At 42.3% G+C, this 144,179-nt stretch overlaps 3 protein-coding genes across 6 annotated transcripts in view; 1 reads left to right on the top strand and 2 right to left on the bottom strand.

Annotated features, from left to right (window-relative positions):
• Positions 1-12,667: 12,667 nt before the first annotated feature.
• Positions 12,668-25,281, bottom strand: MANSC1 (MANSC domain containing 1). The gene is made up of 4 exons (XM_079775733.1): positions 24,960-25,281; positions 22,809-23,128; positions 20,613-20,753; positions 12,668-13,831 (listed from the first exon to the last, which is right to left on the bottom strand). The coding sequence occupies exons 2-4, from the start codon at positions 23,029-23,031 to the stop codon at positions 12,942-12,944; spliced, it is 1,254 nt and encodes a 417-aa protein (XP_079631859.1). The 5' UTR covers positions 23,032-23,128; positions 24,960-25,281; the 3' UTR covers positions 12,668-12,941.
• Positions 25,282-29,926: 4,645 nt separating this feature from the next.
• Positions 29,927-102,285, top strand: BORCS5 (BLOC-1 related complex subunit 5). Of its 2 annotated transcripts, none has more exons than XM_079773529.1 (4): positions 29,927-29,973; positions 31,845-31,988; positions 76,651-76,808; positions 100,689-102,285. In XM_079773529.1, coding segments are annotated over exons 1-4 (534 nt in total). In that variant the 5' UTR covers positions 29,927-29,972; the 3' UTR covers positions 100,920-102,285. The 2 variants fall into 2 exon arrangements, with proteins under 2 accessions (XP_079629655.1, XP_079629654.1); XM_079773528.1 differs by having other exon boundaries at positions 29,936-30,362; positions 100,689-102,284.
• A 5,800-nt stretch (positions 102,286-108,085) lies between these two features.
• DUSP16 (dual specificity phosphatase 16) overlaps positions 108,086-144,179 on the bottom strand; it is a 96,372-nt gene continuing 60,278 nt past the window's right edge. For all 3 annotated transcript variants that reach the window (XM_079774783.1, XM_079774782.1, XM_079774784.1), the window contains 4 exons: positions 126,301-126,464; positions 119,080-119,239; positions 114,312-114,435; positions 108,086-111,834 (listed from right to left, as the gene is read on the bottom strand). In XM_079774783.1, the coding sequence (XP_079630909.1) occupies positions 110,658-111,834; positions 114,312-114,435; positions 119,080-119,239; positions 126,301-126,464 (1,625 nt within the window). In that variant the 3' untranslated portion in view covers positions 108,086-110,657. The remainder of the gene's footprint in view (positions 111,835-114,311; positions 114,436-119,079; positions 119,240-126,300; positions 126,465-144,179) is intronic.

Genomic DNA, 144,179 nt, shown 5'->3' on the forward strand with positions numbered 1-144,179 from the left:
ACCACCTGGGGAACTTTAAAAAGTATAAAGCTGTACACCTGAAACTTGTATAATGGTATTAACCAATGTTACCCCGACACATTTAATATTTTAAAAGAAAATAATAGCTCTAGCTGATTTGGCTCAGTGAATAGTGTCAGCCTGCAGACTGAAGGGTCCCGGGTTCGATTCCGGTCCAGGGCACATGCCTGGGTTGCTGGCTTGATTCCCAGTGTAGGGCATGCAGGAGGCAGCCAATTAATGATTCTCTCTCATCATTGATGTTTCTATCTCTCTCCCTCTTCCTTCCTCTCTGAAATCAATAAAAATGTATTTTTTTTTAAAAAAAGAGAAAAGAATAGAAAAAAAGAGGATGGATAAATACTTAAAAAAAAATACTGATACCCTGGCTCCAACTAAATCAGAATCTCAAGGGATGGTCAGTACAGCCACGACTTAAATATCAATAATACATCTAGAACCTGACAAGACTTCTGCTTCAGAAACAGTGCCCACCCCATGTGAGGGAAGCACAGCTCTATGAGAGTTCTATCCTGAGTATATCATTCACCCCTCCTTACCCCTGCCAATCCCTGATGCCCACGAAAAAAATAGGGCTACTGTTGTGAGAAGAGGCAGGAGGAATTCTGGGCAGGGGAAAAGTGAAAAATAATTACTACAGTTGGTATAACTGTGCCTACGGCTTGAAGTTCACACACTGGGCCTAAACAGCAGTTACTAGCTGCCTAAATTTTATTTTAGTTCAGGACCTGGGTGGAGTTGAGCTTAAACCTATAAGTAAACAAGTCTGGGACCCAGGATCCAATACAGAGAGCAGCAAAAGGTGTGGGCATGTTTTCCTAGATTTGAGTAAAGGGCATAAAAATCAGGAGGGAAATTCCCTTCTTTTTTCCCAAGGGTAATAACTTACAATGTTGGAAATTTGAAGGTAAACATTTAAAATCCTCCTATAAGTTTCAAATGTGTTATGGAATGTATAGCCAATTGGATTAAGATATGATTCATAATCTATATGTGCAGTTGTTTCTTCATAATAAAACGTATGATGTTTGTTAATGTTATGATTTAAGGCGTAAGAGAAGAAAGCGACCTCTGCTTTGGCTCCCTCCTCCAGCAGAGACAAAGCAATAAAAGCAGTAAAGCCTCATTTTACAGGCTGCATATGCAGGTGTGGCGCAGGGAAGGCGGTGCTGCTCCAGATGAGAAAGCTTTGCCCGAAGGTCAAATAACCAGAATGTCACTATGAGTTCCCCTTGCCCTAAGCTCCTGCAGGTCTGGAGGCAATGTGTGCCCAGGTCTTTACTGAAGAATTTCTAGACTTGGTCCATTAGACAACATGTCCCTGAGGAACATATAAATTCTTTCCTCTCTACACCCTGCTCCCTATTTTATGAGTAGAGAAAGCAATAACAACAATAATACTAAATAGTGACTTGGATTTATTTCTAGTAGTGGGCTCTGTGCTGAGCATTTTATCTGCCATACTTTATTTAATTCCCACCATAACCCTGTGAGGTAGGAATGAGCATCAAGTCATTTGGCTGAACTGAGTATGTCTGAGCTAGGTTATCAGTGTGTCTCTGAAACCGGGTTTCCCCACTTTTCCACGACCCCTTGAGTTGAAGGACTGTCGTATGCTCTGGTTCCTAACTGCTTCAGATCACCCACAATTCCAGAACTCGGGATTGGTGCCTGAGGCCCTTCTGCTGAGTCTCCCTGTTGCCTACAGTCTCTTTGGCCCCTTCGAATCACCTGCCAATGGCTTGCCCCACTCCAGCTTGAGCTGACCCTCAGGATCTACTGTGACTTGGCTTATAGGAGTGAGAGTCCATCTGCCTTTCCCCCGTAGGCTTATCTTTTGGTCTTGGCCCATTCACCAAGTCTTATGTCCTTAGCCATGCACCTGTGTCCAGGCCGGTGGGTTCTGCCTATTCTCACAGGTATGCCTGATTTCTGGCCTATCTTGGTTGTAGTCTGGGCTCTGTGTTTATGAAGGAGAGGACTTTTCAGACTCCAGACTCATTACTGGATATTTAAGCAGTGGCTATACACGTTTTCACACTTACAAATGCTCCTTCAAAAAAAAAAGTAAGTTGTAGATCCTGGCTTTTGGGGGAGCTGGAAGTTTCTGTGTAAACAATAACAATGTGGTATTATGTGTTTTAAAAAATAACTTGTTTTTCTAATGATAAAAATGATATTTGAGTTTTTTAATAGGTAACATATAAAATACAGATAAATATAAAGAAACAAAATCACCCAAAGTCTAATAATACAAATATGGATAATACTGTGAACAGTCTGATGTATTTGGTAAATTTTCTTTAAGCCTTTACACACACATAAACACACTTATATACAAAATTGGAATTATAAATAATATGGTCTCATATTTTACTTAATATTATCCTGCTAGTTACTTTTCATATCATTACAATTCTTTTTTCAGCTTTATTGAGGTATAACTGTAAAATAAAATTGCAATATATTTAAAATGTACAATGTGATGATTTGATGTACATATACATTGTGAAATAATTACCACAATCAAGTTCATTAACACATCCATCACCTCACAGTTACTTTTGTGTGTGAGAGAGAAGGCTAAAATGTACTGTCATAGCAAACTTCAAGTATACAGCATTATCTATAATAATAAAAGGGTAATATGCTAATTAGATCAGACATCCTTCGGGGCTGTAAGGGAAGCCCGGGTCCCTGTTGCCTGCCGGTCGCCAGAGGGAAGCGCAGGTCCCGGGTGCCAGAGGGAAGCCGGTGCCGGCAGGGCAGCCGGGGGGAAGGAAGGCCTACTCTTGCACAAATTTCATGCATTGGGCCTCTAGTTAACCATAATCACTATGCTGTGTATTAGATTCTCAGAACTTATGCATCTTACACCTGAAAGCTTACCCTTGGACCAACATCGCCCACTTCCTTCACCTTCCCTCCCCAGGTCCTGGCAAACAGCATTCTACTCTGTTTCTATGAGTTTGACCTTGTTTTCTTTTTTTCCAGTTTCCACATATAAGTGATACCATACAGTATTTGTTTTTTCTCTATCTGGTTTATTTTACTTAGCACAATACCCCCCAGTTTCATCCATGTGCTTGCAAATAGCAGGATTTTTTTTTATGGCTATGCAATATTTCATTAGAGAGAGACCATCTTTTTTTTTATCCATTCATCTATGGACACTTAGGTTTGTTTCCATATCTTGGCTATTGTGAATAATGCTGCAATGAACATGAGAGTACAGATATCTCTTTAAGATAGTGATTTCATTTACCTTTGGATAGATACCCACAAGTGAGATTGCTGGGTCATATGATAGTTCTATTTTTAATTTTTGAGGAACCTCCATACCTGTTTCCATAGTGACTGTACCAGTTTACATTCCCAACAACTGTGTACAAGCGTTCTCTTCAGCATTTGTTATCTCTTGTCTTTTAAATTTTTTCAATTTATTTATTTTAGAGAGAGAGAGGATGGAAGAGAGGAGAGAACCATCGATTTATTGTTCCACTTATTTATGCATTCATTGATTAATTATTGTATATGCCCTGACCAGGGATTTAACCCACAACCTTGGTGTATTGGGATGATGCTCTAACCAACTCAGCTACCTGGCCAGGGCCTCGTGCCTTTTTGATAATAGCCATCCTAACAGATGTGAGATGATATATCATTGTGGTTTTGATTTTCAGCTCCCTGATGATGAGTGATGTTGAGTATCTTTTAATGTAACTATTGGCCATTTATATGCCTTCTTTGAAAAAATGTCTATTTAGGTCCTTTGCCCATTTTTTTATTGGGTTATTTGGTCTTTTTGCTGTTGAGTTGTAAAAGTTCCTTATATTTTTTGGATAATAAGCCCTTATCAAATTGCAAATATATTTGCAATCATGACGTACAAGTATTTCTTTCCATTCCATATGTTGCCTTTTCATTTTGATAATTTCTTCTGCTGTGCAGAGCTTTTAGTTTGATGTAGTCCTACTTGTTTATTTTTGCCTTGTTTCCTGTGCTTTTGATGTCATATCCAAAAAATCATTGTGAAAATCAATGCCAAGGGACTTTTTCCCTATGTTTTTTTCTTCTTGGAGTTTTATGATTTCAGGTCTTAAATTCAAGTTTTTAATCCATTTTGAGTTGATTTTTGTGTATGATGTAAGATGAAGATCCAATTTTGTTTCTTTGCATGTGAATATCCAGTTTTTCAAGCCATTTACTGAAGAGACCATCCTTTCCCCATTGTGTATTCATGGCACCTTTGTTGAAAATTAGTTTTCTGTATTCATTAAAATTCTTTGAAAATATGCTCACTAACTGTATAGTAGTCTACCTTATGAATGTACTATAAATACTCCTACTCAAAGACTTAGGTTGATTCTATTGTTAAATGTGCTGCGATAGACATATTCTGCTTTAACTTTTAAGTGCAATTCTGTGTTTTGATAATGGAATTGTAGACATAGAATTACTGGGACAAAAAGTAAGATTATCTAAAGGACGTTTTAGTCTCAGGACCCCTTTACACTCTTAACTATTGTTGAAGATTTAAAGAGATTTTGTTTATATCATTATAGCTATCAATATTTCCTACATTAGAACTTAAAAATGGGAAATTAAAAAATATTTATTTCTTCATTCAAAAATAACAATAAGAAGCCCAATCTTTTTTAAATAAATGGGTGAATTAGTGAGCGGTAGAAGTCAAGTATGCAACTTTCCTGCAGGGCCTAAGGAAACTGCCAAGTTTCTCATGGTCCCTTTCACTGACGTGGGAAACGGAGGAGCTGAGGTGTGGACGGACACAAGGCAGCCTTAATGGAAGCACAGGTGGGACAAGATGGAGAGTCTGAGGGACAGTCAGCCAGTCTCCCCACAGGACACTCAGAACATTTTCAAAACTCCAGTTCACTAGGTGGAAATTCAAAGGCTTATGCCACTGTCTTCCTTTTCATACTGCTAAAATGCCTTCCAAAATACCTGCTTGACCGGGTTCTCTTACAAACATTAAGCTACTTATCCTCAAAAACAAAGGATGAGCCAGGCTAGACAGATAGGAATTCTCAGCCTATTCATGAGGAAGCTGAAATGGGGGGGGGGGGGGGGGGGGAGGAGTGGTGGTGGGGGAGGGGGGTGTGTCCTGATGGCTAGGCCAGTAGTAGGTCCATTGATTTTGGAGAGTAAAAATGGTTGGTTCAGCAATCAGTCTTCTAAATTTGCTGCTTCTAAAAGTGACTCAGAGATACACAATGTACAATCTACTCCCTAAGGTACTTAGGCAGGACCCCTCCCAACTTTTATTTTTCAATCCTATATAATAAAAGGCTAATATGCAAATTGTCCCCTCAAGAGTTCAACCAACCAGGAGTTTGACCACTTGCTATGACGTGCACTGACCCCCAGGGGGCAGCACGGAACAAAGGAAGGCCCCGGTCAGCAGCCGGAAGGCCCTGATCGGCCCTGATCGCCGGCCAGGCCTAGGTACCCTACCTGTGCATGAACTTCATGCACCAGGCCTCTAGTGAGAAAATAAAATCCTAAGCAGACAATGGCCAGCCCACATATGACAGCAGAACTCTGACCCACAGCCTCTGCTGCCATCAGCTGAAGAAGTCTAACCACTTGGCTTCCAACTCAAGATCTCTGTCCCCTTTCTGTCCAGGACTAACCTGAGAAAACCAAATATACTTCTCAAATCAACCACATAAGATGCCAGCTTCTCGGTAACCCATCTCCACCTTCCCCAGGCCAGCAACCTCAAATCAGGGCATACCTCCAACACTCCCCCCACCCCAACCCCCACCCCAACCCCCACCCCTATAAAGCTTCCCCACTCCTCTGCTTGTCTTGAGTCTCTGCCCAATGCAAGTGATGGTGGCTGACTCCCTTACTAAAGCAAGCCCTGAATGAATAGCCTCTGTGCTCCGTTGGCTTGTCTTCGTCATTTGCACACCACTGCATGAATAATGAAGGGCGCGATAGAGCCAAGTTATGAAAAAAGCACCAGTTACTGAGCATTTGTCAAGTGCTTTACAATCACTTTAGTCTGCCTTGTAAACACCTTGTGAAATACCGACATCCCCATTTTAGAGCTGAAAAAATTGAGAAGGAGATTAAGCGATTTGCCCAGAGCTGGGATCTGAACATAAGCCCCCTGTGTTTGAGGTCTGTTGTTTATCCACCCAGCTCGGCTACACTTTGGAACCATTACCATTTTAAAGCATTTTACTCTGGGTTGAGTGAATATTAAGGAGTCGGTCCCATTTCAGTCTGGCAGGCGCTAAAGTATTGTTTTTAGTTTGTTTTTCTAAGTTTTGGTAGACGGCATATGGGCTCCATTAGCTTCACCATGTAGCACAATTTCGAGGATGGTTTCTTTTCCAAAATATTTTCACCGTAATTTAACATTTTAAACTTCAGCACACACCATCCACCCTTGATACTTGTTTTTCTCAGAATTGTGCCCTTTTCCTCTCCACTGCAGAGGGGAGGAGGGAGGTCAGAAATCCAGCCCCGAGGTATGTTCTGTTTTTGTGGCTGGGTGGGGTGGGGGGAGGGCGAATGTCACCAGAGCTCATGCTGGACAAAGTCCTCCCGATGCAGGAGATTTCCTTCTTCTAAAAGATAAGAAGCCGAGCCTCAGATGGCCGACGATGTGGACTGAAGGGGATGGGAAGAAAAACGGAGATAGGCAGAACCTGACTTGAGTGTGAGAATGGCTGCCTGGGAGGCAGGGTCAGGTGGGAAAGAATGATTCTTCGTAGCTCCTTGCTGTCTGCAAAATTGCACCTTGTTCCTGTCTACCTTGGGGCATGCGAAAAGAAGGCTGTGTGGCAGCAGCTTTTGGCCTGTGTGCCACTGTCCCTGGTCAACCCAACGTGAAACACCCTAGTGGTTTGTTAGGGGACACTGGCTAAGGCTGATACATTTAGCACCGTGTATAGGTTCATTAAATATGAAGCAATAACATCCATTTGCTGGCTAATGGTTCAGCTGCCCAGTCCCCTCTCATTTACTTACTCCCTCACTTAAGAGTTTATGCCATCAGCTCCAAATTCTATTTCTTCTATATTATCTTTTCAGATTTTGTTGTTTTGGATTTTTTTTTTTTTTTAAGCTTATCATGAGCCCAGCCAGCATGGCTCAGTGGTTGAGCATCGACCTATTAACCAGGAGGTTACAGTTCCATTCCCAAAAGGGGCACATGCCTGGATTGGGAGTTTCATCCCCAGTGTGGGGCCTGCAGAAGGCAGCCAATCAATGGTTCTCTCTCATCATTGATGTTTCTCTCTCTCTCTCTCTCCCTCCCTCTCTGAAATCAATAAAAATATAATTTTTTTTAAAAAGAGAGAAAAAAAAGCTTATCATGCATATGCCTGTAAAAAAGGCCTGAAAATGTGTGTAATTGGGTATGTGTTGCCAGAGCTGGTAAGGATTTCCTTTTTTCCTCTGAGGGTGCAAGTGAGTGGCTTTCAGTGATTGCGAGAAGAAGCCACCTCTCTGAGGAGACGCAGAGCGTGCCCATTCTTGTGTCTCCCCATTTCCCGTTGAAGCCAGGCCTCTGAAGGCAGAGGGGATGCTGGAGGGAAGCACAGGTCTCAGGGCCTGAGGAGCTGAGGGTGGTGTTGGGAAGAGAGAGGGGAAGAAGAGCAGGAGGAATGAGGGGTCCCATACGTAGGCCAGACCTATGAAGGGCCCACCACTCCCGCCTTTTATAATTCTTGTCTGGCTGCATTTGGGCTTCCATTCATCCCATGAAAGAAAGGCCAAAAACCTTAGAGTTTGGGCGCCTGTAAGATGTTAAAACCAACAGATGTTTACTGCTCACCTATTGAACGCAAAGGCCAGCGGGAGCTGTCACAGCAGTGAAAGCAAAGGTGGAGAGGCAGGGGCGAGGCTGGGCGAGTCCTTCAGCTCTCTGAGCTGTATCTTTCTTACCCTTTCCTGCACGGTAGCCACAGGTGGCAAACAATAACTGACACCAGCAAATCAAAGGAAATACAAGATGAAGCTCTACTCTTCCAGGCACTTCCAGTATTGCTGAGGAGACAAATTAGCCACATGAAAAGATGAAAACGAGTGTAAAGGTAATTCTGTTGGTCCTTGATAAGGACGGTATTTGCATGTAATCATTAAAACAGAATTTAGTAAGTCTCATGTCCTCATGTTCTATTATTTAAATGTAAATGGATGTTTCTCATTAAAAGAAGATGAAAAAACAAATGTTTACTAAAGACATTATAAATTATGTTGTATACAATGAGATTGAAAATCAAAATTGGACACACATACCTACACCCACACAATGTCTGGGTGTGTGTTGCTAGGTGCATTATTTCCACGTCTCTGCTCATGGCAGTACAGTGTGATGGAAAGAATATTGAATCAAAAGGCTGGAGCTCTAGGTTTTAGTTTTGACTCCTTTGCTAACTAACATAATTTAGGGACAGACAACTTAGAATCTGAGCCTTACTTTGGCTATAAGAGTGCTCTAAAAGTTACCTTAAAATTAACCCATAATAGGGGATCATCTGTAATATTCTCAAAGATAAAAATAGATTTAAAAAATAAACAAAAAATATGAGAACACAAGCAAAAACATTCTGTCAGCTCACCCTCTCTATATGCTAAATAAATTGTGCTCTAAGGAAATAAATAAACAAAATCAAATACTTATCTACTGGTTCCTCAGCACATGGTCTTAGTTAAGTGTATATACTTTATCACTGTGCACTTGGATTGTATCCTATTCTCTTAAAAAATGCATATAAGTGGTTTTAACTGGATTTTCTCTGCATGATATAGAAGCTGTTGCATGTACAGCTGATCACATTACTGCTCATTGCTGAAAGGAATGAACTTCACCAAACAGGTTTTAAAATTCACTTGTGATCATTTATGGAGTGTCTACTATGTGCCAGGCACACTATTAAGTAAGGGAGAATCAGAGAAATATTGCTCTCTAATATATCACAGTCTAGCGGTGTAACATATAAACTGATATGTTAGAAGATACCATGGAAGTGTCTTGCTAATGGTGCAAATCAAGAGCCATGCCAGAAATCCGGGAGGATTATACATCTCCAGGGAGACTCTGGGAAGACAGTGGTGGAGGTGATGTTTGAGCTGAGTCTTGAAAGGTGAGTGGAAATTGGCCAGGTGAACAAGGGGAAGGGCATTTATAAGCAGAGGGAATAGCATGGCTCATGAAGGCGCCCGGCACATTTGAAAAACAGAGAATAGGGGTGTAGAGCTACAGCCCCAGGGCCTAGATTGAACCTGCAACCAAGGTATGTGCCCTTGACCGGGAATCAAACCCAAGACCCTTCCGTCCACAGGCTGGCGCTCTAACCACTGAGAAAACTGGCCAGGGAGAAAAGCATTTTTGAAAGGGAATAAATAGATAATATTTGGTAAACACTGGAGGTGGAGGCTGAAGAGGAGAGAGAAGTAGATTCGACTTTGAAGTTGCTCAGTACCAGGGAGACTGGGGAGATGGTGGTACTGTTCATTGAGGCGTGAGAAGCTGGGGTCAGAATGGGTTCTCTATTTTGGTGTGCCTCCAACTAATGAGTGGCCATTGACTTTGGCACAGGTGGTCAGTGACCAAACAAGAAGACAGGATGTCAGCAAATGAGAAAGTACAGGAAGCCCATCCCAGAATGAGACCACGGATCTCTTAATTTCCATGCTTTGGTTCAAGGTATCATTCAATTCAACAAAATTTCAAAGCTGTCATCTAGAATATGTCTGATCTACTGCAAACTTCATTTTTTGGGCTATTCTGTTATCATTCCAGTTATAAGAATGGGAACTCTGGAGCCAGATTATCTGGGCAAATGACCTCAAACAAGTCACTTAGCCCTAGCCGGTTTGGTTCAGGGGATAGAGCGTCGGCCTGCGGACTGAAGGGTCCCAGGTTCGATTCCAGTCAAGGGCATGTACCTTGGTTGCGGGCACAACCCCAGTGGGGAATGTGCAGGAGGCAGCTGATTGATGTTTCTCTCTCATCAATGTTTCTAACTTTCTATCCCTCTCCCTTCCTCTCTGTAAAAAATCAATAAAATATATATTTTTAAAAACAAACAAGTCACCTAACCTCTCTGTGCCTCAATTTACTCATCTGCAAAATAAGCATAAAAATTCTTGCCCAGCCGGTGTGGCTCAGTGGTTGAGCATCGACGTATACACAACGAAGTTGCCAGTTCAATTCCCGGTCAGGGCACATGCCGGGGTTGCAGGCTCAATCCCCAGTGGGGGCCATGCAGGAGACAGCTGATCAGTGATTCTCTCTCATCATTGATGTTTCTCTCTCCCTCTCCCTCTCCCCTCCTCTCTCTAAAATCAATAAAAACATATTTTTAAGAAATTCTTCATGAGGTTGTTGTCAGAATGAGTTTGTATATGTAAAAGTGTGCCTGGCACATCGTATACGTTTGCTTCATTATCAATGGCAGTTGCATGCAGTAGCTCCAAGTTATCAAGTCCTTACACCTTACCTGACCAGCATTCCAAGCAGGAAATAAGGGGTTGGAGGCAAAAAGGGCTTTCTTACTTGTGTGACCCTCATTCATCAGGGAGGATCATCTTTCCTAGAAGCCTCCAGTAGGTTTCCTTGCAGCTAGAAATGGGTCACAGGTCCATCCCTAACTGGAAGAGGGGCTGGGAAAGAATCGGACACTTCCAACCCATCCCAAATAAAGCAAAAGTGGAGCTGGGGGTGGCTGTTGCGTGGATACACTGTAGTGCCCACCACCATCTGGGAACCAAAGAGTTTCAAGGATGCCTCACTCAGGCAAGGATCCCCGAGAAACAAGAATGTAGCCGTGTTCATCCAGAGGGAAAGAGCGGTAGGCTGTGTTCGTCAGGGGTCATTCTCTTTTTTAAGAATCGCCTTTTAACCCAGGTGACTGTCTCCCATTAACAATGGAGAGGGAATATTTTTTGAGCAGGGGGAACCATCGTGGTCTACTCACCTGTACTAGGCTGTCACCTTCCCTTTTCACAAGCCAAAGGAGAGAGCTCATCGTTCAGAGCCCCTCGTCTGAAAGTTCGGCTAAGCTCATCACTGTTACAGTTATTTCAAAGGAAACAAAGGCAGGCTCCTTTCTCCTCTGGTGTCCCCTGCAGCAGTCTCATCCACTGTGGCAGGGGCCATAAGCAGAGAGGGCAGTGTGAGAAGAGCTAGTCCAACTCTTAGAAGCAGGTCCTAAATCCAAACGTTTCCCCGACAATCTAGATCCGTCCCCAGTCACTGCCAAAGTTTGGCCCCATAGCATTTCTCATCTGGACCTCAGCTAGGGCCTCAGGCTGGGCTCCCCATCAAGTTTCCATCTCGAAGAAGACTGTACGCGGCAAGGAGATGGAGCGGTCCAAGAGAAGCAGGAGAAAGCTCTTAAAAACACCCACAGAAAAAGCCTTCTTTCCACGATTCAGTTCCATCAAAAAGGAGGGTGGAGGGGGGGGGGGGGCGGGATTTAAAAATTCTGAGGCTCTTCGTTACTAATCTGATTCTGGCCTACAGGTGGCTATTCAATAAATGCTTGTTAAATTAAATTGATTCAAGGTGTTATTTATTCAACCTACTTAAAGCTTATGTAAACCCCTTGGAGATTTGTGTCAAACTGTTAAGTTGGAAAATATGTGAAAAATACTATTTTCAGGAGACTAGCTTTCCTCTTAATGAGCTTTATGAGCTTAGTAGAAGCCAGAGGGGCAGGGGGAGGAGAAGGGGGGAAGGATAGGGTTCCAGGAGAGGGGACTGGAAGGAAGAGGTGAGGAAAGAGAAAAAAAGCCTGTTTCTATCATTTCCTGCATTTGCCTTCCTTGCTCTACTTATTAACCACCTGCTGCCCTCTAGTGTTCACTGTATAAAGTTCTCACCTGAATTCCATTTTATCACCAGGAAGGGACCAAACCTCTGCTTTTGCACATGTCAACCTGACCTAGGTGGCCTCCTGGCTTCTTAGTTACCCACTGTAACTTGTCTGGAAAACTCTGCATATGAAAAGCATTTCGCAGACATTTCAATAATTAATCAATGAAAGTTAACACACACTAATCATTGAATAATGATTTTAAGTGCTATCTATTATTTCCAATGTTACTACAAATAAAGCCAAAACATGAGTGTTGGTCAAGTTTAGATAAGGATTTATAAATATTATGGTTAAGTTTTAAACTTAGGAAAATGCCTATATTATTATTATTTTTAACAGTTAACTAAAATAGATCCAAAGTAGATTTGGGCATCAGAACTGACTTATCATTGTCTCCATGTAGGCTAATATTTTGTTAGAATTCTCCCAAAGGAACCTCTTTGCTCATTGATGAGAAAAGGGGGAGGGGAATGTTCATTTTAATTTAGAACACATATTTTCATCATTTAATCATTTACTGGTGGGAATAAATGGCAAGTTATCCAGCTGAGCATGTGACTTACAAGAACATTACTGGGTAACAAAAGATTTATTCAAATATTTAATTGGAAGGAAATACATCTGGAATACGTTTCATTGGTATACATACAAAAGGAAAGTAAATCCATTAGAATTAAGATCATAAGTAGTTGACTTTATCTGGAACTAGAAATATTAACAAATTGGAGCCTAGAAGTCCTAACCATTACCCCCCCGCCCCGACCCCACTCCCCCCCCCAAAAAAACAGTCAATTTTTAAAATTTATATGGCAATTATACATTATTACTTTAGGTAAAGCTTTGTTTTCAGCTAATATTTTAGAGACAGATCACACAGATTACCTAATTTGTTTTCTTTTCCCCCCTTAAAAAAAAGAAAAAGGAAAGTGGTAGGGGGGGCTCTTGACCGTATTTAAAATACCTTCAAAAATCCTAAGGTCAGCGAGTTAGCAGAAACTCACTGCGGGTGGGCTACTAGGAACCACATGAATTAAGAGACATGCAGCTTTGTCCTTAGATGTCAACGTAGATCCCATTGATCAAATAATCAAGTCTCGAGTAACGTTTCCTACGCAGGGATTCCGAGAGCATTCTGCCCAAGAGGACCAGGCCTATTGTGAGGAACAGAACCCCAAAGAGCAGGGTCCCAATGAGGAGCCACTTTTCGTAGGGAAGGCCGGGTTGACTTTCTGGAACACCGCGCTGGGAGGAGCCGCCTAAACTGGTCTTCCCATTTTCCTGGGGAGCAGTTTTATTCGTAGCGGAAGAACCCACATTTGGCAAAAGACCTGTCGCAGGGTTACGGACCTTCTCTGGGGTCACCGTTAGGTTGGAACTTTCTCTGAAGGGCATCGTTTCTGGTGGGCCTTTCAAGTCTGTAGGTGCCTGAAAGGTGGTGGTTGGAATTGCTGTTGTAGTCATGTTGGCTTGAGGTGTAACCACAGCACGTGTCAGAATGGTAGAGATGACTGTGGGAGGCTGAGACGTGACGGTCGCTGCAGGCGGAGCTGTGGTGGCCACCTGTGGTTGAGAAGGCACAGACGGTGTGGCTGGAGCACTGGTGGGGAAGAGAGACCGGGGCTCTGGAACGGCGGAGACGGTATGTAGAGCAGCAGCAGCTACTGTGGTGGGGAATGTCGTCACATTTTCAGACAGCAGATGATCTATTCTTTGTCCTGAGGAAGACTGGGAACTCTGAGAATGCCCTTTTTCTTGATAAACAGGGGATGGTGTACTCAATGGATCAATCTTGAGTAGTTTCTCCAAGTGATCTGAGGCTCTGATCTTCTGAGAAAATGTATCTCTCCATAAGATACCAGTGGGCTTTGAATAACCTGTTGGATGAGGGGGTTTGGGAGTGACTCTCTGGCTCAGCAAATCAGGTTCGTCCAATGATGGGAAATCTGGAAATGTACAGAAAATAAAAGGGAGACTTAAATTTATAAGGTAGGTTAAAAAAGACAAACATATTCACTTGTTCAGTAAGTCCCACACTGTTGATACTTGACATTTCTTTGAGACTTGTGCAAAATGGAAAAATACAAACAGCTAAATCAGAACCTCTCCACCAGATGCTGTGGTTTATTTCTAGGGTGATGGGACCGAGGAGAAGAGGAATGTGTGGAGGAGGGTCAGGCAAATGAAGGAAGAGGTGAGAGGAGCAGGGACTCAAAGAGGACCTCAGCATGGGCAGCAGGAGATGCAGGAAGATGGAGACGCCTTAAGGCCATGGAAGAAGGCTGGGCCAGGGGATGTGGCAGAGGGACTGGGAGGGAGACTGCCCGTGTGAGGCTAGAGCTCCTGCAGGCGGTGCCAACTGGGATGTGATGACAACTGGGGAGCAAGCAATCCCTGGAGAGATTAACAGTGGGGACAGGGGCAGGCAAGAAAGGTAGGTGGAGGCCACGGGACAATGGGGAGAGGAGGCAGAATCCTCGCGATTTGCTTTGCCAAGGAGGAATGGTGAGGAAAACAGGGGGTTTTGGTCTCCTCAGGAGGCAGGGAGAAGGCAGGGAGGCCAAAGCAGCTGATGACACTTTTCAATTAAAAAAAAAATAAAATAAATTTCAGCACCACACTCAGGGGGGAGAGGCAACCTGGGAGATTTAATTTTGGCTCTTAAATATTAAAATTTTAGAGCCAGTAATTCAGGTTCTGAGGATGATGAGCCAATACTTGAAATCACGATGGCCACATAAAGAGCAGAAAATCACACAGTCCTAATTCCTGCTGAAGAGGAACCAGCCTCAGGTCCTCCTCCGGCAAGAGAAGGCTTAGAATGGTGCTCTTAGTCACACACGCCATTTATCACAGCTCAAACTGCAAAGGTCTGTTAAAGCAATCAGGACAGGGAATGATCATTTGAACTACTCTGCTAGTTAACTAATCATTTCACTTTGGTGAGAACTGCAGAAAACACAAGGAAGGAAGCAAAGGAATTTCCTAGCCTTTGCTGATCAACTCTCCCCAGTTCTCTTTCCCCTTTCCTTCCTCAACTCCCCTCAATGCCGGTTTCTAACAAGACCTCACTCTCCCCTGTCCTAACAACCAGATCCAGAGGCAACTTCAGATCTGTAACATCTGTGACCACTCTCTAAGCCTCTCACCTCTAAGAGGTCCTTTGGAACTGTCACATATTAATCCTCATAGGACAGCGGTTTGCAACCTATGGTCTGTGGCCCGAATCTGGGCTGTCACCTGTCTTTGTATGGTTTGTGCACTAAGAATGGCTTCTACATTTTTAAGTGGTTAAAAAATAATACTTTGTGACATATGAAAATGACATGAAATTCAAATTTCGGTGTTCATAAAGTTTTATTGGCACACAACCATGTTCATTTGTTTACATATTGTCTATCACTGCTTTCCAACTACAAAGACGGAGGTGACTAAGTAGGACAGACTGTGTATGACCTACAAAAACTAAAATACTGGCCTGACTGAAAAAAGTTCGTGGACACCTGCTCAAGGATATTGTACTTTCCTCTAAAATAGAATTGAGATGCTTGGAATTCCTCTTTCCTCCAACAATGCTGAAGAAGAGTTTCTACTGTAGGTGATATCATATTCATAGACATAACATCCCCATGAAATAAACAGCATCTCTATGCTTAGGTAGGATTAGATGTTAAAAAAAACAAAAAACCCAAAAAGCAAGACTCAACATATTTCATTTTAAAATTAAAAAAAAAAAAAAGACTAAGGAAGTGCTCTGTGATATGTGTGAAGTCAGAACTTAAATAAGGCCATTGACAGAAATGACCAAAACAGCTGTTTCTTTCCCAAGAAAGCAAATATCCTATTTAATAAAAGGCTAATATGCAAATCAACTAAATGGCAGAACGACCAGTCGCTATGACGCCCACTGACCACCAGGGGGCATACGCCCAAGGCAGGAGCTGCCCCCTGGTGGTCAGTGTGCTCCCACAGGGGGAGTGCCATTCAGCCAGAAGCTGGGCTCACAGCTGGTGAAGAGTGGGCATAAGCTGTCAGTCGGACATCCCCCGAGGGCTCCCAGACTGCGAGAGGGCGTAGGCTGGGCTGAGCGACCTCCCCACCCCAAGTGCATGAATTTCATGCACCGGGCCTCTACTTGTAAATAAAGCAAAAAAAGGGCCAGTCTCCTTTCCTGATAAGATCCATATATTGGCAAAGATCCTAAAACTACACAGGGATCCTGCACACCCGGTCCACTGACCTCACCCACTTAAGTTTCTCTCAGTCACGGAGAGACAGGCCACAGAGGGAGTTGGGAAACAGTTCTGTGTCCTCAACCCCTCTTTTGTTTCATTTTTAAGTGACTTCACTAGGTAAAAAACGTACGTACTGATTATTACTTGAAAACCAGCTGAGCAAACAGACTCCCAATTTATTCCAGTACTTGGTAGAAATAATATCCCACAAGCTGGAAAAAATTTAATGATGCCAAGCTGCAATAGTTTTATAGGATGAATGGAATACACTGCCATCTTTCAAACTTTCAGTCTGTAAATACTAGTCAATCATTTATAGGAAATAGAGCTCATCCAGAAACACACCACCAACCAGGTATTTAATTTCACTCCAAATAGGAGGTAGATAATTTACTTCTATGGGTAATCTCAATCCATCAACATGGGCAGATTCATAAACTGAATGACACACATAACTTGTAAACATCCTGTAAAATATAAACAGTCCATTGCACACTATGTCTGGGATTGGAGCCACTTTGCACCTAGCTATTAATCAACCTGCTCTGGGCTGATGACACCCCCTGGTGGCTACCAGAGGAACTGTTTGATTCTAATTCCACTTCATTGCCTTTACACTAGCCCTTGAAAGGTTTATGCACATGCCAAGTTCCCTTTTCTCTCATTTCCATTAGAGAGAATCTTTACTGTACACTCCCTCTTTTATAATACATGCATTATAAAAGCAACAACATTACTGAAGTATTAAAACAATGAAAATAAACTCAACTGTAATTTCTGTTATGCTCCAGCCACTATTAACATGTCTGTATACCTTTAAGTTAAGTTTTTTTCATGTAATTGAAAAACAACTGAATGTTTTTTACCAGAAATTTAAGTGAATTTGCTTATTTCTACACCTCAAACTTATGTTTTAGTGTCTGCATCATATTCCCTCAAGTGAACCCATCATATTTCCCACCCAACCATACTCTGGCAACTGAACATTTATGCTGCTTCTAGTTTTTCATTTTTTAGACTAATTATACGGTAAACAGCTCCACACCAATAGTTTTTTTCTTGTCTTGATACTGTTTCTTTAGTGTAGATTTTATGGAAGTAGAATGACTGGATTAAAGTTACCTATATAATTTAAATATTCTGCTTTAATTGTGAAATAGATAATAGACACACTGATAGTGGGAGAAAGGACAGCATGAAGAAGAGGTAGTAGGAAGGGATAATAGAGGAGGAATGTGATGGTCCAACTTTTACATGACGGGAGCTCCTGACGGAGAAGAGCAAACGTTCCAATCCATGTCTTGAGCCCTGACCTCTTTGGAAACTCCGACTGGCATATTCAGTTCCTGTAGACTCCACCCCTGGGTGTCTAACAGGCTCTGCAATGTCCCAGGTGACCCAGCAGGAACGGTGAGAAGCCATGTCCACACCACACGGCAGGTCCCCTGTGTTTTTAGCCAAGACCATATACAAACAGGCAGGGGAAGTGAAGGAGCCACACTGGTCACTCCCTGGCCCCTGAAGCCCCAAAAGGGAGGAGGAGGACAAGCACTGTCCATGCAAGGTACAGTCTTGAGTGTTTTGAGAAACCGAATCTGTTCTATACCATCCATAGTCATTTAAAAATTACTGTTTTTATAAATTGTGGTAAAATATACATACAATTGACCAATTTAACCCTTTTCAAGTATACAGTTTGGTGGCACTGAGTATATTCACACTGTTGTGCAAACATCATCATTAGCCATCCCCAGAGATTTTTTTTCATCTTGCAAAATGAAAACTTTGTACCTTAACGTGCCAGTCTTTTTAGACTTGGGCTCACACCGCTATTTATGAGGAATTTACACAAATAAGCTGTTTCAGGAAATGTTTGACGTATCAGGATTCCCTGGTTCATGAACAGATCTCAGACACAGCCCCACCCAGGGGACGAAGCAGAGTCAGTGCCCAGGTGCCCTGAGCAGTATCATTCCCCAAAGTACTTCACGTGCAACGTGATACAGTCAGGAGAGAGCCCTCCCAACCCTGAAGCCACTTCTCAGATCTTCCTCAGCTCAGTAGATGGTGCCACCATCCATCTAGACACTCAAGACAAAAACTAGGACTCGGCTTCAATGCCTTTCTGTTTCTTTTTTAAAATATATTTTTATTTATTTCAGAGAGGAGGGGAGAGGGGGAGGGAGATAGAAACATCAATGATGAGAGAGAATCATTGGTCGACTGCCTCCTGCATGCCCCCCAGTGGGGATCGAGCCTGCAACCGGGCATGTGCCCTTGACCTGAATCGAGCCCAGGACCCTTCAGTCCACAGGACCCCTCTATCCACTGAGCCAAACAGGCTAGGGCAGCTGGTCTTTTTCTTGTCCCCCACATCCATGCCAGCAGCAAGTCCTGTTAACTCTTCCTCTGAAACAGCCCCTATGTCTCCTTCTCTCCATCTCCTCTACCACCTCCCTGGTCCACCATGCCATGGCCTTCCACGTACATCTCACCCCCACTTCCTACCCAGTCTTCCCACTTCCCCTCTTGCTGCTGGGTCATTGTCCATTCCCAATACAGCCGTCACAGTGAGCTTTGAGAAATCACCTTTAAAACACCACATTCCCCCAGGCTGGGGTGGTTCAGTGCTTGACCAGGAGGTCAGGGTTTGATTTTTGGTCAGGGTACATGCCCGGGTTGTGGACTTGATCCCCAGTAGGGGGCATGCAGGAGGCAGCCAATCAATGATTCTCATCATTGATGTTTCTATCCCTCTCTCCCTCTCCCTTCCTCTCTCTGAAATAAATAAAAACATATTAAAACAAACAAAAAAACAAACAAAAAACACCACGTTCCATGCTTGCTTAAAAACTTCCAAAGGTGCCCTAGCTGGTTTGGCTCAGTGGATAGAGCGTCGGCCTGTGGACTAAAGGGTCCCAGGTTTGATTCCAGCTAAGGACACATGCCTGGGTTGCTGGCTCGACCCCCCCCCCCCAGTAGGGGGCTGGCAGGAGGCAGCCAATCAATGATTCTCTCTCATCATTGTTGTTTCTATCTCTCTATCCCTCTCCCTTCCTCTCTGAAATCAATAAAAATATTTTTTAAAAAACACAAAAAACAAAACTCCCAATGGTTTCCCATTATAAACTTAAAATAAAAATGTCCTACCCTACCCTGACTTACAAAGCTTTATGTGATCTCTCTGTCTTTCCTGCTTCTGGCATATCACTCTTTATGTACATGGTTCACTATGAGTCAGCCAACTGGGATATTGAAACAGGCTATTTCCTCTCCCTAGAAGGTCTTCCCATGATCTTTTCACATCTGGGTCCTTACTGCTCAGATCTCAGTTTAGGGTTACTTCTTCACAGATGCTTCCTCTGATCACCTAATCCAGAGGGTCCACTCAGGAATTATCTATTACACTTAGCTTAATTATCTGTATTGCATTTGTGTTACAGTTTTCTTGATTATTTATTTATTACTAAAGGCCCGATGCACGAAAATTCGTGCAAGAGTAGGCTTTCCTTCGCCTGACTGCCAGCACCAGGTTTCCTCCGGCACCCGGAACCCAGGCTTCCCTCCCTCTGGCCGGCCGCAGGCACCCGGGACCTGGGTCGGCTTCGCCCAGTCCGGAAGACATCGGGTCTATCCAGTCTAATTAGCATATTACCCTTTTATTAGTATAGATGGTTATTGTCTCTGTCTCAGTTTCAGAAGTGAGAACTGTGTTTTCTATATTTAGTGTTGTATCCTGCATTCCTAGGGTGTAAAAAAGTGCTTGGCGCACAGATGATACTAAATAATACATGTTATTTATTGAATAAAGAAAATAATATTAATAATACAGGCTATAATAACAAAAGCTTCTAAGGAAATTTGATACTGAAAGCATTTCATCCTGAAAAGTTAACAAGTCAAATTCTCACCAAGATATATCCAAATAATTATGTAATTGATTATTTTAGTTTATTTTCTGTATTCTGAACCAATATTTAAGTTCCATGTGCATGGAGACTATATTTCCAATGCATTGCACAGAATTTATTACATGGTAGATGCTCAATTAATATTTTTGAATGAACTTCTCTCTAGGTCTATACAACAAAATCCACTGAGTTTGATTTCAGATAATGTGATTATAAAATACTTCTAACCTAATGACAAACATACTAGAATTCTGTATATGCACATAGGTCTTCACCCCTTTCAAAACACTTATTCCAGTGCTGTTGACATTGATCTAAAGAGGTGTTTCAAAATGTTCCTGAAAAGTCTGTGCACCTTTTATCTTAAGAAAGTAAAAACAAAACAAAAAAAAATCGTATCACTCAGAGATCTTTCACTGGAAAAAAAGCTAAACTTTAAATCATGGGATTTCCTGGTGTGCCTCTATATTTGTGACCTCTTTTGGCAGCTTTACTTAGACTCTTTTGCAGAAAATCTTTCCCATGAACCAGGCCCTGAAATAATTCCAATCACAAAAGAAAAAGAACAATGTTCTCGTTACCTCTCATTATCCTGTAAGTCATAAGACCCTTCGCTGGCTTCAGCGGACAGGCTTCCTCACTGGGACAGAAAAACAGGTAGCAGTTGGGTTGTCTAGCTGTTTTTCGAGTGTCGAAGATCATCAAGTTACACGCTTTGTCCCCTGCAATGAAAAGGTTCATAGGCATTATTTTGAAATAGGATTTTCTAAAGAGTACGGCAAGCAGGAAGAACCTCATTTATTCTGGTGTCCAACACAAACACTTTTGTTCACTTGCTTGCTGACTGCTGAATCATTTCCTTTTCCTTAGCTTAGCCACTAGAAGCAATGTTTAAAGACATTCGGTTAAAAACCTGAATGAAGGTAATTTTGGCAAAACCAATTTTTTAAAAAATATATTTTTTTATTGATTTCAGAGAGGAAGGGAGAGGGAGGGATATAGAAACATCAATGATGAGAGAGAATCGTTGAACGGCTGCCTCCTGCACACCCTCTACTGGGGACTGAGCCCGCAACCTGGGCATGTGCCCTTGACCAGAATCGAACCTGGGACCCTTCAGTCCACAGGGCTATGCTCTATCCACTCAGACAAACCAGCTAGGGCTGGCAAAACCAATTTTTAACAGTGCATTTAACTATTTAGAAATAAGCCTTCTATTTGCTAAAATATATCCACCAATATATATATATAAACACTGATTTTGCAATCTTTACACAGCTCACAGTTGAGTTGGAACTTAAGAAATGGATCTAACCCTAATGATTTCATAGATCTCTTGTATCCTGAAGGCATCTCACACACATATGAAGGCATGAGCCAGGTGTCCTTGGATGGAGTCAGTAAAGTCAGCATCATACATAATATGCCTCCTTCCACAAAGAATCTGAATAGTATATGGAATGCAAAGACTATTTTTTATTTTTATCAGTGCCATTCTTCTTTTGGTTCTTTTTTAGTATTTCTTTTCTTTCTTATTGTTTTTGCTTTTCTGTTTTCCTCACTTTTCACTCTTAGCTTTCATTTCTGGCTTCTCTTTCTCTTATGTCCAATAGAAATTATTCTCTCTAATTATCATGGCCTACAGTTGGCTTTGACCTTAATCTGGTACAGTTTCACATCTTGGCCTGTGACCCTTGGGCCAAGTTGATGGTTAAGAGGCATATAGGCTAATTATTAAAAATGCATGTTCTTGAGGTAATTATGCTAAGTGAAATACATCAGACGGAAAAGGACAAGAACCGGATGTTATCACTCATATGTGGGATATAAAACAAAAAGCAACAAAAAACACACCCCCCCAAAAAAAAAAAATCAACTCATAGATACAGAAAACAGAATGGTAGTTGCCAGAGGGGAACAGGAATGGGGAGGACAAAGAGGGTAAGGTGGATCAAATATATGGTGATGAAAGGATATTCCTTCCTTCCTTCCTTCCTTCCTTCTTTCTTTCCTTTCTTCCTTCCTTCCTTCCTTCCTTCCTTCCTTCCTTCCTTCCTTCCTTCCTTCCTTCCTTCCTCCCTCCCTCCCTTCCTTCTTATACCACAACCATTATAGAAAGAAAAGGAAGTAAAGATCTAAGAGAAAACAGGATTTTGTTGGCTAATAAATCAAGTAAGAATCACTTGTCCAATGTTCACTAGCTCTTCTAGGCTCTGAGGGCAAGGCCTTGTCCATCTTACTCATTTGTTTTATCTCCAGCAAGGCATTAGGTGCTCAATCAATTTAGGTGGTTTTTGTTGTTGTTGTTTTTTTTTTTCATTTAGAGAATTAGGGCAGGTTCATAAACAACTGAACAACATTGTTTCACTTAGATATACACTCCTCTTTTCAGGTAATAGGTTTGGAGCCTAAAATATGCAAAGGCATGGTTTAAACCTGTGGCCTTAGTTTCCTTCAGTGTCATATGAATGGCAGCTAAGCATTTAAATAGCATTGTTGTTTCAATACCCCAGATGCCTGTTAGAACCTAACACTGGTGTTTCTCCACCTTTTTATACCCAAACACCTGAGTGGTACACACACACACACACTCATCAGTAACTCTGACTCAGCTTAGGGGAGGAGAGGGCACACTTGTGAAACATTCCCGGGGTGATTTTGTCACCTACCTTTCTACCCCATTGAGAATCACTAATATAAACTATTGAGCCATGTCAACCAGCTACTTATGTCACAAAACACATGGAATAAAGGGTTGCCAAGGGACTATTACTTACCTGATATGTTTTTTGTTGAACAGCAAGAATTAATGCAGTCTTCTTGAGTTAATGTATGTATGGGCTCATTGCCTCTGATTCCCTTAGTAAGAGATGACTGGATGTCAATGACAACATCTTCTAGACTCTGAGTAGGACAATTATGACTGGTAGACAGCCTGACTGTCAGGAAACCAATGATTATACAAGTGTAGGTCAAGCTCCGTTCTTCCCTGAAGAACATTTTAAATTTCGGTATTAAAGTCCTCAAAGGTCAAGGATAACCCTTCCTTTGGTCTTCGTTTGCATCAAGAAGATTGCACGGTTGATGGAATTTCTCTCTAGACCAAAAAGAAAATCATTAGTGAGTTTTGTTTCTTTTAGCAAATCTAGAAAAGATACATTTCATTTCCTTTAAGTCGATGTCAATGACTTACAATTCATAGGGCAAAAATAAACAAGTATTTTTATTCATATCACTTCTAAAAGATTTGAGACAACCTTTCGTTTAAAAACTTGGCAAAGAACTAATAAACACAAACACGTATACTATCCTATCACTGCTGAAAAGTCGATGAGTGTTTGTGAAGAAAGAGGTACAAACAGTAGGCCTGCCTCGGAGTGTTAGAATCCTTCCTCTTCTTGCCTCTCATTGTTTTATCTCCAAACAAACTGTGGTACATCCACACAATGAAATATTATTCAGGAATAAAAAGAAATGAACTATCAAGCCACAAAAAGACATAGAGGAACCTTAATTGCATATTGCTGAGTGGAAGAAGCCAGTCTGAAAAATATAATCCCAATTATATGACATTCTGGAGAAAGCAAAACTACATTGGCAGTAAAAAAAAATCAGTGGAGCACAGGAGACGTTTAGGGCAGTGAAACAATTCTATATGATACTGTAATGATGGGTACATATCATTATATTTGTCAAGATCCATAGAACTGTACAATACAAAGGGTGAACTCTAATGTAAATAGGTACTTTAGTAAGTAAAAAACAAGGGAATAGTTTAAAAACCAAGAAACCAAACAAATCAGCACAAGTCAAATAGCTACCTTGTTAACTGTTATGTCCAACTTTTGAAACAATGAAATTATAAGTAACTAGAGGCCCAGTGCACAAAATTCGTGCACTTGGGGGGTCCCTCAGCCCGGTCTGTGCCCTCTCGCAGTCCGGGACCCCTCAGGGGATGTCCGCCTGCCGGGATCAGGCCTAAGCTGGCAGTCAGACATCCCTCTCACAGTCTGGGGCTCTCACAGTCCGGGACCCCTCACTCCTTACTGCCTGCAGAGAGGCTTCTGGCTGAGTGCCCCCCCCCAACCTACCCCCCCACCCTTGGGAGCGCACTGACCACCAGGGGGCAGCTCCTGCTTGAGCGTCTGCCCCCTGGTGCTCAGTACACATCATACAGACCAGTCATTCGGTTGTTTGGTTGATTTGCATATTACGGTTTTATTATATAGGATATTTATATTTCTCACATGCCAGTCTCTATGCTAAGCTGTGTTCTCACTATGCAACACCTGTGTAGCTCCTGGACAGCGAGAAGTACTGAAGAGTTTATCTCATTAAAAATACTCAACAACTATTAGGTAAATTAATCTTCTAAGCCATTATTATTTAGGCCTTCAAGGTCTAAAATCAAGTTCAATCTTGTTGAAAGATGGAAGGGAAAAGGATACAGGTGGGCAGGAGAAGAAGTGCCTGAGCTTTAATGCCTGATTACAATAGTCAAACCTACGTGCACATAACTACTTCAAATATTGGAAATCATTTCACTCGCAGCATAATCTAATCTGTCAACACACACACACACACACACACACACACACCCCTACAGGGTATTAGACAATTAGTAGGTTTGATAATGAATACGGGACACAAATCATACAAGGGAAAAAAAAAAAGGAACATTTCCCTTCCGTTGAGGAAATGCTTGTCGCTCACTAAACTGTTCTGCGGGTCCTGACGACGACGCGGGGCCGGTGCCATCTGCGACAGGTGCGGCCGGCCGGCCTGGAGAGCCTCCGGGACACCGCAGCGCCGCCGGGATCCGGGTCAGCCTCCAGCTGCAGGGCGGGCGCAGGAGCCTCGCCCCAGGCCGGGAGGGGTGGCGAGGCTGCCGGGGCCAGGTCGGGGGGAGGGGGCTGGGACGCCTTTACCTGGCGGCGAGAGGACCCCGGAGCCTCTGGGTCCACCCGTGCGTGGACGGCTCCCGCGCGCTTGCGGGGACGCAGCGGCGACTCCGCGCGAGGGTCTCGGTGTGGACAGCAGGGGATGCTCCGCAGCTCCCACCCGGCCCAGCTGGTTTGTGGTTCGCAAGTTCCTGCTTCCGTCGCAGCAGCCGAAAGTTGGCGGGGGTTGGAAGTGGGGGAGGCGGGGGGAGGGCACATTCCGGCCCGGCAACCCGGACCTGCTTCCCAGCTGCTGCGGGCGCGGTCCTCCGGGTACAGGCACCAGATGCGAGCCTCTCCCGGCGGTGGCTCCAGCTCCCGGTGACCGCGATGAGCCGGGGAAAGGGCCCTCGTCCCACGCGCCCCCGCCCCACTCACCCACGCGCGCACCCGCGGTCAAGGACACGGTGAGGGGGCGTGGGCGCGAGCGCGAACCTCGTGGTTGCCCGAGGGTCTGCAGCTGCACCTGCTGGCTTCCCTGGGCCAGAGAATGCGCATATACACAGGATCAAAGTCAAACTACCAAAATGTATATACAGTGAAAAGTCTGCTTCTCACCCCCCCTAGTTCCCGTCCCCACAGGCAACCACTGAGCGCAGTTTCTCCACGTCCAAGAATCTACAGTGCATTCTATCCCGGGCATAGACATGAGAACCTATTTTGATAACTGGAGGCACAGAGGGTCCTCAGAGTTAAAAGGAAAAAGTTTAAAGATTCAAGATGGACATTATGGTAAATGATAAAATTAAACACCCTTCTCTTGATAAGAGTTCCACTTGCATTTTTTTTCTATGTAGCTTATCCTGAGAGTTGTCCATTTATGAAGTAAATATTATGTGCAAGTCAAGCCTCAGGGAAGACATTTGGGATTCTGCAGGATTTATTGTTTATAGGTATGGATAATGATTAAAAATAAAATGGTGTCTGTTAGAGTTGTTAAAATGATATCCCTAACATTTAGCATGGTGACTGGTACTTAATAGGCACTCAGTAACCAGTGAACTAAAGTGTATTTGTAGATTGGATGAATGGGAAAGAACTAGGGCATAGGTTGGAGAAGTGTGTTTTTCATCAATGCTCACTCCACCCCACACACCCATATACATGCAAACAAATGCAACCTTACGAAACCACTGACAACTTGCCAAGAGGTCTGAACTTGGACAATATCTCCACCTTGGTAGGTGTGAAAGAGCTTTCAAACCTAAAGCACTCTGCAGTTGTAGATTATTATTCTGGCCCTGATAAAGCCAACAGCTATATCCTAGTTTTAACCAATCTCTGTAGGAAGCATATGTTGAACAAGACTGCCCATGAATAATGGTCCATTGTGTGAAACTAACTCTTAGATGACCTACTCCTGAATTACAATAATACTGCAAAAACTTTAAAGAGTTATCAAAGACAAGGAAATTCCACCGTGACTTCCCATTGGAGTGACTTTCCTGATGCCACAATAGACTGATGGATAGTATATTTTATCTCTGCAGATGATATACTTGGGGGTCCAGGGTGTATAGATAGGTCACATTCCTTGAATCTGCCTGTAAGGATTAGTCCATACTAGGCACTAGGTGACCTTTCCCTCACTTAGAGACTTCAGATTCAATGTTTTGATATAGTGAACCTGTTATCACTGAAGTGATATACCATTTTTTTTCAGTTATGACAGTGAACATAATTAAAATAATAATTAATTATGAAAATAACGATTGAGGAACTTTTCTATTAAAATGAACTAGGTGTTTAAATTCAAAATTATAGTCATTGTCTCCTCATTGCCTGAGGAGATTACTGATCCTCTTCTCCTGAGACTTAGGAGTCCCATTTCTGTGGAGGTGTATTTATTTTTAAGTGTTTTATCCAGAAAACATGTACTAAACACCTGCAGGAGAAATTAAAGACCAGTAAGACACAGAATCTACCTTCAAGATGCTTATATTCAGGGGGGTGAGACAGGTGAATCAATTGTTGTGTAAAGAATAAATGTCATGATGGGAGATCCTAACTGAGGAAGCCCAGAAGAGGGGCATCTAATACGGACTTCTGATAGAAGGTGCGTAAGTTCAACCAGTTTTTGTTTTTAAAGACAATGTTTTTAGAACAGCTTTAGGTTCACAGCAAAATTGAAGGGAGATTTGCCATATAACCTCTGCCCTCACACAAGCATAGCCTTCCCTGTTAGCAACACCAGAGAGGTACATTTGTTACACTTAGACAAATGCCAAGTCCATATTTTACTTTATGTTCACTCAGTGTTGTGCATTCTATGGGTTTGGACAAATGTGTAATGATATGTATCCACCATTACAGTACCATACAGATTTCACTGCTCTAGGAGTCTTCTGTCTCAGCCTATTCATCCCTTCCCTCCTTACCCCAGACCCTGGCAATCACTAATCATTTTATTGTCTCCATAGTTTTGCCTTTTCCATAATGTCATATGGTTGGAATCACAGTATTTAGCCTTTTCAGATTGGCTTCTTTCACTTAATAATATGCAGTTAAGGTTCCTTCATATCTTTTCATGGTTTGATAGCTCACTTCTATTTATCACTGGATAATAGTCTATTTTCTGGATGTACCATAGTTTGTTTATCCATTCACCTACTGAAGGACATTTTGTTTGCTTCCAAGTTTGGGTAATTATGAATAAAGCTGCTATAAGTATCTGTGTGCTGGCTTGGTGTGGATATAAATTTTCAACAAGTTAAATCTTCAAGGATGACGTTCAGTTAGCTAGATAGAGAGATGAAAGCTAACTATTCCAGACAGACAAAATAGCATGACTATTCAGGAAATTTCATCCCATATGCTAAATTTTAAACTTTATCCTAAAGACATGCTGAGTTATTGAAGGTTTTTAGTACAGCAATGACAGGTCAGAGACCTAATTAATATTCTAGAAAATTCTCTCTGCCAGCCACATGTAGGATGGATTGAAGGAGGTGATGCCAGAGTCATTCTGTTTTCCAAGAAATGAGGAGACTCTGAACAGGGCATAGAGATAGAAAAGAAATTAAGGCAAGAGGCTCTCTAGACTTGTGATTGGTTGATGTGGGGATGAGGGTAAGCAGATTTCTGGCTTGGAGACTGGATGGACGGGTCGCCAGGCAATATAAAGACATGGGAGGAGGAGCTAGCCTGGAGTGGATTAGAGATATAATGAGTTTTAGAATGCTTGACTCCTGGTTTTATCACTTATTAGCTACCATAAGCCCCTGCATTTGTGCCTTATATCACTGGGGACACAGCATGTTCCAACATGCCTCCACCTGCAGGCGAAATTTTTCCCTTACTGAAGTCAGTCCATAAAGCGTGTAGGTGCAGACACCTACACAAGTCTACAGGGATCATGAAGAATCAGGGAAATATGTCTCACCAAAGAATACAGTAAAATTCCAGTAACTGGTCCCCCCAAAAATGGAGATCCAGGAATTGCCTGACAAAGAATTCAAAAATAAATGTTCCAAAGATGTTCAGAGAGCTACAAGAGAACCCAGAAAAATAATTTAATGACATCAGTAAAACAATACAAGAACAACATGAAAAGTTCAACAAAGAGATAAAAAGCATAAGAAATAATTAAAAAACTGAACTGAAGAATTCAACAGAGGGCTTCAACAGCAGACTTGACTAAGCAGGGAAAAAAGATCAGTGAGCTAGAAATTACCCAATCAGTTGAAATTACCCAATCAGAAGAGCAAAGAGGAAAAATAAATGAGAAGGAATAAAACCTACACACCACCTCTAAGAAGGAGTTTATTTTGATCTCTCAGGCAGTTTTTAGTTCTATCCTCACAGTACATCGAACTTGTATTCGTTTGCACTTACTCCCCCACCCCCACTCCACCCCCGGTGCTGTAATGCTGAGTAGAGGAAAGAGCCTGAGGTGTGAAATCAGACTAATATTAAATACTAATTCTGCTTAGTGACCATAAGGAAGTTTCCTGTTTATGGGCCTCAGAGTTGTTGTGAAAATTAAATAAGATAAAATAGGGGAAATGCCTGAGATATAGAATAGAAGGAACTTAATCATTTAGTGAATTTGGCACTCTTTCTGAGATTATATTTACACTAGAGGCTCGACGCACGAAATTCGTGCAAGAAGTAGGCCTTGCGCCCCGCCCCCCCCCCTCCCCCCCCCAGCTCGGGCTTCCCTCCTGCCCCCAGCAGGCACCTGGGACCTGGGCTTCCCTTGCAGGCATGGCTTCGTGCAGAAGGACAGAAGGACGTCTGGTCTAATTAGCATATTATGCTTTTATTATTATAGATATATAACATCTCAGGGCATTTGCTTGAAATTTCATGAAGCAAACAATAGAAATCAATTGCAAAGTTCTGAGAATCCCAGAACGTCCCACCTCTGATGGTATTGCATTGCTAGGTCTAAGTCCTTGACCTGCCCAAACTGCAGTTTCCATTCTGCATTACCTGTACTCCTTCCTCGCCTTTGCTTGTTTCAGAATGGCAGCTTGCCGATAATTGTCAAGGTCTCCTAGAAAGTGCCTAGACTGGAGCGGCATCCACTTTCCTTTGAAGATGCACACATTCCATTTTGTCTCATTCCCAGCTCCTTCTCTCACCATTTTGGGGATGGTCGTCCACTGACTGCCATACGCCCAGCTTTCAGAGCTGCAACAGGAGCTTTCCACCCAGACAATTGTGGACTCAGACCCTGAGTCCACCTCTCCTTATCTGGGAAATAAAGTTTAAAAACACACACACATCTATTTTATAACGTTCTAACGAGAGGGATAAAGTGTCTAATGTGTGAATGATGCTTAAAGGTGACGGGGTCAGTACAATATCCTTTTGGGGCGGGTCTGGTTTTCAGAGGGTCGGGCCCTTTAAGGGGGCGTCACCCTAGTTTCCTACGCGAATCGTCCCGCCCTGTCCTGGGGCGGGAGGCGGCGGCCCTCTAACCCGGAACTGACGGCCGCGCGCCGCCGGCACCGCCCATCCGCGTCCCGGAAGGAGCGAGCCTGCGGCGCGTGAGCGAGTGAGTGGCAGCGGCGCCGCCCGCAGGTGGCAGGCGCCGCTGAAGCCCGCCGTTCCCCGCCTCTCCCTCCTTGGCGTTCCTCCAGAGGAGGCGGGCGAGCTGCGTGCGGCCGCGTGCTGCTCTCTGCGCGTCCGTTCCCCAAATAGGGGCTCCCCACTCCCCACCGCCCGCGCCCCTCTACGTGGGCTGGGCTCTCCAGCCGCACACAGCGCCCCGCTGCGGCGCCCCGACTGGATGTAGCATCCCCATCCCGCTCCCGTCCTTGCCCGTCGCCCCGCAGCCGGAGCGGCGACCGCCCCTCCGCTGTTCGCTGCCGGCTGCTGCCCGCACCATGGGCAGTGAGCAGAGCTCGGAGGCCGAGAGCCGACCCAACGATCTGAACTCCTCAGGTCGGTGCCCTAACTTCCACCTTCCTCCACGCAGCCGTGTCGGCCTGCGGAGGGCGCTGCCTCCCAGCCTAGTGGGGGTCTGGGACCGGCGGACACGAACGCCCCGAAAGCCCTCACCATGCTTTTTTTTTTAAGTCACCATCTGTCCTAGCCTTGAGTCCCCTGATGGAGTGCCTGGGACAGCAGCTAAGCCAGCGTGAGCGCCCATACCCATTATTTATTTTCGAAACAGCTGTGTCTCCGAGCCACAGCCTATGTAAAAGATGACCTAGTTAATTACTGGCTTTAGGACTGACACAGTGAGATTTGGTTCTCCCAGTGGATGGATCGTAGACAGGACTGCTAAGAACAGGTTCCTTCTTCAAAACGGGTCCCAGAGGTTCCTTTTCAGGAGGGATGTGTGACAGGTGTATAATCTTTTAACTCTTGGGTGCGTTAGGTAAATTACCAAGAGATTAAGAGGTATTTCTTAAAGAGAAAAAAAAAAAAAAGAGAGAGAGAGAGAGAGATTCTGGAAGAGTGAACGCCATGCCATACGAGACTCCAGCCTCTAGGTGGCAGGGCAGTTCTGTGGCATCCTTGGATCGACCTTTGAGAACCTGACCGATGGATGAGCTTGCAAATCTGCCTTGTAGAGTGTAAAAGGTGTATTCTGGCCCCAGCCAGGAACATATTTGAGGAGAGGAAGATGTCTTGGACTAGTGAGTCCTTGATAGTTTGAATCACTTCCCTCCGAGTAGATTGCATAGAGACCTGATATTGACCTGCCTCTCTAAGCAGTCCTCCAAGTGTCTGAATTTTGCCTCAGCCTAGAAGGGACTTACTGATTATTATTATTATTTTTTTTACCTTCTTGGACTAATCCCTGTAACTTTAAGGGTGAGGGGGCTGGTGCCTCAGGAATACACCCATTATCTAGGGTTGGGTGTCAGGGTTTGTCCCCATCCCCCCCTAATTAGGATCTGTACTTGGTTTGCTGTGATGGGTGGCCAGACAGCTCTGCAACCGCAGTGCCGCAGGGATGGGTCATGTGTACCAACAACTTGTAGACCTCCAATTCCTTTCCTAACTCTTTTTCTACCGCTGTTGACTTTGGGCAAGTCACAGCCAAACTTTGTACCCTTATTTCCTCATTGGTAAAATAGGGACAGACATCAAGAAGATCAAAGAAATAAAAATTAAAAACATAATTTGCTCATTCTTTTGTGTGCCAAATAATAAAATATTTTAAATTACAAAAACAATTTCATATATATATATATATATATATATATATTGTAATGTTTGAGTTATTTAAAACTATGATAGAAAATGGAGTTCCTCCATGATTCATTTCCCTTTGAACCCCCACCGCAGGAAAAATTCAGTTAGCATTTTTTTGGTATAAAAATATTATTTTTAATAACTACAGTGAAACAGCTTTGGTGAGACAGAGGTGGCTAATGAACATGCAACTCCTGAGCGGTGTAACTTTATTTTCAGTGACTCCTTCTCCAGCTAAGCACAGAGCCAAGATGGATGATATTGTGGTTGTAGCTCAGGGCTCCCAGGCCTCACGGAACGTCAGCAATGATCCTGATGTCATCAAGTTGCAAGAGATTCCAACCTTCCAACCTCTTTTGAAAGGTAAGGGCTTGCATTTTGACTTATCTGGACTTGCTGGAAAGGTTTGCATAGCCCCACTACTCTCATATCTGTGTGCCTTATTCCTCTCCTTTAGGTCTTTCCTTAAATGGCATCTTCTCTGTGAAGCCTTCCTTGACTGCCCTATTTAGAATTACAGCCCTTTTCCCTGCCTGTTTTTCTCTGTAGCACTTAATCATCATTGTCCTACTGCATTGTTTGTTTGGTTACGGTCTCTATTTTTCTACTAGAATGTGTGATGGCATTGTTTCCAAGTGTTAAATCCTCAGCTCTTGGAATAGAGCCTGGTATAAAGTAGGGTCTGAATAAATAAATGAATGAATGAATGATGTTGGAGTTTAGCCCTTACCTGTTATATTTCCATGAATGGTCTGGACTATGGGTTGGCTAGTTCAGATCCATAGAGGAAATCTCCATGACCACTGATACACTTTTAATTAATTCTGGCAACCATGAATTAATGGTTGCCAGAATTAATTACATGAGAGGAGAGTGTATATATTGAGGAGGGAGATTGTATACAAACCATTAGCCTTCTTGATTAGTGTATATTGAGGTAGTTACCTTTTAATATGAGTTTTATTGTTTATTTAATAATTTCATATTTTTGTTAATTTTAAATTAGTAAATATATTAATTTATCTTGTTATTTTCATATCTCCGTTAAGTACTGGTAATGATTTCCTGTTAATGGAGTGGGGTTTCTACTAGAAGAATCTCTCTTTCTGTCTCCCTCTCCCCTAAAATATTAGGACGTATAAATGAACATGAGGTACTGGTTTATTAACCTGGTACAATGTACAGTAACAGAAATCATCTTACATTTACATATTTTAAAAGCCCCTGCCATACACATATCATTCCTTTAATTCTTATATCATTAAATATGTTTAAGTGATTTGTGCCAGATCCGATAGCTGCTGGTAGATTGAACTTGAACCTTCATCACTGATGTCAAATTCTATACTAGTTACACTATCCCACACTATACTTAAAAAACAAAAATATAAAAACAAATGGTGCTTCATAGATGATCCATATATCAACTCATTCTTCCTAGCACTTCATCTGCTTTACTAATGTGGCAGTACAGGCTTTCAGTCTGTTCCCCACAGTCCTTAGAGTTAGACTTTGGTAAACTCTTCTGGCTCTTACATAAAATGACACATTACATCCTCTTACTAGTTTTCATAATTTTGAGGAATGATGTGATTCTCCAAAGAAGCCAACATTAATGAAATTTTCATCTCCACATATCCTTGTACAATAATATTAAAAGATATAACCTTTATCTTTAGAAACTTAGAGTGGGAACTGGTATTCTCCCAGCGATCGCCAACTGGTGGTCCGCGGACCTCTGGTGGTCCATGAGGTCTGAAAGGTTGGCGACGGCTGGTTTAAGGAAACCTTTCTACTCTGTCCCTCTGGAAATGCATGAAGTACTTCTCACAGTCAGAATGTTCATGGCTGTTAACTGCGACCTTTCTCTATAAACTCTTTTAGTCCCTGGATGAGGCCTTATGTGACAAATTTTTGTCCCACTTTAGGGAAATACTAAAAACAAACAACAATAATTCCCCCAGAACTTTGAGATATACTTAATAATTTCCTGAGATTAATGTTTCTTTTTTTTAAATATTTGAAATAACTCATAATTTATGATAATAAATTGACTAGTAAGTGAAGCCTAGGAAAAGGCTTGGTACTAAGGGAAGCTGACTTCAGATTTAAAATAATCTCTGGGGATCTGAAAGTGAACAGTTAATAAGGTGTAGTCAATGCAGTGCAGCTGATCTTGGTTGCACTGATGAACGAGGTTTTAAATGGGACTCAGCCACCAACTAGCTAGCTGTGTTGCTCTAGCTTTGTTTTTTTGCCTCTGTGAACCTTGTCTATTGAGAATACTGAGGACAGTTTCAGGAAAGAGGAGTAGCAGGTTGCAGTTGAGAGGTGATCTAGGATTTGGAAGGTAGAGAAGTCACTTGGTAAGAGTGGCATGAAAGTAGAAATGGCAACATGTGACAACGGCATTGAAGTTGATGCTCATGTTTCACTTGTGAAGTAAGTAGGAACATCCTGGTCAGTGGAAAAGGTAGGCAAAGGGGGGACAATTGGGTGGAAATAGTAAGTATAAATACAATAGTAGCTAATTCCCTCACCCTCATGCCTCTGCATAATAGCTGTTATTCATTTCCTTTCGTAGATTAAAACGTTGGTGCTCAAAGCTTAAATTCAGTGCCTAAAAGTCACATGGCTACAAGTGATAGCCCATCTTGCAATGGCATCGGGACATCAAGTGTGTAAAAATTGTGTACATAGGAAAAGACTCAGTTCCCAATTCTAGCAAAGCCCATTGTTCAAATCACTGGGCTGTACTAGGAAATAGAGGGATGGGGGTGAGGTTGTTTGGACTTTTAGGTGCAGCATGTGTTGAGGTGCCTCCTGCTTTGACATTGTTCTGTCTGGTAATTTAAAGCCCTGCCAGCTGTCTGCTGGGCGGCTGCAGGGGCCACTCAGCACTGTTGCCTTTATACTCTAATCTCTTTTTCCCTCTTTCCTGCTTTCAGGATGAGGCTATTTCTCAAAGTAGTAAAAGGGCCACACAGGGAGGGCTCTACCCCCCAGGTTTGATTTCAGAAAGCTTTTATTCAAGTTAATGACAGTTTATTCTTCCAAAACAATATATTCAAGTATTACACAGAGTTCACTATTGTTCCATAATGTCATATGATGTAATGCTGATGCTGGTGGGTGATCTGCAGAGGCAGCGGCCAGGCGAGTTTGGGGCTATTTGTATGACTGAGGTAATGTTTGCATTTTTAATAAGCAAGCAGATTCTTTCTTTGGTCTTTAACCCTTTTGGATAATTACACCAGAATATAATGTATGTTCCATACAGATGCCAAATATGTGTTCCTCTTTTTTTTTTTTTAAGTCAAAAGAATTTCTGTTTGTCATAGCAGTGTCTGACTTTACCAATTTATTTTGAAATGTAAAACATTTAGTAGAAAATTAAAATAAAAAAATTAGAAAGTAGCAATAAATGGTAATGACAGAACACAGTCAAAATGTAGATTTGATGCAAAGTAGTTAGATTCCTAAAGATTAAACAAGCTCTATAGATTTCTTAAAATTTAGCCACTCATATTTTTTAATGATTCCCATTATTTTATGTCATTTCATAGAAATGAAATATTCACAAGCTAAATGCAATATTGATGTTTTATATATACATATGTTAAATAATTATTCTATTTACTCATGGTGATGAATATATGCATGCATACACATACGCATTCACAGGCACATTCTTTGCAATTGACCTATCATTTTTGTTGTTGACCCTGGATACAGCATATGATTGTCTTGCTGACTAAGGAAGAGACTGTCCTTGTTACCAACAAGGAAGGTCAAACATACAGTGTGGATGCTTCAGTGACACCAAACAGCTTTGTTGGGAATTTTGTGTTTGGTTGTGAAGACCATGGTATATGTGAAGTAGATTTTGGCAATTGAAAAGAGCTTGAGGCTTTTCTTGGGGGAGCAAGATCTCATGGAACAGCAGTGAAGGCTCTCAAATCACATGGAACGTTGAGAATTAGTGCTTGAGGTTGAAGCTGGGTTAGAATGACTCGATGGAAAAGGGCGATAAGGAGATCACGAGGGAGCTAGATTTTCAGTGACCAATTTCTTTACATCTTTTTCACCTCCTTGGCTATTAGCCAGACAAATAGTATGAAGGTAGAAAGTCTTTGCATTTATAAGACACCTGTGTTTTTCAGCAGTCAGATTTTTATCTCTGTATTGGAACATGGGGTGTCGAGAGAATGGATCTTAATCAGAGCACGATCTTCTTTGAATGGCTTAAAGGTGACTCTAGGCCCAGATTGATCCTAAGAGTATATTTTCCCCAAAAACACCATATTAGAAAAATTGATCACTTATTCCTGATTACCTTTATTTCTATATTTACCTATCCATACTGAAAATGATGACTTCCCACTAAGTGGTCTATGTTCTTTGATCAATAAATGTATAGTTTTTATTAAATAGTTTTGCCATTATTTCTTCCAATATTTTTTTGTCCTCATGCCTTTTTTTTGTGGGACTTCAATTTCTGTTAGATCACTTGGTATTTTCTCACAGATGACTCACCTTTCAATTAAAAAGAAAACTTTTTCATTCTGTCCTTACTTTGGATAATTTCTACTGCTATGTTTCCAGGCACAATGGTCTTTATTTCTGTTATGTCTTCACTGCTCTTAATCCCATCCAATGTATTTTTAATTTCAGACAATTGTATTTTTCAGCTTTAGATGTCCCTTCCCCACCTTTAAAAAAGGTTTTCATTTCTCTGCTTATTGTGCTTATGTTTTCCTCTTTGTAAGCAATAACATTTCCTGAAGGAGCTAGCTGGTTACTCCTGGAATATGACAATAAAGATACATGTATATATTTCCTTTTATGGTCTGTTTTGTCAGTAGTTTCTGCTAAGTGACAACCTAGAAACATTCTAAGGCTGAATAATATAAAATTCTGTTAGTCATCTCCAGTTTTTCTACTTTTCCAAAACCACATATAAAAATTCTGTTTTTAAACACACTAGCATTTGAGACTGAAATGTTTAGGAAATCTGAATTTTAAAGGTATTCCTAACATTTTTAAAAAATTCCATTCCCCTACCCCCAAATTTTAACTGGCTATTGAACAGATTAATTTGATGCTAATTGTATAGTATTTGGAACTGGACACAAGTCAAAGTCACGTGCTCTTTTTAGAACCATGATGTTTCATGTATTCATTTAACCAGATTCATTGAATGCTTGCTGTTTGTTAGATATTGTTAGGCTTAGAGATACAAACACAAAAACCATTATTCCTTCTCATGAGGAGCTCACAGTCTAGTGAAAGAAACTAGATATCTTGTTAACAGATAAATTGTATTTCAACACGATAATGCCTGTAAATAAAGTATAACCCTTTAAGTAACCCTTTGGAGAACTTAAAGGGCGGAACAGCTTATTCTGAGAGAGGCAGAACAACTTAGAAGAACTTATATTTGTTGTCTTTTTAAAAAATATGAGAGAATCATGCCTCCCTCATGCCCCCCACCAGGAACTGCGCCTGCAACTCGGGCATGTGTCCTGACCGGGAATTGAACCGTGACTTCCTGGTTCATGGGTTGACGGTCAACCACTGAGCCACACCTGCTGGGCTATATTCGTGATCTTGATAGTAATTAATTTCAAAACTTTATCATGCATAAGAAACCATCTGAGGAAACTTTTTAAAAATTCTGGTTATAGATCCCAACTCAGAGAGAGAGAGTCTGATTCAGTAGGTTCAGGTTTAAGGTAACTGTATATTAAACTAGCATTCTAGGTGATTCTGAAGTGGGTCTATGGATCACACTTTGGAAAACATTGAACTAGAACATGAATCTCTTACTTGAGATCACAGAACTGTTAGATCATTTAACTAAATGATTTTAGATATTTTAAAAAGTGGTTATCAAAAGAGTATTTTCAATATGTTACTGGGTTTTTATTATTTTTGGGTAAACTCCAGTATTAAAACTGATTCATATTGATGCCTGTATGTTAAATTTTGGATTCATTGAGAATTCATTTTTGAGGAAGAATTTTTTAGAAGTCACGGGTTTTCATAATGAGTGGATAAAAAAACTGTTACATTTATACAATGGAATGCTACTCTGCCATAAAAAGGAGGAAAATTTTACCCTTTGCAACAGCATGGATGGACCTGGATAACATTATGCTAAGTGAAATAAGCCAGTCAGAGAAAGACAAGCACCATATGATTTCACTCATGTGGAATTTAATGAACTGCCAAGCAAAATAGAGACAGACTCATAGATAGAGAGCAGGCAGATAGCTTTGGGAGGTGGGGAGGTGTTGGGGAGAGGTAGAGGGATTGAGCAAAAAAGAAAAAATAAGAAAGAGAACTCATGTACATGGACAACAGTGTGGTGATTGCAGGGGTAAAGGAAGAGGGGTGAGGAGAGTTGATAGAGTGGATAAATGGTGATGGAAAAAATAAAATTGAAATTAAAAAATGTTTCTATCAAAATTCAGTTTCACAGAAAGCTAATGAAATGCAAAGTGACATTGTAAAGAATGAGTTTTGATATATAATTATTTGCCTCATAAGAGCTGATTAAAATCATTAATGAAAGTTTCTAAAGATTTATTATTATACTAGTGTATATCCAAAATTTCTTCATTTAATTTTTGAACGTGCTCATTTTTTGGACAAAGAATCACACGTTTAGATATATTTTTAATATTATCTATAGATATATTATTTCCAAAGGTAGCTTCAATAATAGATCCGTTACAAATCATTTCACAGGGGATTTAAATAATATCCATTCCTTAATGAAAACTGCTATCAAGTTTGCCATCTCCAAGTTTTACTAACCATTCACTATAAGCAGAATCCTCTGATCTCATATTTCTTTTAAGAGACAACTTTCTGAAATATCCCCAAACATTTCAGTACTTTAAACTCGTTTGTACTGTGGCTGATCGCATAGCATGTGGTACAATACTGAGACATTGTCTAAAATCCCCTCCAAGAAGGAGAACTTTCCCACCAAATGCAACATTCAAATTCATAATTTCTCTTAGTAATCTGTCTATGGCATTTATAGCATGACTGGATGCCATGGTGCATTCATCAATAATGAGAAGTTTGGCTTTTTTAATGGTTTTAGCAACTTCACTCTTTATATCGAGTCTAGAAATTGAAAGTTTCATTTAATGGAATTGGTCATTTATATTGGGAATGAAAGTTTCTTCCACCGAGAAGTAAATTTGCAGCAATTCCTGTAGACGCTGTGGGTAAAACAGTACCACCACAACCTCTAATATAATGTATTAAAACTTTATAAAGGTATGTTTTTCCACTACCACCTGGACCATCCAAGAAAAAGCATTTGGGGTGTACAGTTTGATCTTCGATGGCTGAAGTTATTCTTTCTACAACTAACCCCCACTAACCCCTTGCTGGTCCCTTAGCCTATGTCATTCTCACTCACCCTCTCACAATCCGGGACTTGAACCAGACCCCAGGCGCAGATGCACGGAGAGGTGTCCTCCGCGGCGGCGGCCCTGCCCCCGCCGCGGACCCCCTGCACTTGAACCAGGCCTCCCTGGCCTTGATTTCTTACCTGTAAAGGGAATGGGAATTCAGTGGCTGTGAAGGTGCCTTCCAGCTCCAATGTTCTCTGGGGAGCAGCATCAGGACCGGAACTCAGATCGCCGCCACTGTTATTGGCAGAGCCTCCTCCTGCCTGATCTTCCACCTCTGGGCAAGTCCCAGCCAAGCCGTCCTCCACCCTATTCTTTCTACAATGCCAAAGTTCCCAGGACTAATCCCTCCTATGGCTGGCTTACCCAGACCACAGGCCTCCTGGCCAGGGCTCTGGCCAGAGCTCTGCCCTCTGCTCAGCCTCACCTCCCTGATCATCCAAGATCGACTCCACCCCCACTAACCCTCTGCAGGTCCCTTAGCCTCTGTCATTCTCACTCACCCTCTCACAATCTGGGACTTGAACCAGACCCCCAGCACAGGCGCACAGAGAGGCGGTTGCCTTATCCAGACCTTACCAACTGGCCAGGGCTCTGGCCAGGGCTTTGTCCTCTGCTCAAGTCCTCCACCCTATTCCCACCAAATGCAACTCACAATCCGGGGCTTGAACCAGATCCCCGGCGCAGGCATCTGCCGCAGCCCCGCCCCCGCTGCGGACCCCCTGCTGTTCAGCCACCTGTCTGGTCATTTAGGTCATGACGGCCCCTAGCTTTTTATATATTGGGATGTAAGCAAATTATGTAAACAACAATGCAGTTTTGAATTGCAAGATTGTTGGAGCAGGCATAATCACCATTGGGGATAGCTTTGTTCTTTATTCAGTCTTTCTAACTGAGAACTTTCTCTAACTTACAATTAAAATATTAGTATCTTTTGTTTCAGTAAATCTTATGTTATAGCAAGATTAATATGTACCAGCTACAAGATAAGAAAACAAATGATAAATCCTACTGAGAGGAGTTAACAGTTATATAGGCCAGTGGTTGGCAAACTGCGGCTCGCGAGCCACGTGTGGCTCTTTGGCCCCTTGAGTGTGGCTCTTCCACAAAATACCATGTACCCTAATTAAGTTAATAACAGTGTACTTACCTATATAGTTTAAGTTTAAAAAATTTGGCTCTCAAAAGAAATTTCAATTGTTATACTGTTGATATTTGGCTCTGTTGACTAATGAGTTTGCCGACCACTGATATAGGCCAAAGAGAGACTGAAACATTCTTTAATGCTAATAAATATAGTTTGTTCATATTTTGTCTCCCCCCCCCCCCATAAAATGGCCTCCCTTTAATGTAGTTTAATTTACAGTAGTGATATTTTTACCACTTTTGCCACTAGATGTCACTAGACTAAAACAATTATTAAACTGGTTACAATTGCTACAACCTGAGGCAATATTTGCAAAAGACTTTGGCTAATTCAGTTTACTCTGTAGCATCTGGGTTTCTCATAAAACCAGGTCACAGCTTCAAGCACAACCTAGTTGAAAAATATAAATGTTCTGTAACACATTAGTAATCTATAATTAGTTATTTTAGTGTTTATCAGGATAGAAAAGGAAAAATTATTGCCAAGGAAACTTTCAGTGACCTTAAGTTTTTGAAGAGAAAACTATTTTCAGGCTATCTCTGCACTCTTGCCTGCACCTTGGGCCATCCCTGGGCGGCTGGGGGGCTAAGGGGACTGGGCACCACCATCTTGTGGCTTTGGGCACCGCCATCTTTAAGGGCGTGGCAGTCAATTAGCATATTCCTTCCTTATTGGCTGTGGGTGCTGCCATCTTTGTGAGGGCATGATGGGCAATTAGTATATTCCCTCTTTATTATATAGGATATAAATATATAAACTATATTAAAATATAAGTATATTTATACTTACTATAAATATATATTTTTTAAATGTTTACATCTTTCAAAGATGTTAAGAGAAGAAATTAGTAAAAACACAAATATATATTTTATATTTACTCAAATATTTACTATCTTTGGTGTTTATTGAGCTTCTTGAATGTGTGGATTAATGTTTTTCATGAAAATTGGTAAGCTTCTCTTTTCTCTCCTGGGATTTCCATTGTGTATGTGTTGTAATGCTTGGTGTTGCACAAATTTCTGAAGCTCTGTTTATTTTTCTTCAATCTTCTTTCTCTGTTATTAAGATTGGATAATTTCTATTTTTAGGATCACTGAATCTTTCTCTTGCCATCTCAAACTGCGGTTGAATTGCTCTGGTGAATTTTTCATTTCAGTTATTGTACTTTTCAACTTCAGGATTTCTATCTTGTCATGGAGTATCTCTGTTTGTGTATTCAGTGTAACAATAATTTTCTTCCCAAGATTTTTGTTATTTTATTTTCTTTAATTGGGGAATATTTGTCAATTAAAAATTGTATATACATGGTAGGTAAGGTGTGCAATTTGATGATTTGGTATAAATATGCATTGGGAGATAATCACCTCAATCTAATTAACGCATACTGTTGTTACTATTTTTGTTTGTTCATTGTTTCTTCGTTTGGTAACATGCTTACTAAAACTGTGAAATCTCTTTTTGCTGTGATTTGTGACCATTGATGTCTCTGCTCACTTTTTTAAACTGGTTTTTATTTTTAGTCTGCTTTCCCAGGGGGTGCCCCTATATCTACATGACATACTAGTCAGCCAGTGATTGAATAGAGGTTATACTGAACCACCTTGAACAGTAAGGTTTCTCTCATCTGTCAATGGGTCTGTTATGGGTAAGTCACACATTCAAAGTTCAGGGTGTTTTCAAGCCTCTGTCTTTTACTTTCCACTGGGCCCTTTCACCTTGTCTCTTGGCATGCACACAGCTTCAGTGTCAGCCAGGAGAGTGTGACTGATGAGACCTTCTCGGATTTTGCTCTAAAAGCACGCAGCCTCCACCAGGAATAAAATTGCCCCAAACATGTCCACAGCTTTGTGCTAATAGAGCATTTGGCACTTCCCACTTGCCCATCTCTGAGAGAATCAATTTCACTGACACCACCACGGGACGTGGGTGTTATGCACTGCTCCAAATTAAGTGAACCTCTTCCTACTGCACCAAAGAAAGCTTCTCCTTCTCATATCCTGTCCCCGTCTGGCACGACGTCTGCTTCAACTGAGGCAGGAGGGACAGGAGAGGCCCCAGGTGAGAATGCCATAGATTTACTGTTCTTACTCAAGTTCATGCGTTTTTAGGCATAAATGCTTCTCACAGTATTGTATGCCTTCAGTTGATTTTTCAAGCCTCAGATTGGTTGTTTGTATGAATTTTGTTCATTTTTTTTTTTAATTTTGTTCAGTTTTATAGTTGCTTTTTGCAGCAAGGGTTTGTTTATTGTCTCACTTGGTTGTAGCAAGAAGTCATACCTGTCCCATCCATTTGCTTTTAATCTAGCTCTGTGTTTATATTTAAAGTGAGTTTCTTGTAGCCAGCATATACAGGGTGGTGAAAAAGTAGGTTTACATTTGTGAGTATGTGAAACAGAGTTTATTCTTGTATTATTATTTATTAACTAGAGGCCCAGTGCATGATTGAATCATGCACGTGTAGGGTCCCCTACACGCTTTCGCTTTCGATCACGGGGGAGCTGGGTGCCTGTCCGCTGGTGCACCAGCCCTTTCAGAAGCCTCCGCTTCGCCGGAGCAGACAGGCACCCAGCTCCCCCGCTTTTGATGGTCTGCAGCGGGACATGAGCTCGCTGCCCCAGAGGCCCCTTCTGTGCCGCAGCACAGTCATGGCGCAGACGCTGAGCTTGCGCTGCCGCTGGTGACGCAAGCTCAGCGTCCCGCTGGCCCAATCGGCTACCCCAGCCACCCCGAGTCCCGCCCCCTGTGCCTCCCTCTGGCCCAATCATGGGCGTAGCGGAGTGATGGTAATTTACATATTACCATTTTATTAGGTAGGATTACTAGAGGCCCGGTGCACAGTGGGGTCCCTCCGCCTGGCCTACGGTGATCGGCCAAAACTGTCAGTCCTACATCCCCATAGGAATGTACTAGTGTGCGAAGGGGAGGCGGCTGGGGAGGAGCCCAAGCCCGGGCCTCTCGGTAGGCTTGCTGCCGCTCCGCTGAGGTCTCTGCCCACCTGTACTAGGGAGAAGCGGTAGTGGGCTCGCACCCAGTCCTGATGCCCATCCGGATCCCGGTCTGGATGGGGGAGGGGTGCGCAGGGGGAGTGTCCGTGGGAGAGGCTCGAGCTGTGTCTTGCTGTGGGAGCAAACTGACCACCAGGGGGCAGCTCCTGCTTTGAGTGTCTGACCCCTGGTGGTCAATGCGCATCATAGCTACTGGTCGACCGGTTGACCGGTGGCTTAGGCTTTTAGTATAGATTGTATTGTTTTCCATGCAAACAACTATAAACCTACTTTTACCGTACCCTATAGTTGTCTCGCTTTTTTATTCATGTTGAATTCTCTATCTTTTAAACAATATCTTTAGCTTTCTTATATTCAATGTAATTTCAATGTGGTTGGATTAAACTCTTCCAACTTGCTGTTTTCCATATGTTCCATGTGTTCTTTATTCCTTTCCCCCTCTTTTTTTTGTGTGTGTGTCTACTTTAGCACTTATCAACTCCTTTTATGAGCCAATTTTTATCTCCACTGTTGTCTTATTATTTAAATCATAAAAAGTTTTGTGTGGTTGCCCTAGAGTTTATAGTACACATCTTTGATTAATCACCATTTCACATATAGTGTAGAGTTTTTATCACAGGAAGGTATTTATACTCCAATTTCCTCATCATATTTTGTGCTATTGTTGTTATATATTTTTCTTTTACATATGCTATAAACCCACAATACATTGCTATTTTTGCTGTAGACCAGGGGCAGCAAACTTTTTTCTGTAAAGGGCCTGATAGTATTTTGGGCATTGTAGGCCATCTGGTCTTTGTCTCAGCTGCTCAGTTTTGTCATTGTAGCAAGAAAGCAGCCATAGACAATACATAAAAGAATGGGTGTTACTGTGTTCCAATATAACTTTACTTACAAAAACAGGAAGTGGGTGAAATTTGGCCCGTGAGCCATACTTTGTTGACCCCTCCTTTAGACAATCAATTATTTAGAGCTATTAAAAATAGAAGAGATATTTCATATTTACCTTCATTTCAGCCATTTTTTGAGATCTTCATTTTTAAATATAGATCCAAGTTTCTATTTGATTTCATATTTCCTTTGCCTGAAGAACTTCCTTTGACATTTCTTATAGTATGGATCTGTTGGTAATGAATTCTTTCAGTTTTTGTTGCTCTGGAAAAGTCTTTATTTCTACTTAATTTTTAGCCCTGGCCAGCGTGGTTCAGTTGGTTGGAGTGTTGCCCCATACACCCAAGTCATCAATTTCTGGTCAGGGCACATGCCCAGGTTGTGGGTTTGATCCCTGGTGGGGTGCATACAGGAAGCAACTGATCAATGTTTCTCACATTAATGTTTCTCTCTCCCTCTACTTTCCTCTCTCTCTCTGGAATCAATAGAAACATACTCTTGGGTGATGATTTATTTTAAAAAATGATAATTCTTGTCTTTGTTGCTCTGTGTGTATCTTTTTTCTCTGGCTGCCTTAAAGATTTTCTCCTCCCCTTTTTTAAAATTAACATATAATTTAAATAAAGTAAAATCTATCCTTTTTAATATACAGTTCTGTGATTGTTGATGTATCTGTACAGTTGCTTAACCATTCTAACAATCAAGATATGAAATAGTTCCATCATTCCCCAAAACTCTTCCCATGTCCCTTTATAGTCAATTTCTTCCCTCACCTGAACCTGACTACCATTTATCTGTTTTCTGTCCTTAGAGTATTGCCTTTTCCAGAATGTTACTTAAATGGAATCATATGGTAATATAGCTTTTTAAGTCTGGCTTCTTTCACTTAGAATAATGCATTTTTGAGGTTTACCCATGTACTTTTATTAGGAGTTTGTTCTTTTTTATTGCCAGTCAATAGTCCATCTTATGAATCTACCATAGTTTGTCTATAAAGCCACTATACCAACTATTTTGTGGCTGTAACAATGCATGGAAAAATTTTTTTCTAAAAGGTTTAATAAACCAGCAGTGCCTGAACATATCAGATTCATAATATCCTCTCCAGAATTGGGCATTATTTAAATGTTTTTTCCCCCAAATTGGAAATGTCTTTTATTCTGATCATGAAAAGAACATGTACTCACTAAAAACTGTCGAACTGTCTCCTCTCTAAGCTAACAGTTTCAGTCCCTTGTATAACATGAATTTGTGTCACTCAGCCTTCTGATCTCAAACCTAAACGTACTCCATTTTGGCCCTTTTAGAGCATGACCCCTAGCACTGAACAAAACATTCCAGGTGTGAGCTGGATCTACTGGCTGGCTCTGCATGCTGCATTTCTTCTAATACAGCCCACGTTTGGAGTAGCATTTTTGGCAGCCACATGCAGTCGTGGCTGCCAAAATTGAATAATCTAAAACCCTAAAGTCGCTTTCACGTGTGCTGCTGTTAAACCACACCTCCTTCATTCTATATTTCTCCAGATAGGCTTTTGGATCTTCAGTGAAGACTTTGCAATCATCCGTAACTCAGTGTCAGATGTAGCCTGTATTTTTAGCTTGTTGATTTTTTGTGTGAAGCCCTGTGAATAATATACTATGAGTGACCTCTGATGAGGTCATTGAAAAATGTTTAACAGCACAGAACCCAGATCAAAGAGCCAGAGGAGAACTCATGCCATGTTACAGTCAATAGATATAGAACTCTTGCCATGTGTTAAGAATATTTTTTAATTTCTAATTTCTATTTAGTATTTTTTGGGACAATGAGATGGCCATCTTATATGTAATTAGTGAGAGGTAGGGTTCAATGTTGTAAAATTCATTGACACTCTTTTAGTTATATTTTTATTAGCACCATGCTTTATTTTATATATATATATATATATATATATATATATATATATATATATATATATCATTAATGCAGTATTTATTATGGTATCCTATATATATTACCACTGTGTGTATTTATTATTTTTACCATACTTATTTAAAACATTGAGGCGTTTTTTTCTGAGATTGAAACCACATTGTGGACCACATTTCCCCAAACATATGGTAGCTGTGATAAAAATCATACCATTGCCCTGGCCAGTGGGCTCAGTGGTTAGAGCATTAGCTCATGCACTGAAGGGTTGCAGGTTTGATTCCCAGTAAAGGGCACATACCTGGGTTGCAGATTTAATCCCTGGCCCCAATCAGGGCACATGCAGGAGGCAACCAATCAATGTATCTCTCTTATATCGATGTTTCTCTCTGTCTATCTCTCTCTCTGTCTCTCCCTCCCTCCCTCTCTCTCTCTCCTTCCCTTCCTCATTTCCACTCTCTCTAAAAATTAATGAAAAAAACTATCCTCAGGTGAGGATTAACAACAAGAACAACCTTTGAAAGGAGAGTAAAAGTTCTATTTTAAGACCTGCTCCAAACCTAAATAGGGTAGCAATGTCATGGCTGTGGCTAATTTAGACTGCATGAAATCAACTAAGAGGAACTGCTAGCCAGGGATAGTTAATATCCAAAAGCAAAATAAATATATCTGTAAATAAAGAAGTAAATTTCATTATGACATTCACTGTTTTCTTTGGATGTGGTCATTGAGCAGTGGTAGATAAGCACATTATTAAAACCACCGTATCAGGGAATGTTCCATAGTAATGCAATAAGAAAAATAGGACAATACATGAATAATTATGGGAAGGAAACCAGACTCATAAGGAGCACATATAAGAAAAGGTAAGTCATTTGGAAATCTGGTCCAAGGACCAGAAAAAAAGTTAACATTAACACTGTGGCCAGATGGGCTTTATCTTTCTGCTGTTCTTTCCATTTCCTGCCAATATCCTAAAAAAGATTGAAACAATATCAAGGCAACCCCACACATTAAAAGTGCTAGATGGAAATGAAAAAAATGTTCCCAGATATGAGCATAACTCCTTTTGATTAGACAACTAAGCCATTCTCCTCCGACTTGCAAAAATTCTGGCAAGAAGCTGTGGTTCTAGGGCCTCTTTATTTTGGCTGTTTTATCCCTACTTTTGATTTGGTAACACTTGCTGGCTCTTACTCTTTCCAACATGGAGACGGGACATAGGTTATTGAGGCAAATGCTCTGAGTTCAAATAGAAAGTATATCGAAAGGTAGTAACTATCCCTAGATAGAGTTCTTTTCCCCAGGTCAGTACAAATAAATACATTTTTAATGAACAATGATAAGTATGATTATTATCTTTTTAAAATATATATATATATTTATTGATTTCAGAGAGGAAGGAAGAGGGAGAGAGAGATGGAAACATCAATGATGAGAGAGAATCATTGATTGGCTGCCTCCTGCACACCCCCTACTGGGGTTTGAGCCCACAACCTGAGCATGTGCCCTTGACCCTTCAGTCCACAGGCCGACGCTTTAGCCACCAAGCCAAACTGGCCAGGGCACCCGAATCTTTCTTAACCCAAGCTCACGTTACATGATTCCTGCTCAGAATGTTTGGTCGCTCCCTTCTGCCTCACACATGCAGGTCTGAGCTCCTCAGCTTGACATGAAGATCTCAAGAAGTCTTTATATTCTCATCTCTCACTGCTTGTGTGTGTCTTGAGCTCCAGGCCAAATTAGACGCTTCCCTTGCTTTACCACCTCCATGCCTTTGCTCACGGCCTTCCATCTATAAGGTGTCTTCTCTGTTGTGGCCTGCTAAAATCTTACCCTCCTTGAAGACTTTGATTGTTCATTTGTTTAACCAATATTTGAGTGGCTACTGTGAGCTCTAGGCACTGTTCTAGTAGGTGAGCCTCTAGCAAAATATAAAATCTCTGCTCTCATGGAGCTTGCCTTTTAATAGTTCACCCACTAAAATGTAAGTTTGCCTTAAGCCATCTCCTTCATCATCTTTTTTTACTTTCTCTATATTGATATGATACATCTTCACACAAATGATTATGATGAGAAAGAAAAAGGTAAGATATTTGAAGTGATTACTGTGGCTGGGCAGAGAAACATTCCAAAATGCTCTATTTTTTCAAAGTGTGTGTCCTCAGTGTAGAAAGAAGCAAATGTGACGTAACAAAGGTATAAGAGTGATGACTTGAATAGGGTCAGGATATATAAAAGCTAGGGTAAACAGTTTTCTGAGGTGAGTGACATAAAGAATACCTGGAAATACAAAAAGTTATATTCCCAGCAAAGGTAGCAGTAAGTAGATGTAATTAGCCTCTTGTGCCAACTGAGGTCATGCTAATGTATGGCAGAGCAGAACTATTTGACACCTCTTTTGCTTCCATATTTTCTGTCAAAAGGAAAGATAATTAACTGGAAATGATAGAACAAAGGAGTAGTTAAAATCACAGATAGACTATATCTGAACTGCAATTAGCTGATCAAAATACATTGTTTTCTGGTGCTTGTCTCCTCACTCCCAATCTATTCTTCCACCCCATCCTCACCTCTCCAGCCTACGGAACTGAAAGAACTTGTAGTTACTGAACTGCAATCTTTAATGAATTATGGAGAACAAGAGGTGCCAGAAGCTTAGACAGAAAAAAGTATCCCCATTAAAAAAGGGGAATGATGGGTGAGAAGCAGGGCACTTGAAAGAGGGGAGATGATTCCAGAATGTGTATCACTATAATATTCTATCAATTGGTTCCAACTCTTTGTAGAAGGCTTGCTCCATTTTAAAGTACTTATAGACTGTCTTGTGTCTCCATCAGCCTTGTCTTTTACAAAACTAAATTTTTTCAATATAAGCCCACAAGAATATCAGAAGTAAGATGCTACAGGGTTCTGACCTTGACCTTTATCTTATTCAACATTATGTCAGTTGACTCAGTTCCTACCAAAGGACCCTGGACATACTTGATACTCATGAAAGATTTTTTGATTGACCTTAAGTAAAGTGGTGGAGGCATATTAATCAAATTTGCAGATGATGAAATGTTAGAAGGAATTCTAACATGACAGATGACAGATGCAGAGTTCAAAATGATCTCAGTAGATTTTAAATGGGCTGAAACCACAGTGACATTTTAAAGCAGTACATGTCAAGTCCTACATAAAAACTATCAGTTGCACCCTGGCCAGTGTGGCTCAGTTGGTTGGAGTATCCTCCTGTGCACCAGAAGGTCGTGAATTCGATTCCTAGTCAGGGCACATACTTAGGTTGCAGGTTTGGTCCCCAATCGGGGCTCGTCTGAGAGGCAACCAATCAGTGTACTGTATCTCTCTCACATTGATCTTTCTCTCTCTTTCTGCCTTCCTTTCTCTCTCTCAGATCAATAAAAAAAAAATAACAATCAGTTGCATATGGACAAGATATGAGAAAATTGGCCCAACAGCAATTCAATGGGGCCTTTTATCGGTATCAAGATCAGAAAGTGGAAGAGCAGGGGTCTCAGGCACAGTACTTGGCACTGGTCACTCTATACCTGAGAGTGTTCTGGGTGTCATGCTTAAGGAGATATTTATAAACGAGCATATGCTGAATTGCCTGACCATAAGGTCATTGTCTGGAAACCTTGTTATGTAAAGGAGTCTTGAAGCAGATAAGAATTTTGAAGTTGGAGAAGAGATGCAGTGGTCGGCAAACTCATTAGTCAACAGAGCCAAATATCAACAGTACAACGATTGAAATTTCTTTTGAGAGCCAAATTTTTTAAACTTAAACTTCTTCTAACGCCACTTCTTCAAAATAGACTCGCCCAGGCCGTGGTATTTTGTGGAAGAGCCACACTCAAGGGACCAAAGAGCTGCATGTGGCTCGAGAGCCGCAGTTTGCCGACCACGGGCTTAGGGGAACACATCTCTGTTTTAATATTTTGTTTTTAGCATCTTTATTTGTTTGACAGGATTAGTATTAGATCCACTTTTGTGAAGTCGCAGTGATCAGAACTGAGGCCAATGGACAGAAGTTATTGGGAGGTAGAGTTTAGTTTGATATAAATAACTTCCTATAATAAGCATTTTAATGGTAATATTTATTGATCAATTACAGTTTGTCAGGCAATGAGCCAAGCACTTTTCATGCAGCATCTTACATTTAGTCCTCACAGCAGCCTTGTTGTATGGGTACCTTTTAGTCCCATTTTATAGATAAGGAAACTTGTTCAGAAACATTGATTTGTTCAATGTGTGCAGCTAGAAAGTAGCTAAACAGCTATTCTTACCTAGATCTGACTGGTCTCACAGCCTATGCTCCCAACCACTATGCTGTCTTACAAAGTAATGAACTCTCCTTTGGATATGTTTAAGCAGAACTGGAAGGATCCTCTTTTGTACTTAGAATCAATTCTTGCAATTCATAAGCATGTGGAGGGACAGTATAGCATATGGGGGAAAAAGCACAGACTTTGGAGTTAGTTCAGGGATGGAACATGTCACGCATTGGCATATGATCTTGGGCTAATTGCTTAACCTCTCTGAACCCCATTTTCCTCATCTGTAAAATAAGGATACTGATACCTACCTCAAGGAGTTAAGAGAGGCTTATTTTATGTGAACAGCATGATTTATGTGTAGTATGTATTTGGTACATATTGGGAACTCAACAAATATTTGCTGTAGTTGTGCAGAAATTCCTTCTAACTTTAACAGTTATGATCATTGGACTTAGACCATCATGATTATAACTTTGTATGTTTCTCTCTGAATGATGTAACATTAGGGCTACTTTATCTCTGAAATTATGCTTGCTAATACTCTAATTAACACAGAACTTTTGGTTGCTGGATTTGATTTCATTTACAATTTTACTTTTTATGTTTGTATGTTTACTTTTTATAGTTATTCTGTTGTCTCCCTTGCTGATAGCAAGTTGTAGTCAACTTATAATTTGTTACTGTTGGCTTGGAAACCAAAGTAAAAATCAATAGACCTTTAGGGGCAGTCTGAAGGGCTTCCTGTTACTAAAATACATCGGCACTAATACACGGAATTTATAATGAACTATTTGGTGACCTGTAGGCCGTTTTATTTGTTTTTCCCTGTTTCTTGGCTGTCCAGTGAGTTGAAGTTACTAAACATGTGAAATGCAACTGGATGTGACACTATTTTTGCTCTTGAGTTTTACAACCTAGTAGAAAAAAAACAAAACATCATACTGGATTTAAAGCCTAGGATTTTAGAAGCATAGTGCTCATGTAATATCACATGATGTTATAATACCTACCATTTGTTGAGTGCCTGTTTACCATATACCAAGTGCTACACCAGGTGCTCTCCATGCATGTCACGCATTGCAGAGCTATGTGAAAGAGAGATTAGATGTGTTCACCCTCCACAGAGATTGAAGCTCAGGCCTGTCATATTCCAAAGACCCAGTTCTTTTCATTGGCCTGGAAGAGGTGGGCCGTAGTTGTACAAAACCACCATGCAGAGGAATATTAATTGTGCAGAGTCTACAAGAACAGGCAGGATTTTGGTGGGATGTGTTGGCTTGGGTTGGAAGGGGTGGAGGAAGGAATTCCTAGGCAGAAGGAGAGAATGAGCAAAGCGGGCCTGAATGTGCTGCTGTTGGGGAAGTGGGTGGAGACAGTGAGATAACTGCTTGACCAAGAGACGGGTGCACCTTGGGGAGGAGTAGCAAGTTAAGATCTGAAAGCTAAACTGTGGCCAGATCGTGGATGCTCTTGAAAGCCAGGGAAAGGAGTTCAGAGGTGCTGCCATAAGAAGTGATGGCAGTTTTATGTTGCAGTAGGGAGTAGGATATTGACACGTTGATAGCTTTGGGTTTTGGCTTGATTGGTAGGACAGTAGGAGACTGTTGTAGTTTTCTAGTGATGAGCTGATGAAAGCCTGAGCTGGGTTGAGGATGGTGGAAGGAAGAGCAAATTTGAGAGACATTTTCAAGGAAGAGATGACAGGACTTGAAAGATTGGGTATAGGCCTAAAGGAAATGGAAACAGCTGTAGGATTGCTTGCTTGAACAGCCGAATTGGAAAGGGGAGATTAATTTTTGTTTAAATGGCCCTGCAGACCCACAGCTAGTAGGTCTGAACATTGCACACTGAACATTCCCTGGGCTAGCACAATTATAGTGCCCCTCTGGTCGAAGATAAGAAGGTGGTGCTGGGAATGGGGTGGGTGGGGAGTGTGATAGGGAATGGGAGGGGCAGGTATCTTTCAGTTTGCTCTGTTTTCCTGTCTTGAGTGCAGTATTACAGTCATGGCAAATACCTCCATGCTGATGTGCTTAAACTCAGATGTGATGTTTTATAAAGGGCCAGCTAAAAATCTTGGGTGGGAGTTGAAGCGAATTATGAATCTTTGAATTATTATTTCACTGTTCATTCCAAGGGCCAGTTCATCTTCCTGGGTCTGTATCTTTAAACAGAGTGAATGCTAATATGAATTTACGGTACTCATGTTGGAAACTGCTACCCTCATTTAGAAGCCATTAACCTTTATGTTGATAAAATAGTGTTCTTAACTGAGCATGTAAAATCTGTGCTGAACAGCTGCAGTCTTTCCGGAACACTAACTTAAAAAACACTCATCATATTTTTTGAAAATCAAAAGCATGTGGGTGGGATGGAGTCACCTGAGCAATTTTCTATAATTACAACTTTGAAGGCCTTTTCCTTTGTCCTTTTCAGGATGACTTCACACACACACACACACACACACACACACACACACACACACACACGCAAAAACCTATGATTTTCTTATTTTTCTCTATAGACCTTTTGTACTTGTTTTGTTCAACAGTTGCAGTTCCCAGGAAGGTATATGTTTTCTGTTTTCCTCTCCTAGTTTATTTTAAATCTTGCATCTCTGAATTTTGGAACCCCGCTTCTAACAGAACTAGCTCTCCCTAAAAACTTCTGAGCTCTGAGTGACACGTCTGAAAGTATGTCGAGGTGCTTTGTATCTACACTGACCCCCTCCCCCCGGGCAGCACTGGTAACTACAGAGTGCCTCCACACTAGATAACGAACTAGTGACATGGTGGTCGTCACACGTTTTCTGTGTGTATTAGCTTCCTCGGTGCCATCCTGGTCAGCAGTACTGCATTGTGACAAAACTGGCACTCATGCCCAGGACCAACCCACACTGGAGACTAACCGATGCATTCTGTGTACAGGGACGGGAAAAAATAGGTTTCCATTGTGAGTACGTGAAACACAGTTTATTTTTGTATTATTATTTATCATTACTGTACTAGAGGCCCGATGCACGAAATTCGTGCAAGAGATCTTGGCCCTGGCCCCCCGCCTGCTGCCACCGTGGCCCCCACCCACCACTGCAGTGCCCCCGCCCACTGCGGCTTTGTCTGGAAGGAAGGACGTCTGGAATGACATCTGGTCTAATTAGCATATTTTGCTTTTATTATTATAGATTATTTATTTGTATTACAATTGTAAACCTACTTTTGTTCACCCCTGCATTTATTTATTTTTATATATGTATATGTGTATATATATATGTGTGTGTGTGTGTGTGTGTATATATATATATATAATATATATATATACATACTTATGTATACACACACAGACACACACAGACACGCACACTTACATACAACCAAATTTATTTGTTGCAATATTGTTTGGAATAATGAAAGGTTGGAAATAACTCAATATTTTTAAATGGAGATACAGCCATATAATGGGATACTACTATGCAGATATAAAAAACAAGAGGAAGTGTACTGATATGGAAAATTTTCCAAACTATATTAAGTTTAAAAAGCAGTAAGTTACCTTTAGATAACAAAGAGATAAAAGTAAGAATATATATTTGTCTTAATTGAATATGCATTTTAAAAACTTCTGAAAAAATACCCAACTAATAAAAGTTGTTACCTCTGGGAATGGGCTGGGATCTGGGACATGGGTAACAAGCTTTTCAGTGAGTTTTTATACTCTGTGATTTGAAAATCCTAGTAATTACTAGCTATTTAAATATAAAATAAATTTAAAAGTCACTATATGTGATATTTTATATTTTTATGTAACATCAGTTCTTTTTTTAAAATTTATTTTAGAGAAAGAAGAAAGGAGAAAGAGAGAGAAACATCAGTTTGTTGCTCCACTTCCTTATGTATTCATTGGTTGATTCTCGTGTGTGCCCTGACAGGGGATCAAACCTACAACCTTGGTGTATCAGGATGGCACTCCAGCCAACTGAACTACTCAGCCAGAGCCCATCCTTTCTTTTTTTCACACTATTTTCATTTTACAGCTTTCTGATATTTAAGTGTGGTTTGCTGATAATACCCCTGAAGGAAGTAAAACTAAGGAATAATATTTTTCCATTTGTGCCTTTTAATTAACAAAGTAATGAAATGGAAAGGGTTTTATAGAAGACTTCAGGAGAAGGATTAGTACCTGACATAGTTCAGTAGTTCCATCATAGTTGGACACATCTAAGAACACTAGCACCAGTTTTTCCAATAAGCTAACCGAAATAATTCTGAATTTTAGCTTATTTTATGTGTATAATAAAGTCATTGGCTTGCCAAAATTATTCATAAAGTAATGCTTTGCCAAATTGATGTTACGCATGAAGTAGTGTGATGTGTCTGTCTTACTATTTTAAAGGTCACTCATATTTCTCCTTTCTTTCCACATCTCCCTCCCCCCCCCCCAACCCGGTAACAAAAGTTCTTCACCTAGAATAGAATTTTGGGCTTGCATTTTCTGTAATATTGATAGGTTTTTCTTGTTACTGAGAGGTATCTCTCTCAGGAAGCTTTAAATGTCAAATTAACTGTTACCATGCTATCTTTTTCCTTTTAGTAAAAGAGGCAATACTTTGTCTTCCTGAAGCTGTTTGAAAAGATCTTTTATACATACGTCTGTAATGCCTTGGGTCATAGAAATAAGGTGTTACATCATTTGTTTCAGAAGATACACTAACGCATCAAAGACAAGAGACAGGGAAAACAAAATGCAGTTCGTAATCTGTTGCTTCAAAACTAGCAAACGTTTTGGGAGAGCAAGTTCTTGCTGGACATCACTAAATAAGAATGAGTTGATGTCACACTTGGCAAGAAGCAGCTCAATTTTTCCCCCCATACAAATAGTGCAACATGGTGGGGAGGAGGGATTGCGGGCAAAGGATAAAGAATTATGGGGGGAAATGAGCAGGAGAAGAAATGTGAGAATGAGTTGTTTGCTGCGAAAGGATTAATTACTGTGATATAAAAGCCATGTTTGTTTTGTCAGGAGGAATCCGAGTTGGAACATGAACTGATGAAGGGGAGAGATGTTGACCAGGCTCCTCCCACACTCCCTCCCAGGCCCAGTGCACTGATCCCTGTGGAGGGTTATGTAACCGCCTTTTCAGGGAAGAATGGCCCCTGTAGCTGTTTTGGCTCAATTGAGTGCTGCATCAAGTATGAGTGAAGTCTCTAAAACAGTGATACCATACTCAGTCGTTTTAATTTAGGATTTTCAAACACCAGCAGGTAATACTGCGTGGGGTGTGTGTGTGTGTGGGGGGGGAGGTGTCACCACTTGCCTCCCCCTAATTTTATGCAACATTGGGAATTTGGGCAACCTGATAGCCAATTTTGCATTTTCCTAAAAGCTAGGAAATGTCAAGGTTAGCCAATTATTTATTGAAATTAGCTGGAGTTATCTGGCTCAGTGAATGTCTGTGGTCCAATGTTACATAACAACAGTGTGGGAGTGTATAGGGGCATTTTGGAGATATCGTTTTCATTGCATGGGGACTGCCATGTTGGGGGATGATTAGCATCCCTTTCCAGTGCATATCACTAGTGTCCCCAGTTTCTGACAGCGAGAGGGGCCCCCCTTTTTCTAAATCCCCTCAAAAAGGGGGCAGAACAATGTGTGCTTTACAATATTATCAAGCAGCACTGTTTCTTTACGGTTTGTTTTGCATAAAGGGTTTGGGAAGTCTTAGGAAGTTGTGCATTTATAGCTTTCATTTAGAATCCTATCTAATAATAGACAAATATGCAAATTGACCATACCTCCGACACACCCACAAGCCACGCCCACAAGGCACGCCCACCATCCAGTCAGAGTGGGTATGCAAATTAACCCAAACCAAGATGGCTACAGCCACAGAGAGCAAGATTTCCTAGGTAACAGAGGAAGCCAAGCTTTCCGCCTGCCCTTGCCAGGCCTAAGCCTCCACTCAAGCTACAAAGTTTCAATTATAGAAGGTAAACAAATTCAAACAAATGGTGGCAGAATGGAGCTTGAGAGAGCAGGCCAGGGTTGCCGCTGGCAACAGGGGAAGCAAAGCTTTCCGCACACCCTGGCCGGGCTCACCCGCTTAAGGCAACAAAGTTTCAATTATAACCCCAACACAAATGGCTGCCAGCCTCGGAGGGAGCCCCAGGCTTGGCTCCGCTCCAGGCTACAAAGTTTCAATTGTAGAAGGAAAATAAATTCCAGATACCAGGGCCTCTGCTTGGGTTGCCAGGGGGCGTGGCCAGCCTGCAAACCACCACAGGCCCCTCGCTCAGGCCGCCCCACACCCCAAGGGAACCCCCACCTGATCCGGGACGCCCTTCAGGGCAAACCAGCTGGCCCCCACCCCTGTACCAGGCCTCTATCCTATCTAATAAAAGAGTAATATGCAGATTGCTCATCACTGCAACACCCAATATAGCTGCCCCCATGTGGTCAAAGATCCTGCCCCCATGTGGACACAAGATGGCCACCACAGATGGCCAGCAGTTGGGAGGCACCCGGCCTGCAAGGGAGGGCAGTTGAGAAGGATCAGGCCTGCAAAGGAGGGCAGTTGAGAGGGACCAGGCCTGCAAGGGAGGGCAGTTGAGAGGGACCAGGCCTGCAAGGGAGGGCAGTTGGAGGTGATCAACCCTGAAGGAGAGGGCAGTTAGGAGTGACCAGGCCGGCAGAGGAGGGAAGTTGGGGGCAAACAGGCTGGCAGCGGAGTGGTTAGGGGGTGATCAGGCTGGCAGGCAGAAGTGGTTAGGGGCAATCAGGAAGGCAGGCAGGCAAGCAGTTGGGAGCCAGCAGTCCTGGATTGTGAGAGGGATGTCCGACTGCCCGTTTAGGCCTGTTTAGGCCCACTGGATTGGGCCTAAACGGGCAGTCGGACATCCCTCTAGGGGTCCCAGATTGGAGACGGTACAGGCTGGGCTGAGGGACAACTCCCCTCCGTGCACCAATTTCGTGCACCGGGCCTCTAGTCTATATATATAAAAGCCTAAGCGACCGTTCAGCTGGTCAACCGTTGGACTGGTCAACCAGTCACTGTGATGTGCACTGACAACCAGGGGGCAGACGCTCAATGCAGGAGCTGCCCCCTGGTGGTCAGTGCGCTCCCACAGCTGCTCAGCTGACTTACGGTCTCCAGACACAGGGCTCACAGCTGGCCACCGCAGCCTGGAGACCACAGCGGAGCCGCAGCGAGCCTACCCAGCAGCAGTGTCGGGCGCAGTGGGGCCAGGATGAGCAGGAGCGGCAGGCAGCATTGGACTGCCGGTTTCGGCCTGATCCCTGCAGGCCACGCCAAGGGACCTCACCGGTGCATGAATCCATGCACCGGGCCTCTAGTAGATTTCATAAAAAAACAACAACACTGTTGGGGAAAAAGCAGTTTGGAAAGATGGATGGCAGGGAAGGACCTTGCCAGGAAAGAAGAGGGTGAGGTGGAAGTGGCTTCTTAACTAGCCCTTTACTGCTCCCCCAGATCTCCAGTTCTGTGGGTGGTTCCTTTTTTTCTGAGAGGCAGCACAAATATAGCCCAGGAGTAGAGGCAGGGGTAGGTGATAAGGTAAAGGACTCACAGGACAGGGATAGGGGGAAGAGGCGTGTGTGAAGAAAAGATTTGGATTGGTATATAAAGATGGCAGCCTCAGAGGGAATGAAAGGCGATGGCAAAGAAGCTGGAAATTTTACATGGCATTGTTAAGCTGACAACGTTAGTATTTCTGGGACAATTTAGTGAACTTCCAGGAGGAAACCTTGTCTGAGATAATTAAATCAGTTGAAGACCTTCACATGGAATGTTGAATTATAGTGTTTACTGTCCTTTTGTATGTTTGATTTTTTAAGCATCGCCTTCAAAAGACCCTGTGTCCTTCTAGATACTTAACAACTTAGGTGTAGAGTCAGTTTTTTTTGGTTGGTTTGTTTTTAAATAGAGTCAGCTTTGCTTTCATTCTGGCTTTTTGGTCTTAATAGCCATTTTCCTCAGACTTCATTAACGGAGTCACTCATCAAAAGTATATTTTTCTGTTCACCTGGAGTTTCTGAAAAATAATACAGTTTTATTGGAAAAGTGAAGCATATATTACCCAAATATTAGCATAAAATTAGCCAAATTCAGTGTTACTATATAAGATGTACAAGTAGAGGAAAGTTTTAAGAAATAGGAACAAAAATCTCACTCATCTTCATTATCAGTCACAGTTTAACAGACACCTCGGTTTTATACTAAGTCTTAATTAAGTATAAGAACGTTTCTTTTAAAGTTTCCCAAACCTTCTTAATTAGTTTTGAAGACATTCAGTTGCACGTGTATCACTGGCTTTTTGTTTTAACCTTCTCACTAGTTGTCAAACAGTCTGGCAGTCTTTCTTCAGTGAAAGTCTTGTTTTTGTCACAGGCTATCTTTCTGAGCAGACAGTGCATCACTCCCTCACTAATTGTCTAGTTTTGCTAAATCTTAGCATCAGTAGAAATTACCTTGGTAAACCACTAGCTAAAGAGAGAGTATAGTTTTCCTGAATGTCTCCTAAGGTGGCTGAGGGTGGAGTGGCGGCAGTGTAATAAAGTCTGTGGAAAGCGAAACCATAGTTTCCATCAGGTTTGCAAAGAGGTCTCAGACCCAAAAGAATTTAAGAATTATTGCTGTGGATAGAGCCTTTCCCTCAATAGAGATTGCCAGCTGCTATGTAACATTTTTTCATTTGGAATATTTCAGCATATAAGCAAAAATAACAAACACCTGAATCTTCATTTACCAACTCTGTCAGATTTTAATATTTAGCCATATTTGCTTCAGATCTTTTTTTTTTTTTTTACCCTAGAAGAAAAACATTTTAAATACACTTAACACCCCCTTGCCACGCTTTTGTAGCCAACCTTCCCTAATATTTCTTCTCCCTTCCTCTCTGCAGGGAATCATTGATCTGATTGGTGTTCATCATGCCCATGAATTTTTTTCATGGCTTTACTTTTTACCACATATTTTTGTATCTCTAAACAATATCTAACATTCTTTTATGTGTTTGATTTTATATAAATTGTATTCTGTATCTTTTACATATTTCTGTAACTTTCTTTTTTGGCTTTTATTTTTGAAATTTATCAATTTTCACCATGGTATAGTATTCCATTGAATGAATATTTGACAGTTATTTAATCAGTGTTCTGTTAATGTTTGAGTTGTTTCAACTTTTTCACTATTAAGCAACTGGCAGTGGGCATCCTTATATATGTCTTTTTGTGCACATGTATGAGAGTTTTTCTCTAGGATATGTAACTAGGAATAAATGGCTGTATAGTAAGGCACATATATTTTCAGTTTTACTAGATGCAGTCAAATTACTCTTCAAAGTGCTCATGCTGATATATATCCTCACTAGCTGTTCTTATTATTCTACATCCTCAATAAAACTGGGTATTGTCCCAGCTGTTCTTTGTTTACTCATTAATTTAAGGACAGCACCATGCTTAGCAACTATCTCAAATGTAGGATCATATGCAAACTTATTTTTTTATACCAGGCTTCCTCCTTTTAAATAAATTGTTTTAACTTTCAGAGTTACAAATCCAAGATGTCTATAACATAGCTTTTCTTACTCATATATATTTTTTAAAATAATGTTTCTTTTTTATGACCACAGAGTGATGATGCAATTATTTTAGATAATTTGGAAAGCAGAGTTTTAAAAAAAGATATTAAAATTCCCATCACCTAGACATAGCCATTGTTAACATTTTGCTATGTATTTTCTTCTAGGTTAAGCACATATATGAATACATGTACTTTACAATTAGAATCATGCTGAATTTATCTTTTATATCACATTTCACTTAAAATTATAGTGTTGCATTTCTTAGATCATTGAATATTATTTGAAAACACCATGTTAAAAGCTGCATAACATTTCTTTGAATAAATATGTTATAGTTGCATAGTTATATAATAATTTTCCCCTTGGAGGATGTTTTTGATACTAAAATAATACTGAAGTAAACAATCTTGGTATATAAATCTTTTGAGTTTCAGTTTGTTTCTTTTGGATAGATTTCTAGAAGAGTTCAGTAAATATTTATGGAATTAGAATGAATAGATTATAGTCAAGGCAACCAAGGAGGAAAAAATGCAGTCAGGAGAAAAGAAAATTGGTTTTGAGGGTCATGAGATCCATTAACTCAGTTTCTCACATGTTTGAATTGAGTGACAAGTCCGTCTCTTAACTGAATTTGATACTCTTCTTTTATTAAGGACTAGAGGCCCAGTGCACAGATTCATGCACCGGTAGGGTCCCTTGGCCTGGCATGTGCCCTCTCGCAATCTGGGACCCCTCGGGGGATGTCGGAGAGCTTGTTTCAGCCTGATCCCCACAGGCCAGGCCAAGGAACCTCACCAGTGCACGAATCCATGCACCGGGCCTCTAGTATGCATATAACATCTTTGGTTAATCTCTTCCTGCCCTTCCCCCTCCCCCCTTCCCTCTGAGATTCATCAGTCTGTTTCATATTTTCATGCCTGTGGTTTCCACTCCTGTGCTGAGTGTCTGCCCCCTGGTGATCAGTGCATATCATAGCTACCGGCAGTTGGCCGGTTGGCCAGTCGCTTAGGCTTTTATATATATAGACTAGAGGCCTGGTGCATGAAAATTTATGCACTGGAAGGGGGTCCCTCAGCCCGGCCTGCCACCTCTTACAGTCCGGGAGCCCTCAGGGACAAGAGGCAACCCGGCGATCAGGGGAGGACGATGCCATCATCACACCTCTGCTGCTGCCACTGCCAGCAGCGCAAGCCTTAGCCAGCCCTGGTTACCTGAGCCTCAGGCAGCCCTGGGCGGCTGGGCAGCTGCCATCTGAGGCTTGCCTGCACCTTGGGCTGGCCCTGGGTGGCTTGGGGGCTAAGAGGACTGGGGGACTCCGGAGGCAGGCACGCGGCATGGCCGGACCTGCCTGGGGGTGGGCCTGGCCTTGCTGTGCACGCCTGCCGCCCCTGTGGGGTGGAGGGGACTGGGTGCCGCTATCTTGTGGCTGTGGGCGCTGCCATCTTTGAGGGCATGGCAGTCAATTAGAATATTCCCTCCTTATTGGCTGTGGGTGCCGCCATCTTTGTGAGGGCATGATGGTCAATTAGCATATTCCCTCTTTATTAAATAGGATAAGTTAGAGGTGAACTCTACCCTAACATTGATACCAGAGAGTTAGCTGTGCATTGTAGTGTTCAAATATAAAATTTTAGAATTGGAAGGGACTTTGAAGTTTTATCATACAATTTACTTCTTGTAGAGTTCTGGAATTGAATGTATTTAGTAGAGTATCTCATTAAGTAGTTAGACTACTAGCCATGACTTGCTGAACATATAATCCCAAGCATCTCACTGTCATACAAGGCAATCTGCTCCTTTATTGGATAGCTTTGATTAGTTGAATGTGGTGCCTTCACTTAAGCCCAAATTTGACTTGCTATAACTTTCACTTATTGTTTAATTTGTTTTTTAATGAACGGCTTCCTAAAAATAATTCTGAAATATTTCACCTTTATATATTTACCTACTAGTTTCAATTACAATTAACATGAAAACACATATTTGTTTGACCTACTTTTAGTTTTGTTTCCTTCCAAGGTATAATTTAGCTTTATCTTGTCTTTATAGTGAAAATTATATATGTGAACATAGGTTGGATAGTAAAACTTTCCACATATTTTAATACTTGGTAGACAGAAAAGTTCCAGAGTGCTTTTATGTACTCCTCATTCTATTATTTTTTTCTTAGAAGTTGCATGTAGGCAGTGGTTTTGGTATACACAATCCCACTTTTCCACTAATAATATATAATAACAACCACCTTTATCCTTCTTTCTTTCTTCCAGTCTTTCCTCCTCCCCCTCCTTTTTCTTCCTTTTTCCTCCTTTCTCTTTTCTCCTTTTTTCTTAGCACAAAGGTATTATATTATCTCCTTTAACCTGTGTATAAATTTTCCTCATTTGGCAGATGGCGATGCCGAAGTTCAGATAGGTTTAAAGACCTTTGCTGTTACATGGCTCTGAAGGTAGAGACAGCATTTATATCCAGGCCTAATTCTAAAACACGCATATTTAACCAGTTTGTAAGTTTGTCTCCCTAACTTACTTATATTAGTGTCATAAAATCAGACATATTTCTGTTCTAAAAGTGTTTGTGTCTTTGGGTTACCCCAGTGATTTTTCAACCTTTTTTATCTCATGGCACACATAAACTAAGTAATAAAATTCTATAGCACACCAAAAAATATATTTTTTGCCAATCTGACAGAAAAATTGGTATAATTTTTATTAATTTACAAAAAAAAATAGTATCTACTCTTTTTGCTCCAAATTGACTTTTTAAAAAATCAGGTGCCGCCCTAGCTGGTCTGGCTCAGTTGATAAAGTGTCGGCCTGAGGACGAAAGGTCCCAGGTTTGATTCCAGTCAAGGGCACATGCCTGGGTTGCAGGCTCGATCCCCAGTAGGGGGCATGCAGGAAGCAACCAATCAATGATTCTCTCTCATCATTGATGTTTCTATCTCTCTCTCCCTCTCCCTTTCTCTCGGAAAAAAAAAAATCAGGTGCCTATAGTTGTATAAAGAATTTCTGGTATGTGGAATTAACCAATTAGATGCAACCTTATTATGTGATATGACCAATAAGATGCAACTCTATTATGTGACCTATATATTTATGGTTCAAGACAGGGCATCCACACCAGATGGCTATTGTTGTGTTGGTTGTTGTCATGTTTTTATTTGGCAATCTAAGGGAAAAGAGGTCCGTGCTCCTGACTAAATAGTCAGGTATTGCATGTTTTAAAAATTCTTGTGGCACACCGATTGAAAATCGTTGGGTTACTCAGTGTATCACATTGGTAGTGTGTGTGTGTCATTATTGGAAGTTTATTGCTTCTGCTTGCTTCTCTTTAACAATCCCAGCTCCTCTCCCTTGGTTTTAGACACCAAGGATTTTCTTCCTACGATTGCCCATCTCTCCCTTGTTCCCTGTGGTGCTCTTTCCTGTTTCTGGAGAAACTAAAGCACAGAATGAGAAAAGAGTAACAAATAATTACATAATTTTTTTCCTGAATATTATCAACTGATGTGTTTCATAAAGGAGGATGTTTTCACAGCTGTGTGCTTTAGGGATAGTGGGGAAAGTTTGAATTTTTATAACTTGAGTATCTTCTACAACAAAGGCAGTGACGCACATGCTTGATGGACTTGGAATGTGGAAACCAGCTCTGTTAGCCCTGTGATAGGATCTTTGTGTTTATGGTCACATTGGGATTCAGATATGTTATCTCAGTGAACTTGAGATCAGGGTTCAAGGAACCAAGGCGTGGACTTGCTGAATATATGATTTAATTACTCTAGATCAATCACATTTTGACAAAGTGATGATGGGATGGATATATGGTGTGTACATTTTTACATAGTTGCTAGGGAAAGGAACAAAGTTTAATCCTTGGTTTTGTTGACCTTTGGTATCACTTTTATCTTGTAGTTCCACATAACTGCCTTTGCTGAATTTTCAAAAGGCTGCAGTCAAGGGATTTGCACAAGAAGAGCCCATATCTTCATATATGGGTGACGTAAATTTACTTTAGATGCAGGAATGAGTTCATTTCTTTGGAGAGATATGAACAGAATGTGTCTCTTGCTCTGGTGAGAAATAAATTTAAATCAGAACTTTGCTTGCAGGAAATGGAATGGAGTAACCAGGCACTTGAGCCTTCAGAATTTAGGGACCTTTAGCAAGGCCCAAGGGGGCACCAATTGTGTGTTTGCAGAACTCTATTCAAATACAAGCATTCCTCAGTGTATGAAATAGCAGATATCTGTGGAGATCTACTTTGTGTACGCTCATAAGGCACTATGTGCCTTGGGTCTTTCAGAGATAAAAAGACATGATTTCTTTACTCAAGGACCTTACCAGATAACTGGAGAGAGAGAAGAATGTCAAAATTAGTACACAAAAACGATGCTCTGGTAAATCCCATAAATGAACTTTTAACCAAGTGTGCTCCAGAGATACAGCCCATAAAGAGTAAGATTTAGTTATAAATGAGCTATGTTGCTATTGAAAACATTTCGATTCCAAACCAAATCTCAAATAAGCAAAAATTATCTTAAGCATAAATTAAGAGGAAAGTTGTATTTTAAATTAATTCCTCAAGTAAGTTGCCAAATTATGCACCGTAGAATTTTAAGAACTGGCAATTCCAGAGCTCTCATGTATAGGCTACTTTATTATCTCCTTCAATTACAGTAATATTTGTTACCAAAAATCATTAATTTATAGTATTTTTCTTTTTTTTTAATTCTAGCACTTATTTCCATTACTGTGTTTTGTTGTCGTGATTATTATTATTACTGTATTACTTTACTTACTAAGTATAGGGGATAAGAAAATGTTTCCTAGGGTCATCCTAAGAAATAGGTAAAATATATAATATGCTTAGCACTGTGCTTGGCTAAGAGAGTGCCATTATTAATGTAGCTGTTGTTTCTCTTACTCATGAAATGTAAAATAAATGCTTTATATAGTGACTGAAAGCAGTTAAATTCTAGTAAATTATAATAATACTAGAGGCCCAGTGCACGAAATTCATGCATGGGAGTGTGTGTCCCTCAGCCCAGCCTGCACCCTCTCCAATCTGGGACCCCTCGAGGGATGTCCGACTGCCCATTTAGGCCCGATCCCGGTAGGATGTCTGACTGCCCGGTAGGATGCCCGGTCCCAGTCGGACATCCCTCTCACAATCCAGGACTGCTGGCTGCCAACTGCTCGCCTGCCTGCCTTCCTGATTGCCCCTAACTGCTTCTGCCTGCCAGCCTGATCACCCCCTAACCACTCCCCTGACAGCCTGATTGATGCCTAACTGCTCCCCAGCCAGCCCAATTGCCCCTAACTGCCCTCCCCTGCCAACCAGGTCACCCCTAACTGCCCTCCCCTGCTGGCCTGATCACCCACAACTGCCCTCCTTTGCAGGCCTGGTCCCTTCCAACTGCCCTCCTCTGCTGGCCATCTTGTGGCAGCCATCTTGTGTCCACATGGGGACAGCCATCTTTGACCCCATGGGGGCAGCCATCTTGTGTTGGAGTGACAGTCAATTTGCATATTACTCTTTTATTCGATAGGATAGAGGCCTGGTGCACAGGTGGGGGCCAGCTGGTTTTCCCTGAAGGGTGTCCCGGATCAGAGTGGGGGTTCTTTTGGGGCATGGGGCGGCCTGGGTGAGGGGCCTGTGGTGGTTTTCAGGCCGGCCATGCCCCCTGGCGACCCAAGCATAGGCCAGGGCCGGCTGGAAGCAGGTATCTGGGATTTATTTATCTTCTATAATTGAAACTTTGTAGCCTTGAGTGGAGGCCAGGGCAGGCCAGGGCAGGCCAGGGCGGCGGGAAGCTTGACTTCCTCCATCGCCGGGGGCAACCCAAGCTTCCTGCTTGCTCCAGCTCCATGGCTGCCACCATCTTTGTTGGGATTTATTTATCTTCTATAATTGAAACTTTGTAGCCTTGAACGGAGGCCAGGGCAGGCCAGGGTGGGCGGGAAGCTTGGCTTCCTTCATCGCCAGGGCCAACCCAAGCCTCCTGCTTGCTCCAGGTCCGTGGCGGCTGCCATCTTGTTTGGGTTAATTTTCATACTCGCTCCTGATTGGCTGGTGGGTGTGGCTTGTGGGCGTAGCAGAGGTACAGTCAATTTGCATGTTTCTCTTTTGTTAGATAGGATGTAGCTTATCTATAATAGTAAAAGCATAATATGCTAATTAGACCAGACAGCCGAACGACCTTCCAGACGTCATTCCGGATGTCCTTCCTGATGAAGCCGTGGCGGCGGGGGCCAAGGCATAGGCGGTTAGGGGCAATCAGGCAGGCAGGCAGGCAGGCAGAGGGGTTAGGGGCGATCAGGCAGGCAGGTGAGTGGTTAGGGGCAATCAGGCAGGCAGGCAGGTGAGTGGTTAGGAGCCAGTGATCCTGGATTGTAAGAGGGATGTCCCAGATTGCGAGAGGGTGCAGGCTGGGTTGAGGGAATCCCTCCCACCCCCCGCATGAATTTCGTGCCCCAGGCCTCTAGTTGTTTATAAAAGGCTTTAACATACAACATGGGGCAAAAGTAGGATTATAGTTGTTCATATGGAAAATAATACAATAATTAAAAAATAATAATAAATGTGTTTCATGTACTCACAACTGTAAACCTACTTTCCCCCCACACTGTATATTATTTTACCTAATCCTTTTAGCTACCTTCAAGGTATATACTATTACCCCTCTTTTACTGGTAGAGACATTGAGGTTAAATGTTATTGAAGAATTCTAGAATCAGGTTTTGGGCTACCTACCCAAGCATAATGGCCAAAATTATGCCACAGAGCTGACCCACTGAGGTCACTACTGCTGCCATTACCAAGAACTTGACATGCCTTGCACCACAAACAGTGCTAGATGGGAGTGGAGACTGGATGTTGTTCCTGGTTCTGCTTCTATCACTGCCTCGGAAATAATTGTTTTTCTGGAAAGTGCTATCACCAGAGAATGTCATTGTGGAAGGTCCCTATTGTGCAGCATTGCTCCCTGTTTAGAGTCTGGGTTGGGTGTATAGACTGGAACTTCTGCCTTGTGCTTATATACTAGCTGCAGGGCAGGTGGGAAAAAAGGATTTTGGTTCTTCAGCTTCTCGGTATAATAGGCAGCTAGGCTCTCATATGACACTTGGCTTTATTGCCAAATCCTTGAGTCTCAACTCTCTCTGTACAGAAAACACATTTTATATTTCCTATTGATTATATATATAATCTGAATAGAAAATGGGGTTGTTTTCCTTATTAGTAGACATCATGTGTGGAAAAATAATGTGTTTTTTTTCTCTAAAATTGATCTTGTTCTTACAGATTAGCTCTGTTATAAATTAATAGTATTGCCTCAGCATTTTAAGCTACCAGTAATTGAGAATTTTCACTTGATAAAGGTGTTTTTTTTCCAGTGTAAATAATCCTGTGTTTTTTGAGTGTAGGGTATGTAATCCTTCAAGGAAGCCAGGAGTTAGCACCTGTAAGAAGGGTGACTCCATTGAGCAAGAAAGTCTTGGCATTAATATTTCAGATTTCTTTTTTGTTCCATCTTTTTCTTAGTATGTATTTTGTTTTCAATTAAAGTGAATCTTTGATTCATCTTTCTGAAAAAAAAAACAAAAAAACAGCTCCACAATGTGATTGCTGTTGACTCTATAAAGGATACCCTTCCCTCTTTTATAGTCAGTCTTGCTGTGCCTTGCAAAGTCTGTATTTCTGAGAAGTTGTGTATACTTCAAACTACTTGAAGTAGAATCATGTGTTATATGCCAATTTTTGAAAGAACACATTCAGTTTTAAAGCAAATTATTTTAAAAAGGGAAGGATCCTTTGGTGCTCCCAACAACCTTTCTTCCTTTATCTAGAAGCTTTTGCCCTATGTTTTCTTCTATCAGATTTATAGTTTTAGGTCTTTGGTACATTTTGAGTTCATTTTTATATGTGGTATTAGATCTAAGAGTTCAGCTTCATTCTTTTGTATGTGAATTCCACTTTTCTTAGCACCAGTTATTGAAAGACTATCCTTTCTACCATTGAACGGTCCCTTATAGGAAATATTTTGACTATGTATATGAGGATTTATTTATTATTTATTTCTATTCTATGAGGGTAGAATTAGTAATCCTATCTAATAAAAGAGTAATATGCAGATTGACCATCACTCCAACACACAAGATGGCTGCCCCTATGTGGTCAAAGATCCTGCCCACATGTGGACACAAGATGGTTGCCACAAGATAGCCAGCAGGGGAGGGCAGTTGGGAGGGACCAGGCCTGCAAGGGAGGGCAGTTGTGGGTGATCAGGCCAGCAGGGGAGGGCAGTTGGGAGGAACCAGGCCTGCAAGGGAGGGCAGTTGGGGGCGATCAAGCCTGCAGGGGAGGACAGTTAGGAGTGACCAGGCTAGCAGAGGAGGGAAGTTGGGGGTGACTGGGCCTGCAGGGGAGGGAACTTGGGGGGGACCCAGGCTTGCAGGAGAGAGCAGTTGGGGGGGGGACCAGGCCTGCAGGACAGGGTAGTTAGGGGTGACAAGGCCTGCAGGAGAGGGCAGTTAGGGGTGACCAGGCCTGCAGGGGAGGGCAGTTAGGGGCAAACAAGCTGGCAGGGGATTAGTTAGGCATCAATCAGGCTGTCAGGGGAGTGGTTAGGGGGTGATCAGGCTGGCAGGCAGAAGCGGTTAGGGGCAATCAGGAAGGTAGGCAGGCGAGCAGTTGGGAGCCAGCAGTCCTGGATCAGGCCTAAATGGGCAGTTGGACATCCCTCTAGGGGTCCCAGATTGGAGAGGGTGCAGGCTGGGCTGATGGATATCCCCGCCCCCGTGCACGAATTTCGTGCACCGGGCCTCTAGTAATGATATATATGTCTTTCTTTATGCCAGTACCACACTCTTTTGATTACTGTAACTTTGTAGTAAGTTTTGAAATCAGGAAGTATGAATCTTTCATCTTTGATCTTTTTTAAGATTATTTTGACTATTGGGAGTCTTTTGAGATTCCATATGAATATTAGAATGGGTTTTTCTATTTCTGCAAAAAAAAGTCATTAGAATTTTGATAGGGGTTGCATTGAATATGTAGATCACTTTGGATAGTTGATATCTTCAGAGTATTGTTTTCCAGTTCATGAAACATGAGTTCTATTTCCATTTATTTGTCTTCAATTCCTTTCAGCCGTGTTTTAGAGTCTTCATTGTACAAGTTTTACATATGAGAAAATTGAGGCTCAGAGATATAAGGTACATGGTCCAAATTCATGCAGCTAATAAATAAAGGGGCCGAATTCAGATTTTCCCATTCTCCCTGTCTTAGTCTGCTCAGGTTTCTATAACAAAATAACGGTAGACTGGGTGCCTCATAAACAACAGAAATTTGTTTCTCACAGTTCTGGAGGCTGGGAAGTTCAAGATCAAGGTGGTAGCTGATTCGGTGTCTGGTGAGGGCTGCTTCCTGATTCAGAGACGGCCTTCTTTTTGCTGTGTCCCCACATGCTAGAAGGACAAGTGAGTGCTCTGGGGTTTCTTTTAGAATATTACTAATTCTACCCTCAAACTTAATCACCCCTCCCCCCCAAAAAAAATAAAAAAATAAAGCCCTGCCTCCTCATACCATGCCATTTTCAACATATGAATTTGGAGGGAAGCACAGACATTCAGTCTGTAGCATCAATGAGACAGTTCTTTTTTGGCCCTCTGGTGGTTTTATTTATTTTAAAATACATTTTTCTTGATTTCAGAGAGAAGAAGGGAAAGAGAGAGAGAGAAACATCAGTGATGAAAGAGAATCATTGATCATCTGCCTCCTGCATGCCCCGCACTGGGGATTGAGCCTAAAACCCGGGCATGTCCCTTGACCAGGAATCAAAGCCCAATCTCCTGGTTCATGGGTCAACACTCAACTGCTGAGCTACATCAGCCAGGCCCTCTGGTGGTTTTAGGAAACTGTTAGGAGGGAGATCCTGGGAGCATTGTTTTTATCCACACAAAACATTTGGTGAGTTGGCATGTTATATTGAGCTTGTCTCTACTTGCAGTTTCTTCTCCCAAATAGTTTAACCAAAACAATAATGATAGCCATTCTGAGTGGCTCCTTCTCTCGGGTGAGATTGTTGCTCCTCTGATGTGACTGAATAGAGATACAAGTCCCTAAGGGAACCAGTCATGGAGGGCACCCTTTCTAAATGCCCCAAAGGAATTGAGCACTAACACATATCATAAGATCCTGCCCAAGTTGAGCAGATGGTTTTAGACTTTCCCCTTTCTTTAAGATAAGTGGAGGGAATGCCTTTGAGAACTAGATTTAAACAACACACAGGTTTCTGTGATTTTTTTTTTAATCTTTGAACTATACCATGAATAATTGAGTAAAAAATCCCTTATTAGTCTGGCTGGTGTGGCCCAGTGGTTGTGCGTGAACCTATGAACCAGGAGGTCACAATTCCATTCCCAATCAGGACACGTGCCCGGGTTTCGGCTCGATCCCCAGTGGGCGGCATGCAGGAGGCAGCTGATCAGTAGTTCTCTCTCATCATTGATGTTTCCATCTCTCTCCCCCTCTCCCTTCTCCTCTGAAATCAAAGATATATACATTGAGTGGCCAGATTATTATGATCTCTGAACGCATAATAATCTGGCCACTCAGTGTGTGTGTGTGTGTGTGTGTGTGTGTGTGTGTGTGTGTGTGTGTGTATGAGGCCCAGTGCAAGAATTCGTGCATGGGTGGGGTCCGGCCAGCCTGGCCAGAGGGAGGGGACATGGGCGGTTGGCCAGCCTGCCTGCTGGTCGAGGGGACAATTTGCATATTAGCCTTTTATTATATAGGATATACACTGAGTGGCCAGATTATTATGCATTCAGAGATCATAATAATCTGGCCATTCAGTGTATGTTTTTTAAAAATCCCTTATTAGTTTTAGGGGGATTTTCTTTTCTCATAATCTGTTGTTTAATTATACTTTCACAAAATTACATAGATTCTGCTTTCTGTATTCTGTGGTAGGAAATGGAACTTGTAATACTGTTCCTCTCATATGGGCCCCACTACTCACAGTACTCATTTCTAGTCCTGTAAGTGACTAAGCCTCTAAAAGTCAAGGAATTCAGTTGGGTAAAAACCCAGGTTAATACCCATATGGCTTTTTGACTATATTTCAGAAAAGCATTTTTCCTCTACCCAACATTTCAGAAAGAAAAAGATTGCTCAGCAAAATATTTCCCAGATTTCTAACCCTGATGATTTTTTCCCCTCAACACTTTGAGGTAGGTGCACACGGTAGTTTGCTGATCTGTGTAATAGCCGGTCTTGGTCCTCGCCCTTCCCTGGAGCCCACTGTCTATTCCTGTACAAACAAAGTGGTTTCAACAGGGTCTTGGGAAATGTCTCCAGTTTTCACCATTTGCAAACCCAACTCTTAATATATGCAATCTATTAAATCAGGTTTTTAACTTAATAAACATCTACTTTGTTGTACATCACTGTTTTAAGCTAAAGAAGAATTAGAAAATGGAGGGTAATGGCCCTATTCCCTAGCGTAGTAAGGAAGACATGATTTAGAAACGTTTATTTAACATGGAAGACTAACCATAAATATGTGGAAGAATAGTGTGTTAGGAGTGAAATTCATGATGTCTATAATTTTTAATGGGCTCAGGAAAAGAAAAAAATAGAAAAAGATGAAATAGACATGATAAAGTCTTAAATTTTTTTTAAAAAATCGTCACTCAAAGAAATGTTTTTATTGATTTTTTTCTTTTTCTTTTTTTTTTTTTTTAGAAAAAGAGAAAGGGAGAGAGAGAGGGGAAGGGAAAGGGAGAAAGAATTATTGATATGAGAGAGAAGAAGCATCGATCACTGAGCAGCTTAACTTGATCACCCTGGTGTACCTTCTAGACTTGGCAGCTTTCTTAAAATCCACCACCCCCCTATATTTTTTAAAAGAGGAAGAGTAAGGGTTTTGTTTTGGCAGCTAACGCTGGGTTCTGGGTCCTCTGCTTCAGCCCCTGGAAGCTTGGGCTGTCCCTGAGCTTTTCTCCTCCCATTCTGCAGTACAGGCTCCCAGGAGCAATCTTAAGCACTGGGTATTTCCTCACTCACGTGGGAAGAGCAGATTCAGACTGAGACCAGGCCTCACTCTTACGTGTATACAGAGAATACGGAGTAGGGACCCTGAAAAGCCTTTTTTCCTCCTAAAGTCTTCCTCAGCTCACTCTTTCCTGGAATTCCAACATTAGAACTGCATCCTCTTAACCATTTTTACGCCATCTAGCAGTGGACCTTTTTTAATTAAATTCAAAATATCGTGGCAGTTAACTGGTTAACCGAATCTGAGAACCTTTTATGAACCAGATGCTGTATGTTAGACACAAGAGATAAAAAGTAAGTAAAACATGGTCCCTGTTCTACCAGCTCACAGTTTGTTATGAGACTTTTAATTGCCTTGGAGAAGATACTGTTTTAAGGTGTATTCATACATATAAACCTTGGAAGATAGGAACTGGTTTTGACTTACAGAGTTGGGGATAACTGAGTGAGGGAAGAAGGGAAAGTTGACTAAGAAGACATTCTTTTTTTTTTTTTTTTTAAATATATTTTATTGATTTTTTACAGAGAGGAAGAGAGAGGGATAGAGAGCTAGAAACATCGACGAGAGAGAAACATCGATCAGCTGCCTCCTGCACACTCCCTACTGGGAATGTGCCCGCAACCAAGGTACATGCCCTTGACCGGAATCGAACCAGGGACCCTTGAGTCCGCAGGCCGACGCTCTATCCACTGAGCCAAACCGGTTTCGGCAGAAGACATTCTTAATAGATGGGAAAGACCTTGACTGTGTTTTGTTAAAATGAATGTTTAAAAGTATTTGAAAGGGAACTACATTCATATGAATGTCTCTCTCCAGCTCCCCGTTTTCCAACTGTCTAATTCTTGTCATTTAAGTTTCTTTATGTAAATATAAGCGAAAATGAATATATATTTTTATTTTATTGTCCCTCCCCTTTTATACATGGTAGCATGCTATATACATTATCCTATATACCTTTCTTTAATTACTTAATATCTTATGGAGATTTTTCTATATGAATACATACAGAGCTTCCTCATTCTTTTCTATGATCATATTTCTTACTTATGGCTGCATCATGGTTTAATTAACAAACTCCCCATTGATGGACATTGAGATGTTTGTTCATATTTTGCTATTATAATCACTGTTGCAATGAATAATCTTATATATATTTTTTACATCATTTAACACGCATGCTAATGTACATGTAAATTCCTAGTAGTGAAATTATTCTATCAAAGGCTTTATGCATTTGTAATTTTGATATCCATGTCAAGTTGCCCTCTATGGAGGTGTTAATGACTTACATATGAATCAGCAATGCCTATTTCCTCCTAGTTCCACCTTCGGAGTTTTTATCATACTCTGGACTTACCAATTTGGTGGGTGAAAAATGGGCTAGCAATAAAGTTTTAATTTCTATTTTTCTTATGATGAATAAGGTTATGCATATTTTCTTATAGTTGAGGCATTGGTATATCCTTTTCTGTGAAATGCCTTTTCATGTCCCTTGTCTGTCTATCTTTGGCTGATTTTTTGCTTGCCAATTCTAGGAGCTCTACATATAAGAGGAAGCTTACCATTTGTGATTGAGTTGCAAATATTCTTCCCAGGTATTTTGGTGTACTTTTTAACCTGTTTTTGCCATGGGGAATCTTGATTTTTATATTGTTGAATTTATCATTGTTTTCCTTATGGCCTCTGCATTGTCCTGGCCTTCTATTGATGGCACAAAATCATTCCTCTTTGCATGGTGCGTCCTCACTCTTTTCCTACTTCAGTCTTGGATTGACAGCAAAAAGCTTTTGGTATCTTCCCTCCCAAGTCTGTTTCTAGGACTGTGTTCTTTGTCAGTTATAGGAGATAATTGATATTTATGTTAGGAGATTTCAGTGTTCTGAAAAAAAAAAAAATCCCATCTCCTTGATTAGAGGCACTTTAGAAAACTGTTTGGCTGTTTCTTGTAAAACTAAACATGCAGTTACCATACAGCGCAGAAATTGCTCTCTTGGGCATTCATACCAGAGATATGAAAACGTATGTTTACACATAAACCTATACACAACTGTTTATAGCAATTTTGTAACAGCCCTAAACTGGAAACAACTCAAATGTCCTTCAGTGAGTGAATGGTTAAACAAGCTCTGGTACATACATGCCACAGAGTACTACTCAAAAATAGAAAGGAACAAGCTATCGACAATACGTGACAACTTGGATGAATCTCTAATGCAGGCGTCCTCAAACTATGGCCCGCGGGCCACATGCAGGTGTTTTTGCTGTTTTGTTTTTTTACTTCAAAATAAGATATGTGCAGTGTGCATAGGAATTTGTTCATAGTTTTTTTAAAACTGTAGTCCGGCCCTCCAACGGTCTGAGGGACAGTGAACTGGCCCCCTGTTTAAAAAGTTTGAGGACCCCTGCTCTAATGTATTTTGTTAGGTGAAAAAAAAGTCAGTCCCCAAAGGTTACATATTGTATTCCATGTATAAAACATTTTTCAAATGACAAAGTTTTAGAAATAGTGAACAGATTAGTGTTTGCTGGGGTTAAGGATGCTCCCCTAGCAAGGATAAGAGAGAGGTGGATGTCGTTATGGATGAGAGAGAGGTAGATGTGGTTATAAGAAGCAACACAAGAAACCCTTGTGTGATAGAATGGCTCAGTATCTGATGGTGATGGTGGACACATGACCCTACGTGTGAAAAAATTGTATAGAACTAAATACACTGGTGCATCCGCACATGCACACACACATACACAAATGAGTGTAAGTAAAATGGAGACATCTGAATAAGACCAGTAGATTGTATCATTGTCAATATCCTGGTTTTGATATTGTATTGTAGTTTTTCAAGATGTTACCTTTGGGGGAAGACTGGGTAAATAGATACACAAGATCCTGTACAATTAAAAAATAAATTCCCATTTTTGCAACTACCAGCTTCACCAAAAACTGCTATGTAGAGGCAGGTCCACTGGAGTAACTGGGCTCTTGGTGTTAGGATCAGCAGTGGAACAGCTGAGGGACCTAGTGCTGGAAGCTGAGTGTTGGGAAGCGAGGCAGTGCCTCAGGTTCAACCCTACACTCTGCTCTGTCAGGCCAGGTGAAGATCTGAGAGCAGTGATTGGCACCCCCAAGGATTCTCTGGGACTACCCAACTGGGTAGCTCATTTTACAGCCTGTCTGGGGGGAAGGAACACTGGCTTGGGCTTCCATACCTCAGAACCAGTGAGGACTTGATTGGTGGTTGGGGGCAGGAATGAGGAAGGGTTCCCAAGATGACTTTTGCTATGGGTAGGTCCACCCTCATCATGCCCAGCATGTACCCTGTAGTCATGTTTATTTTGGTGTACCTCTTTCTGTATCATTGGCTCTGGTATGAGGTAGAGCATGATCTAGCATAGTGCTTCTCAGAGTGTGGTGGGGGGAATACCTGAGGTCCCCAGGACCCTCCTGGGGTGTTTTCACAGTAATATTTAGACATTTGCTAATTACTCTCATTCTCTTACAAGTGTGCAATAGAGTTTTCCAGAGGGGACGTGATGTGAAAGAGCAACACATTCAACATAGAAGTGGGTACAGAACTCCAGCTATATTCTATTAAGCCAGACATTAAAAAGACGTAGAAAAATATAAACAAGTGCCACTTTTCTCACTTTTTTGTTTTGGAAAATAGAATTCTTTTTTCTTAAAAATGTTTTTGTTGTTAACATTCAATGAAGTTATTGTTATTTTTGAATGATTTAATAAATATTTCAGAATTTTCTCAGCTTAATTTTTAATTGGTGAATATTGATATAAACTACATAAAGCACAGCTCTTTGGGGTCCTCAATAATTCTTGAGAAGGTAATGGAGTCCTAACAACAAAAAATGTGTGATTACCAGAATGCGTTTGGCCAAAAGTTGGTGGACTTGCATTCTAGTCAGGATTTTGCTGTGTGACCATAGGCAAGTTAGTTAGCCTCTTTTATTGATTTCTTCTTCTATAAATGCTAATAATTGCCCTGTTCTGTATATACCTTAAAGAAAAGTGAGATAATTCTATATGAAAAGCTTTGAAAATAGAATGTCCTATGCAAATGTAAGAGAATTTAGTAGTTAGACAACTAAACTTTCGTTGGAAGAAAAAGTGAAGAATGAGGTTTATGGTTGTGTCAGCTGATACTCTGTTCACTTTTTAAATTTTTTCATTTTACATCTCCTCCTAACAACTTCCTTATCCATTTCATTTCTTTTTTTCAGTTTCTCAGAAAACCATTTGAATTATTAAAAGGAATTAAGTAAATACATCTTCCAAAGTTTTCAATCAAGAAGGGATTTATATTCCTAATACTTTGAAGTAGTGTCATAAAGTCAGGAGTTCTGTCTTGGAGAAACCACTCACTAGCTCTGTGACTTTAGGGAAGTTGCTTAACCTCTCTGTGTCTTGGACTCCTCATCTGTAAATTGGAGCTAACAATACTTTGTTTTCCATGGTGATTAAGAGTATATAATAATGCACAGGAAGCACTTGGCCAGTGCTTGGCACATAGTAGATGCTCCATAAATGATAGTTGCTGTGATTGTCATTAGCATATAACAAAAGATGCACCATTAAATTTAGGTCTCTTACCCAGTCTTTAGTAAACTTACTATTAAGCTACTTTATTCATAAGTTTATTAACAGTAACTTGCATTTCATTTGATTTCATTCTTTTTTTCTGCTTTGAAGGGCTATTGAGTGGCCAGACTTCCCCAACAAATACCAAATTGGAGAAATTGGATTCTCAGCAGGTGTTGCAGCTCTGCCTCCGATACCAGGATCACCTCCATCAGTGTGCAGAGGCCGTTGCTTTTGATCAGAATGCTTTGGTTAAGCGAATCAAAGAGGTAAGTATTGTGGGAAAATAACATTGCTGACTTATTGTGATTCCCTGTGACTCGTGAGTCCTTTTCTACTGGGCAGTAGAACTAGTGAGCCCAGCTTTATGGGAAGTAGTCATTTTTCTATCTGAGTTTCGACATTTGTCCTCATTGCTTTGTGGGATTGTCTTTCCTAACAGTAAAATGTGATGGTGAAAAAGAGTGGTCCATGGAGCTAGACCAATATGGAGTTTGAGTCCCAGTTCACCACTTATTGCTTGGGCAAGTTACTTAACTTCTCCTGGTCTCAATTTTCCTCATCTGAAAAATGGGGATAATAAGAAGTAACCTACCCCAAGGGTGGAAGAAAAATTAAATTGCTCAGTTAAGTGTTAACTCTTTTTTTTAATTTAAATTTTACTTTTCAAGTAGAGTTTACATTTCATGTTATTTTGTATCAATTTTAGGTGTACAGCTTAGTGGTTAGCCAATAATATACTCTATATAGAGTTCCCCCTGATATTTCCAGTACCCACTTGGCACCATACATAGTTATTACAATACTAGCATTCCCGTTGCAGGAAAAATCCTGCAATAGGATTTCCTGCTGCACTCTACCCCGCCTCCGCTCCTCCCTTGTCGCCCGTCCCGCCTTCTCGGCCAGCCCGCCTGCTTTTCCCTTCGCCCCCGGCCCCGCCTCCGCTCCTCCCTTGTCGCCCGTCCCGCCTTCTCGGCCAGCCCGCCTGCTTTTCCCTTCGCCCCCGGCCCCGCCTCCGCTCCTCCCTTCTCCTCCCCCCCTACCCCCCCCCCCCCCCGCTTGCTTGCTTCTCCGAAGCTTTACTCCCTTCTGCAGCTCTTGGGTTCTTTGAGGCTGTCTTGATATGCAAATTAGCCACCATCTTTGTTGGGGTAATTTGCATACTCGTCCTGATTGGTTGGTGGGCGTGGCTTGGCTGGTGGGCATGGCGAAGGTGCGGTCAATTTGCATATTTGTCTATTATTAGATTAGATTATTGAGTATATTCCCTATGTTGTACTTTACAACTTCCAATCTGTACTTCATATATATATATGTGTGTGTATATATATATATATATATATATATATATATATATATATAAATAAATATATATATACACACACACACACATATATATATATATATATATATATATATATATATATATATATATAATTGATTTTTTACAGAGAGGAAGGGAGAGGGATAGAGAGTTAGAAACATCGATGAGAGAGAAACAACGATCAGCTGCCTCCTGCACAACCCCTGCTGGGGATATGCCCGCAACCAAGGTACATGCCCTTGACCAGAATCAAACCTGGGACCCTGCAGTCTGCAGGCCGACGCTCTAGCCACTGAGCCAAACCGGTTGGGGCCAATCTGTGCTTACTCCCTTCACCCTTTTCACCCAGTCCCCCAACTCCACTCCCCGCTGGCAACCATCAGTCTGTTCTCTGCATCGATGAGTCTGTTTTTTATTTGTTTGTTCATTTATTCTTGTTATTTAGATTCCACTTGTAAGTGGAATCATATGTTATTTATCTTCCTCTGACTGACTTATTTAAAGTAAGGGTTAGCTCTTATTAGTATGTGTAAAGTCCTGCCATACTAATTTGCTCTAGCTAACATTATATCTTCACAATCACTTTTGCTTGTTCCTTTATGTAATTTGTATTTTATTTTCAAATAGGGTATCAGTTCTTTGAGAGCAGGAGTCTTGACATCTTCCTAAAAATTATATTTTTCACTGTGTTAACACATGAAAAGCTCAGTAATTCTTATTGAATGGAAGCAATTGACCCACAAGGTTTTGTAAGGGAAGAAACAAGATAACTAAAGAGCATGGTAGGAAGCTGAGTAATTATTAATAACAGTAAGCAGGTACTTCTTTTAAGCACTGAAAAGTATCATTGACCGGGCCATTGCATGGCACAGCTCTGGGTGCACAAAGGTATAAGTAAATACATTTTTCAAAGTTTTTCCTCAAGAAGGGGTTTATATTCCTGACACCTTAAAGTATGTCATATAAAGAAAAGAAAAGGTCAAGAGCTCTATCGTGGAGAAACCACTTGTGTGAATGGCACCCCCTGTTGTTTAACAAAATAGTTCTGGTCATTGACTCAGGCCAGAGAAGAAGATTGACATGCGGTAACGCACAAGTAAAAATGGTTGTGAATCACAGCAAATTAATTATTTATTGGAAATGAACATAGTACATCCTTGAAATGACAAAGTAGTGTCAGTTATATTGATAGATTTAAATTTGCCACCACTTCCAGCATATTAGCACCTATCTTACATAAAATGTATACATATATGAAAGTCTTTTACTTGGTAGACTATGAAATATGACCTTTCATATTGGCTGGTATTGATGTGGCCTTTCAAATGGTATCAATTATTTTATTACATTATGATCTACATAGCTTCCAGTCCCAAACATGATTGCATTAGAATCACTTGGGTTTTTGTTTGTTTTAATAGTGAGTTATCTTGTCCCCCTAATAATCTAGTTTGTGGTTTGTGAATCATTATTTTAAAAAGTTTACCAAGTGATTCTGCAGCCATTCTCCATTACCTGGGATTTGGAAATCACTGATCTACAGGACTATTTTCCAAAATAAGTTCTATAGCACTAATTCATGTAAGGAAGATCAAACTTTTTGCATATTCCATCACTACCTTGGAAAGTCACAATGCATATTTTCTTGTTAAAAGTTCTTAGGAATCTTACAATAAACCAGCACTGTTCAAACTTTTTTTTATCTCAGAACCCTTATATTAGGTAACATCTATTAACATCTTATAGAAATAGTGTTTTTAAAGAAACTTCTTTGGGAAATGCCCTTATAGACATAAGAAAGACTTGACCATTTTTTACTATTGTGTTAGAAATTAACTGTGATATTAACTTTCAGAGAGACGACTTTAGAAAAATACAACTTTTAATGCTTCTTGTTTTCTTTTTGAAAGATTCTCTAATCCATATCTGTCATTCTGTAGTTTAGGAAAGCGTAGTAAGAAAGATTGACAGCTCATTTTTAAAGAGCTGGGTAAAGTAGTTTGTAGCTGGTAGTACAACACAGAGCTTCTCATTATACATTTTCAAGACTCAGAGCAGTGTTTCTTGGCCCTGAATATGTGTCAGAATCACCTGGGAATTTTTCCCTCCAGTAAATATGATGGAAAGGTTTACACACACCCTGAAGTAGATAAATACTGTGAACCATCATGTACTCAGCGCCCACCTACTGCAGGCATGAACATGTCAACACTCCTGGTCCATCCATACCCTACCCACTCCCTGTCACCTCCTCAACTGGTCTATTTTGCAGTAAGTCTCAAGCATATAATTTCACTCATAAATATTTAAGTACGTATCTTTAAAAGTAAAGAACTCTTTTTAAAAAACTTTTTAAAGTTTTTAAAAACTTTAATCAATTTTAGACTTAGAGAAAAGTCACAACAGTAGTTCAGAGAGTTCCTGTATACCCCTCACACAGCTTCTTCTAAAGTGAGCATCTTACAGAATCCTAAATACAATGATCAAAACCAGGAAATTAACACTGTTACAGTAAACAAAGATCTTATTTGAATTTCACCAGTTTTTCCACCAATGAAGAACTTTTAAAAAACACAGCCACAATGCTGTTATCATACCTAATATATTTAAGAATAATACCTTCATTCAGTATAGCTGAGCTGCTTTTTAAGAAAATACTGATGTATAAGTCTTACTCTAAACCAGTTAGATTGAAATATTTGAATGGTGGTGGGTGGGGAAGGGAGGAAGCTGAGCGCACTGGTATTTATGAAAGTGCTGTAGATGCCCTGGCCTACTAGTTCAGTTGGTTAGAGCATCGTCCTGATACACCAAAGTTGTGGGTTCAATCCCCGGTGAGGGCACATACAAGATGCAACCAATGAATGCATAAATCAGTGGAATAACAAATCGATGTTTCTCTCTCTCACTCGCTCTCTCTCTCTCTCTCAAAATAAAAAAAAAAATCAATAAACAATTTTTTGAAAAAACACCTGGCTGGTGTGCCTCAATTGGTTGGGCATCATCTCATGCACCAGAGGGGGCATGTAGGATGCAGCTCATCGATGTTTTTCTCTCATCAATGTTTTTATCTCCCTTTCCCATCCTGTCTCTCTAAAATAAATAAAAACATATTTTTAAAAAACTTAAATAAATAAATAGAAAGTAGAATCCATAACCAATGTTGAGAACCAGTGTTCTGGAGCATTCATTTAAAAAATTAAGCTGAGCTAACTCTGTTTGAGGAACTAAGGGGTTTACTTTGAGTCATCAGTAGTTACCCAGGATTGTTGGAAAACCCGGAACAGTACTCACAGTGCTGTGCAGTACCTCCATAGTTCTCCTAGAGCCATGATCGGCAAACTGCGGCTCGCGAGCCACATGCGGCTCTTTGGCCCCTTGAGTATGGCTCTTCCACAAAATACCACGGCCTGGGCAAGTCTATTTTGAAGAAGTGGCGTTAGAAGAAGTTTAAGTTTAAAAAATTTGGCTCTCAAAAGAAATTTCAATTGTTGTACTGTTGCTATTTGGCTCTGTTGACTAATGCGTTTGCCGACCACTGTCCTAGAGCAGAGGAGGTAGGCACTGTTTCAGAGTTCTCAATGATGATTTGTTGCCTCTGTTAGAAAGTGCTGGCAAACTCCTGAAACACACATCCATCTGTGCTCAGTTCAAACCTAAGGGTTGAAATTAGTCATTTCCAAATGAATAAAGTTGAGGATGTAGTTTTGATCAAATACCAACTCTCTGATATTATTCCAGATGTTTCCTGGAAATTTGGTTGCCAGAGTGAGGAAGTAACCTAATGCTATGTGTGTTGTAAAGTAAGGGAACTTAATAAGCACGGAGCATGTGTATTAGTGGAAGTGTGGAGCCCGCAGTACCCGGAGGCCTATAAAGTTACAGGGTTTGTGATCACTTAAGTTTGGGTCAAAGGGAAACATGACTATGTCCTAGTCTGATTATGATAAGAGAAAAGCAAGGAGTTAGCTAAGCTTTCCTGTTGCTAAATTTGGATGATGCTCTTGAGTGACAAATGTTTTATAAAGGTGTGTATGAGAGAGAAGTGGAAGATAGAGATGGTCTTCCTTCACAATCAGGGAATCTTGTAATATACACTGACCACTACTTTTCTTAATGGCTGCAGGATGGCCCCTCAGCCAGCCAGCTCGCACTGCTGAGCAGCTATTGCAGACCTACTTAGTGTGAGGTCCTTTAGGGGCTACAGAGAAATGTGACCTAGTCCCTGCTCACTGAGAGCTATCTAGGTGAGGGAACAGTAATATGAAAGATAAGGCGCTGTCGATGGAGAGTACTCAGTTATGGTTTATGATTGAAGTTCTCCAAGAGTTAAAGATCAGGCGGTCCACGAACAGGTGAGGTTCAAGCTGGGTCTTAAAGGTATACCACGATTCAGGAAATGAATGGAGAGAAAGAGCAGAGCATTGCTGGCTGGGAAACAGCTTGACAGTCTCAGAAGGAAATTAACTTTGGGGCTTCATGGGGCAGTAAAGAAACTAAACTTGGTCCAAGAAAGCTTCTCTACATTAAGAACCACAGAATGTTGGAGTCGGAAGGAACTTGGAGACCTTCTGGTCCAGTGCCATCATTATTTAGATGCAGAAATTCAAGCCTGCTAGAGAAAGTAAGCAGTTTAACCAGGGTCAGAGAGTGAGACAGTGGCCAAAATTATGGAATTAAAAGTGGATGAAGATTAAAGGATTTTTTTTATTTTTATTTTTGTAGATGGTATACTTGAACATGTTTACAGATTAAGGGGGAAGAGACAGAAGAGATAAAAGATGAAAGATAAAAAGGGGATTCATACAATAAGATCCCTGAGGGAACAAGTAGGAGAGGATTTAGAGCCCCGGGGTTCTTTATTTTGAGAGAAAAGGAAGGAAATAAGTAGGCTTATAAAAAGAGGATGCCTGGTACAGATCAGTCACACCTGAGGAGCTTATGTATTCTCTCTGAAGAAGAGGGGAGGTCATTTGTTGGGAGTGACCACTGGGGAGTAGTACAGCTGTGAGCACTGGGAGTCACCGAGGGCTCAGCTGAGGGGAAAGCCTCTACCTTGTATCCCTTTTGTTTAAAAAAAGGATTATTTTCTTGTTTTGGCCACATCAATCTTTTTTTTAAAGTATATTTTATTGATTTTTTTACAGAGGAAGGGAGAGGGATAGAGAGTTAGAAACATCGATGAGAGAGAAACATCTATCAGCTGCCTTCTTCACACCCCCTACTGGGATGTGCCCACAACCAAGGTACATGCCCTTGACTGGAATCGAACCTGGGACCCTTCAGTCTGCAGGCCGGTGCTCTATCCACTGAGCCAAACCGGTTAGGCTACCTTGTATCCTTGGGTGATTTAGTGTAGTGGTTCTGAGTATAAACTCCAGAGCCTCATTGCCCAGGTTCAAATCCTGGCACTGCCTCTAAGTAGCTCTGTGACCTTAGCCAAGTTACTTAATCCTTCTGATCCTCAGTTCCCTTACCTGTTATATGGGGATAAGAATAGTATCCACGTCAGTAAGGTTTCTGTGAGAGTTAAACAAGTTTCCCTATGTTAAGTACCTAGGACCATGTCTGCCGTATGGTAAACACTGGAGTGTTAGCTCTTATTATTTGTTTTAAATATAAATAAATGACTTGAAGAGAAAAGCCTAACCTTATGGCCATGAACTGGCCCATATGAAGTTTCTTGATACAGCAGCAGCCTAAATAGTGGCTCATTTTAAACAATACCCTCAATAATCAAGTGTGATAAAGAGCTAAATAGTTAGCTCATTCTGGTTTTCTTGAAACCGTGCATGATTCCTTTCATGCCATGTATATGCAATTTTTGAAATTTTTGTAGTAAATTTAACTATTTATTCTGCTTTGTGAGTAGCATACTGGAATCTAGGGAACACGGGTCACAAGAAATGTGAGACTGGATGACCACACATGATTAGTTCTTGGCCTCTAGGCTGTGGGTATATCACTTATCACTTAGGTGATTTTTTGTGAGAGCCCATCATTTCTACTTAAGGATTTGAGTTGACAGGCAGACACTTTCAGTTCTAGGTCACATCTGTCACTGAAATGTGGGTTAGATGGAAGGTAAAGAAGCATGTGTCCTCCTAACGTGGGTGCTTTCCCCCAGGGCCGGGGAAGGCGGAGGGAAGGCTGGTGGCAAGTCCACAGCCCCAGGAAGACACGGTTGAGAGAGTTGGAGCAGTTCTTGTCACTGACCTAGATCGCGGTTCCGTCTCACTCTAGTAGCTATCAATGTGTAAATAAATTAGAATGCCTTTTAACGAAGATAAAGCCTCTAGGGCTATTTTGTTACAGTTATTATGTGCTGGCCTAGGGGCCTTGAAACTAAGTTCATGATATGATTCTGATAGTCTCAGTGTTTGTCATTCTTATGTGTGTTGATAAGCAGGCTATTTTAGCATAAACTAATATGAAGCATTGAAGGGGAGGTTCAGATGAACAGGTAAGAGTTGCATTCCTTAGAAAGTCATATGATCACATACAGTTATAAAGAGACCCTAAAGTTGCTCTAACTTAGTTCTTTCATTGCGCAAATAAAGAAAACCAAGGCCCTTGGAGTTTATTTGGGACTTGCCCAAGGTTGTTCTCTTAGGTAATGATTAAGATGATATTAGTTGAGTCTCTGATTCCAGTGCTCTTTTCTGCTTTACCATGCTACTTATGTCTACTTCTTTGGGATCTTTCACTTCATTTTCAGTTATTGCTTTTCATGTAGTAGGCATTCAACTGGTGTTTGAAGTGTGGGCTACCCTTTCAGGAGTCAGTACACAGAGCTAGGCAGGGATTCTTTCTGTTGACAATACAGTAATATTTAAGAACTACCTGGAGCCATCTGTCTGACCTGGCTTTCTGTACCATGCCTCCTCCCATGAGACCGGGGGAGAGATTGATCAAGGTTAATCCATTGCTCACAGTGTTGCAGAGAATCGGTGCCTGAACTGGTATTCGCATTTATTCTGACCTCCTTCAGGTAAAAGCCCGGTTTTGTGTACCATTGGTTAGGTGAGGCTGTTACTATTTATTTATTTATTTATTTATTCTCACACAAGGATGTGTTTTTCTTGATTTTTAGAGAAGGAGGGGGGAGAGAAACATTGATGTGAGAGAGATACATTGATTGCCTCCTGTACGCACCTGGACGGGGGATCGAACCTGAGACCTTTCTGTATACAGGACAATGGTCCAACCAACTGAGCCACACCAGCCAGGACGAAACTCTGCCTATCACCTTAAACTGTGAATCTTTAAATGACAGCATTGTTAGATTTCTGTTGCTGCTTTTAAACATATTCTGGCATTGGTTGCTGCATGTTTGACCTCAGATTATAAAATGGATTGGAAGTGTTTAATTAAAACCATAAATTTTGATAAGAGCATTGAGATGCTGGGCTTCTTTTTGCTGAAATACTGAGGGCAAGTTATTTCAAGACAGTTTTGGGTTCCCTTTCTATCTTACAAGTGACTTCGGTGTGAAATTGAGGTTGAGACCTTACAATGTAATTATAGTGCGCGCCCCCCCTCTCCCCCCCCCCCCCCCCCCCCCCCGCTTTGTCCTTTGGGCAACCTTTCTTCTCGGTAAGAAACACAACTGGTGCCTTGGGTGGCAGGAAGTAGAGGTGGGGATTGGGCTGCTTCTGGCTGTAAGTCTGCCGTACACTACTTCCTTCCGCCCGGCCCCACACTTCCGTCACAGCAGCACTGCCTCGCCAAAAGGCAGAGATCCTGGAGGAGGGCCCAACCAAGTTTATTACTCGCCTTTTGGAAATGTAGGCTTGTGTTTTTTGGCGAGGCCTGAGCAAAGCCTAGTTATTTGACTGCTCTGAGATTTAACTCCATTCAGATTCTGGATACTGACACAGGAGTATGTGTGAACAGCAGCCCCATTTCCCCCCAGTTCACCTGCCCTAGACGTGCCCCCTAGACAGCTGGCGCTGCCAGCTTTCCTAGTACTGGCTGCAGGTGCCAGGAACTAGAGCCTCTGGTCCTCTCCCATCCCAGCTCGTTTTCAGTCTACCACAGTGGGCAGTGTTAGAAGCTCCATGTAGCCGCCTCTCTTGTGAGGAATAGCAGAGTAACTGGTATCCGTAAGCCAGCTAGTAAGCAGTATTCAGGGCACATGGGTTATAGAATCAGAAGTATGGCTGGGAAGAGATATTCCCTGTCCTGTATCTCTTTCAGGGAAGAAAAACAAGGAATTTTAGCAAATCTGAGCATTGCTGCAGTGCTGAGAACAATGCCTGGCACATAGGAACATTTAATAAATGTTTGTTAAGTGAACAATTTAATATATCCTGCAATTATTTCAATATAAACTTTCTTTTATTAGAAAAAGTAAATGTTGTGAGTGTTGTATTAGGTGGGGTAGGCTATATTGCATCTGTAATTAGACTCAGAGATGTGTAATGGCTCAAATACAACATAAGTTTATTTCTTGCTCATATTCAAGGTGGGTGGTTCTGGTTACTAGGTGACTCTCCTCCTTTGAATTCAGGATTCCAGGATCTTCCCATCTGTGGTTCTGCCATACACAAAGACCACATTGCTCATAGCATCCAGTAGTTGGGAGGGGCAAGAGAGTAGGGCCAAACCTGTAAGTGTTGTATATCACTTTGGCTAAACTCAATCCCATGGATAACTACAAAGAAGGCTGGGAAATGTAGTCTATATGTGTGCCCAGGGTTATACTAAATTTTGAGCATCTGTGTTATTCCTTGAACTTACATTCCTAAAATGCATCTACAGCCCAACTTTAAGATTAAGAATAGCTGGTGCAAGGTTCCATGGTAAATTTTACTTGTTTTAAGTCCTCCCATCAATGAAAACCAAGTAATATTAAGAAACCCTTGCCCTAGACAGTTTGGTACAGTGGGTTGAGCATCAGCTTGCAGACTGAAGGGTCCCAGGTTTGATTCTGGTCAAGAGCACGTACCTTGGTTGCAGACTCAATCCCGGCCCTGGTTGTAGACACATGGATGTTTCTTTCTGTCTCTCCCCCTCCCTCTCTCTCTAAAAAAAAAAAAAAATCAGTATATCAGTATCCTTGGGTGAGGATTAACAAATAAAACAAAACAAAAAAGAAACCCTTAAACTTTTAACATTAAGTGAAAAAATTAGGACACACCATTATAATTAAGACTAGGCCTTTCAAAAGTTTGTATGCATGTGCTGTTACCTGTCTATGGTAACATGTGCTGAACCCATTCATCTCTGTGCCAGGCTCTGTTCTAGGTGTGAGGATGTGTCACTGAACAAAATGGGATCCTTTCCTCATAGGCCTTGCATTCACTGGGGAACGGGCAATAAACAAGGTAAAAAAGTAAAATATATAGCATGTCAGATAAGTGCCAAGGATAAAACTGTAAAACAAGAAAGGGATTTGAAATTTCCATGAGGTGCAAATTTTAGGTAGAGTGGGCCTGGAAGGCCTTACTAGAAAGAAAGGAACTTTTAATATAAAGAGCAAGCCCGGAGACTCTTCCTCAAAACTCTGTCTCTCCCTAAAATTTATCAAATTTTTGGACCAATTACAATCACAGTACCCAAGATTCTGTGCATGATTTACAATCTAGTTATTCTCATACTTATCTGGATATTTTGGACTAGAGACCTACTTGCTATCTCTGTTGTTAGTTGGGAAGACACTTGTAGATTGATACTCTTTTAAAAAGATATCTCTAATTCTTTCAGGTTCCAAAAATTCCCAAAGGATTTCTCTCTAGGATGTGTTCCTAGAGCTTGAGGCGACAGTTAACTTTTTTCTGCCCGTATTGACAGGCTGTACTTTAATTATAAGACCTCAGATGTACTCCACAGTTCTCATTCTACACGTGAGTGGAGAGCTTATTGTTTAGGTTATAGCAAACCATAACTATAACTTGTTTAGGTTATAGCAAACCATTACTAGAAATTGCTCACACAGTAAGTTAGGTGTCACCAACGTGAAGTCCAGAGCAAATGGGATAATGAGTGTGCATGTACACTGCAGGGCTAGGGGCTATGTGACTGAAAGGATTATTTTAGGGAGTAGAGTCATTTGTTTCAAATGCAGTAAGACCAAGGAGGAGGTGATGTTAATCTGTAGAAGTATTTGTGGCACAATTTCAGCATAGATTCAGCAGTGCTTTCTTCCTCCATCCTAAGGTACCTCATCCATTCACTCCTTCACCCTTGCTGAGACCAGTCACTCACTTGCCTTTCCATCTATCTATATATATAAAGAGCCAGGGTTCGTAATGTCCAAAACAGCCAAAGGCTCGACCGAACACCGGAAATCAGTCCTGCAGTCAGTGGGGGCGCCTCAACAACCCAGAACTGACTGCTGAGGGGGCTGTGATCAGGCCCGGACAGAGGCTGGGAGAGAGAAGCAGGGTCTGATCGCAGCCCCCGTGGCAGTCAGTGCTGGGTCGGCATGGCGGAAGTCAGTCCTGGTGACCCAGCACTGACTGTTGCGCTGCGGGCACCTCAGCGACCCAGCACTGACTGCCGAGGGGGCTGCGATCAGGCCCAGACAGAGGCCGGGAGAGAAAAGCAGGGTCTGATCGTAGCCCCCGTGGCAGTCAGTGCTGGGTTGGCGTGGCAGAAGTCAGTCCTGCAGTCAGTGAACATAGGATCAATTAATATTAAGTGAACATAGAGTCAATTAATATCTCTTTGAGAGGAGTTGAGAATATAAAGTACAGTGTAGAGCAATTACTTATATTATTTCACATAAAACTCTTTTCAATTAAGATAGTTTCCTTTATTTAAAATGTATCTTTATTGTTGAAAGTATTACAGATATTTCTTTGTTTTAGTTTTTTACCCCTCCATTGATCTCCTCCACCCTGCACCCGCCCCTTCCAGGCCTTCACCAGAATATTGTCTGTGTTGATGGGCTATTCCTATCTAATACATAAAAATCTAGAAAGATTTAGAGAAAATAAAATAAAAGATATGCCAGGTAAATATTGAACAGAAGAGCTGAAGTTGCTGCATGAATACTGGATACAGGCTTGAAGCCAAAACACAACTCATGAGATAAAGTTAGTCATTGTAACATAACAAAAGGTTCCTTTCACTAAAGAGATGATATGGTTCCCAATACTTATACACATAATAGAACAGTGTGGAGGTTTAGAATGAGCCTCACCAACATGTGTCTCAGTGGTATGCAGATTTTTGAGCTAAGGGCAATTTTAGCTTCAGGCTCAAGTGAAAATTCTGCCCCTCCCTTTAACTACCTAAAAAAAAATTGAATTAGAGGCCTTGCCCATAATAAGACATTATCCTATATAATAAAAGGCTAATATGCAAATCAACCGAACAGCAGAACGACTGGTCGCTATGACACGCACTGACCACCAGGGGGCAGATGCTCAATGCAGGAGCTGTCCCCTGGTGGTCAGTGTGCTCCCACCGGGGGAGCGCCACTCAGCCAGAAGCCAGGCTCATGGCTGGCTAGCACAGCAGTGGTGGTGGGAGCCTCTCCTGCCTCCACGGCAGTGCTCAGGATGTCTGACTGATGGCTCCCGGACTGCGAGAGGGTGCAGTCTGGGCTGAAGGACCCCCCTTCTGAGTGCATGAATTTCGTGCACTGGGCCTCTAGTATATATATAAAAGCCTAAGCTACCCTTATGACTGGTCGACTGAACAACCGGTCGACTGGTTGCTATGACGTGCACTGACCACCAGGGGGCAGATGCTCAACACTGGAACTGCCCCCTGGTGGTCAATGCGCTTCCACAGCTAACCTCCCACAGCCAGCCAACCTCCCTCGGTCTGTTCCCTCCCCTCCTCCCCCGCGCCCCTCCCTGCCAGCTGGCCAGGCCCAGGAACCTCACCCATGCACAGATTTGTGCACCGGGCCTGTAGTCTTGTAATAATCATAGTTGTAGTCTCCCAGATCCACTAAAGTCAGACTGCTCCTTGGTCTCCACTCCTGCCCATGCCTTCTACTATGCTGCCTGCTGCTGGAATCTGCTCTTCATCTCTGCCTGATGAACCCTGTACTCCCATCAGTATAGCCAGCAGCCTATCCGTGAATCATTCCTGGTTCCCATTGGTTTCAGAAGGTATCTCCTGGCCTTGGCCATGTAGCTGTTGGTTAGAGCATCGTTCCTATGCACCAAGGGTTCAATCCGCGGTCAGGGCACATGCAAGAGGCAGCCAATAAATGTATAAATAAGTGGAACAACAAATCAGTCTCTCTCTCTCTCTCTCTCTCTCTCTCTCTCTCTCTCTCTCTCTCTCTTTCTCTCTCTCTCTCCATCTCTCCATTCCTCTTTCTCTAAACTCAATAAATTAGAAAGAGATTTTTTAAGAAGGGGTCCCTGCCTCATTCCTCCCCCCGGGCTCAGGAGATGTTTGTTTGCTGGTTGAGTTTGTGTAGCGATGATGAGCACCAGCTCTCTGTGCGGGTGACGGTAGGAACCCCTGGATTTAGAGGTCAGGCTCTCCCATGTCAGGCTAGGTCATCCGGCACAGGGTTTAGGAGCACACACTCTGTGTCAAGTGGGATACGGGATCCCAACATAGTATCTTAGTGTCATTGTCATCGTCATCACCATCATCATCTCCTCCTCACAGTCAGTGTCACCTGTTTGTTCTTAAGGCATAAGTTAGAGGAGTTCAGCTGTAAAATATTTATCTCCACACCGAGGCCTGCTCTCTCTGAGTCAAAAAAGGGGTTGTGTTCATGGATAGTTGGGGTTCCTAAGTAAGGGAATTGTAGAGCACATAATTAGTCCAGTTTTACGCTGTTTAATCACCTCCGCTCAGGTTTAAACTATTGAATGTGTCACTGAGGTCATACAGACTGACTTTCGTTTCCCTTTGATCCTGGCATTGGGAAGGGGAGTCCAGGTCACTGATGTGGCTCCCAGGTTTTCTTCTTCCTCCACCCACTCCATCTGCCAGCGTGGCTTCTACACACGTCTCCTACGGAAGTAGAAGTGGTAGTAGTAATAATGCTGCCGTCATTTTTTCCATGTTTTCCATGTGCCAGGTCTGGAATGGACATGTTACATACCTTATCATCTGTGGATGACAGATAAGGAAGCCAAGGTTCAGACACCCAAAAGGGCAACCATTCAAGGTGACCCAGTTGTTAAGTAGTGGAGCTGGGACTCAACCCAGACCTAAAACCCACATTTGAGATTCCAAATGCTTTCTACGGCAGTTTTTTTTTTTTTTCTTTCTCTTCGATTCTTTATGCAAGGGCTTTTACTTGCCAGCCTCTCTCCATGTTTGTACCTAATGCTAACTTTCCCGGACCCAATATCCCTTTATCATATTTCCTTCCTGGTTTCACAGTATATGTTTATATTTCAAAAGTGATCCTTATAGGATGCAGCCCCACCTTAAAAAATAACCCCGATGACCCCAGATTTACACCTTTAAAATGCCAGCTCTCCCTACGCTGAGGCTACCTTTTCTACACTCCCCGTCGCTCACTTTCTTGTGAAAGGATCTCTGAGGACTATGGCAGTCATGGAGGTGGACGGAGAGGGGCAGTCAGGGGAGCCAGGGAGCGGACCTGCGCCAAGGGGCGTCATACCTCCCCAGTCCCACGCTGGAAGGAAGGCAGAGAAAGGGGGTCTTTAATTAGAAAGCAGAACGGGGACTTGTCAAGGAGGCAGAAGATCTGAGGTGTCAGAGTGCCCTGGATTAATGTCTTCGTAGAGTCCAGGGAAAGCTCTCCCAAGGGGGAGGGAGGAGTGGGATTTCTGCCCTCCAGCCAACCTTCCGTTTACCCTGATCTTTTTCTTTTCCTGATGTTCAGCCTCTCAGTGTCCCTCCCTAGCCCCCCTATTTTTGTGTGAAGAGGCGGGGTTTGAGGGAGAGGGGAATCTGCCTGACTAACATATTTAGCTTTGGGAAACTCCTTGAAGGTTTTGAGATTTCTTTCCCACCTCCTTGCCTAGACATAACTGCCAAGGGTAAGAAGGCATAAGGGGAAGTTGGGCAAGCCATAAAACAATAATTGGAACAAAGTGATGCAATTCAAATTCCTGAGGTCCTGGTATCTCTTGGTTCTCTTAAAGACCCAAATAAAATTTGTTCCTTTGCTGAGACAGATACATTGTTTGAACAAAGGAAACAGGGTCACTTCAAAATGTCCACTATGTGGTAACCCATACCATTCAGCCCGTGTTGTAATTAATGAAAACACTGGCGACAGTCTGCCCATTGTTTGCCGTTGAGCAACAGGAAATGGCAAGCTAACAAGGAGCTGGAGAAGGCTTATGTCATTCCAGGGGAAGCAGAAACCGCACAGTTTTGACCGATAGCTTCCTGGTTGCAGATCTAGGTCCACCTGAGCAGGTTCTATTCCTAATGGACATGGAGATGTTTTGTTTTGACCTTATCATTTGATTTTGACATTAATCTGTAGTAGATACTTTGTTTTCCTTATGTCCAGAAATGGTGTATTGAAAGACACTGTTTTAGATCACAGTTTTCACACACAGTTGTAATCCATCCGACAGGATAGCACTAGCTACAGGAAAGGAAATGTCACTGGCCAACTTAGTGCACGGGATAGTTGACAGGAAAGTCGTGCGGTGGCCCTGGGACTCAGGAGATGTGGAGTCCCGCCCTGGCGCTGGCAGCACCAGCTGTGTAGACTTAGGCAAATAATGTCTTTACCACTTTGGAGTTAGTCTGGTAAAGTAAGAGGGGTGGGATCAAATGCTCTCTCGGGACCCTTGCTGCTCTAAAGTTCTATGTTCAAAGCCCCCTTCGTGAAGTCAAGAATCATGAAATGCTTGGACAAGTGAAATGTCCGAGTACAAAGTTTGCAAACAGACTTTGCCAGTGAAAATGTCGTTCAAATTGATCTGCTAGTAGATAGTTTATCCCTTTAATCTCCTCTCTGGTTTTGTTTTTATAATTTGTCTGGTAATTTGTTGTTTTTGTTATTAAGAAATTAAATATTGGTGGTTAAATTAGAAACAAAAGTCTTCTTTCACTGCACTTGAAAACTAAAAGTTGCCAAATCCATCTATTTAGGATTTCAAAAACGTATTGAACACATTGCTCAACATGGTACCGTATTTTCCAGCGTATAAGACGACTGGGCGTATAGAAGATTTTCCTGGGTTAAAAAGTCGTCTTATATGCCGGAAAATACGGTATGTATTTCAGTGAAATGAATTGACATTTGAATTAATGAGCTCTGTAGAAAAGATAGGCAAAGATTCGGTGAAGAGGCCTGGGTTTAAATATATATTAGAGGCCCGGTGCATGAATTCGTGCATGGGTGGGGTCCGGCCAGCCTGGCCAGGGGTAGGGGACATGGGTGGTTGGCCGGCCTGCCTGCTGGTCGAACTCCTGGTCGAGGGGACAATTTGCATATTAGCCTTTTATTATATAGGATATACACTGAGTGGCCAGATTCTTATGCATTCAGAGATCATAATAATCTGGCCACTCAGTGTAGTACATAGTACAATGCCTAACATTTAATAGATAATTAATAGTAGTTGTAACTGCTATACATTATTTTATTACAGTAATTAAAATAACTAGGGAATTACCGATTGATATAGACTGTGTTCTGCCTACCCAGTCATCCTAATGTGATGTACATAGATTACTAAAGACACAGTCCCAGTAGTATGGATTTCAGTTTTTGTTTTTGAGACCATGTGGACTGAGGTTTTCCAGAGAAGTTTCCCTCCTTGTGTGCTTTATCCGCCAAAGATGTGATATGAAAATAAATAGCAAGAGTTTACTCTTGTAAGCTGTCATTGCAAACTGTTGTCTTCAGAAACAGGGTAGCTTCAACATGTACAGTGTGGGGTAATTGGTAACAATTGGCCTGTGATGCAATTAATGAAAACACCTGCCCATTGTGTCAGAGAGAGGCATCCCAGAGAACATTAAGGGCACGAACCTCAGTTAAGGGCACGTAATTGAGTTGTGGTTTGATCCCCGGCCCTAGCCTGGTCCGGGTGCCTGCAGGAGGCTCTCTCTCTCTCTCTCTCTCTCTCTCTCTCTCTCTCTCTCTCTCTCTCTCTCTCTCTGTCTCTCTGTCTCCCTCTCTCTCCTCAGTGGCCATTGTGGAGTCAGTTTACATACAGGCAAAAAAGGTTCCAGGAGGTGGCTGAGATCTCGATTTTGAGGTACCTCTCACCCTTTTATAGTGTACAATTCAATGGTTCTTGGTATAGTCACATAGTTGTACAACCAACACCACTGTCTAATTCCAGAACACTTTCATCACCCCAAAAAGAAACCCCCATAAATTAGTAATCACTCCCCATCTCCTGTTCTCCTATTCCATAATAATCACTAATCTGCTTCCTACGTCTATGGATTGCCTAGTCTAGTCATTTCATATAAACGGAATCATATGTGGCCTTTTGTGTCTGGCCTCTTTCACTTAGCATGATATTATCAAAGCTCATCCATGTTGCAGCCTTGCATTTGTTGCAAATGTTGTCAGTTGCATTCCTTATCTTACATAATAAAAGGCTAATATGCAAATTGTCCCTATGAGCGGGAGTTCGACTGACTGGGAGTTAGATGTGCGCTGACCACCAGGGGGTGGCACGGAACATGGCGGGCGTCAGTGACGCAGCCCTGGCAGTGGGCAGCAGTGGAGGCGCTGCCAGCCCCAATGGGCCCCAACGAGAGCAGGACCACAGCAGGATGGTGGAGCAGGTGAGTGGGCGGCGCCAGGCCAAGGCAGGTGTGAAGGGAGGCCCCGGCCAGCAGCCGCTAGGGACCCTATCCATGCACGAATTTCATGCACTAGGCCTCTAGTTATCTATAATAATAAAAGTGTAATATGCTAATTAGACCGGACAAAGCAGGAGCGGGGAGGGCCGAGGCAGCTGCCACAGTTGCCTTGGGCCGAGGCAAGCCACTGTAGCTGTGAGGGCCGAGCCCCTTGCATGAATTTCGTGCATCGGGCCTCTAGTGGTTAAATAATATTCCATTGTATGAAAATAGGCCACATTTTGTTTATCCATTCATCACTTGATGAATATTTTTCTTTGAATGTGGTCATATAATCTGAGAATTTCTTAGTTTCATTTTAGCATTATGAAAAACAAATCTCTTAAGCAGATCTGGCTATTCCATGGAATTTGTTATTAGCACTCTTCTATTTTTAGATTGCTTTTGTATAAATCCTCTCATTTATAATCTTCATAACACTACTGTCAGATGGGAAGGATGGATGACAGGTGGTATTATTACCACTTTAAAAAAGTAGAAGCTGAGACTCAGTTTGTGATTTGTCATACAACTAGTAGAATTTAAATTCAAGCTTTCTTTTTTTTTTTTACTTTATTTTTATTGTTGACACTATTACAGATGTCCCCATTTCCACCACCCCCTTTGCCCACCTCCACCCAGCCCACTCCCCTTCCCTCTGGCCAACACCATAGTATTGTCTGTGTCTATGGATTGTGCCTATATGTTCTTTGACTAATTCCTTCACCTTGTTTCACTAGTCACTACCTCCCTCACAGCTGTCAGTCTGTTTCATGTATCCTTTGTTTCTATTAGCCTTCTATCTTTTTATGGTAATGAATTATTAGCCATGTCAAGGATTTAGGGTGGGTGTGAACCTACATTTCTAAAAATCAGTAATATGCCTATCTCCAAATAGGCATTTGAGGCATGGCCAAGTCCCTACAGATTGTTACTGGCCCCAGAATTGATTATTTAGATAGCTACAGTTTAAAACAGGATGAATTGTCATTTTTTCCTTTTATCCCTTTAGCTAAAAAAAATCTTACAATAAAAGAACAGAATTGTATGTTACTGTATATTTGTTACATTTTGGAGCACAGGGGTTGCCCGTGCAAGGGAGGAACAGAGCTGGGACTGGATTCAGAATGTGAGAAGAGGGACAGATAACCCTTGGATAGCTGGCCTTGGCTCACCATGGCCTCCTCCTCCAGGAGCTCATGTTCTTACATTGAATTTAGGTGGAGAATGAGCACAGAGAAAGTGAACTATCTATTGGGATCAAATAAAAATTGACCCTGAGGCTTAAGTTAACTGAGCGACATCACATTAAAAACTGGGCATTGCTTTTAAAGGATATAAAGGTGTGTGATTTTTTTTTTTTAAACATAGTCTCCTTAAATTCTTAAGCAGTCTTTTTTGTTTTTAACATTTCTTGTAAATGTAAGTAATTTAGGGATAGGAAAAGCAACAATCTACTGATCATATAGACTTGAATTTTGTTAACTGTGGAACACAGTTTACCTGCTCGTTTTTCTTTTGACCCATAAAAAAGTTATTAAACTTATTTTTTGCCATCTTATACAATATCTATATGAGGCTCTCTTATTGTTGGATCATGCATCTTTTCTAACTTACCAGTAAAGCTATAGGCCCTTGTAAAAATGTATCACTGCTTTGAAGAGATGACCTTTAGTTTGAAAAGGAAATCTCATTAAGCATGTAGACATCTTCCATAGGATGACCCACCTGTCCCAAACCAGCATCAAAGCTTACTTTATCGGGAAATTTTATGTAACAAAGAATTTGAAGCTGGAGAAGATACAAAAGCTCTTCTGTCTGCTTTCAAATGTTTTTTTAAAAAAATACACATGCACGTTCACATAAATATTTATATTTTACCATGTTGGGTAACACCAAACAGTGGTCATAGTTACTCATTGTCATGGCTGAACATAAAAACACAGGGTAGGACTTGTAGGCAAGTAGTGATTTCACTTATTACGTCGTGTGAAGTGTTTCTGTGTTTCTGTCAGGAAACTTTTGGCTGAGTAATTTGACTCTGTTGTAAGATTTTTCAGTAGCAGAAATTCAGAACACAAATGAAACTTGTCAGCAAAAACACACAATGGTGAACTGTCATCTGAGTGACTATGAAAGCCTTGAAGCTGGTGAAATAGAGATGAGTCATAACAACAGAGATACAGTGTGTCTATTTGGATTCCTCAAAATGTCAGCCTTTTTTCTGCCCTTATTTATTAAATTTCTTACCTCTGGTACCATGTTGAATAGAAGTGATGAGAGTGAACATCCTTGTTCCTGATCTTAGGGGGGAAAGTGCCTTTCACCACTAACTGTGGCTTTTCCATAGATGCCCTTTATCAATTGAGGACTGTTGTTCTTCTGTTTCTAGTTTGCTGAAATTTTTTATAATTGAATTTGTTGAATGCTTTTTTTGCATCTATTGAAGTGATTATATGATTTTTAATCTTTGCTCTGTTGAAATGGCAGATTACTTTTGATTGCCAGATGCTGTAAAAGTTTGCATCCTTGAGCTAAGCCTCACTTGGTTAGGATGCATTACCCTTTCGTATATTGCTGGGTTTGATTTGCTGATATTTTGGATCCATATCCAGCAGTGGACTGACCAGGTGGGCAAATAGGTTACCCCGTCCATACAGGGAACAAATTTGAGCACATTCTGCAGAGATCTAATGTTTTGGTAAAGCCCACAGATATACCCACAAATCATCTCACCTCCTTTTTCACCTGTCCTTTGAAATGTACTGCCACAAAAAAACAATGTATGAATATGTAGGACAAGGTTTGAAGTATGAGTTTGAGAGTAAATATTTGGTTCCTTGAGGGCAAGAACTTTACCTCATTCATTTCTATCAGTTAAAGATTAAATTCAGCTGCTGTTACAGAGACCCAAAATTACAGTGGCTTATATAGAATGGAAGTTTATGCTTCTCTCCCATGCCTGGTACTACTCTCAGCCACAAAACTCCTCATGGACCCAGACTTCTCTAGCTTTGTGCTCTGCCAATCCAGTGATTTGACCTTAGTTATTCTTGTGGTCTCAGGGGGCTGCATCCACATTCCGGCCACAGCAGAGTGAAGGAAGGGATGAAGAGGAGAAGGAGGAGAGCAGAGTGTGCCAGCTAACAGCTGCCACGGGCAACTTCCACATATACATCCACTGACTAGAACTTAGTCACGGCAAAACAAGGATTTCAAGGCAAGGGTTGTGGAGAATAAACAGGCATTCTCTGTATTGGAAAATCTTATTTTTTTTTTCACATTTAAATGATGTTTCTGGAAGTTCCTGAAACAAACTTTTTGCAACATTTCTCTTTCTGGGCCTGAGTTTCCTGGAATAGTAAAGTTATGTTAACAAAGACAGTGGAAAAGAAACGTCATGTTAATGTACACAGTAAGCTGTGTGGGTGTGAATAGTTTTGGTTCTCAGTATCTATATTCATATGACCTTGCATGTTCATCCTACAGTACTCAACACATGTCTGTTTATGCTTCTAAAATCTTTGTTCCAAAAATAGAAATAGGAAAGGTGAGTAACAAAAGTTCCAGATTGTCACAATGGTAAGATCCAGAATTGCATTAGATAGTGACTTTACTGTCTACAGTCACGTCAGATGTGCTAGAATAAGTCTGTACTGGGGTTCATCGACCATACAAAGATAGAGACAGGGATGAGGGATCAGGAACAGTGTTGCCTCAAGAGAGAAAAGGACATGAGAAATGGGTATCACCAATTTTACTATACTTTTCCAGGTATTAAACTCTTACCTGCACCAAATTGAGACTTCCTTGTAGCAATCAGAAAGAATGGGAAAAGATTTAAAAGGCAATGACTTTTTCCATCATGTACTTTGACGTTGTTCAATGCCAAGCCATGTACCAACTGAAATTTCACGTACCAACTACAATCTCATGTACACCAGTGGGGCACTCTCTTGCTTGGGAAATACGTGTAAAAGGAAGATGCTGGACTGAGGAGATCTGAGTTCTAGGCTTGGTTCTGTCGTTCTGAGATCTTGGAGGTCACTCAACCTTAAGTTGTTTTTTTCTTCCATGGACTGTTATGCAGTTGGCTCTTGAAAGCCAAACTGTAAGCATGTATGAATAGCATGCTTGAGTGATGTATTCCCACCTAAGCATGAAACGTGATGTGGCTCTGAACTAAAGCTGTGGCTACATTAAACATGGGACCCAGCTGGATGCGCACATGTGTAGGGACGTATATACTATTGAGCAAACACCTTGCTAAAATGGTTGTAAAAACTGTCTGATCAAGTAAATATCAGGGGGAATGGGCTGATTGCCAAGGGCCTTCGACGTGATAAACTCCTCATGTGCCTGTCTCCTCTGTTGCGTTGGTGGTTGGGGGATGGGATGCCCCTGTCAAGTGAAATGAGAGAGTCCTGGGTTCTGGCAGGCTGTCCCATGACCCGGCTGGTTCTTATGAGGATTCCAACTGGCTCCCCCATCGTCCGCTGCCGCTCAGAAGTGGAGTGTGTCTAGGTGCTGGATTGAATCGCCGCCCTGGGAAGGCCTGGCGGTTGACTGTCATGAACGCAATCATTTGCCGGTTCCCTGCCTCCAGAGCGCTGAGTGACTGAACGGGGTTGCACAAAACCCTCTGAGAGTACAAACTGTTTCCACATTATTTGGAGTTTCCCACTCAGATGGTTTTTGTTCTGTTGTTTTCTCTTTGCACCCCCTCCCACTAGCTGTCTTTTTGTCCCCTAGGCCAGTGGTCGGCAAACTCATTAGTCAACAGAGCCAAATATCAACAGTACAACGATTGAAATTTCTTTTGAGAGCCGAAAACCGACTTCTGCGCATGGGCCACGAAGTTTCAATCGTACTGTACATGTGCGTCCACACGTGGTATTTTGTGGAAGAGCTGCACTCCAGGGGCCAAAGAGCCGCATGTGGCTCGCGAGCCGCCGTTTGCCGACCACGGGCCTAGGCATTACAGAACAAAGGAGGAACCAACCCAGAAATCAAGCACTGAGTTCTGACACCAGCCCTCTGTCCACAGACAGTGTGAAAACAGAACTGGTTCTTTTTTGTTGGGGTTAGCTTTGGTCTCTTCGATGTTAGTTAGTTAGTTAGTTAGTTAGTTAGTTAGTTAGTTAGTTAGTTTTGTTTGGTCATGCCATTTGCAGAGGCTCTGTGGTAGCTTGATGGAATGCCAGCACTTGGCACGATTGTGGTTGGGAGGGGGCGTGCTCCTGGGAGAGATGAGAAGGGCAGCCATAGCTTGAACTCCGGGATAGCTGTGTGAGTCTTTGGTCATTTGTTTCTTCACTGGTCGGGGGAGGAAACTGGGAGGGAGAGGATGTGGGGTCTACTCACAGGAGGGGGTACAGGCACCGGACATGCTAGAGGTTCCCTCCCCCTGCTTTATCCAGATGGTAGGTTCCAAAGAACTTCACGAGGGGAAGAAAAGAGGTCACAGAAGGGGAGCCCGGAGCCTCAAGTTTGTTTAACTGGGAGAGAGGATGCACGAAGCGCTCCTCACAGTGTGCCTCACAGGGAGTGGACTTGAGCCGTGGTTGGCATTTTGCTCCTGGCAGGGAAAGCCACCCGGGAAGAGAGGGGAAAATGAAGAGTGGGGTTTACAGCACCTCTGTGCCACCCCGGATCCTGCGCTACACGTGTTTGCAGGTGTTATTTCATCCTCACAGCAGCCTGCAGCTCCTGGATTTGTTCCGTTGCTTGCAGATGAAGACCTTGAGAAAGAAAGCATAATTATTATCAACTCACGTGGCAGAGCCAGCTTCAGTCCCTGGTCTGTCTGATTTCTGAGCCCAGGATTCTTTCATGTAGAGAGATCGAGATAGAAATCCCAGGGTCTCAACAAGGTCCAAAATGGCTCATGTTCCCAAAACACAGAGCCGAGCAGTCCTCTCTTAGTCTCCCTCTCATGATGGTTCTAGGGGTTTTTTAATCCCCAGCGCTTGCTGCCCCTAAAGCTTGCCGGCTCCCACCTGACCCGAGGGACTCTGTGCCTCCTGCCGAGCGCTGACCACCGGACTTGCCCCAGAGAGGACTTGCACTGGATTAATGCATTTCACTTCCTTTCCGTCTGCAGATGGACCTCTCGGTAGAAACTCTCTTTAGCTTCATGCAAGAGCGCCAGAAAAGGTATGCCAAATACGCGGAGCAGATCCAGAAAGTCAACGAAATGTCCGCCATCCTCCGCCGCATCCAGATGGGCATAGACCAGACCGTGCCCCTGATGGAGCGGCTCAACAGCATGCTGCCCGAGGGCGAGCGGCTGGAGCCCTTCAGCATGAAGCAGGACCGGGAGCTCAAGCTGTAGCGGCTCCTCCCCTCCGGCCAGGCGGCTGTTCCCTGGGGGCAGAGCCTGGCGCCACCAGGACCCTGAGGACACTGGGAACCGACGCCGGGTGATGTGACCGGGCTCGGGGCTGGTGGAAGGGGCTGTGAGGCAGCCCGCTGGCCTGAGAACCTCATGTTGCCCTACCTCCCCCTTTCCTTGGTGCAGTTTCCTTTGCAAAATGAACCAAACTAATTCTCAGTGATACCTGATGTCGGGACGGTTTTATTAGGAATTCTTTCCAGAACTCTGCATTGGGAGTTATTTTATTTTGTTTAGCTTTTTTAAATTGAGAGTGTATATTATTTAGTCTAGCTGGTGGAGTGAGGATGTGGAGCGAAGGGGAGGGGTATGTATGTTAAGGAGCTCCGTGTCCTTGATGCCTCCATGAAATGTAGTCAAGGCTCTGGGCTCTGGGTTGCAAACATAAAGAACTAATTTAATCCGGGCCTGTGTGTTGTTACTGTTCCTACCCCATTTCCACCCCACAGGCTTTTCTCTGGGCACCCTCTTCCTGCTCCAGGGCAACACCAGTGCTGGTGTGTGCCAGGTTACGGTGCGTTGTCCTCGGAAACTGGCAACTCCCTTTCTACACCCTCACCGGGCTCATCTCCCACTGCCAGCGGGGTTCCTGGTGCACAGCTCAGTTTCTCTTTGTCACACCGACACCGCAGGCCGCCCGTTTGTGGAACAGGGTTCTAGCAGCATGTTTCACCGGCCGGGCAGGCGTGTGGCGCGGCCGGCTTTGACGGGACACCGACAGCACTCACTCAGCAGGCGTTCACGGCGCCGTCGGATGTGCCCGACCCTGCGCTGGGGAGATGGAAATGGCCACAGCGTCCCTGCCCTTCAGAACGCTGCTGATGGCTCTGAGAGTTCAGGAAACGAAGCCATTTGAGTAACCAGAGCTACGTCGTGCAGCACTTTGCACGTCAGAGATGTTCAAATGGAAGAAAACACTGAAGAAGCAAAGGAATGGGGTGCGGGGACAGGTCCAGGCAGGGGAACTGAGTCCGAGCGGGGGGGAAGGGGAGCCCTGGGCCGGGACGTCCTACAGGCCTCGCCGGCTCCCTCTGCTCCTCCAAACCCGAGGGCTGTCTTCGGTGTCCGAAACAGCCTTCGGTGTGTTTGTAAGATGAACGCTGATCTCACTGAGCATAGCCCAGGGAAGCGTTACCTGCTTCTTGGAGCTTACAGTTTTTTAAATCTTGGATGGTAATGAGGTGCTATCTTGCAAGGTCCCTAGAACCCAGAATAAACTGTAGGACAGAAACAGCTTGAAACCGTGTGCAGAGAAAGATCAATGGAGTACAACACAGTCCAGAATGGGCAGTATTCAGGACTATATTCTGAATGACAGAAGAAACATGAATACTCTAAGCCAGTGGTCCGCAAACTCATTAGTCAACAGAGCTAACTTATCAACAGTACAACGATTGAAATTTCTTGTGAGAGCCAAATTTTTTAAACTTAAACTTCTAACGCCACTTCTTCAAAACAGACTCGCCCAGGCCGTGGTATTTTGTGGAAGAGCCACACTCAAGGGGTCAAAGAGCCGCAAGTGGCTCGCGAGCCGCAGTTTGCCGACCACGGCTCTAAGCTAAATGGAAAAAAATAATTTTTAAAAACTCAGACATAGGAAAACACCTACAATTTCTAGGATTTTCTAAGGACCAAAATAATATCAAGATTGTTCATTTCCTCTGAGCCAGGAAGACAAGTGGGAAACCAGAGCCCAGAGAAGAGGCCAGGGTTGCGTCTCCCTATTTGCCAGGCTGACCCCAGCACCCATTTCTGCCTCCCTGGGCCCTGGTAAGGTGGGTGGAGCCATCAGCCTGAGGAGATGGAGTGGTCTGAGGGAGCCGTGGAGGAACACGGAGCAGTGAGCTGGGAGTGGGGAGCTATGCCTTTACCTCGCTTGGGCCGCACTGGTGAAAGAAGCTTGTCACCACAATGCCTTTGGGTGGTCAGGATCTTGATGAATGAATAACGTATCTTCCCTTCATTGATGGGCAGCTCTCCCTTCTTTCACGTGTTAAACTTATTCTAATCATCTCAAAGCTCCAGCATGTCCTTGTGCTTAGAGCTGGGTTCTGTAGTCAACAGGAATTAAAAAAAAAAAAAAAAAAGACCATGCTGGTGATGGCTTTAAAATGCCACTTACTGTCAGCTGGTTAAGACTCGGCCTACCTGGCCTATTGGTCTTTCTCTGCGTACTCTTCCATGCTGTTTGTTTTTTATATTAATACTAGTAGCCCCTTGCAGGAAGATTCCTGCAATAGGGCTTCCTGCTGCGCTCTCCCCGGCCCTGCCTGCTTCCTTTCCTTCTCCGCCGCCCCACCTGCTTGCTTCTCCGCAGCTTCGCTCCCTTCTGCAGCGCTTGGCTTCTTCCTACGCTGTCTTGATATGCAAATTAACCGTCATCTTGGTTGGGTTAATTTGCATATTTGCCCTGATTGGCTGGTAGGTGTGGCTTGGGCGTAGCTACGGTGAGGTCAATTTGCATATTACTCTTTTATTAGGTAGGATTATTAGGTAGGATTATAGTTTCACAATACATTTTAATATGGCTATACTAGGCCCCACCTACTCTCATTACTATTTTTTTTTCTAACTTCCTTTTTTAAATCTCTAAACTGGCAGAAAAGTGGAAAAATATAATACAAGGAATACTCATATTCCCTTCACCTGGACTGACAGTAAGTGGCATTTTAAAGCCATCACCGTCACTGTCCTTCTTTGAGTTCCTACTGAAGACAGAACCCAGCTCCAAACACCAGGACATGCTGTAGCTTCCAGGGAAGGAAGGGCTTGCTGTCTCCAGGGCTGGAAAAGAGCCCAGGTGCCCTCACCCTCACCCCTCACTTCGTAGTAAAATGAATTAGACAAAACAATGGCGTTGACTTAGATTGCCGTCCTGGGTAGATACTTATTGGAGAGCAGCAGAGGAGAACAATCAATGTATTTTCAAAGAATACTAGTTAATTAGATGTTCATGGTGTGTGGTAGTTTCACAATATTGTGCACTTGGCTAACTTATCCTGTGCTTCCCAGAATTCCCTTCCCTGTTTATTTCCGGCTAGGTCTGGCCACAGAAGTGTGCATGTCACTTGTTAGGCAAGTAACACCATGCCCAGGCTTAGTGCTGGACGTTGCCATGGGTGGGTCCATGTGGCATCACATGCACATTCCATGGGTCTGGTGGACAGCCACTGGGCCCAGAGCTTCTCCCGCTCCCCAGCTCCCCGGAACTCGGCCTGCTGCTGTGCCAAACCCCGGGCCGGTGTGACACTGGCTTCTTCAGGCCCTCTGCAGCGGGAGGACGCAGGCTCAGAGGAGAGGCCAGCGGGTGAGATGGGTGTTGGGTCCACCGTGTTGCTTGCAGGCTTCAGTTGTCCTGGCTCTGCCCGCTGCACATCCAGCTTCTTGCCCAGCCACCTGCCCGGTGACTTCAGGCCAAGGAAAAACAGCTGAACTGAGACTTGTACCAGCTGCTGGAACTAACTGCCTAAGGTCAGTTCCTTTAACAGCCCTCCCTATTCTGCATCATTCCTAGTGGTTCTTTGATAATTGGGTGTGACCTGTCCTTTCTCGACTCACTATTTTACTTTTTCCACTGGATTCCGGGAATCCGGGGGATTTGTTATTTCAAGTAGCAGGTATGCTTGATGTCCGCTGGTTAATACGCGACGACCTACCTGGCCTTTGGGGGTTTCGGGAGTGAGGAGGCAGCGGAGTTGTGGAAGAGGCCTGGCTGGAAGTGTCCTGATCTCCAGTAAGTCACTGAAATCTCCCTGAGCCTCAGTTTCCACCTCCCTACCACATCAGCCGGTCTGGGCGGGCTCCCAAGCCCCTCCACCTCTGAGATGTCCAAGTCTGCAACTCTGACACGTGACTCTTTAGCAACGAGGAGGGCCGTCTTGACCTGTCGTCTCTGAGCAGTGGCCTTGGGCCTTGGGGTAGTGACTTTACATTCTGAGTTCCCAAGGGAACAAAGCTTCTTTCCTTCTTTTTGTTAATTACAAATTAGGTGTCCAGTGGCTCCCTCCTCGTAAGAATGTTCTGCTTATCAGTTGATTCATCTGTATTTATGATCACCATCAAACAGGCCCCTCACATGCAGTCCCCTTGTTTGACTAGTTGAAGCAGGTGGCCTTCACTCCTGGTGTTATGTGAATAAAAATTTACAACAATTGAGTGGTGGGGTTAAGATCAAGTGATAATGTAGGTTTCACGAGAGCCTTCATGTGGATTTCATGTCTGTTTCCCTCAGTTTTCTCATTCTTAGTAACTAATTGTATTCTCTGCCAGGATAAATATTTGATGAAATGAGTTTTGAGGACTTCATACCTACCCTGAGATATAGTAGTGCACTCAGGAAATGAGGTTGGGGGGGTATTGTTTTTTGTTTTGTTTTGTTTTTTTTGTAAAATATTCTCTAGGTATTTCTTTGCTTTCCCTCTGACATATGAAAAAGGTACTAGTATATTATAGGTATTACAACCATGCCGTTTCCAAGGTTACATAAACCAGCGGCCCTGGGGGACTGACATATGCCACTGGTTCTGTGATTTGTGGAATTTATTTAGCTTTGGTATCTCCCTTACTCCCAAAGCAAAACTGGAATCTTCAGAAATTGAGGGCTGTGAGGACACACTGTATTCTAGATAGAAAATACCCTCTTCCCAATTTGTTTACACCTCACTAAGCCGAGATAGACAGTATTCAGTAGGAAATTATTTAAAATGTTGATACTAAAGATTGTGAAGTAAAAACTTTCTTCTTGTGGACTTCTTAGGTGTAAGGTTTTTTTAATCATGAGAAAAGTAACTTTACTTTTCTTTCCCCCACACTTTCATTACACAGTGCCCCGAAGGAGATGTCATCGTTCACTCATTTATAACATTTAACGTCTCACACACATACAAGGATTCAAATGTCTTGGCTATGGAAGGGGAGGGGGTAACCAGATAAATGGTTCACATTTCAAATGAAAAAAAAGCAAAATGTAAAAGCCACCAAATCCAGCTGGCTGCTAGTATAACCAGTGTCTCCCTGGGATGCAGGTGTGTCTGCATCCATCGCTCTCAGGGATCTGTTCGGGGGCATCGTGCCCTGTAAGCCATGATGGCACTTACTGATGACTCAGTTTTCTTCACCCGGTAAGGCATATTCCTACTGCTACCTTTTACTCCGTAGTGAGTCATGACTTATGCTGAGTGCTTTTGTGGACCAAGTACTTCTAATTCAGTCTTTGAAACGGTCACAATTCCCCTGACCGGAGAGGACCCGGACCACAGCGACACGAACCTAAGCTGCCCTTTGCCAGTGACACTGCTCCTGCAAGGTTACAGGCTGCATCTCCTGTGGGACAGCATTTAAAACTGACCCAGGTGTGTCAGCTAGAACCAGAGGAACGAAACCTGTTTTTACGTAAACCCAACTTGATGTCTGTGCACAGAAACTGCAACAACATGATGGACTTGTAAACATCTTCCAAGAAGGTGCTGTAATTTTCCAGTTGATGTCGCGACCCGCAGGTTGAGAACCGCTAGCAGGGTCGCCTAAGACCATCAGAAAACACAGGTATTTACATTACGGTTCATAACAGTAGCAAAATGACAGTTATGAAGTAGCAACGAAAATAATTTTATGGTTGGGGGTCACCACCACATGAGGAACTGTATTAAAGGGTCGTGGCAGTAGGAAGGTTGAGAACCACTGCTTTAAAGAGATAACCAGCATAATTACGCTGTACAGGATGAATGGGCCCCACAGAATGCGGGAAACAACTTACTTCCCTCTTCCATTTATAGACGCAAAAGAGTAATAGAGAAAAGCACCCAGACAAGTTTTGTTTACTAGACCTGAAACATTCCTCCTTAGTGTCGGAAAAACAACAGCAGACAACAATAACATGGCAGTGAAGGTTTTAAGGGTAAAAAGGTTGTCAACTAGTCCCACTATGCACACCCTACTCCACATCTACACCCGATTTCCCCTTAGGTTAAGGCCTGGTCACATTTTAGTTGTCAGACCCAAACTTGTCCTCCAGCACCAGCCTACTCAGCCCCCCAAACCTGTCTGCATTTAAACTAGTAACTGGCTGACCTTCTGGCCTTCCCAACATCTATACCTTCTCATCTGAGACTCTCACTGAAACACCTTCCATCTTGAGGCAGATTTATTCCATACTCCCTTTATGCTTGTCACACACCCACCTCCATTTTTCTGCAAGGTCCTAGCCAGCACAGCTCTTCTAGTCTTCGCTGACCCAATCCAATCCTTTCTTTTACATTTTCTTAAATCGAACTTTAACACAGAAAGCTTTCTCAACCAACTTAAGTGACATCACCTGTAATTCTTGGTCTCATCATTACTCCATCAGCTTGCACTGAAGGTAAATCCAGCGTCATTTACAGGCAGAGGACATTAAGATGTATGTAGCATGTGGCTGGTGTGGCTCAGTGGTTGAGCATCAACCTATGCACCAAGAGGTCTCTGGTTTAATACTCAGTCAGGGCACCTGCCCAGCTTGCGGGCTTGACCCCTCCATCGATGTTGATGTTTCAGTCTCATTGGTGTTTCTATCTCTCTCTCTCTCCCTTCCTCTCTCTAAAATCAAATTTAAATATATATATATATATATATATATATATATATATATATATATACACACACACACATAGATATATAGATAGATATAGATATAGATGTACATGGCAAGAATGGAGAACAGATCTTTAATAACTATTCCTCCTCGGTTTTTCCTACAAGAAGTACAGCACCATGTATACACATTAGCGTGTACCACAGATGTGTATCTGGCCTTTTTAATCTCTACCCTGGACTTGTTCTGGATGCGATCAGTCAGCAAATACTTACCACGTGCCTTAGGTTTCCATGCTGTAGTGTGCATCTGGCATAAACGTGAAAGAAGGGAGGCTGGCTGAAAATGCTAATGATCCAGTGTTTCATGTGAATGATAGAGCACCTAATATGTCTGATGACCTCATCATTTTATGTTGAGCTAAATCCTCTTTGACATAAGAGCAGGATAGGTTCTACCACTGCTCCTTTCACAATTTTGACATTGCTGTTCCCACCAAATTTATAGCTGCAAAGAGAGGTCCTTTCTCATATTTATGTATAAACAGGTACCAGTTTTGATTTTATTTCATCGTATTAACACACATGACACATCAACATGAGAAATGCACAATTTAACCATTCAACAGCTTGCCTTACTCCAAAAGAACACTATATTCATATTAAACATTTATACAGTCTTTCCACCTCACTTTACAAATGTCCTGAACCATTTCCCAGCATTTCTCATACAAAGTCTAGTTTTGCTCTTTAAAATCACTGTTCTGTATCATCCTAGTAGATTCCAGGCTTCCCTAGGATCACATGCTGAGGAGAACCAGCCACCACGTCTTCTGCAGACGCCCATGTAGCTCCAGGACCTGCCTCCCAGGCTGCCCCCTCAGCATGGTAGTCTTGATTCCAAGAACTGATGATTTGACATTAATGATCAAGGACTAAAGGTTGTAGTGTATGACTACATCACAGTCACAGGAAGGAAGGGGGACCATGGTCAAGAGAAATCTCAAATGACAGACAGCAAATTTCTGCCCAGATATCTAAACCAAGTGCCCCAGCCCTCCTGAAACATACTTAACATTGGAACTATTGCTTTCATTTTTTCAAAAATGTCCAACAGTTGTGACCAAACTCTGAAAGCAGTGAGCTGTTACACATTTGTATGTGTATACATAACACATCAAAAATTACTGTGTAAAACCTTGAGAATGTCTGATTATACCCAAAATGTAAAAGTATAAGAAAAACTAACTCAAGATGATTTAACAGAACTTTTTCAATATGGTAATGCACCCACTCCCTATGCAATTTACTTTCCTGCCTTCATTTTAAACCCATATCATAGCACATTATCTGTGCACAAACAGTCATGTTAATTGTTACGATCAAGTCAGTTTTAAATTGTCATTCTATGCTGGTTTTAGCAGTCACCATAGGAAACATTAAGTCACATCCTAGTCAAAAGACTGTCCATTTCTCAAACACAGAAACACCTGAGATATGAGTCAGCAACTAGCTACACTTACAGTAAAGAACAATGATAACACACACCCCCTTCCCAAAAAAAGCTGCTGACGTGAATTAAGGCTTCAAAGGAGGACCATATTGTAGTTGACAAAAACCTAAGCCAGGACGTTTAAAAGCAGGGATATACTATCACTCGTGTACTTGTCCTAAGCACCTCCTATTTTCAGCTGCCAGGATTGATTCCAGAGTGATTGTAGGTCAAGGACTGAGAAACCACCTTGGTCCCACCCCATTTCTATAGGTCCCTTCTACTAAAGAAATGTTGGGGATATTTTCTGAGAATAGCTTGACTGTGGCTTTCCACTCAGCTCACAAAATTCAACCCCTTCTCCTCACCTCCCTATACGGTTTTATTCTGAACATTCCTTGCTTACTAAAGCCGCTCTCAGGCCGATTAGTAAATCTGAAAGTCTAAGGAAATTATAGAAATACCACCCTTCTCAGGCTGAGAGGGAAAATACCACTGAGAAGCAAGTTTCCTGCTTCTCAGCAACTGTACAAACGTCTTCAATCTGTCTATAGTTTGTCTCCCTCTTGGCAGTTCCCCTTAAAAGGCCACACGTTCACAGAATGTACTTGTGAAATGGAACGAGTGGAAAACACCTACTCTGGCTGAGAATCGGAAGGTGCTGCTGCTCTGCTACCAACCCAAGTAAATCCACATCTGGCTTTAGACCAAGTTACTCTTTCCTTCAAGGATTACCAACCCCATTCTGAACGATTCTTAGATTTATAAAGAGGGAGGTAGACTTGGTTAGCCTCCCAACTTAGCTTAAATCATTATGCTGCCAGGTTCCTGGCTGTTGCACTGAATCCTAGGTGGGTACCCTTCTCTTTCTTCATAAAGCTGAGAAGAAGGGAAGAAAATATTAACTACCTCCATCCAGGCCCAAGTGGAAGTCTGTGCAGTTTGAATTGGTCTGGAAAGTGTGACTAGCTACCTACCTATTCACAATGCCGAGAAGACGGGCTCCCAGACGCGGCAGTGGTGAGAGCCCCGGCTTTCTGTCTGAGGTACTGGGTTTGCTCTAAAGGAGATCTTGGCAAGGCCCCTAATGGTCTGAACCGGAGAATGATGCGCGAGTCGCTCGGCTGTGCGGTGAGCTTGGATCTGTGGATCAGCTTTGGATGTGATCATTTCTCTTGGACTTACCATTAGGGTCTGTCCCTAGGAGGGTCTACCCACCCGGCCCACAAGCTGGCTCAGTCTCAGCGCTAAGGTGCACTACGGAAGGACGGGACAAGGACTAGAACTTGACATCTCTGTAGCACAACATGAAAACGGAAGGGGACTCTGTCCTCCCACACCAAATAGAACGTGACTCGGTAAGAACGAGAGGATGTGCAATTCGCTGCATATAACTAACTGCTTTATCTGCCCTTCCACTTTCGTTGAGAGAAATACTAGCTGGTCTCTCAGATGCAGATGTTGAGAACAATTGTGTTGACCCATCTTTTGCTTTTACACCATAGCTCCATTTTCCAAAAATATATATGTATGTACATATATATATTTCAGATTTACAGGGAATATTTTTGCGAACGAGAAAAAAAAAACTGTCAACAGAGTCACTAGTGTCTTTCTTCTCAGGAGACCTCAATGATTTCCATGCTGCCTGAGAAGCTAGACTGGCTGCCCACTTTCCCCAGTTCCTCCCGCGACCTGTTCTCCGACATGATGCTCTCTCCGAATTCCATCTGGCAGCTTCTGCGCTTAAACTGCTTTTCGAAGGGACTCTCTTCGTGCCAGCTCCGCCGGGAGTCGGCTCTGTCACTCGGCTTCGGCCGCCTGCGCACGGAGCAGACCTGGTCACTGCACGTGGGCAGCTGGCTGCAGCTGTAGGCAGAGTAACTGGCACTGCCTCCGTAGATGGCCGAGGCAGAGTAGAAGTGAGAGGACTCCGTGGCAAAATACCAGCTATTGGTCAAGGAGGGGGTGGAGGTCTGGGGAGCCAAGATATCGGAGTGCCAGCCCTTGAGGCCCAGCCCAGAGGCAGACTTTGCAAGGTGCTGCTGGCTGGTGGAAAGGCCAAAGAGGAAGTTGGTGTGGTAGTTGTCCTCCATGCTCCCACTTCGATGCAGTGGAGATAAGAAGGACCTTTGGGGGGCACCGCTGTTGCTGGTTCTTACTGAATGCAGTCGCTTGCTCTGGCTGTCTGCAGGCCTGGCAGCCTGTGGCTTCTTGGGGATGTTGGCCTCCTCCTTATCTGGGCTGGCTTCTGGAGTCTGCTCCGATACTTCCTCAACTGGAGAGAACTGGCAGAGCTTGCTGGGCCCATCCAGAGTGGCGGAAGGTTTGTAGTAGTCCAGAGCATCTTCTGATGCAGGGAACCCATGCAAGGATGCTGCCACACTGGCTGAGTACGAAACCGACTTGATGTCCAGAGAGAAGGAACGCTTGAGCTTATTGCTGTCTTCCAGCTTGTCCGAGGACAGGTGGAGCCCATTGAGCGCCTGTACCAGGGGGCTGTCCTCCAACAGTGATGGCTGTACACTGGGCACACTGGCAGGAAGCACAGGCTTTTGTCCTGCTGCCTCTGAGGTAGCAGAGCCGGCACAGGGTGGACTGCGGGACGCCTCGCTCCTTTGTCCAGCCTCTGAGGCTACAGGGACAGGCTCACCTGGCTTCTCCCAGTGCAGCAGCTTGAGTTTGCTCTTTGGCCCTGATGCTCCAGTCTGGTTCTTAATCTTCTCCTCATAGTCCAGGAGTTGGCCCAGAAAATTGAAGTTTGGAGATATAGTAGGTCTTTTTTCTTTCACAAATCTATGAAGAGAGGGGAAGAAAAAACACCTTGAATTTTATAACTATACTTTATCTTAAAGAATAGTGAGTAAATGAGGTAGGGAATTATTACTCTCACCCTCCCAAATATCTTTGGAAGATGACTGTTTTAATCAGCAGACACCCAAGTAGAGAACAGAAGGGCCTCTGCATTGGGGGAACTTTATTTTACAACATGTCCCTGGAGCATGCTAGAAAGGGGGTTTCCAGGTCCCCCAAAGCACTAGTGTTAGCCTCCTTATTTTCAAGGACCCAAGGCTTCCAATTGCAATTGATGAGATGGTTCTTTCCTCCCCACTAGGACCCCACGCCCTTGGTGCCACCATCAGAAAGAAGTGCAGTGGAACAGCTACAGTCAAACCTCGGTTCTCAAATGTCTCCAATCTCGAACATTTCGGTTCTCGACCAAGTTGTTCACAGAGAAAATGTCTCGGTTGTCTGACAAAACTTCAGTTCAGTTCTCAAACTGGCAACCCTTTCATGTTGATACCCCCGCATAGCAAAAAGCATCTCAGGTCACAAAGGAGACAATGCCCAAAGATGCTAAACCTTGGATAACATCTAAGCAAATTGTGCTGTGAATATTTTCTTGCTTTGTTTTTGTTGTTTGCTTTCGTTGCTGGCAAATCATTGATTAGCACAATTTTAAAACATAAAGAGGCCATCAAGAAGGCTGATGTTGCTAAAGGTATGCAAGTGGTCACAAAACAACAATCACAGGCAATTGAAGAGATAGAAAAATTTTTATTTGGATAAACAAAAAGCAGTTAGCTGGTGGGGAGGGAGAGGCAATGATCTGTGAAAAAGCCAACATGCTGCATACTGACCTGAAAGACACCCCTGGAACGAGTGCTGAAAGTGATTCGTTTAAGGCCAGTAGGGGTACTTGGATAAATTTAAGAAAAGAAGTGTTTATTTATAGATTTAACCGTGCATTAGACATGTACTGTAACAAGAAGGGTTTGTAGGTCTGGAATGGATTAATTCAATTTTTGAACAAATTGCCTTCCGGAACTAATTTAGTTTGAGAACCAAGTTTCCACTGTACTTTCCATCTTCCATTTCCCAATATCATGTCTTCTCAAAATCCCCAAAGTCACTTCCTCAAGACAGTTCACATTATAAATTAATGACCAAAAGACAAGGCATCAGATGGCCAGAGCACCAAAGCACACGTTTCTGAGTTCCTTTTCTTTGTTCTCGACACGACAGCTACAGTGAGCACTATGCTAATGCATTGAATCAAGTTAACCGAGCACTATCTCATTCGGTCCTCGAAACCATCCTATGTCGGGTGGGTATAATTATCCCCATCATATAGGTACCTAAAGTCCTTAGGTGACTTGCCTAAATTACAGAGCTATTAATGGCACTGGGATTCAAAACCAGGTCTAAGGTCACCACCATGTTCAAGAAGAGTCATCGAGGGATCAAAACTAGTAATAACTCTTATGTTTCATTGTGGAAATAAATACTCTTAAGAGACAGTAGATAAACTCTTTAGTGGCCCTCATGGACATTCCTCAGAACACGCGGCAGTGAAATTACACTGAAATTTTATATTTGAATAAGGAAAGAGAAAAACTCATTGGAAATCAAGTAACCTACACCAAATTAACAAAGCCAGAAATAACTGACTCAACTGTAACAAGTATAAATGTAGAGACGTCATAATAACACTTTGTACATGATGTAAGGGGGCCTTTTCTTCTGGCGTCTGCACGGCGCGGGAGGAACTGAGGGAGGAAAGCCTGAATGAAGGGTGAGGAGCTATTGCAGACAAATGGAGGACCCAGTTCCTCCATCTCCTTCCTCAAATGGAAGCTGTTCTCTCTTTTTTCCCAATAAGACATGTAGAGAACTCAGTCTCCACTTACTGAAGAAAACCCCAGTCCTCAGTGTGCTAGGGTCACTGCCACCCTCCTTTTGAGAAAAGGGGAGGGGAAGCCAGGTCAGAATCACACACTGCAAAACCTGGGCGGCTCTAGAACGTGGCGGTGTTACTCAGTGCATGGAGCTGGACAATTCTTAGTCTGACAGTACTGCAGGTATCAGGCTTTTTCCTCACAATGAAGGAGACACAAAGGTTGAAGCAGAGCAGAAATTCTATGAGTAGTCTCCTAGAGCTTCCCCTCATATTTAAATGAGAATAAAGGATACTTTCCCAATTAGGTAAAGATATAATAAAATTCACATAACAGGACAGAGATCTGTTTGGATTTGTTATAAACATAAAAAGTAGCTGAGGATACATTTGACATATGTTTGGGTAGAATTCATGCTAAATTATAAAATGCGTTCTTCTCCAACCTTTGAAAAGATCATTTAAAATTCCAGTCACCAGTAAAGAGTGTAACTAAAATAATCATGATCGGCTTTAGTATGGTTACCCACCCTCAGACCCCTCCATGTTTCAGGGCATATGAAAAGTCAGTCACACAGACATGGTCTGTCCTTACCTGTAAGCTTCATCTAAGGACATGTCCATCCTCTTCATGATGTAAGCAATAGCAATGGTGGCGGAGCGAGAGATGCCGGCCAAACAGTGCACCAGGACACAGCCATTAGAGGCTTTTGCTTTCTCTGTAGGAGTCAAATCCAAGAAGGGTTAGTGCTTTTTATCTGACAACTCAAAGTACATCTCATCTATTCATAGATGTGTCCTTTCCATAGTCTTTTAAGGAGACAGGGGAAGATAATTTCCCCACCATTACAATGAAGGTCCAACCGTGTTGTTAAATAAGCCATTTGTCCCTAACTCAGGTTGACTGACTTACTCAGTACTTTTCACCATGTATTTTTTACATTTTTCTTATTTTAATAACTTTCCAAAGTATAAATACTACATGATGGTTATATGATTCTACTTGTTTACTGTAGAAATTTTCAGAAATACAGAAAAGCATAAAAAATAACATCCAAAATCTTAAGATTTAGCTAATATATTGTTTTCCTATCTTGTCTGTCATTTCAACCGTTTTTCCAGTTAAGAGATAATAAATTTTTTCCAGTTTTGAGATATAATAAGCATATAACATTATATTACTTTTAGGTATATAACATAATTGTTTGATATATGAGATACTAAATTTTTCAGAATAGCTTCATTTCAACCATGTACCATATGTTACTATTTATATAGCAGGGAGGCAGAGACAGACTTAATCATAACAGTATCACATCACAACATAAAAGGAAGCCAAATCAAGCTACTTTTAAAATGCTGACTCATGTCCTACCTGGTTTGGCTCAGTGGATAGAGCATAGGCCCATGGACTGAAGGGTCCGGGGTTCATTTCTGGTCCAGGGCATGTACCTTGGTTGCAGGCTTAGCATGTGCAGGAGGCAACCAATCAATGTGTCTCTCTCACATCGATGTTTCTCTCTCTGTGTCTCTCCATCTCCCCTTCACTCTCTAAAAATCAATGGAAAAATTTCCTCAGGTGAGGATTAAAATAAATAAATGAATGAATGAATGAATGAATGAATGAAATGCTGACTCGTGGAACCTATAGTATCCCTATTTTTTGTTAGGAGTCTTTTCTATATGTCATGAAGTCACTCAACTTTATTTCCTGAATTTAAGAGGAAAGAAAATCAAAATATACTATAAATTAGGTTTGGTAGGTCACTTTAATAAGGACCAAGAGAACTGTTATCCCTTCCTTGATATCCAGGAGTTATTGTATGATTACATCATCTTAACTCCCCATAACATGGTGGAAGGATGTAAGGGTGCCTTTTCTTCTGGCGTCTGCATGGCGCAGGAGGAACGTAGGGAGGAAAGCCTGAATGAAGGGTGAGGAGCTAATGCGGACAAATGGAGGACCAAGAACCAAGTCAATTCACCAAACAGTGCTGCCATCTCTCACTGTTGAGGAGATTTAACAGCTTTCTTGTGGGAGTGGATGAGGTTATTCCACACAGCCTGGAGGCAACTAATACTGTAACTAGTATGGTGACTGCCTCAATTCTAAACAATTACCTGTGTGTTACCATGAGCTGCTGCCATGCAGCTAAGTTCTTCCCTTTTCATTTTTGTTTTAGTTGATACTACTACCAAACCTTATATTAAAATTCTTGTAATTAACAGATATCCAAGGAATCTGCTCTGGCAGCTGAATAATAAAAGGCTATTTCAATCTTATTACCTCTGTTATATTACAAATTTCTATTGTATAATTAATTATTCATTATGTACAAAACACCACAGGGCTTTTGAATAGTATATGAACAATCAAGCAGCTTCCCTTTAGATAGGGAAATCAAATATAATAAACCAACACAAAACAACACTGAAACAAATACATACTATCTATAATAATAAAAGCATAATATGCTAATTAGACCGACGACCTTCCAGAAGAAGCTGGGGCTGTGAGGGAAGCCCGGGTCCCAGGTGCCAGAGGGAAGTCGGTGCTGGCAGCCAGGGGAAGGAAGGCCTACTCTTGCACGAATTTCGTGCATTGGGCCTCTAGTATAACATGATATTATACAAAACCAGGTACAGAGTCCCATGCCTTACTGGACCGACACAGTTCTCTTCCTTCTCAGCTGTACAGTATTTAGCCTATCCTGCTCTTAGTGTTTCCCCTTTGCCTTGGCTGCTAAGAAGCTCAAAGCTAAGGTTTTCACTTTATTTCAATAGGGAACTGTGATTCAGATTTTATTGTACCTTTCCTAGTTCCCCCTTTTGTCCCATTTTAATGTGTGTGAATATGTGTCTTTTGATCTCAAACTCTTACTGTAAGCGGCTTCAAATTCTTTTTAAGAGTCCTGGCCAGTGTGGCTCAGGTGGTTGGAGCATCATCCCATACACCAAGAGGTGGCTGATTCAATTCCCAGTCAGGGAATTTTTTATGTTGTCAGTATTCTCTAATTATTTTAAATAATTATGTCAAAACTACATTATAAGAACCTAGAAGAGTCTTGCTTCTCAAATTACCCCCAGAGGGTTTAACACTGGTCACATGGTAAATACTGTCTGTCTGGCTGACTGATACATATTTAAAAAAGCAATCTTCAGAAAAAAATTGAACAAGGTTGGAAAAAAGCAATCATGATAACAGATGTGTAAAGAGGTTATAGGTTTCCTTTTCTCTGTATTACAAATATTCTGCATTTCCCTTACACTGTTTTTACAATTATAACTTTTTTGATGATGTACTTTAAAAATCTAATTAAAAAGTGATTATACTGGAGTGGGGTTCATTAGAACATATTTTTTGGCAGAAGTGAGTCTTAAAGCAAAGGAAGTAACATGCACAGAGCTGGCAGAGAGAAGGGAAATGTATGTAAGAAAGCTCTGTGGGGCAGACTGCTCAGAAGACAGTCTGTCGTGGCTGATGCTGGTGAGCGGTGCAGGAAATAAGGGGGTTTCAGAGGTGGGGAGCAGGTGCTGGACGGTCTGGGGATATGTGGCTAAGGACTCGTGGGCAATTAAGGAGCCTCTGTGGTTTCCTGAATGAGAGACAAGTAGGCATGATGGTGAAAACTGGGAATTTAAAAAGTAGGTTACCACCACAGCACTTCAGGGGTAAAATCTAGGTTTAAAAAGGGCGAGAAAATAACAGCTGTAAAGGGTAAGGGGGAACCTGTGAGGACATCAAGTTCCAAAGGTTAACATGAAGGTAGTAATTACTGAGATTACAGAGTACAGATCTAAGGGGGAAAAAACTCATAATAATTTTAAAAACAGCTAATTCCAGAACGGGGCTGGAGAGTTTGCCCTGAATGACTGGGTGCTACAAATAAATCACATTATGTGTGTGTGTATTTAACCAACTTGGAACATACTGACGTTCCTTTTATATGAATTAAAAGTGGCAGGATGACACCAATATCTCCCATGAAAGAAAGTAAGTTGAGGACAAAGTTCTTCATATTCTCTTTTCCATTAACCCTCCTAAAGCTTAGACATTGTCACGCTTTAACAGAATAAGGCTCTCTCACATAGGTTCTGAAATTTTATTTTTAGCTGAAATTAGAGCTAAACGTCTCTGGACCAGTGTGATAGGCAATGAGCACGTTAACCATAATTGTTATCTTTTAAAAAGGCAAAAATTATATGATATGCTGAATATTTCCTAGAAGTACAATGGGAGGGATTAATTTGGGAGTTTTGTGATTATTTTAAGGTGAAATAGCTAAGCCATTTATCTTAAGATGTTTCACAGATTTATCCTAACTAAAGATGAAAAACTCTTGGCAATCTAGAATCTTGAAAAAAAGAGGACTCTTTCAGAATTACCCAAAGTTCTTAAAATTTTCTCCCACAGAGAAAGCATATAGAGTGAGAGGCTTAATTTACATAATTTCACTTTTTAAAAGTTCTTTTTTAAAAATTACAATAACCAATTCCGAGTATTTAATTGTGGATTAGAGTACTCAAATTTATGGGCCTTGAGTGGGGGGTGGGGTGGGGGGACAACAAAAATTCCTCATCTAGAACATCAAGAGTCAGCCCTGTCGTGCTGTTCAAGAGTTAGCAGTGCTTCTCCTCTGTTCACCGCTCCTTGAGGACCACACTGCAGACACATCACCAGCAGACTTGATCCTGCAGCACAAAATGACACAACAGCACCTCAAGCTAGAAGTCGGGTTGGGGGGAAAGGTGGCTCCAGGACTAACCATGTGGGACAGATGAGATCCTGTCACTGTTAACACCAAAGAAATGAGCAGCAGTGTGTGTGTGTGTGTGTGTGTGTGTGTGTGTGTGTGTGTGTGTGTTGGAATTTTATTAGATCCAAAACTACTTGAAATTATTGGCACACGGATTGAGGCATAGAAATCTTGTGATATAAAGACTTTAAATATAATGGATTTGTTTTCACAGGATTTTACTTTTCTCCGGGAAAAATACAGCAGCAAGGCAAAAACAGTTTAAGGAAAGTCACCAGTTTCCAACAGTATTTTATAGTTTTGGAAAAAGTGGTAAGAAATGTAGCCCCGAAAGTTTAACTGATTTTAAAACTCTTGCATACACAATCACAGTCCTATCAGGCTAAACCGTGGTAGTGTTGTTAGCTAGAATGTCAGAAGGCCAGTCCCTTGGGGAGAGATGGCATACACGTCGCCTTGGCCACTGAATCATGTGTTGTTTTCAGACCTTTGAAATCTCTGAAATAGGCTTCTTTTCTCTAAAGGAAAAAAGGGGGTAGGCGGAGGGGGTACACCTATACATGAAACTATAATCCAAAAGACTGTAATATTACTTGAGCTACTTACCAATGAAATCTACAGATCTGTCCAACCAGGGCAAAATTTTCTCACAAAAGCTATCATTCACAGGCACACGCAGGAAGTGAGAGTCCGGGATGAAGTCAGGCTTTGGGCAGGTATTGCTGGCGTTTAACACATAACTAATCCCATTCTGTTGCATCAGCTCCTATGGAGGGAAAGAGCAATTAAAATGACTAATAACATACTAACACAATCCTTTTGAAAGAGTAAAGTTTAACCAAGGATAAAAATTACTACTTTCCTTGAAATAATCAAAGTTCATTCAATACTAGTTTCCTAGAAACTGGTCAGAGTTCATTCAATAGGTAAAATCCAAAAACCCGTGACATTTATAAAAAAGACTTAAGATAAAACCCGAATTTTTTTAAGGGCAAAAATGGCTGTTTAAAATAGTATGCTTCAAAGTCATACATCATTAACACAGTCAACTTTCAATTACTTTGTTACTAGAGAGACAAGTAGAACAAAGAATATAAAACCACAAGTTTACTATGACTTTAGAATGCATATACATACAAGAAGAGTATTTTCTTCCCAAACTGAACATGCTGGTTGTTCTAGATCTAGGACAGTTCTAGGCGGTCTTCTCACTCTAAATATTCATTTAGGCTGAATCTATTTCCAAAGACTTAATTATCAACTCTACATCCTGATGATTCTTAAATTTCTCTTCAATTTCTAATCCATATTTCCAACTCTCTACTGGATATCTCTATTTGATATTCCTCAGGCCCTTCAAACTCAAAATGTCACAAGCTCAACACATTATCTTTCTCCCTTCTCTGCCCCAAATTCCTGTTTCCTCTCTGAAATTGGTTTGTGGTAATAACATCCACCCAGACACCTGAGCTAGAAAATAGGATTGTTTGACTTTCCTTCTTTCTCACAACCCCCTCATCCAAATAAATAGGTGCCAGATCCTCTGGGTATCACCCGCTCTCCTCCCCCCCCCCCGCCCCCCCCCGTTTATCCTCTCCATTTTCGGTCACCACTGCTCAGGGGTCAGTCCTCATCGTGATAACATTAAGCCACCAGGGACCTCTTGAAGTTTGCAGCGTTTTCCTCTCCAAACCATAAACTGAACAAACACTAGAGTAATCTTCCTGATCATTAGCACAGGCTAAGTGCTTTATCCACACTCTTAATGTCACCGTGTCTCTGGACTGCCCGCTCCAGGGCCCACAACCTCCAAATCCCACCATCACTGCGCAGCCACCCTTCCGTGCTGCTGCCCGCACCGCTCCTGTGCTTAGCAGGCCGGGCTTCTCGTGCTGATGACGCTTCGTTAGAATTAACCTTGCTATGAACTCTTTCCCACTTAACCACTGCAGTCTATGTCCTTCCAAAGGAGGCTGTCCACACCATTAGTAAAGCACCCAGCATACTATGTTATAATTAGCAGATAATGCCTCTCTCCTATTAAGTAGTGAGGTAGTGGGATCTTACAGTGATCCTTGCTTGTTTTTCTACCCTCGGCACCAGGTACATAGCTCCTTTAAAGACGTGTTTCTTCAACTGACACCCGTCTACCCTTCTCCAGGCAAGCCTATACAACCCGCTTTGTTTTGTCAGCCACTGCTGCCTCTCGGGAAATGCTCTAAACCTGAAGTAATTCTCTTACAAGCAACTGGCCACTTCTTCCTTTCCTTGTAATGCTACCTCCTCTACAGATCTTTTCCAGTGACCTGACAGTTGGTAATTTTCTTCCTTCGCTTTCCTGAAACATGCCAATCCCCTAATCCCTTCATTTGCCATATTTGGCACAATAAATATATTTTATTTTACATAAAGGCAGACTTAATAAACCTCAATCATATATGCAACCCTATCTCAACTGCGAGATGACAATGTCAAGACACAGCTTTTGGAACGAGGCGAGCTTCTGACAGTGGCCGACCTCCAGCCGTGCCCAAGCCCAAATTCGGAAGGTCTCGCATGACGCGGGGAAGATCATCATGGAGTTACTACCACAGCTTTTAAACTGTACACGTAGCTGAGATCACATACTACGGTATCTCCCAGGTAAGAATAGACGGCTATTTGAGGAGACTTATCCAAGTCTTATTTGCCTCCTTTCCCCCCTAATGTCGCCTCAGTTGCAGTCAGTAGACGACACAGTGGGGTCTTTCTGCCATGTTGACACTGGGACCTGCTGTTGGGGTCGGGTTATCCATGTGCACCTTCACTGTCCTCACACTGACGGCCGCCAGCACCAAACTGCAGATGCACTGCTATGGCCTCATTTAGGAAACATCAGTAATCCAGGTTTACCACACCATTTACATCTCCAAAGTACAAAGCAATGTGCCATAAAAGGTGCATTTAATAGTAGCTTTATTTTCAATAACTGGCAAAGGAGGAAGGGAAAGACATTAATGTGTTAAAATTGAGTGATAATAAAAATAATTTAAACACAAAATGAGAAAAAAATGGATTAATTTCACTTGACTTATAAAAATTTTACTTATAGAAAATCTTTTTATTAAGTCAATTATCCAGCTCTTACCTGAAATTCTTTTTGTAATAAGATGGGACTTAATAAATTAAACATGGTTAATTTTAAAAACAAAAAGCAAACAACACTCATAAAATGTCACCATATAAAATTTAAATATGATAATAAGGACCCTCTCATCTGGATTGGTAGTTATTATGTCTTTGGGAAAAGTCAGTTAAAGGAGAAAAATCAATAAAATGATATATATGTACTTGAAACATTTTAACTAAAAACAAATAAATATACATTAATTTGCTAACTTCTGATGTAGGACTATGGATTTTATTTTTATAGGTTATCTGACTAAAGTTCTTAAGCAAATCACAACCAAATTCATCTACCACTTATGTTTCCATTTCTTTAATGGGCAAGAACTTGTGAAACAATGTAAGAAAAGACTCCTTCTAGATTATGACTGTCCCCTAAATATTTTTCAGTTGCTTCCTCCAAACTAATTAGACAGAAAAAAATGTAAAGCAATTTGTCTTTCCTGAATCTTTCAAAAACATTTAACTTAGGTCACAGAAAAACAATTCTCTTCCCTCATTCATGGTTCACTGGTGTCTGTAATGTTTTAGTTACTGTACATAATGATAATAAGCACACTGTCCTAAACAGGCTTAGGAGCAGTGGTGGAAGTAGATGTGTGGCAGCCAGGAGCCAACCAGGCGGTCCCCTGCTGAGGGCATCAGGTGGAGATGTCAGTGCTTCTCTAAAGTCAGCTCAAGTTTTGCTGAAGTTTCACATAACTATTCACTAACCTGCTTGCTCCCCTGATCATTCTTATATGCATAATAGAGGCCCAGTGCATGAAAATTCATGCACTGGAGTGGGGGGGTCCCTCAGCCCGGCCTGCCCCCTCTCACAGTTCGGGAGCCCTCAGGGTTGGGAGGCAACCCAGTGATCAGGGGAAGGCGACGCCCCCATCACACCTCTGCTGCTGCCACTGCTGGCAGCGCAAGCCTCGGCCGGCCCTGGTTACCTGAGCCTGGGGGCTGAGAGCGGGTCTGGCCTCACCATGTGCCTGCCGCCCCCTGGCTGGGCTGAAAGGACTGTGGGACTCCGGAGTCTGCCACACAGGTCTTATCTAAGGAATTTGCACACTATGGTGTTCTACACATAGTAGACACTGAATAAATGCTGTGTATTTACCGAAAATTTTAATGACCTTTGTCTTCCTATGTCATACGGAAACCTGAAAGCAGCATCTGGCTATACTGTCTGGGGTATTGCCTCACCCAGTGGTCGGCAAACTGCGGCTCGTGAGCCACATGCGGCTCGCGAGCCGCAGTTTGCCGCTCTGTTGACTCATGAGTTTGCTGATCACTGGCCTAACCCTTATACTAGTAAGAGAACAAGAGAGAAAGTAGCAGGAGTCCTTGTGGCGGGCAGAACAGTAAGGTAGCATAGCACCCCCGTTTTGCTTGGTGAAGGACGAAAGCAGAAGCTGCACAAAGAACGCTGGCAGCACACTGCTCAGAACAGGAGAGGGGACAGAAGAGCTGCTCCGTGAAGAGGCCGAAGGGCTCACTACAGGCCCAGCTCTGGTTTAGTAACGACTCGAAATAGGCAATTCCGTCACACACGTTATGTAGTTAAGTGAGAAGCAAACGTCTCTATTTGAAATTTTCAGTGATAAGGGAGAGACGTGATCAAGAACTTCTGTCTTTTACATAGTAACTAGAGATTCTTGCTCAAATCCCACTCAGTTCTGAGTGGGCATCAGCAAACTACTTTCAATACAATAAGCTATTCCTGGTCCAACTCTAGTACAAAGACTAGAGGATAAAGAACATACTGTAAGAAACAAAAGTACAGTTGTGAGGGAAAAAGGAAAATAAAAGTATTCTTTTTGCTACCAATGACTTCTTATGGCCTTCTACACAAGAGCCATGTCTTTGAGACTTAAGTAAAAATTAATACACGCTGAGAGCACTGGCCTGCACAGGCCAGTAGGGCAGCCACAAACCACATGTGGCTACTGAGACCTGAAATGTGGCGCGTCCACACTGAGATGTGCAGTAACTAACTATAAAATACGCACTTGATTTTATAGACTTAGTACAACATATATAAAGCATTTCAGTAACTCCTATATTGATTACACGTTAAAATAATATTCTAAATATGTTGTGATAAATAAAATGTTTAAAATTAACTTCACCTGCTTCCTTTTACTTTTTTAATAAAGCTATTGGAAATTCTTAAGTTATGTATGTGTCTTGCATCACACTTCTCTTGGGCAATGCTGGTATAAAATATATGGAAAAAGCAGAGAAAGAGAATCTCAGTTGTGATTCAATAAACTGTTAAGATTTGTCAGTCCTTCGTAGCAGCCTATTAAGGAAAGTTCCATTTTCCAGAAGATGGGTACTTCTGATGTTCTATAAACACAGGACTTAAAGCCAGAGTAGCTTGGGTTTGAATTTGATCTCTGCCACTGACCAGCTTTAAAGCCAATGACTCCCTAGCCACAAAATCTTGGGTACAAGGCCTACCTACCTCCTAATGCTATTAGGGGGATTAAGCACAATTATATAAAGAGCCTAGCATTTTAAATGGTAAATAACCCTCCCAACAAAATTTCTGTGACATGGTTTTTTAAAAACCATGTCACTTTAAAAAAAAAAAAAAAGACTGATAAAATTAGTGGCCTTACGGGTGCTGATTTTAAAAGACTTTGGTTTCTAAAATCAAAAGGAATGTACTATTAGTAAAGATTATAAAATCTTTATCTTTGAAGAACTTCAAGAAGCATATTATTTCTCCTGGAAAGTTTAAATCAGAGAGTTGAGAAGGAAGATCAGAGGCCAATCTGGTTCTAAAACTCATCATAGGGAATTCATTTGACATTTGTGGAATATCAACTTCCTCATTTATCGAATGGAGGAGGATGACTACATGATCTCTGAAATCCCCTTCGGCACCAAGACTCTTCTCAACAATGAACCGGGAAGTTAGATACAAACCTCTATGCACCACTTTCAAAGCGGGCCAGCCTACCAGTGCATTCTTCCTTCTCACCACTCCCTAGTCACGTGTTTTAATAAAGCAGCTTTCTGACGGTATTCCATGCTCCCTGCCCCAACTGTTTCACCCAGGAACTTCCTATGACCACTTCCTCTCAATGGATCTACTTTAGTACACATGTAGAAGCCAGTGAAAATGAGGAAACTGTTGCCCTGTCCTCTACTACAGTTTAACTGTTCTCACGTTGGGGGCACTCACGTAGTTGTTAACTAACTCATTTGTTAAACCCAGAAAAGGGATGTAGAAAAACAATGTGACATTTAATCTAGGGTCAAAGATAACGAAAATGATCTGTAACACAATGATTTGTGAAATTACCTGCTGGTTGATTGGTTGCATTTCACCGGGGTAATTGTGGACAGGGTCCCTAACTAGAAATTTTATATTCATTTATTTTCTGATCTGAGATTTTAAATAAAGCATCTCCTATTTTGCCCTAGGGAGGCATGTGACTTTAGGAAATTAATTTTGCTTTCTGTGACATAGTTTGCTTATCTCTAAAAGAGAATTAATAAGCATCACATGCTCAAAGGCACTGTGACCTCACCAGAAAGGCTCAGTACAAGCATCAACTATCAAATTTCAAACAGGCAGATCTCACAGTCAGAGCTGACAGAGTAACAACAGTGTCGAGGTAAAATTTTAAAGAGGCAGGAGTTTTGAGAATAAGAAAAGGAAAAAACAAAAACGGAACGCCTCCTGGCTGCCCAATGACGGTACTTTTCCTCCTGGAAAGCCTGGCTTTCCCCTTGCTAATGCAAGCCAATGTGGACGCTGCTTTTACAGGCGGCCCGATTTTTTCGGTTCCTCAAGGAGGAAACGTTAAGGTTCTGCCTTCATATAGCAAAGCAGCACTTGAAAATCGCCAACAGCTGAATGAATATCTTTGCTTTTTCACCCAGAGGTGATGTAAATGAGAGGTTTTAGAGAAAAACCACTTTTCTGGGCCCTTAGAGCACGGTGTTCTTCCACTGCTGGTTCAGAGGATGTAAGCTGTGGAGCAGACCCATTTTCTACTACTGTTATGCTTGTAGCATTATATACAACAGCCTCAACAACGTGGTTCCTCGGTTGGGCACTCCTTGTTCAGTACAGCCCACGTCCTTTCCAGCAAGAAACCATGCGGTTCCCTCTGCTTTCTCAACCAAACTGCTCCAATGAGCATCAGACAGTGCGGCCCGCAGTGCCCCCTTCTCCCTGTCCTTGCCATCGCTTTACCACATCCCTGCCCTTCCAGCCAGGGATCACCATGATGTCCTTCCCTCACCCAAGCCCACCCCGAGTCCCTTTCTAGTGTGCTGCAGTAAGTACACACATTTCTGAATGTGACTTTAGGAAGTACTAGCCTTCCTGAATGTGTCCAATTGTTAAAAAAGAAAAATGAATACATTAAGAAAATAAGGCTAAACTTCTGAAAAATCCTGTCCTGCTCCAGGTCTCTTTGACCTATGAGGAAGAAACAAATAAGACAACAGTTTGGGTTTCCTATGGCAATCGTGAACATCGAACAAAACAGCACTCCAAAAGATGACGTGAGCGCTCGCCAGGCGTCACCCTGAGAAGGGTGTACTTCCTTCCTGGAAGCCAGGTGTGTCTGACACCGCAGCGAATGGGCCATCGCTGTTTCTCCAGCTGCTAACAATAAACTCTGCAAGGAAGGACATTTTCAAAGCACCCACCTTGTTGAGGACATCTCGCTGGCAGCCAAGATAAAGATTGGGAAGAATTCTGGTTGGCCCAATGTTGGCAACCGGTAAGCAGGGCTGAGAAATGCAGGTAGGAACTAGAGTGGATTTTCCTTCACAGAGGCCAGGGAAACAACGGGAGAACTCAGCAAACCCACCTAAGGATAAACAGTATAAAATTATGCCATGCACAAAATCAAATGCTGTACAACTGAAACTAATACAAAGTAATACTGAATGTAAACTGTAATTAAAAAATAAAAAAGGAGAAAATATTAGGAAAAATGTGTCTATTTTTATCTTGTCATTTCTGACTTCAAATCTTTTGTTTTGTAACTTTCATAATATGTAAGTAAAATAGTCAATGTATGTAATTTATAAACAAGTAAATTTTTAAAAAAGAAAGAAAAATTAAATCCCATCGATGCAAATGGAAACACTCACACCTATCCCAGTCTGCACGCTGACTGCTAGGTCTGACACACCATCCAGCACCACGTCTCAGCTTGTGGGGCCACAGCAGGCATGCGCAAGCCTCGAAGGCACTTAGGATGCCTCTTCTCTTCCTCACGCTCTCCACTTGCACATATCCGGCAACATTTGCTCCCCACTCCCCATCCCCGTGCAAATGCTTTTTGTGCAATGTAAAGAGTATTTAAGGAAAGTAGCAAGTAACCAAGGCAAGGCCATTATTCACAGAAACAAAAAGGGGATATAAAAAATGTGAACTGGGGCCATATGACATTTCTTCAAAATTTAACTAATCAAGTTAAAAATTCTTTCTGGAATTAAGTTTAAATCTTTCTACTGTACAGTTTTTTTATTGCAAAGGTATCAGAAACATACTCAGCTCTACCCTTACAAATACAGTCTATGTCAAGCCCTTGGGATTCCCTGAGTGCTTAGTCAAGGTTCCCATGGTTACCACTGATTCCTGAGGGCTCCTGTTCATTTCGCTGAGCACTATAACGAAGTGCTGACAGACCCTAACTGGTTAGGGTACAGGGGGGTCTCGTGACAAGATTCCCGAACTCAGATGAATTCCTTTTTTCCCTAGTCCTGTTCTTATAATGATCTGCTCCATGACCTTCGTGAAGTCACAATCTTGCCACTTCTTAACGAAGAGAAATGTAGCCATAGGAGGCGCTCTCGCCTCCTCTGGGGAAAGAAAGAATGTACAAGGTCTTCATGTATTCTTTACTATCCAAATCCGAATCCAGGAACCACGTAGATTCTGATAAATTTTCAGATAAGTTTCTTGCTATCCAAACTGTCACTATTAAGTTCAAACTCAGGAACTAAAGATATTTGGATCATAGAAAAGACTTGTATATTTTAACACTTTTTCATTAGAAAACAAATACCATGTTAAGTCTTATTAGGAGACAGGGAAGCCCCACTTTTACCTCTTTGATCAAGCCTTAAGACCTTAAAATCCCATTAAATATTTATGAGATGCATAAATCCATTTTCTTGAGTCACATTCTATTAGCATTTAGTCCACTTCCAAAAGGCATACAAAATATGCCCTCAAAAACTGCAGAAGTACAGGGAGAGGGAGAGAGTGCCATCCCTCATTATCCCCTGGAGTATGTGCAACTCAAGCATAATTGTGTCTATTGTCTGCGCTGGGTATATGTTCCACAAGGCAGCCAGCTAGGATGGCGGAAATCAGTGACAACTAGCCCCCCTGCAAAATGTAAGAGTGGGTGTGCATTCCTAGCCTCCCTCCCGACTGTCTGGACTATTTTACTCATAGCAGTTTGCTTACCAAAGTTGTTAAGGTAACCTGATGGAAAGAATAAGTGGCTCCACTACAGAAATCCCAAATTCCTTTGTGTGACAGATGAGGCCCTCGGGGTCTGTACCTGTACAGTTTCATTTCTTACCATTTGCACCATGACCTCCAGCTACATGAAAGTCATTATTTCACACATTCATGCTCTTCTCTCATCCAGGAATACCACCACCACCGCACACAGCATACAAACCACACATACAAGCCCACGATCGTGCAGCAGAAAAAGTAAGAACACAGGCTCTTGTACCCAAGTTCACATTCTAGCTTCACCCCTTTCTAGTTGCCTGATTTGGGCAAGTTATTTAAGCCCCCTGGCTATTAGTCTCCTCATCTGTAAGTAGGGATAATGATGTTACCTACCTTATAGAGTTGTTGAGAGCATTAACTTAGTTAATACATCTAAGTAGCTTTGTGCTTGGCACATAGTAAGCACTCCACAGGTATCAGTAATGGTTGTTTCTATACTAGAGGCCCGGTGCATGAAATTCATGCACCGGGAGAGGGGGGATGTCCCTTGGCCTGGCCTGCACCTTCTCCAATCCGGGATCCCTCTCGCAATCTGGAACCACTGGCTCCTAACCGCTCACCTGCCTGCCTGCCTGATGCCCCTAACTGCTCCCCTGCCAGCCTGATGGCCCTAACTGCTCTCCCCTCCTGGCCTGATCCCCCTAACTGCTTTTCCCTCCTGGTCTGATCCCCCTAACTGCCTAGCTGCACTCCCCTCCTGGCCTGATCCACCTAACTGCTCTCCCCTCCTGGCCTGATCCACCTAACTGCTCTCCCCTCCTGGCCTGATTGCCCTAACTGCCTAACTGCTCCCCACTGCCAACCTGATCCCCCTAACTGCCTATCTGCTTTCCCTTCCTCTCCATGCCCTTTGGACCCCCGGCGCAGGCATGCTGAGAGCTCTCTGCCGCGGCCCCACACCCGTCCTGATTGGTCGTTACGTGATGGCGTCCCGGTCAATTTGCATATTCCTCTATTATTAGTATGGATAGTGATCATTCATTTAGGATCTAGCCTCGTATCCAGGAGGCCTTCCTCCAACCTTTGTCTACAGCTTATTGTTTAGCTTCATCTTGTTAGGATTCACCAGAGACGAAAGGTGAAAAAAGAAAGCAGTGCTTCTAAGGTTACATTTCCCAAAGTGTGCTCCAGAGCACTGGTGCCCTGCAGGAAGTTGACAGACGAGATATTGGTCCAAAAAGTAAGAGAAATACAGCATATCACATGTCCCTGGGAGTGTCACAGCACACATTAGCATATCAAAGGCTCCAAAAAGTAACTCCAAAGAAACTAGTTTAATTTCATTGAACTCAAATAGTTTCCCAAACTTTTTTGATCATGGAATTCCCCCACTCATTTCCCCTCCTAAAATATATAGAATATTAATGGAACTCACACTTAAGGAAACACTATACTGGGGCCACTGCAACTATGAAATAAAGTCAATTAGAATTCCTACACCTGCAAGTAAAACCTGCATACAATCTCAAAAATAGGGGCCAGCCAATGTTGGCATGTATATGAGTGTCACTGTTTAGGATTTATAATTTTGTTCCTCTTCAACGTAATTGCATAATACATGAGGTTCTCCACCCCAAAGTAGTTCTTATAACAAATATTAGAGTCTCATCATTCTTTACCTAGCTTACACCTACCCAGCAAAATAACTGACACGCACTATCTATATATATAAAAGCCTAAGCGACTGAACAACTGGTCAACCAGTCGCTATCACGCACAATGACCACCAGGGGGCAGACACTCAATGCAGGAGCTGCCCCCTAGTGGTCAGTGTGCTCTCACAGCCAACCTCCCGCAGCCTCTCCCCCCCGCCAGCCGGCCCCCATCAGCCCCCATCGGGGCCGGCCAGCCAACCTCCCATGGTCCCTCCCCCCAGCGAGATGGTCCTGATCAGCCCGATCGCCGGCCAAGCCGAGTGACCCCACCCATGCACGAATTCATGCACCAGGCCTCTAGTTTTGATTATAACTTAACTGTAGGAGTTTAAATTTTAACTTCTATTAACTTCTGTGGTTCTAGTGTTTCTCTAAAGAACAGTTTTCTTTCTTTTTTTTTTTTCTATTCTGGATCCAAACAGTTCATGGGATGATCTCTCATTTAAATCCAACAAGATAATATTCTAATAAATGGTCTCAGAGAAAAGAGAAAACAGACAATCCAAGGAAACTTGGCTTGAATTCCATTTTAAATGTGTCAGTAATCATACTTATAACTAATGTAAGTAACCAGAGAATTACCGGACATTTACTATGTGACAAGCATTGCTTTAAGCACTTTACAAGCATTTATTCAATCTTTACAACTACCCTATGAGGTAGGTGCTATTATTATGCCCCTTTCACAGATTTTTAAAAAGGTTCAGAAAGACAGCAGATACTAGCTGGCAGAGCTAGGACACGAGCCCCAGCAGTCTGGCTCAAGACTGTACCCTTGATCACTATGCTATATCATTCTCTAAATACTATGGATCAGCCCTCTCTTGGGTGTGGGACAGTCTTGCTGACATCCACAGAGTCCTCCCCGCACACGCCGTGCCCTGCCAGGTCTCAATACCAGGCTAAAAATGGCCTGGGCCTCTCTCAAACAGATGGAAGAGCTTGTTTCCCCAAAGCTGTGTGGTTCAAAAGCTCCAATGACAGAGGTTAGGAGAAGGAGGTCTGACATGACCAGAAACACCAGAGACGCCTTAAGTGCACTTCACAAGAGAGAGCGGAAACATACACTGAGTCTCTGGTTGGTTTGAGAGCATGGTGTGAAGCTGTAGCTACATCTCGATGGCTTTGGGCCACCCTAAGGACAACTTTCAGAGGGGACACACTTCTGAAACATTCATGAACTGAGAGTCCAGGCCCAGCTCCACCATTGGTGAGTACAGTGACCCTAATCACTTTAACTTCAGTGGACCTCAAAAGGGAGTGTGGCTTTAGAAAATTCTAAGAGAACAGAAATAAATGAGAGAAAGAAACCCGTAGTCGGACCCCAAACAAAACCCTAAAGGCAAACAAAACAGCAATAACACATTGTTAAACACACTATAAAACAAAAGGAATCCTCTTTTTTACAAATCTTTTCAACTAATCTCCAGCACAAATTGCAACAGCCTTAAAATATTTAACAGAGCATTCACTTAGTGTTCAGTCCGTCTTGAAATGTCCCAAACCACAGCTCCAAGTCACTTGCAGAAAACTCGACCTCAGCCAAAGGGCACATTTTCCCTGATCTTTATCTAGGACAAGGTTCCACTCTGCTGACATCCTCCTTCATTGACAGCTTTTTCCATTCACTGACCTTTCATTCATCGTTGTACTCTAGTGACCCCAGTTTCATTTCATTAATTAACAGCAGATGAGACACTGCCTGGTTTCCCCAAACCCTTGAAAAACTATCTGTGGCCTCATCAGCAACTCAGTTTAGAAATATGTCTAAAATGTCCCACTTCCTCTTACAAACTAAATCTAATAAGAAGAAAAGTCCAACTCGTTTATATAAACTTTTTGTTACAAATGGCTGACACAATAAGGAGTCACCTTATCCACCCCTGTCATAGCTCCAGGCTGTCCCACACACTCCACATGAGTTACATTACAGGAAGACATAACATCAGTTCATTATCCTTCTTTGTTTACTGTGAAAAGCAGTACCGAAACACTGATAAGCTTCTTGAACAAGTTTTAGAAGTTTTTAAAGTTATTTAAGGACTTGATTTGCCATCCAATCTTACCAAATTGTTCCTATCCCTAGATTTTACGATGTTTATCATCTGGGAATGTAGAAAATAAAAAGTCATATGACCCATACATGTGCCCTAAGATAGACCTGAACCTAGGAATGGCTGCAGCTGCTATTCTCCATTATTTTTCCCTGGCCTGTGGAGAAACAGGGATGGGGCCTGACACAGATGTGCACACATGTTCAACTCTACAGATCTGGATGAACAGGCAGACAAACTGCAATGTTTAAATCCATATTTCTTTAGTATAAATGTGTGTGTGTGTGTGTGTGTGTGTGTGTGTGTGTGTGTACTAGAGGCCCGGTGCACAAAATTCGTGCACGGGGGGGGGGGGGTTGTTGTCCCTCAGCCCAGCCTGCACCATCTCCAATCTGGGACCCCTCGAGGGATGTCCAACTGCCTGTTTAGGCCCGATTCCAGTAGGATTGGTCCTAAACGGCAGTCGGACATCCCTCTCACAATCCAGGACTGCTGGCTCCCAACTGCTCGCCTGCCTGCCTTCCTGATTGCCCCTAACCGCTTCTGCCTGCCAGCCTGATCACCCCCTAACCACTCCCCTGCCAGCCTGATTGATGTCTAACTGCTCCCCTGCCAGCCTGTTTGCCCCCAACTTCCCTCCTCTGCCGGCCCGGTCACCCCTAACTGCCCACCCCTACAGGGTTGATCGCCTCCAACTACCCTCCCTTGCAGGCCAGGTGCCTCCCAAATGCCCTCCCCTGCTGGCCATCTTGCGATGGCCATCTTGTGTCCACATGGGGGCAGGATCTTTGACCACATGGGGGAAGCCATATTGTGTGTTGGAGTGATGGTCAATCTGCATATTACTCTTTTATTAGATAGGATGGAGGCCTGGTGCAGGAGTGGGGGCCAGCTGGTTTGCCCTGAAGGGTGTCCCAGATCAGGGTGGGGGGTTCCCTTGGGGAGTGGGGCGGCCTGAGCAAGGGGCCTGTGGTGGTTTGCAGGCCGGCCATGCCCCTTGGCGACCCAAGCAGAGGCCCTGGTATCTGGAATTTATTTACCTTCTACAATTGAAACTTTGTAGCCTGGAGCGGAGCCAAGCCTCCTGCATGCTCCATGGCCGGCAGCCATTTCTGTTTGGGTTAATTCACCTTCTATAATTGAAACTTTGTAGCCTTAAGCGGAGGCCTGGGCCCGGCCAGGGTGTGCGGAAAGCTTTGCTTCCTCCATTGCCGCTGGCAACCCTGGCCTGGTCTCTCCAGCTCCGTGGCTGCCGTCATTTCTGTTTGAATTTGTTTAACTTCTATAATTGAAACTTTGTAGCTTGAGTGGAGGCTTAGGCCTGGCAAGGGCATGTGGAAAGCTTGGCTTCCTCTGTTGCCTGGGAAACCTTGCTCTCTGTGGCTGTAGCCATCTTGGTTGGGTTTATTTGCATGCTCTCCCTGATTGGCTGGTGGGCGTGGCTTGGGCGTAGCGAAGGTGCGGTCAATTTGCATATTACCCTTTATTAGGTAGGATATCTACCTAATAAAAGGGTAATATGCAAATTAACTGTCACTCTGTCACAAAGATGGCGGTGCCCATAGCCACCAGATGGCGGCACCCAGTCCCCTCAACCTTGCCAGAGTCCCCCAGTCCTGGGGGGGCTGCCACTGAGAGCAGGCAGCGTGAGCGGCCTGGCGGAATGTTTGCTTCGTTGCTACAGCAATGGAGGGCCTCTGGGCAGCGGGCACGGAGCAGCCGGGGCGGGACGCTTGCTTTGTCACTACAGCAACACCCGGCCACAGATGGCCTCTGGGGGACAGGAGGGCCGGCCTGCAGCTTCCATGGCCGAGCGCAGGCCCGGAGAGGAGACGGCGGGCCTGTCTCCCACGGAAGCAGCGTGGGTCCCTCCCACCTCCCGCGGAACTGGCGCGGATCCCTCCTGGCTCCTGTGTGGCTTACTGCATGCGATATCGTGAGATGGGCTACTTGTGTGCGTGTGCGTGCGTGCGCGCGCGCGTGTGTGTGTGTGTGTGTATGTGAGTGTATCCCCCCCCCCCAGGGGAAGGGAGATGGAGAGAGTGATAGAAACATCAATAATGTTGAATCATTGATTGGCTGCCTCCTGCATGCCCCCTACTGGGGATTGAGACTGCAACCTGGGCAAGTACCCTATGACCTCCTGGTTCACAGATGGACACTCAACCACTGACCCACCGTGGCTGGGCCCATATTTCCGTTTGTTAGTCTTCCACAAATCCAACCAATATCATGCAAGTTTATAAATAAAAACATGTATTACTTTGGACAGAGGAAGTATTTCATATAGCTTTAAGGCATTCATAATTTATCTATCACTCTAATTTAACAACAACAAAAAAAACCCCTCCTTCCTTTAAGTGCACCACCTTCACAATTCCAATCATAAATACCATTATTTTTTTTTGTAAAAGCCAATGTGAGCAACATTCAATTTTCAGAGGGAAAAAACCTGCCAAGTAAAATAAAATACATATCACAACTCTACTAAACAATTCCAATTAGTCATTATTTTCTCTTCCCTCTGACCCTTGCAATCAGCTATAAATCACAATGTTCTTCTTAAAATGAAAGAATATTTAGATAATAAACAAAAGTAGTACTTTACTACAACTTAGTGATGGACCTCTATCCTTTATAGATAAAAGTTAATTCCATTGCTTTAGAGTTGGTTCCCTGCAGGGAGAAACAACTCCTCCACTTAAGCAAATAGGTATCAGAGCTGCCCAAAGTGGGAAGGAAGAATAAAGGCAACTCCCTCCCATTTTGTAAATGGATTCCATGGCTCTATACAAAAATAGTATTTACAACAAAGCTCTACATTATGAAAAACATTTTTCTAAAAAGTCACATGCAAATTTATCTCTGTATATTAAATAATGTTCACATAATTTATATAGTTTCATAATTTTTAAATACAGCTCTCCTGTCATTTAACCCTTTAAAAAACAAAGACCCCCTTTTTGTGACATAAATATAACCCATTCATTTACTGATTCTAGAATGTATGGAGGAATTAAGTGGAGTATACACTGCACCTGTAGAGAAAAATATAGTTCTCTCCATACCGAAAATAAAAATCTGCTGCTTTGCTACTGTACAAAGGAGAGAACCCCAATATTAAAAAATGAAATGCTGAAATGCATATTTCACAATAAAGTGTTGTAACTGTTATTAAGAGTAATTATTTTCTGCTTTAGTTTGAAGTGAATGATTCAGGCAACTTTGTCCTGTAGCTACTTAAAAACAGACTAAAGTATGATTATAATTCTTCCAGGGCCCACAGACTGTATACATGGAGAGTTGAAACTAGTTCAATAAATTGAAAACAAAAATAAAGGCAACATAATTTTATACCCCCAAAGAAATCAAACAAAAATATCTAACTGTAATATTTCAATGCATATAGACTGGTCTGGGTAAGCCAGGCAATATGGGTTTGAGCAACAATTTCAAAAAGGGTAGAGAGATGGCTTGCTTTTCTCAATAACATCAGCAGCACTCCATCTGTGTTCTATCTACTCAACTCTCCACTGAGCAGCCCTGAAGCAATAAACAGCTCTGAAGAGAAAAATCCCAAATGATATAAACCATTAGTCTTAAACTCATCCCAACCGTTCTATCCAATCGAGAGGAAAGTGAACAGATATGCATTTCGGTAAAGACCCTCCAGAAAGTCTAATAAGTAGCCTCTACCTCCTAAAATGTGTCCCATAAATAATTATACAACTCTCCCCTGGGGCATGAGAAATTCTATCTAATCTAATTTTGAATTAACACAATTATCACATATACTGTATAACAAATGAACCAACATTTTCAAAGTACTATTGTAAAACAATCACTAAATACTAAAATAATACAACTTATAATTTCTTGTAATTCATAATATCTAGGTCTTATTTTTCCTCAAGATAACATTATCTAGATAATTCAATTGGCAAAATCCAAAAGTGTCATTTAGTAAAGTTCTCAGAAGATGTAGTGATATTTTTACTATTTTACTGACATTTCAAATTGGCAATACATAACTATGTCCAGAAATTCCTCCTCTTTAAACACACACACACGACTTTTAATAAATGCCCTCAAACAAAGATTGGTCTAAAAACGCAACCAAAATAACCAACCAAAAGGAATAGGAATATGGCCAGAATCTACCACTTGGCTGAATAAATCAACAAGTAGGTGAGCCAAGTTCACTGACTGGTTTTCTCTGGTGACATAACAGAGAGAAGCTGCTCAATGATTCTCTCTCATCATTGATGTTTCTCTTCCCCCCAATCCCCAACACCCACCCTGCCTTCTCCTTTCCTCTTGAAATCAATAAAAAAAAAAATTTAAAAAATCTTCCCTGGGAGAGGAACCAAGATGGCAGCAAAGTTAAACAACTAAACTGCCGCCTCGCACAACAATTTCAAAAATACAACTAAAAAACAAAACGTCTATCACCCAGAACCACGGGAAAGCTGGCTGAGTGGTAGATTTACAACTAAGAAGAGAAGGGAGCGCAAACGCTGGAGAGCTGAGGTACAGGGGGCGCACACGAAGCGGGCCGGCGGCGGGCGACTGGGCGCGCGGCTTTTCTTCAACCGAAGGGAGACAAACTCCCGATCACTCTGAACTCCAGTTTCTGGGGACACGCGGGGGACCCAGACGCCTACAGGGAGAAGCTGGACTCTCGGCCAACGGTCGGAGAGTGAGAGTGACTTTTCTGCAGAGGTGCGCCCAGCAATCAGGGTTTGCTGCGCTGGAGCGTGGGATGCAGGGACTTGAAAACGAGGAAAGGCAGAGACGGCTGAAGGCAGCCATGGCCGTTGGCCACGCCCCAGCCTAGTGACCCCCTGAGGCCCCGCCCCGCCCTGAGACCCCGCCCTGCACATTATACAAACCCGCCCAGGCTCCACACAGCGGCTTTTACATATAAATGGCCTGTTCTGTGGCAGCTCAACCAAATTAACTGCAGCTCCAGTCAGACTGCTCCAAAACTGCCCAAGCAAAGAGGAGAAAACTGTAGCTCTTGCTGTAGCTCCTGCTGGGAGGCCTCAGACCTGCACCCCATTGGAGATCCAGACACTAGGGTATCTAGTATTCGGGATGGATGACACCAGATTTCAACCACTCTCATAAGGGACACATTCAAGAGGCAGACTCAGTGAGCACCAAAGCCCTACTGTGTCTCCAGCACAGCAATTCTTCCGTTATAGACACAGCAGGCCCTCACAGCCAATTGGCCTGGAGGTCAATTCCTCCCAGTGTACCAACAGCAATCAAGGCTTTTAACTACACCAAGACTTTCCACTCAGCCCACAAAGGGGTGTACCAAGAGCGACCACCTAGGGTGATTGGGGAAGCTGAGCTACCAGCCCCTATAGGTCACTGACCACACAAAGCCACTCCATCAACACAGGGAGGCAGCCAAAATGCGGAGACACCGAAGTATGTCACGAGTAGGAGAGATGGAGGAAAGCAAACTAATGGATGACACAGTGTTCAGAACCACATTTATAAGGTTACTCAAGAATCTTCTAAAAACCGCTGAGAAACTTGAAGAGACCTTCAAGGACCTTAATGAGAATACCAAAAAAATTGAAAAGGACCAGTCAGAAATTATGCATACACTGTCTGAAATAAAGAATATACAGAGTAGACCACCGCACCCGAAGAGTCAAACCAAAGATCTGGAATATGAGGAAGAAAAAAACACCCAACCAGAGAGGCAAAAAGAAAGAAGAATCCAAAAGTGTGAGGATAGCGTAAGGAGCCTCTGGGATGGCTTTAAGCGTACCAATATCCGAATTTTTGGGGTGCCAGAAGAAGAGAGAGAGCAAGATACTGAAAACCTATTTGAAGAAATAATGACAGAAAACTTCCCCCACCTGGTGAAAGAAATAGACTTACAAGTTCAGGAAGCGCACAGAACCCCAAACAAGAGGAATCCAAAGAGGACCACACCAAGACACATCATAATTAAAATGCCAAGGACAAAAGACAAAGAGAGAATCTTACAAGCAGCAAGAGAAAAACAGTTAGTTACCTACAAGGGAGCACCCATACGACTGTCAGCTGATTTCTCAACAGAAACTATGCAGGCCAGACGGGAATGGCAAGAAATATTCAAAGTGATGAATAGCAAGAACCTACAACCAAGACTACTCTACCCAGCAAAGTTATCATTCAGAATTGAAGGGCAGATAAAGAGCTTCACAGATAAGAAAAAGCTAAAGGAGTTCATCACCACCAAACCAGTATTATATGAAATGCTGAAAGGTATTCTTTAAAAAGAGGAAAAAGAGGAAAAAAGTAAAGATAAAAATTATGAACAACAAATACATATCTATCAACAAGTGATCCTAAAAATCAAGTGAATTAAAAATCTGAGGTACAGAATAAACTGGTGAACATAATAGAATCAGAGGCATAGGATGGGAGTGGACTGATAATTCTCAGGGGGAAAGGGGTGTCTGTGTGGGGGGTACGGGAAGAGACTGGACAAAAATCATACACCTATGGATAAGGACAACGGGGGGGAGGTTAGGACAGAGTGGGGGTGGGAACCGGGTGATGGGGAGATATGGGGGGAAAAAAGGAGAAACAATTGTAATAATCTAAACAATAAAGATTTATTAAATAAATAAATAAATAAAAATTAAAAAAATAAAAATCTTTCCTGTCTGGGAGGCCTGTGCCCTCCCAATGACACGGTACAAAAATTAATTAATTAATTAATTAATTAATTAAAAAAATAATAAAAAGTAAAAAAATTAAAAAATCTTCCCTGACCAGTGAGTGTATCTAGATATGGCCTTGCCAACTTAGAACTTGTATAAAATGAATAACAATCATCTGGCAATGAGTATTACTACTGACCTAGTCTTTTGAATTATCTACGTGTGTGTGCTATGACCTCTTATTTCTCCAGCTATAATACATTGTGAATTTCATGGGGATAAGAATTACATCTCACACTCCTTTGTTTGTAATCACCTCAGCATTTAAGCACAGTGCTTGGCACATAATTAGAATTCAATAAGTGTTTATTGAATCCTTCCTTGTTACAATGAATAGCTGTTGATGGATATAAGTCTTGTATATTTTTGGTGTTCAAAAGGATTTCCTGATTCCATTCAAAGCCGAAAGCTATGTGGGCAAGGGTGGGGGCCCAGCAACTGCTTCCTATTCCTAGACCACAATGCCCTAGGAGACTCTCAGAGTGAGAGGCAGCACAGGGCAAGAAAAACATTTTCCGCACACACCCTCCATGTGCTTCTGCCTCACTCAGGGAACTGTACGTGAGAGGTGGAGAGAGAAGGTTTTTCTTTGATGCCCCTAAGTCTAGAGAGTCCAGTAACACCTCCATGGTCACCCCAGATGAGGATGGAGTGGCTGCTGGGTATGTCCACAGTGACCAGCTCAGGGCACAACCCAATGAGACTGTCAATCAGGAGATAATGCTATGAGTCAAGAGGAAAAAGAAATATGAGTCTGGTCTCTGGAGAATGACTCTTAAGAATCAAATTGACTAACTAGTAAACTGTCCCTGAATCACCGTACAACTCACTTCTCAGGCCTTCTATGTGAAGCTCAAAGCTTTCTAATCCCCAAAGCCGGCTCTCCCTAAGACCACTTCTATCAGCAGTCCTCTTTGTCCAGATGCACACTTCCCTGGTGACTTCATAGAGAAGTAAGGAAGCTGACTGTACCTGTCCACAGGGTTCACACGTAAGTTCAAAAAACATTTAATGAGCACCTACTATGAGCTGTACAGAGTGCTGGGTGAAGGGGACAGTGGTAACCAAGACAGAAGCCCTCTCTGGAATTGTCAGTTTAGTAGGATACACATTAACCAAATAATTAGATGAAAAATTAACTAATTATGGTAGGTAGCCAAAGGAGTGTTTGTAACAGTGGAAACCAACTTTGCCTGGTAGCTAGGGAAGGCTTGACAACCTCAATGAATCCAGCAGGACACACAGAGGTGGGTGGGGGAGAGGCCCAGGGAGATTGATGCTGCAGGCTTGGAGCACTGAGATAGGCCTGCAGAGCTACAATAAACAAACAAAAAACAAACTGAGGGCTTAAAGTAACATGAGATGAAGTTAGGCAGGAGCCAGTCACTGTAGGGTCTTGTGAGTCAGTTAAGGATTTCAGAATTTATCCTAAGAGCACTGATGTTTATTAAACTAAAGAGTGATATAATCAGAATTACATTAAAAATATAAAATAATCCCTGACCTGTGTGGCTCAGTCGGATGGGCATCATCCCATGCATTGAGAGGTCACATGCACTGAGAGATCAGGGCCTATGTCTGGGTTTGGGGGCTGGATCCCCAGTGGGGGGCATGCAATCAATGTTTCTCACTCCCTCCCCTTTCCGCTCTCTCTAAAATCAACAAAAACTTATTTATATATATATATATATAAAATAAAAATAAAATTTTGGCTACAGTATGAGTAATGGATTGAAAGATGGCAAGACAGAAGATGTGAGAAGACCAGTGAAGAGGCTCCTGAATCCATTTGAGGGAGGGATGATATTGGCTTGACTTAGTTGGTAGCAGAAGAGCAGAGGTCAGAAGAAAGATGTGGCGATTGAGAGGTGACAGGAGTTGCAGCCCAATCCCCAAAGGCTCACAATGCCCACCAAAAAAGGTACAAATCGGTCCTTCTGCTTTGAAAGGCTTGCGTAATTTGATTTCATTTCCTCTCAATTCCTATTTCTCCCCTTCACAAAAAATTCCACTCTAGTTCTTGCTGCCCCATAAAATCTATGTTCATTCCTGACATTTTTAATCATGTTTCTCCCCTCAGCTAAAATGTCAAGGACCTTGCCCACCCAAATCTCACTCATCTTTCGAGGTTCAATTAAAATTTCACTGCCATAACCAAATCTTCCCCAACTTGCACAGACTACGCGGAGTCATCCCTTATCACTACATCATACAGTTTAGCACATGATCACATGCTTCTCTGTTTCATCCACTTAGGTGTGTTTCCCCAAATTAACCGCTAGGTGCCCAAAACAGAGGCAAGCCTTTTGCTTTTCTGGTATCCCACCCCCCAGAGCCCAGCCCAACCACAAGAGTGTCCATCCAACACTGAGAGGCTGAATGAAACAGTCTGGACCTGGCGTGGCTCCAGAGCACACAGATGACACTAACACGACCGGGGCGAGGGAAGACTGATGTCCCCGCTGTCATCGAGGGTGCTTTTGTTTGCCTTGTGCAAAATAGCAGGATGAGGAACTGAGGAACTATCTTTAGTCTGGTCTGCAGTCCATTTTTTAAAAAGACACAGCCTCAGGCATTATGTCAGCCACTGGTAGCTGGGAAATGACATAAACTGGCTTACCACACACTGGCAGGTAGCAATTGGGAGAAAAGATGATCCAATTTGGATAACCTCATGCAAACGGAAGCTCAGAGCAGAGCCAGCAAATACACGGCAACCAGTAGGCAAAACAGCACCTGTTTTTAGTCCGTTTACAGTGGGTCTCAGTCACTGTGGCTTTTTAAACACGAGAACTGCCCATTCCTGAATAACTGCAGTACTTTTACTGAACTCCATTAATATCACTCTCTTTTATCACCAGGATTTGAAATGGGCTGACTGAGGATTTCCCTTCCGTAGACGAAGGGACAGAAGAAATGCCACACCAGACCACAGAGCCGATGGTAACAATAGCACATACTGCAAAATCTATAACCAGAACCATCAGGCTCTACACTATTTCCATCAGGAAGAATAGTAATTGATTCCATTAAAGCAAAGCTAGAACTGCTGACTGAATCCAGATCCCTGTTAAATAGAAAATTTAGAGCGAGGAGTAAATACATTTTTATTCACTCCTAGCTCACATTTAATAAAAATGTATTCACTCCTAGCCCTAACTTCCCTAGCAAATCTAACTCAAAACAAATAAATGTGTATTTGGCCTTTACCCACAGCAAACATTAATCTAAGACTGTAGCTGTGTTCAGAGACGGAATGTTTATAAAAGCCCTTAGCGTTGTACCTAACACTGTACCTAATAGTAAGTGCTTAATAAATGGCATCTTCTGTCATGATTCAGAGCTATACTTCAGCACAGAACAGAGTAGGCAGACTTTCATTTGGTGATCCCCTCTGGCTAAAATAACTTAATGCTTTAAAAATTTCTGTATACAGGATATTTTTATATATTGCTCATTACATAAAATGGGAAGAATATGACTCGGAAATCCACAGAGGCTGAGAGAGAGCCACCACAAAAAGAGCCTTTCAGGATAAGCCTGGTCTGAAATGGGCACACTGGGTCCCCGTCGGCTCCTGATGCTTTCCAGAAGACCCTGGAATTACTGCGGATGTGGGCCTTGGGCTCACAGTGAGGACAGGGAGGGCTGGGGAGAGTCCCCCAAGGGCTCGGTTATTTTCCTCGTTTGTAAATGAAAGGGCTGAAGTCTGTGATTCATTTATGGTTTTTTGCTGTAGGGTTAGCCTGTGCCTCGTCACAGGGTAGAAGTAAGTGCTGTAGAATTTTAAAAAACTGTTGTGGGTCCCTTCTGCTTTTACTCAGAGTTATAACAGTAAGAAAAGAGAAAGAAATAATAGAATAGTATTTTTCATCTATAGGTTGATCTTTATTTTTACTAAAATAACCCATTCATTATTCTTTTCTCTGTTAGCAAATTCAATCATTTTTTTCTTCTATTTTTACTTTCAACTTGGTACCCTTAGAAATAGAACAAAGGCAAGTAGAATAAAGTGATATATGATAAATAAGTAAAGGACAGGAACTAAAATTATTTTTTAAATGGAACTAGTTTTCTGAAGGTTAACAAGACCAAAATAGTTATCAATAAGTCAATGTTGGCAGCTATTTTGTTTTCTAACTCATAATAGGTTTTTTTTAAAAAAGACTATTGATACAGAGATTTCACATGCATTATCTAATATGATCCTCACAATAGGATCCTTAGTTCTAAAGTCATTTTTGTAAAACAAATATTATGTCATACCCATTCTGTCATTTTATTGATTCGAATTCTTAAGTCTTATTTTTAAAGATGGTTGTGAGAGGATGTACATCTTTAACAGTGCTTATTTAATAACTGACTTTGAAATTTTTAAGTGGAAAAGTGGGAGACTTATGGCTAAACAGAAAAATCAGTTGACATTTACATATATAAATTTACTTAGACCATTCTCAATTCAGTGGATTCAAGAACTTGTATTTTCCTATGAGTAGCGTGGTTTCAGAGCTGTTAGCTCTCACCAAAGTTCAGTATTTAAGGATCACCTAAATTAGCACTGTTTAATTGCAAGAATATTTTTATTAAATCTTAAAATCATGTTTAAATCTACTTACATAAATGGAAACATTTTCATATCAGATACTTTTCCCATAGCAGCAATATGCTTGCTCTATCTGAATAAATACACTTTGGAAATTATTTCAATACATTCTCAAGTTTTGCTCCACTTTTAGTTTCATTACTATGTAATATAATCATTTATATTCTAAACTAATAAAATGAATCATATGAAATATAAATGGTATAAACCTATATGCAAGCTGATCCTATATAATAAAAGCTTAATGTGCCAAGTGTCCAGTCGACTGGTTGACCATTCAACCAATCAAAGCATAATATGCTAATGATATGCTAAGGCCGCCCAACCACTCGCTATGCCATGCACTGACTGACCACCAGGGGACAGACAGTCCACCAGTCAACCAGTTGCTATGATGTGCACTGACCACCAGGGGGCAAATGCTCCAACTGGTAGCTTAGCTTGCTGCTGGGGTTTGGCCAATTGGGACTGAGCGAGACAGGCCGGACACATCCTGGAGCCCTCCCATGGTCCCTCCCTGGCTGGCCAACCTCCCACGTCCCTCCCCGGCCCCAATTGTGCACTGGTAGGGTCCCTCGGCCTGGCCTGCACTCTCTCGCAATCCAGGACCCCTCAGGGGATGTCCGAGAGCCGGTTTTGGCCCAATCCCACAGGCCAGGCCAAGGAACCCCACTGGTACACGAATTCTTGCACCAGGCCTCTAGTTTATATAGCAAATATTTATTAAAAGTTTAAGAAGTGCCCTGACCAGGAAGCTCAGTTGGTTAGAGCGTCGTCCCAATGCACCAAAGTTGCAGGTCCAATCCCCAGTCAGGGCACATACAAGAATCAACCAATGAATGCATAAACAAGTAGAGTAACAAATCAATGTTTCTTTCTATTTCTCTCAAATCAATTTAAAAAATTTTTAAAACTTAAGTAGTGCTAGAGCCCTAGCTGGTTTGACTTAGTGGATAGAGTGTCAGCCTACAGACTAAAGGGTCCCTGGTTAGATTCCGATCA

The sequence above is a fragment of the Cnephaeus nilssonii genome (genome assembly GCF_951640355.1).
Source record: "Cnephaeus nilssonii genome assembly, chromosome: 6".
In the NCBI taxonomy this organism is placed as follows: domain Eukaryota; kingdom Metazoa; phylum Chordata; class Mammalia; order Chiroptera; family Vespertilionidae; genus Cnephaeus; species Cnephaeus nilssonii.

Coding starts and splice junctions, on each gene's coding strand:
- MANSC1 (XM_079775733.1), bottom strand. CDS start 23,031: ATGTTCTTCAGGGAAGAACGGAGCTTGACCTACACTTGTATAATCATT. Junction 20,754..22,808: donor TTCAACAAAAAACATATCAG/GTAAGTAATAGT, acceptor TTTTCATTGCAG/GGGACAAAGCGTGTAACTTG. Junction 13,832..20,612: donor GACTTACAGGATAATGAGAG/GTAACGAGAACA, acceptor GTACATTTCCAG/ATTTCCCATCATTGGACGAA.
- BORCS5 (XM_079773528.1), top strand. CDS start 30,305: ATGGGCAGTGAGCAGAGCTCGGAGGCCGAGAGCCGACCCAACGATCTG. Junction 30,363..31,844: donor CAACGATCTGAACTCCTCAG/GTCGGTGCCCTA, acceptor CTTTATTTTCAG/TGACTCCTTCTCCAGCTAAG. Junction 31,989..76,650: donor CTTCCAACCTCTTTTGAAAG/GTAAGGGCTTGC, acceptor TCTGCTTTGAAG/GGCTATTGAGTGGCCAGACT.